The 144,179-nt window shown below is 44.1% G+C and overlaps 1 long non-coding RNA gene and 1 pseudogene across 1 annotated transcript; one reads left to right on the forward strand and one right to left on the reverse strand.

Moving 5' to 3' along the window:
- The first annotated feature begins 1,803 nt into the window (after nt 1-1,803).
- LOC131279400 (uncharacterized) lies at nt 1,804-86,699 on the forward strand. Its single transcript, XR_009186725.1, has 2 exons — nt 1,804-2,202; nt 85,157-86,699. It is a non-coding gene; the product is annotated as an uncharacterized lncRNA (long non-coding RNA).
- Nucleotides 86,700-116,941: 30,242 nt separating this feature from the next.
- LOC139439399 (ferritin light chain pseudogene) lies at nt 116,942-117,468 on the reverse strand (annotated as a pseudogene).
- Nucleotides 117,469-144,179: the final 26,711 nt, after the last annotated feature.

Genomic DNA, 144,179 nt, shown 5'->3' on the forward strand with positions numbered 1-144,179 from the left:
CTACAGACTCTAGTTAGTATAATTATATCAAGTCATCAGTTGTAACAAAGGTGCCACACTATTGCCAAGTGTTCAGAAGAGAGAAAACTGCTTGTGTGAGGGGGCATCTGGGAACTCTGTATTTTCACTTAAGTTTTCTGTAAACCTCCAACATCACTAATTAAATAAAACCTGCACATGGGACATTAAGGCGAGCACCTGAAAGGGCTGGGATCCGTCATTCCCCGTGGATTTCATGCAGGAACCAGCAGTGACACATTCTCCATCGCCTGCAGGATCTGGTTCTCTTCGGCAGAATGGCCAGTGCCAGGCACAGCGCGCGGCTGAGCAGCTGGGGAGACCCCGGGGGTGTGCGGGGCTGGCTCGTCCCGGATTTTGTGGCTGGTTGTTAGATGCAGCCGTTATTAAAACTTAAAATGTCTCAACTTACCATTCAACACCTTACATGGAAAACCAAGGCAGTAAACGTCCCAGACGCCAGGCCGGCTGGTTCTTGTTCCCATCGTGCTGTTATCTCAGCGCCTGGTTGCACTGTGCCTGCCTGTGGAAACCCTCTAGGCTGGTGGCTGCGGCACATCAATGACATGGCGCTGGAGGCTGGAAATCCATCCTGGTGGGAGCCGTGGCAGCCCAGAAATCGACAAGTGCCACCAACCAGGGCACAGCAGCGGCCCCCCACCCAGAGTTGCTTGTTGACCTTTTACCAGTACTCACTGGTTCTTCCTCCCAAGCCCCAAGGGTGAGAGCTGGAAATGGAGCTGTCCATGTCTCTGAGGAGCCTGCGTATCCCACCTGCCCCTCCAGAGAGGGGCGGCACCTGGGGGACCCCATGCTGGCCTGTGGGGAGCTGGCAAGGGGCGCGGGGTTGAGACACAGCCCTGCCCACACACGCAGGCTTCCCTGGCACAGCAGGGCGCAGAGCGAGCCTTTGCGTTAGGCCCTCCTGAGGACATGCCGGCCTCGTGGCCACGAGGGGATTCTACCTGGCAGCAGGTGAAAACCAGGAAACCGCCTGGCGGGAAGTGAGGGGAAAGGCCTGCTTTGTGATCCCCTGGTTGGGTCAAGTACAAAGTCAGACCTTTGCACCCAAGGACACAAAGAGGAGTTCTTCTGCAGCACTTCTGGAAGGCGGGTCCCCACCCCCTCACCCCCATGCCCACCTGCCCTGGCTGCTGAACGAGGCCCCCTGGCAGGCCCCGGAACCCACACCTTCCACCCAGAAAGCCCAGCAAGGTCTTGAGACTCGGCACCGTCCGTGGGTCAGGCTGGCCGAGCCCTCCTCTCCCTGCTTCTTGACCCCCCACATTCCAAAGTCTGGGCCCTGGAGCCTCTTCCACCAGGTACCCCGTGTCCCAGCTCTGCCACCCCCAAGCCCCAGGTCGTCCCACGCTCCCCGCTTTGTCTGCCCAGCAGCTGTCCTTCCATCCACCGCCAGCGCAATGCCCGGTTCCATCACTCCACGCAAGGAGTCAGGCCTGGGCATCGAGGGAGGCAGAAACCTAAAGCTCTGAAGACAGGATCCCGATGTCAGGGATACCCAGGGCGAGCCCACCCCAGCCCCTTCCCATGAAGAAAGTGAAGCCAGTCCCCGAGGCGGCCCAGAGCAAAATGTCTCGGCCTTCCTTCCGAAGCTCACAGGGCGCCTCTCAAGGGCTTCTGAAGGTTACTGCTTAAGGGGCACCCATACTTCCTTTTCTCAAGTACTCCACTTTGTGCAGGAAAGAGAAAGAGAGAACTGGAACAATTACGTCAAAGGTGTCAGAAGGTGGGAGGAGGACACCAAGAGAAGACCAGGATCCGGAGCCAGCTGGATCTGGGGTGAGCCTGAGCTCCAGCTGGGCAACTCCAGGCAATTTAGGTCCTCTTTACAACCGAGAGAGAACACGAATCCTCGTTATGCTGAGGACACAGCAAGGGGGTCCAGGGAGAGCCTGGTGAGCTGAGGCGCTGCGTAAATGTTGGGATCACACGGAAGGAGAGGCTGGGCCAGGGAGGAAGGCTGGGCGTCCAGCAACCGGGGCCAGCCAGGGCCTGGCAGGGCTCCCTCGCCAGCCTGCTCTGAGCCTGCCTGTCCCTCGGCCCCACCAAGGCGGATGCAGGAACTCTGGGAGCAGCCAAGATGCCCAGCAGCAGCAGCAGCCAGCAGGAGCCGGGAGAGAAAACTAGACATGAACGCAGCTCAGTGGAGAGGCGGTCACGCAGGTACGAGGCAGGGGCACCTGCCAAAAGACGCCGAGGCGGGACGGTGGGAGGACACAGTGCGTGTAATTAGCGCCACTGAAGCGCAGACTCGGAAGCGGTTAAGAGGGGGACACTTTTAAAAGGGAATAAAACTTTTTGGAAAACCTCAGAGCTGTCCAACATAGTGTCTGAACCCTTATGTAAGCTGCGGACTATAGTTAATAACGTAGTTCTATTATTATTGTTTCATTAGTTGTAACAAATGCACCACACTAATGCAAGGTGTTCATAAGAAGAAACACTGTGGGTGTGACAAGGTGTAAAATGGGAACTTTGGACTTTTTGTGTGATTTTTTGTAAACTTGCAGCTGCTCTAATGAAAAAAAAATGTAAAAAAGGAAAAAGAAAGAAGAGTCATTTCTTAAAGAGAGGGGGAATTGCAGAACATAGATATCAAGGTTGAGGCTCGGGCTTCTTAGAAGCCTGTGCCTTCATCTTATCATCTGTAAAATGGAAATAAAATGCATATTGGAAGTGTCCTTTCTTTCCTATCAGTTTTTCCCTTGGCAGGGAATAGGGGTGAAGAAGTGCTTTCAGTCCAGAAAATGGGGGCTTCTGTGCACAGAAATAGAGCAAAATAGTCCCTGGAAGTGACCATAATCTAGCCTTGGAAGGCTTCAGGCATGGCTTGTTTTGGTCTGAAATGACATAGCCACACCTCCAGGTTCTGTCCACCCAGCATGTTCTGTTCCTTTCGCTTTGGAAACAAAACAAACGGTGCGATAAACTGCTGACCGTTTGCTACGAGGCGTTCTTGTCCCGGGTCCAAAGCCAGTGGCTCTCAGAGCTCACCCTGGAGTCCTCGTCATTGATTCTGGACCACTTGCCACATGTTCGAGGGCAAGCTGGATTCATCAAGGTTGTCCCCTAGTCCAGCAAACGCTGGGCTGCAGCAGCTGCCAGAGAAAGCTGAGGAGGGCAGAGGCTACTCCACGGGCTCGAGGGAGGGGCCGCATGTGGGCATCTGCCATGTCGGGGGGAGGGGGTGGCGTTGCCGGCAGCGCAGTCGGATCCCTGGAGCCTGCGTATGTTTCTTAGCACGTTTCTGAGTGCATTCCTTAGAAGTCAGATGGCGATGACGTCCGGTTATAAAAGTAAAATCACAGTTTACGAGGTAATTAGGCTCTTGACAAAAAGCAACGGGTCTCAAACTCACATGTGCAAAGGATTCTCTCCGGGAGTTGCTCCAATGCAGATTCCAGGGCTCCTCCCCCAGAGACCCAGACTTGGAGGCTCTGGACTGGGGCCACCCTCAATAAATGCCGCAGCCCCTCTCACTTTGTAAATGCTCTGTGCCTTCCTCCTAAGAGCAGGGGCTGGACCGGGAGGGTGGCAGTGGCCTGTCCCTCCAGAGGGGCTGTGACGCCGCAGTGACGTAGTGATGCATGCCTGGCATATAGTGAGCGTTCAGCTCAGAGGCTGTTCACTCGGGATACCGTGATAAGACCCCGCATGGCCCTCTGATTCCAGGGATCTCTGTGTTCTGGTCAATATCCTCTCCATCTTTCCCCAGCTCTTGGACTGGTCCAGCCCAGGGATTCGGGGAACCCTGCCGAGTCATCTCGCTTGCAATTTCTGTCTCTTAGCAACCGGGCTAGCCCTCTGCCCGTCCTCCAGCCGCAGGTGAATAACCAGGACCTAATCCCCCTGGCTCCCCGGCTTCAGCCAGGGGCTACCACCTCCTCCCTCTAGCACAGGACAGGGAAGTGATAAAGCGGTGTCAGGAGACCTCGCTCAGGAAGGCCTGGGGATGAGATGAGGTCGTTCACACAGGTGGCACAGGGGGCTCCAGGTAGGATGCTCGCTCTCCCTGGACCCCGCCTGCCACGCTGCCCCTGCTGAACTGCCTGACGCGGACCCTCCTTCCTCATGGCTCGCCTGCCTCGGGACGCGAGGTCGACCCGGAGTGTGCTCACTGCGGGCGCTGAGAGCAAGGGAGGCTGGGAAAGTGAGCTTCTGTGCCTTCCCGGTGCCACAGAGAATTCTAGACGCGGCAGAGCTGGGCACCCCAAGGCAGCATGGGCATCAGGAGCATTTGAGTCAGGAGGGGCCAGCACCTGGTCTCCCCCAAGTCCTGGCTCTCCTGGGTCATATCCCCATCTCACTTACCCCCCAGCCACCTTTCCTGGGGCAGAGAAATCAGCAACCTGTCAAGGCACCTGACGGGCTGACTCTAACCCTCTCAGACCGCTGCCTCCAGCAGGTGTCTCTCACGACAAACAGCCCTAAAAAGCCCCGCTCCCAAGGGAACCCTGGCAATCTCGGCAAGTCCCCGCACATCCCAACCTGCTGAAGCTTTTCTGCCAAATCACTGCTTCCCACTGAGCTGCTGCCATGTTCTCTTTTCCAAGACAAAACAGGGGACAAGTCACCTACAAGCCAGTGTTTCAGCTCTCACCTGACGTGAGAACCCCTTCCTATCCAAGGAAGGGAAAATGTGTATCCCCACTGCTGCCCATCTTCCCAGATCCCTCCTATGAGCAGCAAGTTCCTCACAGCACCTCAATCCACATTAGCTAGGACCCTTTGAGTAGTGAGTAACAGAAACTGCTCAAGGCACGAGTAGCCTCTGGACCCATCACAGTGGCCAAGGGGAGAGGGAGCAGGTGTGCCTCCCCAGCCAGGAGGGGCTCGGCAGCCTTGACTGGCAGCTCTCTGGCGATTGCATGGATGTGTGATGGGGGGCTCCCTTAAGAAAATGGGGGTTTGTTGCTAGAAGAAGGGGAGAGAGGTGCTGAGACACCACACACACACACACACACACACACACGAGGGCTTACTTCACCCAAGCCCGGGGACCTAATGCAGCTCGTGGCAGAATTCCATGACTTGGAAGCCAAGGTGACCAAGGATATGGGGTACTGCCAGGGCAGTGGCCCCCGAGCAGGTGCACAGCAGGGCATGATGGCAAGAGAGGCCGTTGCTGGTGCCAGATAGAGCAGGGAGGGGTGCCCGCTGCCTTTGTTTCAGGAGACGAAAGTGGCCACACAAGAAATGTGAAAGCCCCCGCTACGCCGCCCACAGAAGTCAAGGGGTGGTCCTCCAGTTCTGAGACTCCCCTTGAAGCAAACCCCAGACCCCAGGTGTAAGTGTTCAACGGTAAGCAGTTGATCTACGGGGTCACCCTAGAGGTAGCAGGAGGGGAGAAAAGAAAGGTAGGGAAGGAGGCACGGACATGGTGGGTTAAACGTTCAGAGTTTTAATGAGCCACTTGTTAAGTGCAGTTATTATTAAAGATGAAGTTATATCCATTTACAGTTCAATGAATTACATTGACTCAAAGGTGGAGCCCAGAGCTCACAGCCTCTGAATTACCTTAGTGTATTTTTCTGTTAGCTGTGCTCTTGCGGTTGTTTCCGCCTCGGGTGGTAGGAACGTGGCACGCTGGGCTGCAGCGCCCCACTTCCCAGCTCCACGCTGGGGGGTGTCGCGCTGCTTGCTCGACGTCAGCCAGGGCAGACACGTGTACGTAACGGGAATCGGCAAATGATGCAAAACGGCTTTCTTTTTTTCTGGAGGGCCGGTTGTTCCACCTTTAGCAGCACACCGCCGGCTGGATGCTGGGGTCAACTGAATTATCACTTCAACACAGACGTGTTCTTGCCTGCCTGTGAACCTGTTGCAAACAGGAGCTCTGGAAGGTGTTGCTTTTAGTTGAGGAGTGGTCAGCTGAACATCCACGCTCCTGGAGGCCTTCTAGAGAGAAGAAATGAGAGCCCGATGCTGGAGAGGGCCACCGGGGGAGAAGCAGAAGGCTACAGGAACCGGCAGAGCTGATGCTCAGAGAGGACACGGCCCCGCCAGAGTGCTGCAGACCCCGGGGGAAAGCAAGCCTCGCTGGTATCTCGATATAGGGCTTCAGTTAGCCTCAAAACCATGAGCCAACAAATTCCTGTTGTGTAAGCCTACCCACTGCGTGGTATTTGAGCAGGTTACCTGTCCAGGCACGTACTCTGCAGCCCTGAGGAACCCTCTAGAACATGGGGCTCAGAGGCACGTCCACCAGGGAACGGAGCTGGGCTCTTCTCTTCCAATTCCTGACAGTCAGGGGTTGAAGCCTGTTCCCACACTTGGGGCAGGGTCTTACCTCCCCGGCTGGCCGAGAGCTCTCAGGCAGAGCCGAGGGGAAGTGGGTGGGCGCCGACAGCTTCTGGTAAAAGGACGATCTCCAGACTGGCCTCCGCTTCTCAGCTCTCCCTGGTATCCTTTCTGCATTCACCCCCTGATCTGACTTTGTAAAAATGTCCCATCTGCTAGTTCACAGGCTCACCGACATCCACTCACTGCTAAGACACAACCCAGCGCCCGCTGACCTCCCTCTTGCAAGAGCCCTTTTCAGTAAGGAAATCCTTGTGGTCCCAGGAAAGGCCAGGCATCGTGGTATTGCCAGGAGTGGGAACAGAAAGAACGGAGCTCTGAATTCACCAAGTGGTTAATAGACCACTGTAGCCTTGAGCTCAGGGAAGCCGGCTCTGGTTTTCAACTTCATATCCTTTCATGTTAAAATGGTCTACAGCTCAGCACACACTGGTACTTTGATTCTGGGCACACCGCCAGGGGCAGAAGAAAGCAGACAGTAAAATGAAACAAAAGTGGGTAGGATCAGGAGAGGGTGACTCTTCCAACAAATCCTGGCACTTAGTGGCCCCAAGGTACCTCTTCTTTCACCATCATCAGGAGAAGCAGGGAAACAGCCATCTACCCAAGTCTGAAAACTCAGACTTAGTCTTTAGAGACCAAGTGTGTCATCTTTGAGTTTTATTTCTCCACCAACTGAAAACACAGGTTTCCGAAAATGTTCTGACTAATTCGTGATTCTTCTTGCACCTACCCCCCAGTGTATTGTGTCAATAAGCTTATTCCATCAACTAATTTTCTTTTTTATGAAGAAATACAATAGCCTGGGGGAGAATAAAAGAATGAAGTGGTTGACTCAAGAGGGCCACAACTTGGGCTGACTTTCAACATAACCATTGGTAGCACCTACAGAAAATAAGCCTCTTGAATAGATTGCATGAAAAAGTGATTCAACTCCTTGTGTTTTGGTCTTGGTTATTGGGCTTTCTATGCAGGTAGGGTGAGTCAGAGGAGAAAATTAATCAGATGGTAAACACCCAACATCCAGCTCTGAATTCAACAACACAAACCACCGTGAAGCTATCATTATACTATAAAACCCAAACAGGACTGAACTCTGTAACCCGTTCCCTGACCAGGGACCGGGGCCAGTGGGAAAGTTCCAGTGGACAAGCCTGTCAGAGCATGACCTTCCCTTGAGTTCACACACTGTCCATCACAGGCACAATAATCGTTATCAGAACAGCAGCAACAGCGCAGAGCAGGCAGGAAATCGTTAATGCTCAGGGCCAGTTTGCAGAGGGAAAACAGAAGCAGAGCTTTCTGCACAGTGAATCCTTGACTGCATTAGAACCATTTGAAACTGGGACTGATGAACTCCATGTCTAGATGCAGACATGGTTTAAAATATTTGAGGAGTTAAAAAAAATGCTTTAAGTTAAAAGCTAGTGCTAGATTTTCATAAAGACTAATATATAAATATTACTATCAAAATCCATTTAGGGCGGCGGACTTGGCCCAGTGGTTAGGGCGTCCGTCTACCACATGGGAGGTTCGCAGGTCAAAGCCCGGGCCTCCCTGACCCGCGTGGAGCTGGCCCATGCGCAGTGCTGATGCGCGCAAGGAGTGCCCTGCCACGCAGGGGTGTCCCCCGCGTCCTGAGCCCCATGCGCAAGGAGTGTGCTCCGTAAGGAGAGCCACCAGCGCAAAAGAAAGTTCAGTCTGCCCAGGAATGGTGCCGCACACACGGAGAGCTGACATAGCAAGATGACGCAACAAAAAGAGACGCAGATTCCCATGCCACTGACAACAAAAGAAGTGGACAAAGATGACGCAGCAAATAGACACAGAGAGAGCCGACAACCGGGGTGAGGGGTAAGGGGAGAGAAATAAATAAATAAATAAATCTTTTTTAAAAAATTCATTTAGGTCCTAATTTCAGAAGGCAAAATGTTGCTGTTTTACTTTGCTAAGCTGCTGAAAGCAGAGACCTTAAAATTGGTTGATTCTAACAATGGAGATTTATTAGTGAACAAACTTACAGTTTTGAGACTGAGAATGTCCAAATCAAGGCATCCTCAAGACAATGATTTCTTCCCAAAGACTGTCAGCGATCCTGGGCTCCTCCATCAAACGGTGAGGCACATGGCGACACCTGCCAGTCTCTCCCTTCTCTTTTGGATTTCCTTGTTTTTGGCTTCCTGCTTCTTTGGCTTTTCTCTCTCTCTCTGAATGTCATTCTCTTTTAAAGGATTCCAGTAGAGGATTAAGACCCGCCCTGGGACACACTTCAACTTAAGTAACCTCATCCAAAGGCCCTACGTACACACACGGGAATGGATTAGCTTTAAGAACACGATTGTCTGCATTGCACACCGTTTCAAACCACACAGCTGGATATCTGTTTATCTGATATGGCTGCTTGTTTATATAACTACGATACAGTAAAATACATACTAATCAACTTACTGATATAAAAGGAAATCAGTTGCTCTCATTGCTTATCATTTCATTCAGACTATCACTCTAATAAGTCATGCTATTGTAAAATATATCAAGGCATTTGTTATGTACCAGTGGGTACTGATTTCCATTTTTCTTCCATATTGAGAATGAAATCCTTCCATTTTAGTATCTTTCCATTTTCTACTTTACTTTCAACTCTGTCTCTGTTTCAAAATTCAGTTTATGTGATTTTAACCATTATACTATTCTATATTCTTTTGAAGCAAGAACAGGCTTAATCAGGTGATATTGATGTGGAAATTCTGAAGGTTACTTCTAACTACATTCCATATTCTTTACCTTCTTTATTCTCAGAAACCTTTGCTAACCTCAGGAGAGTGGTGAGCCCCCTCCCACCTGTTTACTTTCAGATGAATGGCACAAAGTAAGAAAGCCTTTCTTAGGGTATATATTTCCCTTCTCCTCACCCACTCTGCCCTCAGGAAAGAGACCAAGTTTATGGTCAAAAGTCCTTCCTCACTCTGAGAGGTGACAATCCTCCAGGAAGGGGAAGGAAAGAAAGGGAGAGCTTCCAGAAACAGAGGCAGAGGAGCTGGTCCTATTTCACCATCCTTAGTGGGCGATTTCCAACTACAAGTCGACCTCCTGGACCAAAATGACTGCTGGAATTCAGCCATCATGTGTGCATTCCAGGCAGGAAGAAGGATATAGGTGAAAGGACACAAGGGAGTGTTGTTTTTTCAAGGTGCTTTCCTGGAAGTCCCACCCAACATCTGCTGCTTAAATGTCAGTGGCTAGAATACAGTCTCAGCTACCATATCTGCGATGTGCAAAGAATTTTATATTTTTGCAGCTGCATGTATTATTTCCAATAAAATAAGGATTCTATACTTAGAAGAAAAATAGAACCATCTTTTTTAATGTAATGGGCAAACTATATTCTCTGTCACGTAACGCACAATTAATAACCAGTAACATGTGCACCTACCCCCAAAATTGTACATAGTGTTTCTCAGATGCCCTGAAGTCTTCTGGCATTAGCTTAAAAACCTCTGACTTAACAACTGGTATTTCTTCATTATCTTACTTATATTTTATTCAAAACTCCTTAAAATTGGATGTGGTGGGAAGGGGCTGTAGTCAATCAGTTGGGCTCCCGTCTACCATATGGGAGGCCCTGGGTTTGTGTCCTGGGGCCTCTTTGTGAAGGCAGGCTGGCCCGTGCCTATGGAGAGCTGCCAGCCTGTGAGCCACGGAGAGCTGGCGCAGCAAGATGACCCAGCAAAGGGAGACAAGCAGACACAGAAAAAACGTGCAGCGAATGGACACAGAGAAGAGACAGCAAAGAATGGGACAATCTGCAAGGGGAGGGGGGGCACATAAATAAACAAATAAATCTTAAAAAAAAAAAAGAAAGAAGTAACTGACAAGCATCACCTGAGCAATTATTTAAAAAAAAATATTGGATGTGGCACTACAGGAACAGATGTGGCTTAAGCTGTTGAGTGTCCACTTCTCACATGGGAGGTTCCAGGTTCAGTTCCCAGTACCTCCTGAAAAAAAATGAAAACAAACAACAAGCAAAACAAATGAAAAAACCTCCCCAGGAAAGCCAACGTGGCTCAGTGGTTGAGCACTGGCTTCTCACATGCCAGGTGCTGAATACAATCCCTGACCTCCAAAAAAAAATAATAATGCGACACTACAAAAAGGTTCCTTACTCTTGACAGGTTGGATGGCCTTAAATGACTTCTAAAATGCATCTAGGACGACATAGTCTCCTCAGTTAAATGAGGTTGTTAGTGTAGAGAATGAGTCAACGAACATTTTGTACCAAATATGTCAAAGACGTTTCTTTCCATCCCTTATAGTCTTTGAACAGGCACATTGGTCTCACCTATCTTATATTTACAACTTTGATAGGGGGAATATTTTGATTCACAAAAGAAGAGAGATTTTGCTGAAGCAATTGGATGAGAATTTAAAGAGAAAGAAAAGGGAGAAAGAAAAGGTTAAAGAGTATGTCTTTGCCCAAGCAAATATCTGGAGATGGGTGAAGGTAATGCAGCTATGAGGGATGCGCCCCAGGGAGAAATGGGGGCTCATTCATTGTGTCCCTGTGGGGGAGGGGGTGGGGGAGAGAGGGGAGGACAGCCTCCAAGGCAGAGCGCTCCTTCTGAGTGCCAAAGGTGGCGGGAACCACGCAGAAGGCTGGGTTGCTTCTCAGGTGAGAAAGGAAAAGCCAAATGCCTGTTGCTAGTATCTGCTGTCTGCATTAATATCCAGGCATTTCATCTACCTGTGCAAATCCCCAAATAGATTCAGGGTGATGCTAACCCTGCCAAAACAGTCACCTTCTCCTCCACTCAAACAAGGAATAGCAATAGCTATTAATCATAACAGTATTATGTACTTGAAATAGCTGTGGGTCTCCTTCTTTGTAACGGGGGACTGTGAAAGATCTCTCCCTGTTGGGATACAAGCAGGATCCTGGTGGCTGAAAGCCATCTGTGGGAAAGCATGGAAATCTACTCCCACACCAAGTACAAGCCGGTGGTATATGGGGAGGCTGATTGAATATCCAAAGCCTCATCATGGAGAAACACCTTCAGATCTCACCCCATTAGCTGCTGCACCTGAAACCAAACCTCCTGCCTTAGAAAGAGATACGTTTCACTTGAAAGTATATCTTTGGACCCCCTTATCCTTTTGTCTAACTGGGTTAGTCTAAGTCTTTTTGTGGGGGTAAAGTATATTCCAGGTCCTCCTGAACAGTCAGTTTTGTTCTCTGCCCTCACATGAGTCTGAATCTATCAGAGACTTCAGGAAGAATAAGGTACAAAAGGATGGATGGCAGCCTAAGGAAAGAATGTGCAGACAAAATAGGAGATAAGAAGCAATGGTGATATGGAGACTACCCAAGTGAAGAGTCAAGAAGGCTCAACTTCGGGTCGCGCTCTATCGTAAAAGAATATCACTGTAATTTAGAAGAGGAGCTGGGGTGGAGGAAGATTGCCTGGAACAGACCCAGCCTTACATTCATCAGGCCCAGCAAAAGAGGCAAGTGGAGGTCCCCATAAAACAAGTCTAAGCATTTTAAAGTTATGAATCAAGCTTACAAACTTCTAAGTAAATTCTGTTCTTCCTCCTTGACAAAACACAGTGTCCTTCGTAATGATTTCAAAGGCCAGATTTGAATCTAAAATTCTTTTTCTCTTTGGCTGTGGCAGCATGGAAAGGTCCATCTCCCCTCCCTCAGCTCTGGAGCAAGGCCCATCACACTTCTGACCTCACCGCTGGCCCTGCCCCTCATGCTAAGTGGTCTCACATACACATCTGTGGACATACAGTCTGCACATCTGTCCACAGCTCGGTCCATCCCCCACTAGCCCTCCTTGGCCATGCGTCAGGCCTAAGGGTGGAGACTCTGGTAGTGGGTGCACTTTCAGGAGGATGACCCAGGAAAGAGGGCTAAGCAGGCCTAGGGGCAGGGTAAAGGCCATTTGGGCAAGGAGAATAGTCTAGAAAGTATGGCAGCTCCATGGACACTTCATCCCATGGGGCTCATGGCAAAGATCTCTCTTACCCAAGTCTGGAGGTGGCAATGCCCTGCAAGATAAAATATTTGCAAGAAACTCTGTGAGAATGCAAAAAAGTGAGTTCAGTGCATGCACATATATCATCAAGCGTTGGAGGGATACAGGAAAATCTCCACAAACATGTTTTCTTTCTTAAAGATTTCTCTTCTCTTCTCTTCTCTTCTCTTCTCTTCTCTTCTCTTCTCTTCTCTTCTCTTCTCTTCTCTTCTCTTCTCTTCTCTTCTCTTCTCTTCTCTTCTCTTCTCTTCTCTTCTCTTCTCTTCTCTTCTCTTCTCTTCTCTTTTTTCTCCCCCATACCTTCATTGTCTGCTTTCTGTGTCTATTCACTGTGTGTTCTTCTGTGTCTGCTTGTATTCTCTTTAGGTCGCTCTGGGAACCAATCCTGGGGCCTTCCAGAGTGGGAGAGAGGTAATCATTCTCTTGCTTGACCTCAGCTCCCTGGTCTGCAGTGTCTCTTATTGTCTCTCCTCTGGGTCTCTTTTTGTTGCGTCGTCATGCTGCACCAGCTCCCTGCATGGTCCAGCACTCATGTGTGGGGTAGCACTCCACATGGGCCAGCTTGCCCTCACCAGGAGGCCCTGGGCATTGAACCCTGGACTTCCTGTATGGTAGACAGATCCTAACTGCTTGAGCCACATCTGCTTCCCTCCATAAACATGTTTTAGAATACTTTAAAGGATGCGTAGATGTGAGAAGGAAGGACAAACTTCTTAGTCAAGACAGTAGTAGAGCAGGCTGACTAGAACAGCCATGACAGGAAAGAGAATTGGAATTTGGACTCTGTGTTGGAAAAGGAAGCTTGGAAAAGATTGTGGATGGTCCTCATCATCAGACTAGGGGAGTTTTCCTTTGTTCTAAGAGGGCAGAGAACCATGAACCATTTTGGAGCTAGGTGGTAACATGAGAAAAGGTGCATTCTGGGAAGATTAATTGGCAAAAGTAAAAAAAAAAACGGGGGGAACCTGGTTTGCGGTCACCCCTCGGGCTGAAGTGTGGTTTGCTGGCCTGGCGGGGGGTGGCGGCCACGGTAGGCCTAATTCCGATGCCCCCATAATAGGGTGGCTGGTCGGACTCACCGCCACCCCTGAAGGGAGCTCAGCATGGGCGCAGAGTGCCCTCGGGTCTCCCCTTCTCGGCAGCCATGCTTCCGCAGCCGCCCCTCCTCCCGGATAGCGCCACACGATGCCTTTGAGGCAACACCCTTCTTCTTCTTTCTCCCTGCGCAGGCGCAGGGCGGAAAATTCCAGTCTGCCCTCACCCCCCCCCCCCCCCCCACAGCAGCAACAGCCAGGCGTGGGCGGGAAACTCCAGTCTGCCCTCTACCCCAGCAATAGCAGCCACCAATCCCTAAACCCTGCCACTTCCCCCAGCAACAGCAACAGCCAATCCCTAATCACCACCCCTCCCCCATCCAGTACCGCCCACTGACCTTTCCCCGGCAACCAATCAGAACAGGGCGTGGCTTCGACCAATCAGCCTTCCCCAGCCCCTATAAAACTGTTGCCTCTCCCTCAATAAAGTTGGACTTGCGTGTTTACCTTGTCTCCGCGGTAGTTCTTCTGCCGTGCGCCCTCCAGTCCTGAGAGCCCCCGACAAGGGCCTGGCCTCCCTTGTCCCCAGTTCGTCGCCTGCTTCTCCAGGCGACCCCCTCGTCGCCGGCTTCGCTGGGCAACCCCGTCAGCCGAACCGCGCAACCCCTGTGAGACTGACCCCTCGTCTGCTGCCGGACCGACCCCTCGTCCCAAGTGGGACCGACCCCTCCTCCTGAGCTGGACCAACCCCTCGTCCGCAGCCAGACCCCACCTCTACCGACCGAGCAAACCGTCGAAGCTGGCGCCCAACGTGGGGCAAAGCAACCCCACCACAGCACAACGTGGGGCAAAGCAACCCCACCATAGCCTCACTCCATAACCTGGCGCCCCCCCCCTCCTCTCTTCTCACTGTGGGGCTTCTCTCGTGCAACATTGCTGCTACCTGAGCCTTGGCTACCTCATATGATCCACGGCGGTCTGGGAGAATCGCTGGATGGCTTTCTCCTTCCATGTCGGGGGCTTATACCGACCCGCTATGATTAAGAGGAGCCTTGGATTTCTCGGGAGCACACGCTTGCACGTCTGAAGTAACCCTACCACAGCCCTACGCCCTCCTCTCTTCTCACCCCTATCTTTTCACTCTGCATTGCTGCTCCTGAACCTTGGTGACCTCATACGATCCACGGCGGTCTGGGAGAATCGCTGGATGGCTTTCTCCTTCCATGTCGGGGGCTTATACCGACCTGCTATGATTAAGAGGCGCCAATAAAACTCTCAGGAGCACGTGCCTGAGCACCTCCACCCCTACCTTCACCTCTGGCTCCTCCCCTCCGCGCTTGCTCCCCTTTGCCTTGCTCCACTGCTCGTCATTCCACCCTCCCCTCGTCGGGGCCTTCTTTTGGCCCGTGACCACCGTCGGAGTCCCATCGGCTCCGACCCCTCGTCTCACCGCGCACCTCGGCTCCCATCGCCGCGCTCTCAAGGTAAGGGCCCCTTTTCTTATCGGCTCCAAAAGGCCATTAGCAATGGGTAACATCCTATCTGCTAAGCAAGCCCCGCAAGTTCGGGCCCTCGCCGGTCTCCTAGACACTCACCGGTGTAAGATCTCTTTGAAACAGCCCCAAGTCTTCTGTAACCGCGGCCCCCCATGCCGCCATCGCTCTCAAGCAGCTCCAGCCCCACTAAACGGCCCGCAACCCGCTTTCCCTGGCCCGCGGCCTGCTTTCTAGCATCTAATAACGTTTCTGCTTTTGCCTCCCCATACTTCTGCGGAGCTTCCTCCTGTCTCGACCTCACTCCTCTTCTCAGCCATCCAAAGCGTCCTTTCTTGTTCCCCGCCCCCCTCCTTTTTTTGCTTGAACCCCCATTGCGTTGCAGATTGGGCCGCCCCATGTCGGCCCGCCCCGTTGACATCGGCCTCTCTCGTGCCCGTGGAGACTTTGGCCTTCTTGTTGTCCTCGCCTACATCTCCACCACTCCCGATGCTGCTGCGACCACCGCCGCTAGTGCCCTGACGCGACTTGTCCTCACAGCTGCAATCCTCCAGACCATCACACAGTCTGCCTCTGCCGCTCTTCGCCGCCAAGAAGAGATCAACTACCTATAACGCGCTGTCAGCCTGGACTTTTAACAGCAGGTGGACCTTATAGCCACCGAGATCAACGAGAATTGGACATTGGCCACCCTTGCTTGCAACGGCAAGATACCGCCCCCCAAATTGTACATTTATATCCCCATCATCCTCACCTCCCTCTTCAGCCCCGCTTCCCTCATTGCTTACTGCCCTTGGGCCTCGGCTACTTGTTGCTGCTGCCATCCTGGCCCTTATTTGAAAAGAAGGGGGAAATGCGGTCACCCCTCGGGCTGAAGTGTGGTTTGCTGGCCTGGCAGGGGAGCGGCCGCGGTAGGCCTAATTCCAAGCCGCTGCCCCCATAATAGGGTGGCTGGTCGGACTCACCGCCACCCTTGAAGGGAGCTCGGCATGGGCGCAGAGTGCCCTCGGGTCTCCCCTTCTCGGCAGCCATGCTTCCGCAGCCGCCCCTCCTCCCGGATAGCGCCACACAATGCCTTTGAGGCAACACCCTTCTTCTTCTTTCTCCCTGCGCAGGCGCGGGGCGGAAAATTCCAGTCTGCCCTTCCTCCCTCCCCCCCCCCCCCCGACAGCAGCAACAGCCAGGCGTGGGCGGGAAACTCCAGTCTGCCCTCTACCCCAGCAACAGCAGCCACCAATCCCTAAACCCTGCCACTTCCCCCAGCAACAGCAACAGCCAATCCCTAATCACCACCCCTCCCCTGTCCAGTACCGCCCACTGACCTTTCCCCGGCAACCAATCAGAACAGGGCGTGGCTTCGACCAATCAGCCTTCCCCAGCCCCTATAAATCTGTTGCCTCTCCCTCAATAAAGTTCGACTTGCGTGTTTACCTTGTCTCCGCAGTAGTTCTTCTGCCGTGTACCCTCCAGTCCTGAGAGCCCCCGGCAAGGGCCTGGCCTCCCTTGTCCCCAGTTCGTCGCCTGCTTCTCCAGGCGACCCCCTCGTCGCTGGCTTCGCTGGGCAACCCCATCAGCCGAACCACGCAACCCCTGTGAGACCGACCCCTCGTCTGCTGCCGGACCGACCCCTCGTCCCAAGTGGGACCGACCCCTCGTCCCAAGTGGGACCGACCCCTCATCCCAAGCGGGATCGACCCCTCATCCGCAGCCAGACCCCACCTCTACCAACCTAGCAAACCGTCGCACTGGTTGATGTTGATGATGGAGTTCACAGATTCCTGCAAGTTGTGGATGCCAGGAATGGCAGGCGTGGTCACATCTGCTTGTTCTCCTCCATGACTGTAAGCATCCTAGAAAAGAACAGCACTGTCATTTATGATTTTTATAGCAAACATGAGAAGGTTTTTACAATGTGGTGTGCCTCTTCACACCCGCAGCATCATAGCTATCCATCCCCTTAGCCTACATATTACCATCCCTCTGGATTTGGTGGTAAAGAATATCTCTGTTCCCTCCATAATATCTACCAAAGGGAGGATCCTGTGTCTTTAGTTGCACAAGAAGTGGGGCTGCATGATTGTAAGATGAGGAAAGTGGGACAGGGACCAGGACGTGAAAGAGACCAACCACAATCATATTTTATCTGAACTTGCATTGTTGAAAAATTGCCCTAGGGATTGAGTTTTATTGCCTCCATCCAATAACCAAATAACTTGTGTTGACTCCCAGTTCCTATTAAGAAGTCAATTTTGTTCTCTGCGCTCACATTAGCCTGGATCCTCAAGGACATCAAGATTAAAGAGCTATAAACAAATGGTCAGCATGCAGGAGATATGAGTCCCTCCTAACTCATTGGTCAGAATGAGTCACATGGCCCTCCCAAGCTCAAAGAAGCTGGAAAGAGCTATTCTTCCACATGGAGAGCAGAAGGCAGCTTGTTTTGGTGATCAACATCCATGATTATCATATCTCCACAGTCATGCAAGCTTGTGTTGTTCTCTGTTTTCACAGATGAGGCTCAGAGACTTATTTGATTATCTCTAGGTGGCAAAAGAGAAATCTGAACTCAGGTCAATGGGTTCCAAAGAATGTATCTTTTCTCCTTCCTTCCTTCCTTCCTCCCTCCCTCCCTCCCTCCCTCCCTTCCTTCCTTCCTTCTTTCTTTCCTTCTTTCCTTCCTTCCTTCTCTCTAGCTCTCTCCATTTATGTATCTCTTTGTCTCTTTCTTTTTATCTCTCTCACACACACAACACACATACACATACCTCCTCAACTACACTTCCTAGTTTTTTGGTTATTTAAAAAAATTTTTTAATGAATGTTTGGGCAAAACAAAATTCCTGGGCTTTAGATAACTCCCATTCTTCTGGATGTTGTTCTGTACTCATACGTACATCCTTACAAATTGAAACTGAACTCAAAATATGTAAAGTTCAGTTAAATATGCTGTCAATATGAGTAAATAAGAAGAAGCTAACATTGCCTGTATCTGAAATTGCCATTCTTTTGTATAACATCAACAAATTTGAGTTGAAAGGACAATGCTTAACTCATGCAAGCATTTACTCCAAGTACAGCAAGAACTCTGCTTGGGAAATTTAAAGAGCAATGTTGTCATTTTCCATGGTATTAACTGCCTGATGTAAGTGGTATGTCAGTGGTGAGAATTTACTAGACATGAAGAACATTTAATTTCAAGGTAACAATCTGTTACAGATGATAAAATGTCAACTAGGAGTATGAGATATTAGAAGTGTATGTGCTCTCATGCATAAAGGTATTAGCTCTATTGAGGAGAGACAAAAACCAGAAAGGGAGGGTGACTCAGAAAATAAATATTCTGAATAATCACAGCATTAGAGAAAGATGACTGGAAAACACCTTTGATTACTTGAAAATATTTGGAAAAGTATCAGTTGCTATCTTCTCTTGCTAGAATGGCAAATGAATATGTAAAGATTAGTTTTAGTGGATTGGTGTGAAGGAAAAGAAAATTGGGGTGATTGATGAGGGAAATTCTTTTAAGTCATGTTGGTGTGAAATGACACAGAGAAATGGTAAAGTAACAAAGGGACATGTAGTGCCAAGGAATGAGTTTTTTTGAGTGGATAATATTAGATTATGTATTTTACCACTTGAAGTGTGGAAAGTACTTCCATCTAAGTCCCTTTACATTCTCTATTTTAAAATATCATTACATTGAGTATCAGGTGGTGGTAAAATGTTTGTTTCATTCATTAAATATAATTTTAAAACCTGTGAGCAAAAGGATAGTTTAGTTTGTGTACCAATACACAAAAAAACACCCATCCTTTTATCTTCCTTTTGCTTGAAGAACTGCCTTAAGCCAATCTTAAGGCATGGGTCTTCCAGAGACAATTTCTTGACATCTTCCTTTATTGGAGAATGTCTTTATTTTCTCTTCATTCCTAAGGAATAGTTACACTGGCTATAGAGAGTTCTTGTCTTTCAGCCCTTGAAAAGTGCTGTGCCACTTTCTACTGACCTCCATGGTTTCAAATAAGAAATCTGCTGTCATTTTGTTCTAGCTGCTTTCAAGATTTTTCCTTTTTCTTTTGTTTTCAGAAGCTTAACTATGATTTGTCTTACTGTGAATTTCTTTGGGTTTATCTTATTTTTTAGTTCACTCAGCTTCATGAAACTGTAGGTGTTTGTATTTGGGGGCTTTCAGTCATTGCCTCTTCAAATTTTCCCTCAGTCCCACTTCCAGCTCTCCTTCTAGAACTCCAATGATATGATCATTAAATATTTTCATATAGCCTCACAGGTACCTGAAACTGTTGACTTTTTTCCAGTCTTCTTTTTCTTTCTGTTACCTTATAAATTTGTCCTCAAGTTAGATGCTTCAGATAATGGCAAAATTCTGACAAGAAACTAAATAATATTGATGATAGAATCAGTTACTTATTTGATGTTTGTGCTCATGATTTTAAATGAAACCAGTCAGTCCAGCTGAGTGATAGTTTTACAGTCAAGTACTGCTTGGATACAGATAGAAAGAAGTCAGATACTTAAGTGTTAGGGCTTTGGAAGATAGCTAAATGGAGGGAGAGAGAATATCAAGGGAGTTTATTTTAGTGAAAGCCCATGGATGGGATGAAGAGACCATTGAATGGAAGGTCTCAGTGGATTCCAACTTGTTTGCAACTTACAGAATGGCAGATGGTGTTCATGTTTTGGGATGCTTGAAGGCAAGATTTTATATACTGGTGAGGAAAAGGTCCAGGAAATGAGGAGAAGAAGAAAGTTTAGATGAAGATCAAGAAGTGACAAGAGAGTGACATATGGGAGATCCATAAGGTAACCCTATAATTTATTGTCCAAACTGGAATACTTCAAAGACTGAATAAGGTGCTAATAATAATTATTCCAGGACAATAAGTCCAAACTGAGACTATCCCAGACAAATCATCCATTAGAACAGTGAGCCGCTGTGAACAACAGCTGGAAGAAGGTAGATAACAGCTGGGCTGGAGCTAATGTCTTCAACTGTGAGGAAGAACATGTTGGAGGATAACTGAAATATGTAAGGGTAAAGGATGGCAAGGACAGATGGGGCCTATCCTTGAGTATCATGGATGCTTAGTTAGGAAAGAGGGAGGGAAACGACAGGGAAAGAAAAAGAAGAAGGAAAAAGAATCAGCTCCACTACTTGGTGCTGAGGTAGATGGTATTTGAGGAGAAAAACAGTGTCTCCTTGAGAGGTCTATAGTGAGGATGGTACACCCTGAGGTTAGCTGGGTTCAGAAAGTGAGAGCAGTGACCACAGACAGCTTGAGGGTACATGGCCCACATATGGTGTGGTGGGAAAAGAGGCGAGGGGCAATGACTCAGACTAGTACTTACACAGAGCACCATGGGGTCAGAGCAGGTGTGAAATTTAGCACAGGATCCTTGGATGCTTATTAGTGGTGGATAAGGCAGGGAGGAGGTGTGATGGCCAAAAGATGAGACCAAAAAGAATATTGCACTCAATCATAAGACTACTCTTTACAATTGATGCTTTTGGCAGAAAACAGGGACGAGGACAGGGCAGAAGGGTGGGTGGGGGGGTTCAATCCTCCAGAAGAGCTCATGGTGTAGTGACAGTTTTATATGATGTGTCCCCAAATAATCCCTTTTAGTGTTGTCTCTCGATCTGACATTTTCCTTTATAATCTAATGAATAATTTATCTCCAGGCATATTTTATTCTACATTTCAAATAGCTATTGTGTGAAACACTTTGCTTGTTTTCCTGGAATCTGAGGACTTCAGATTAACATGTTACAATAATTTAACCAAGCAACAATATTTAAATAAGCAAAAGGGAAGACAAACTCCACCTAGCTTGCTGAATAAATAATGTTTTCCAAGTAACCTTTGAATTATCTTTAGGCATAAGACTGCTATGGAGAAATTGAGGAAGTATGGATTAAAAGAAGTACAGTGTATCAAACTGCGTAATAAAAAGGAATATTGACATCTTCCATTTTAGTGCATTTTCCTAAGGGAAATCAGAATAAAACTCACTCTTATTATCTTAAAGTAAAAATTTCCTTATTTCCCAAATCAAGAAATTAGTTTTATTGGCCCATATAGTATTTCTGAAGGAAAAGGGTGGGATTTCCAGGAAAATCTTTATCCCTCTCCTCCAGCCTGTACTCCCCTGGCCACTGAGGACAGTTACTACATCTTCCAATACTTCCTATACCCCAGGAGCTCTACTGACAACCTTGTAAAAGCATATTTCTGAAACCCAGAAAATGTGAATGTTCAGGAGCATGAAGAGTTACTTTACCTAATTTTTATTTAAAAAATTTTTTTTCTTTACATATATTTAGTTCAAAAGTCCACCTATTATTTTTACTTCTAATCAACTTCAGGGAGCATGCAGTTGAGATTAGGTTAGCACATTGAGTGAGGAGCGACCCAGTCTTTTTTTCAATGCAGGAGTTAAAAATTAGTTGCCAACCTTTAAAGTTCAAGAAATTAAATATATATTAATATCTGCTTCCTCTTGGAAAGCTATATAATTTGGAAACTGTGTTCCCAAGCAGGCAGTAGGCCAAAGCCCTCATCACAAGAGCCTCTGCAAGCGCCCGTACCTTTGGTCCCTGGTCAGCCTTACAGACTACCCCTGTGGACAGTGTAGTTAACAATCACTGCTAATAAAGAACAGCCATCCTTCGAAATGGTTCAGTGGGTCTCACTACATGCACCGTTTTCGTTTTGCAGAACAGGAACGTGAAGATAGCAATTCCTTCAAGGTTGCTATTGCCTGAGAGTCAGGTGGCTCAACGCCTCCAGGAGACACCACTGGGATTTCAAGGAGGACGGGGACCTGTCCTCATTCTCACTCTGTAGTGGAGAACACACTGCTCCTCTTGCTTGCAGTCCATGATTCTCAGTATTTATCTGAGACCCAATTTTAATAACTATGTGGAATCTAGCAGACTTTGTATCTACTTTCCCATGCTCACCTCCTTTTCATGTAGACTAGCTACAATTTGCTTTACTCTAATTTTTTTCTACTTATATGATTCCTTATTTATTGTACTTTATCTACACCGCATCTTTTTTTTTTTTTAATTTATCTCCCCCCCCCCCCCCGCCATTGTCTGCTCTGTGTTCATTCGCTGTATGTTCTTCTGTGACCGCTTCTATCCTTATTAGCGGCACCGGGAATCTGTGTTTCTTTTGGTTGCATCATCTTGTTGTGTCAGCTCTCTGTGTGTGCAGCACCATTCTTAGGCAGGCTGCACTTTCTTTCGCGCTGGGCGGCTCTCCTTACAGGGCGCACTCCTTGCGTGTGAGGCTCCCCTACGCGGGGACACCCCTGCATAGCACGGCACTCCTTGCACACATCAACACTGCGCATAGGCCAGCTCCACACGGGTCAAGGAGGCCTGGGGTTTGAACCGTGGACCTCCCATGTGGTAGGCAGACACCCTATCCACTGGGCCAAGTCCGCTTCCCCTATACTGCATCTTTTTATAAGAAGGCAGGATATGAATAAATTAAAAAGTAGCAGACACTTCCAACACAGCTTGATAACTGCTATGGTAAATGTACACCTAATGAGAATGTTCCTTCATGAACTGTAACAAATGACCATCACTATTGTAAGGTGCTAATAATAATGTGGTATATGGGGGAAAATATGCCTAATACAAACTATGGACTATAGTTAGTAATATTTTCATATTCTTTCATCAACTGAAACAAAGGTACCACACCAATGCAAAGAGTCAACAATAGGGAAGGATATAGGAATGTTATATTTTTTATACAACTTATTATATTAATAAATGCTTTTTAAACACGTGGGTTACAAGAGGCTATTGCAATCACCCAGTTAAGAAATGGTGGAAACCTGAACTGAGGTAGTGGTAGCGAGGTACTTAAGAGGTAGAATTTGTAGGGGTGGTGATGATGGGGTTGGGAGGCTCAGAAACAAGTGGCACCCAGGCTCCCCCTTAGTGTCCTATTGAACAGTGGGTGGGACAATACTACTCACCTGCACAAGGACTGCAGGGAAGCAGTTTTGGTGGGATAAAGAACTAAGTTTTAAACTTCTTTCAATTGTGATGCTGGACATTGTGTGTCCTGCCGTGGCCCACTGGGTGGACTGGGGGAGAGCATAGACTACAATGTGGACCACTGTCCATGTGGTGCAGCGGTGCTCCAGAGTGCGTTCACCAGGTGCAGTGAATGTGCCACGATGATGGAAGAGGTTGTTGATGTGGGAGGAGTGGGCTGGGGGGGTTGAGTGGTATATGGAGACCTCATATTTTTTTAATGTAACAGTTAAAAGAAAATAAAGAAGAAGAAGAAAAAAACAACCATGCAAGGTAATGGTGGTAGGGTGAGTTATGAGAGTCCTATATGATGCTATGTATGCTTGTTTTGTAAGTTCATAACTATTGCCATACACTTATTTTTTATGTATGTATATGTTTGAATGATGTATTTCAATAAATCTAAAAAATATTTTAAAATACATTAAGACAAAAAAAAAATTCTGATACTTAGGTCCAGCAGGAAGTTGGTTACTGTGCTATGGCTCAAAATAAAAGTAAGGTTTGGAGTTTTCTGATTTGAGAATGATTAGCATTTTGGTCAGGGGTTCTTAACTGAAGGCATCAAGGATTGCTAATGTCCTAAAAATGGCATGTATTGTGTGTGTGTATGTGTGTGTGTGTGCAGGTAGATTTAGCGAATAATAACAGTAATAACAAAGGGGAAATTTGCAGATGTTATTGAGAGAATTTTTAGTGGGATTGTGGTGACAGAAGCCATATATCGGAAAGCTAAAAATAAAAGTAAAATAAATCAAGACAAGTGCAGATGTTTTTGAAAAAGGATTTCAAGAGAAAGAGGGTGTGGTAAATTGAACTTTGTACCCCAATAAATGTATGTTCTTAATCCATGACTCTGTGGGTGTGAACCCATTGTAAATAGGACCTCTTGAAGATGTTATTTTTTTGTTGGGATATAACCCCACTGAATAAGGATGGGCCTTAATCCCAATTCCTGGAGGCCTTATAGGGAAAACCTGGAAATCACAGCATCAAGAAAGGGGAGGATATTCTGATGTGACAGAATGCAGGCAGACAAACCAAGGAACCCCAAGGACCACAGGCTGCCAATGCCAGAATGCTACAGACTCTAGGGAGAAGCAAGTCTTGTCATTATCTTGAGTTTGGATTTCTTCTAGCCTCAAAACCATGAGTCAATCAATTCCCATTGTTCAAGCCAATCCACTGTGCGGTATTTGTCATAGCAGCCCAGCAAACTGAGGCAGAGGCTATGGGTCAGTTCTGGGAAGGGACTTGAGTTGTAGGAGGGATTTCCTTTTGGCATGCGTGTAGGTAGGTTGATACAATAGGCTTTTTTGATGGGGATGATGAGCTCAAGTGTGGAACTCATCTAGGATAGGAGAAATGCCTTCCTAGAGCAAAGGGGGGAATGGTAAAACAGTGGGTGGGAGAGCAGGGAACACAAACCTAAAACTTTCAGATTTATTGGCCTGCAATGAAAGTACAGAACTTAGAGGTTCTAGGAGATTAAATAAATGGCTTACATGACCTTTAGCAGCTTTCATTTCCTCCAATCTCATATCTGTGAGCACCCAGCTTTGCAACTTGGCTGACCTTACATTTTCAATTTCTGGCACTTGGGGTCTTTCTTTTTATCCTTATAGAAGTCTGGCCATGTAGTCTTTTAGTGTACTACATTTTAATGTACCACATTTACACGAGCTTGTAACAGAAGAAAGCTTACTATAGCTTCATATGCCTTATTACTGGAAATCAAAGACCTAAAGGACAATTTTCTCTGTCCGTTTTTTATTTTGTTTTGTTTTCTCTTTTTTTTTTTGAGATTTCAGTAAGTTTGGCAGCGACCCATTACACAAGGAACAGGATTTTCCATTTAATTAATATTTTAAAAGATCATAACACATGAATGTTTGCATGTGTATGTGTGTGTATATGTGTGCGTGTGAAAGAGGGAGAGAAAAACTAAATCCCAATGTATGTTCAGGGAAATATGTAAGTCTGAAAGCACAGAGTTACTGTTACTGCCCAAGTGGGTTCATTTGCCTGATGTGCACAGAAGCCAATACTGAGTCACCAGGATTTTGAGAAAAGGAAGAATTTATTACATAGCTGACCAGCAAGGAGACTGGAGGCAAGCCTCAAGTCTGTCTCTCCAAACAAAATGTGTGCCTGGGTTTTATACTGTCTGGGGAAGGCAGGCTTAAGGGAGTGGCTAAGGATGGGGTGAAATGATGTGGGCCAATCCAGTTTGGGAAAGGTAGCTGAGGGGCATGGTTAAGGATGATATGGGCCAATCCATACTGGAAAAGGCAGCTGAGTGGCAGGGCCAATCCAGCTTGAGAAAGGTGGAGTTAACCAGAGGATGCTCAGTTGCAAGTTATGGTTGGGCTTAAAGTGGAGGCCTAGCAAGCTCAGTGACTAGAACTGGTCACAGCGAGCTTGAGCAGGTGCTTCAAGGGGGAGGAAAAAGCAGTAACTTGTGATGCAGCAAGCCTTCTATGAATAAGCTTGAGGGGGTGGGCATTTGAATGAAAGGGAAGTAGAAACTTCTACAAACCAGTTAGTAAGTGGCAGTTTCATAATGAAAATTGATTCTTTGTCTCTCCCTTTTTTTGTAAAAACTAGTTTCACTGATATATAGTTGACAGCCCATCAAGTTCACCCAGTTAAAGTATACAATTCCATGGATTTTAATATATTTGCAGGGCTGTGTAGCTATCACCACAATCTAATTCTAGAATATTTCGGCACTTCAAAAAGAAACCTATACTCATTAGCGTTCCTTCCAATGAGAGCTGTGCCCTCCCCTCCAGCCCTAGGTAACCACTCATTTACTCTGTCTCTATAGATTGGCCTATTCTAGACATTTCATATAAATGGAATCATGTAGGATATAGTCTTTTCTTACTTGCTTCTTTTACGTAGCAAAATGTTTCAAAGTTCACCCATGCTGTAGTGTATTAGTACTTCATTCCTTTTGTCTACCAAATAATATCTCATTATATACCATGTTTTATTATTCTTTCATCAACTGATGGACATTCAGGTCATTTCCACCTTTCGGTTATTATGAATAGTACTGCTATGAACATCCATCTTATAAGTTTTTGTGCAAACATATGTTTTCATTTCTCTTGGGTATATACCTAGAGTTGGAATTACTGGACCATATGATAGCTATAAGCTTGACATTTTGAAGAATTGTCAAATTGTTTTCCAAAGTAGATGCTTTTAAGCACTGTTTGAGGTTGTCATAATTGCTTTTATTTTTATATGCTGCTAAGAATCTTGCTATTGATGGGAGAAATGATGGGAGAAAAGTTTTGCAAGTCATGTATATGATAAGGGATTTTCATCTAGAATATATTAAAAAACTATTACCACTCAATAAAAAAAGGAAAAATAACTCAATTTTTAAAAAATGAACAAAGTTGCTGAATAGTTATTTCTCCCAAGAAGATATACAAATGGCCAATAAGTACATGAAAAGGCACCCAACATTATTAACCATCAGGGAAATGCAAATCAAAACCACAAAGTGATATTACTTTGCACACAGTAGGATGGCTGTAATAAAAAAGACAGGTAATAACAAGTGTTGGTAAGAATGTAGAGAAATTGGATTCCTCATATATAGCTGGTGGGATTATAAAATGACACGACCACTTTGGAAAATAGTCTGACAATTCCTCAAATGGTTGAACATAGAGTTATCATATGATCCACCAATTCCATACATACGAAAGAAATAACTCATGTGTCCATAGAAAAGTCTGTAGTACATTACATTTATACCAGCATTATTCAGAATAGCCCTGAAGTGGAAACAGCCAATATGCCCATCAACTAATGAATGGATAAATAAAATGTGATACATTCATACAATGGAATATTATTTGACAATAAAAAAGAAAGAAGTCCTGATATATGCTATAACATGGATGAAACTTGAAAACACTAGTGAAAACTAAGTATAAGAAGCCAGTAACAAAGGACTATATGTTTTATGAATCCATTTACATGAAATGTCCAGAATAGGCTAATCTATTGAAAGACATAGGTTAGTGATTGCCTAGGGCTGGAGGAATAGGATTGGTGGAATTGAGAAGTAATGGCTAAGGGCCACAGGCTTTCTTTTTTGGGGTAATGAAAATGTTCTAAAATTAATTGGAGCACAACTCTGAATATACAAAAAACATTGAATTTTGTACTTTATTAGGGTGAATTGTATGAAATGTAAATTATATCTCAATAAAGCTTCTAAAAGACAATCCCATTATGACTGAATAGTGTAATGAAACTGGAGGTGGATGAGGATTGTGATTAATAATACAAATACAAGAATGTTCTATGAATTAGAACAAGTGCACATCACTATTACAAAGTGGTAAGTATAGAGTGATGAATGGGAAAAATATGGAACTTATGGACTATGGTTAGCAATATTGTAATATTCTGGCATCATTGTCAAAGAAGGTACTATACCATTGCTAAGGATCAATAATAGGGGGGTATGGGATTTTTTTCCCCTGGATTAAGGAAAGTGTTCAAAGGTTTACTGGGGTGATGACTGTATGACTCTGTGATGAAAGTGAGAATCACTGAGTGTACACTTAGGATAGAATACAAAGCATGGGACTGTATAACACAGTGAACCATGTGATAGAAGATGGATTGTGGTTAACAATACAAATATGAGAATGTTCTCTATGAACTATAACAAATGTATAATTCTAATACATAGTGTTAATAATAGAGGGTGTATGGAAAAAATATACCAAGTGTATGCTATGGACCATCACTAGTGGTAATAGCCTGATGAAGTTCTTTCATAATCTGTAACAAATATTCCACAACAAAGTAAGTTGTTGGTGGAGGAGTGATGTTCGGAATTCTGTACATTATGCTTGATTGTTTTGTATGCTTGCAACTTCCCTAATAAAAAGATGAAAGAAGAAAAAATCATCCCATTATGAAGCACCTTAAGCCCAAGTACTGTCCTCTTCGTGGGGATGAGCCAGCCTAACCTGAGACATTTTCTCTTTCCACTTTTTATAAATAAGCAAGATTTGTACTCTTTATCCCTGGCTCTTCGCCAGCCTTTACTTGACAATATGGCTGACTTTGAAGATAAATTCAATTCATACTGCATGTGAGGAAAAAAAAACTATAGCCAAGGTCAAATGAGAGAAAACAAAATTCTTTTTGAATGAACCCCTCTCAGCCATGTGCTCTTCTAGTTAGGGCTAGATATGGATCACCAGGTTGTGATTTCACTAGTTCATTTCACCAAGGGGTGAGGGAGAACCCTTTGCATACCAGTGAGTGCCTTTGAAACAGGCCAGCTCCCTCCTGATGGGTTGATTGGCATCACTACAATTAAGTTGCCTGAAAAAAGCCCCCAGTGACTAATTGGAGACTCGCAGAGTTGGGAGAGCCACCTGTGGTGCACCTACTGCTGGTAACCAGGTCATCAGTTATCTGTCAACTGGTCAGGATGGAAGGACTGAAAGCCAGGTTGGGGGGCTGGATGGAAAGAGCGGCTGACTGGTGGGAGCTCCAGTTCTCTGCTTATTGCTGTGGCACGAAATCACAGAACCACAGGGCCGGTCCTTGCCCATCCATTATCTTGCTGATTTAGTGGTTAGGCCTGGGAGGAGGTCCCAGGGACCTGCACAAGGACCAAAGCAAGATGCTTTCCATTTAATCATGTAGCCTGAGAGGGTGGCAGCCAAGGCCAGTCTGACCACAGCCCTAGAGTGATCTCATTTCTCTCACTATTGATCTTCAGGTGATAAGTTTTTCTAAGTCTTGACATTTGAAGTGACTGAAGATTAGTGGCCAGACCAAATCAATGATGATTTTTTAAACACTTTTTATGTAGCCATGTAAAATCAGAGAAAATAGAAGAAATATTCCTTCTCAACTAGAATGGACCTAACAATCAGGTAGAATATATGTTTTTCTTATGTAGAAGTTAAAAGCATTGTTTATCTGGGTTTGTTTTGTTTTTTTGCTAAGTCTCTTACTTTAGATCAGAGATCAGTAACCATTAAAAAGTCAAACATTGAGGTGTTAACCTCACTGGAGTGGGATTAATTGGACAAAATCAAGAAGCCTATAGTGTACTCCTGTTATTAAAAACAACACTCCGAAATGAAAGCCAATATGGAAAAGATCAATAAAATAGACCTTGTGAAAAAAAAATTTAATTCTGCATAGCAGAACACTGTTTTTGAAAAATGATGGTCTGTCATGAAATATTTGATGCATTTGACAAGTGGTTAATTGTATTTTTCAGAAGGCTTATGCAAATACCCTATGAACAGCTGCATAGGATATTAAACAGAGGCAGTTCACAAAAGACATGTAAAATTGGCTAGTGCAACCATAGAAAATTCTAACCTCATCCATAATTCTAGACAAGCACATCTTAACAAAATACTGTGCTTTACCTATCAGATGGGCCTTGATTAAAAAGTTGAAATGTGTGGGTGAAGTTGTCGGGAACAGGCTCAGAGTCTGTTCGTGGGAATATAATTTGGTGCAACTTTTTGGAGAGTGATTTGGAAACAACTACTAAAAATTTTAAAGGGAATATCCTTTGACCTAGCAATTTCCCTGTTAGAAATTTACCTTACAGGTATGTGAATGAAAGTTTGCCAAAAGAGATGGAAAGGATAGTCTTTCCAGCATTGCAAAAGCAAATCAAAGAAGGGAAACAACCTAAATTCCCATCCAAAAAGAACAATTGAGTAGTATGCCTTATTCATTAAAAAAAATACTGCACATAGTTTAATAGGATAATGATTTAGTCATTTATCAATGGATTGATTGAAAATTTTGCTTGATCAGTAATATGAACATAAATGAGCTCCAAGATCTATTATTAGTGAAAGAAGGCAACACATCGACTTGTGGAATGGTGATATGACATGACTCAATGTGTGCAGGTTTTAAAAGCATATACACGCAGGCACGTACAAATTTTTTTCTGGAAGTTTCCTTAAGGGACTTCTGAGTAGTGGCTCCTTTGGGTGGAGGGAGCAAAGCAAACGTGGAGGGAAGGTGGTGAGAGACTGCTTCATCTCCTGTGCACTCTAGATTTTTACCATGTGTATTTACCTATGATATGTTTATTATTTAAAACTTTGTAAAAAAAGGTCAGAGAACTTGTTTACAATGAATACTTTCTAAGTTTTTCCAAATAAATATACCTTCCTGTTAATTTGCTTGCTTCTTTTTTTCTTTATTGGGGTTATGGGCATATGGGCAATGTCACCCTTTTAGCCATTTTAAGTGTACAATTCAGTGGCATTAATTACTTTTACAATTGTATGCTTCTGTCACCATCTCCCATTACTAAAACTTTTCTGTAATCCTGAACAGAAACTCTGTTCCCATTAAGCACTAAGTCCCTGTTCTCTCCCCTCCCATCCCATCCCCCCCCGTAATCACTAATGTATTGTCTGTCTCTAAGGAGTTGCTTAATCTAGAGATTTCAGATTAGTGGAATCATACAACATTTGTCTTTTTGTGTTAGCTTATTTTACTCAGCATAATGTCTTCAAGTTTCAGCCATGTTGAAGCATGCATCAGAAGTTCATTACCTTTTATGGCTGAATAGTATTCCTTTATATATACACACACATACACACACACATACATACATACCACATTTTGTTTATTAATTTATTTTTCAATGGGAAATTGGACTGTGTCCACCTTTTGGCTACTGTGAATAATGCTGCTATGAATGTCAGTGTACAAATATCTGTTCAAGACCTTACTTTCAATTCTTTTGGATGCATACTTAGAAGTGGGATTGCCAGGTCATATGGCAATTACATAATTAACTTTCTGAGGAACTGCCAAACTGTTTTCCACAGTGGGCGTACCCTTCCATCTACATTCCCATAGACAACGCATTATAGTTTTGATTTTTCCACATCCTTGCCAACACTTATTTTCCATTTTACAAATAATAGTCATCCTTATGGGTATGAAGTGGTATCTCATTTTAGTTTTAATATTTAGCTCACTTCTTTTTTTTTTTTAAGATTTATTTATTTATTTCTCTCCCTCGCTCCCACCCCCCAACCCTGGTCTTCTGTTCTCTGTGTCTATTTGCTGCGTCGTCTTCTTTGTCCACTTCTGTTACTGTCAGTGGCATGGGAATCTGTGTTTCTTCTAGTTGCGTCATCTTGTTGTGTCAGCTCTCCGTGTGTGGCACCATTCCTAGGCAGGCTGCACTTTCTTTCGTGCTGGGCGGCTCTCCTTACGGGGCACACTCCTTGCGTGTGGGGCTCCCCTACGCAGGGGACACCCCTGCGTGGCACGGCACTCCTTGCGCGCATCAGCACTGCGCGTGGGCCAGCTCCACACAGGTCAAGGAGGCCCGGGGTTTGAACCCTGGACCTCCCATGTGGTAGACGGACGCCCTAACCACTGGGCCAAGTCGTCTTCCCTAGCTCACTGCTTAATATGCAAAGGTCCTTGAAATAGTTAAACCTTTCAATGTGAAATATTTCTGTTACTAAAACACACTCACATGCACACACCACAAATCCCAGCTATCTTCTTGCCACTGATCAAGCATAGCGAGGGAACAACGAAGGTATGTGTTTGCGTATGTGTTGGGGTGTGAATGTGTGCACGTGTGGTGGTGTCTATGTATGTGTGATGTGTGTCTGTGTGTGTGCACATGTATGGTGTGAGGTGTGTGTGGTATATGTTTATGTGCATGGTGTTTGTATGTGTAGCATAGGTGTGTGTGTATGTGCATGGTGTGTGTGTGCTGTAGGGTGTGTGTGTATGTGCATGGTGTGAGTCTAGCATAGGGTGTGTGTATGTGCATGGCGTGAGTCTAGCGTAGGATGTACATATGTGCATGTGTGTGTGTGCTGTAGGGTGAGTGTGTATGTGCATGGTGTGAGTGTAGTGTAGGGTGTGTGTATGTGCATGGTGTGTGTATAGTAGGCGTGAGTGTTCATGGTGGGTGTGCGTGCGTGGTGTGTGTGTGTAGCTCAGTATTTCATAGGCTGACCAGGGCTAAGTCAGAATCATGGGAAGAGAGGAGGGAGCTGGGTGCAGCGGGTGGGTCCTCTTCCAGTACACCAGGAGAAGGGCCCCGAGGGGGAGCGTGTCCCCGGGGGGGTGAGGGCCTGCTCAGAGCCGGCCCCCACCACGCAGCTTTGCAGCACAGCCACCGCCCTGCTCCACTGAGATGAGCTCCTGCAGGATGCCCTGGTCTGGCTGCCGGAGTCGCAGTGAGCGCAGCCCTGGAAGGGGAGCTCAGGGCAAAGGTTGGCCCGCCACAACGGGCAGGTGCGTTACGTTGTATTTACCTGCCGTCTCAAAGATGGGGAGCCCAGGAACTGCACCTCGCCCAGCCCCGCCTCGTGGAGAGCGATCCACGGTGGTTTTCAGTTCCTTTCAGAAATGAGACTGTTGAGCTGGGAGTTTTCTGAAAGCCCTTCAACCCTAAGGACAGGTAGACAGGAACATCTGGTCGAGCTTGAGCAGCAGAAGGACCACTCGGCAGCCGGTGGGAGCGGTGGAGGGGGCTCGGCAGGGCCAGGGCACCTGTGAGGTCTGTCTGCCATGGTTCAGAAACTCGGCTCCCGGTCCACCTGCAGCCCCGAGGGCCTGCAGCCTCCTGCAGGGCAGATCCCAGCGCGGCCCTCTGGCTGCCGTTTCTCCCAGGTGGACCTGCAGCGGAGGGAGGGCGCCTGCGGAGGCGCACCTAGAAAGCAGAGCACATTCGTGCAGCAGGTGGAAATGCCACGGAAGAAAGTCGATTTCCCGCGGGTGGAAGTCAAGTGCTCGAGCCTATCCCAGGGACGAGGCCAGGAGGGTGCTGGCCTGATGAGGTGCTTGATCACGGCTGCCAAGTACTCCGGGCCACAAGGGCAGGAGAGGACAGAGCTGCTCCGGCTCAGGGCGAGGAAGGAAGGGCGGCTGGCCGAGAGGCACTCGGGCCGCCGGCTCCTGGAGTCCAGCACCCCGAGAGCACTGGACAGGCAGCCAGGAGAGCCCTGCAGGGAGCTGGCGCTCTGTCTCCGCATCCCAGGCCCTCTCCTCGCCTTCAGAGTGAAGAGGTGGCTCTGCCAGTCCCCTCTCCACCCTTCCCCAGCGGGAGTCTGTGACTTGGTGCCAGGTGTATCCTGTCACATCTGTGGGAGGCAGCAGGCCCACGGGCGTTTACACAATGTGGTGGGGGACCCTGAACTCGGGGTTCACAAGCTTCCTGGCCCAGAGCCCCACCCCCACCGTGGAACCAGCTGCTCCAAACGCGAGCAATAAACGTTCTCTTCTAAGATGGCTCACGTTTTCGGTAAGAAAGTGGAAAATGTGTGTGTGCTAATGCTCTTACCTTGAGAAACCAAGGTACACAGGGACCTTCCATCGCCTTCTTTTCGTAAGCACCCCACCAGCTAGAGGGGTGTTGGGAACACAGATTAAGTGCTGAATAGTCAGAGTGAAATCGGTATTTAAACTCAGCTGCTTCCCACTTTACATTTGTTTCTTAGGGCTTTTTCCCAGTAAATTCTTATCCAGTTGCTTGTTTTAATCAAATATAAAATGTGGGGGCGGTTGGGATTGAATTAGGTACCCCAGTTTAGACCTGCTCTTGGCCTTGATCCACATTCCTGTGCGTGTGGACCCATTGTAGATAGGACCTCTGGAAGATGTTTTAGTTCAGGTGTGGCCCATCTGAATGATGCAGGGCCCTACTTTATCTAGATCAAGTAAGAAATTCCAGAAGAAATTCAGACATAGAGAAGGAATGCCATGGGCAGCAGCCAGAAGCCAATGGAACCAGGAAGAGAAAGAAGATGTCACCAAGGAACCACGGATTGCCTGCACCATAACGCAACCCACCTGGGGGAGCCGGCCTTCCAGCTGCCACAACCAGGAGACAACAAATTCCTATAGTTGGTCACCCCCTTGTGTGGTTTTGTCATAGCAGCCTGACTAGGACAGAGTGTTACCAACAAATACCTTGGGTCTAACTTGTGGTTTAGTCATTTAACTTCAGATAAGATATGACCACAGTAAGGTATTCAAATAGACTGACATGGATATGACCCTGGAAAAATGAAGTGCTGCTAAACGCAGGTATGTGTTCAGTTTAGTCTTGTTTTTGACACTAGATTCACTGACTTAGGAGAAGAGACCACTTGCCTTTTTACTCTGAACTTTAGGTTCTCCCTGGGCCTTTGAGAATCTGATGATCAATGCAACTTATAGACACCTGTGCATCTGCTTTAGAAAGTAAGAGATGATTCAGTTGGGAGATGGTGTAACTGATCTATAGGCATCAAATCGAATTTGGAATTCTTTATTAAAAAGTTGCCTTTGCTCCCTGTCCTTTTCTCCCCCTCCTTTTTGCCCTCTGTGGGAAACACCCCATGCCCAAAGTCAGCAAGGCTCTGCCTGTGAGTGGTTTGGCATGAGACTTTGCCTCTGGATTATGGAAAAGGAAAAACAAACCACCCTGTGTCTTTCAGGTGCCTTGGGACAGAGAGCATTGCAGCCAGGTAGGGAACAACAGTGCAGGGAAAGCACCTAACGCTGCCAGGATTTCGCCAGCAGCTTGGGGTGTGTTGATGCGCTCTAACACCATTCACACACGCTGCGCTGGGAACCCAAGTTGGGGACGTCGGGGCTCTCACGCAAACTCTCATTTCCCAGGGTGGTCAAGTTTACTTTTCCAGCAGAATCAGATAATAAGCCGATACCCCAGAGGACAAGAGTTAGGTCCTAGACAGAAGAGAGTGGCTATTTATCTCCAAGTCCAAGTTCAATTCCCAGAGGCAGAATGAGGTAGAACTGTTCTCTTCGCTGTTCTTGAAGGTATTGCGTTCACAGCAATGAGGCTATAGGAGGAGCCTCAAGCCACCCACTTATTTTTGTCATCCAGGACAGAGAAAAGCAGTCAGAGCTTAGAAAATGACAAGTTAGCATCTTCATCTTCAAGGCTCTTGGAACTTTTCTACATGCTTCAACATCCTTGTGTAAACTGACTTTTTTGAAAAATGAAGCTATTTTAATGTACCTTCTGTTACTCCTTTTGTTTGGATTTTTTCTCCCCCCCCTCCCCCATTTCTGGGGAAAAAATTTTTAGAACCCTAGATAAATGCCAGAATGAAAAATGTGGGTATTCCCACAGGGCAACCAGCTTTGGGAGTTTACACTGTGGGGTGGAGAGAGTTCGAATAATTCATAGGACTTGCCATTATCCATGATGCATGGTCCTGAAATATGCTGTTACTGTTAATCAACTCTGTCTTGGTATTTGAACATGAAAATGGGCCAAAGAGTTAGGGATGCTGATGGAAAGGTACTTCTGTTTGCTAGCCTCCTCAGACCACTGCCTGCCTCTCTCTCTTTCCCTCCCTCTCACTTTACAGATTAGCCACTTTTGCTTAGCATTTAGGTAATATGCAACATTAAAAAACACACTCTCCCACCTCAGGCAAGACAGGAGGGAATTGAAGTGAAATATCTTTTTGTTATCAGTGGAAAGCGACCAACAATCGCATGCTCCCGCGTGCTGGGCGCCTCTGATTCAGCTCTGGGGACCAGACCATGCCGCTGTCCGTGAAATTGCAGTGATAATACTGGCCAGCTCAGTAACGTGTTTCAAAGATAAGTGGGTTATTATGAATAAAGCATATTGAGTGGAGGAACAGGCAGCAGAAGGTTGGGTAAGGCACAAATCATTTTAATTGTTGAATTGCATGGCTGTGGTACCAATTCAAAAAACATAAAAATAATATATAATTTCTTAAAAGATATACCATAATCAGAGAGATTTGTTTCAATTGCAACAGACAAAGAAGTATGGTACAGAATTTATAAATATTTCCCACAAGCACTACTAAAAATCCAAACATCAAATAGAAAAATGGGCAAGGAATTTGCCAAAGAAGAAACACGCGTGCCCAATAAAAAAAAAGGAAAAAGATACTTAAGAGGCTTCCCCACAACATGATCACATGTTCTCCCAGAAATGAAAAGAAAAAGAGCATCCATACAAAAGGAATAATAGAAGGTGCACTGAAATAGCATCCTTAAAAGAAAAAGTCAATTCTCCTATCATCATTCTGGGGTAGGGGCCAAGCATTGGTATTTTAAATGCTCTCCAATTGTAATGAAAACATCCTAAAATTTACTGAGGTGATGAGAGGACTACTCTGAGATGAAATTGAGAGCCACTGAGTGTACATTTTGAATGGCTTGTACAAAACATGGGTGTGATGGTTTAGGCTATTGTGTCAACTCAGCCAGGTAACTGTGCCCTTTTGGTCCAGCAAGCACTGGGCTAACTGTAATACAAGGACATTTCTGGACGTTAGTCACCATTGACTTTACTGCAGTGATAAATCACAGATAGCTGATTACAATGACATCAGTCAGGGAGATTGCCGTCAGCAGTGAGTGATGCTTAACCTGATCAGTTGAATCGCTTAAAAGAGAAAGTGATTCCACCATTGAGAGAGAATTTCCCAGCTCGTCTTTGGACAGCCAACATCTCCCAGAACTCGTCAAGAACCTTCATTGAACTTTCATTGCAGCCCCTGGTTGTGGCCTGCCCGTGGCACCTGGACTTGTGCATCCCCACAGGTGTGTGAGAGACCCTTATAGAATCACATACTATTAACAGATATCTCTAGAGAACCTGACTAATACAGCTTGGTACCGGGAGTGGTTCTTGAGGAACAGTCTTAAACATGGGGTGTCTGAGATGGTTCTGGGAGTTTTGCAATTGTCTCTCTACCTTAATTGGATTCAGGGGTACTGACAACTCCCTGTCCGATAACAAAGAGGCTGCTAACAGTCCATGGCATTAGTTGGCAATCAAGATACACAAAATAGCATCACTGGATTCCCCTACTTCCACTCTTATAAGAAGCAAGGATCTGGGTGAGAGTGTTTTCAACACCTTAACCGAGTTTTGTGGAGTAAAAGGTATAATGATATTGGCTAGATCCTCCTAGATGCTCTGGATACTGTTACAAAAGAAAGAGATGAGTTAAAGTTTCCAAATTTGAAACTTAAACACTGCATGAATGATGCGAAAGTTTCTATGTGTGCTCTGAAAGAAAATCTTGTCTCCTGTAGACACAGACTCAAAATATCTGAGAACCAAACTCAGACTCTCATTGTATGAGTAGCAGAGTTACAAAGGAAACCAAAATCTCGACCCCGCAGAGTTTCTGCACTTAACGTGAAAGCATTGATTGGAAAGAAGTGGACTCCAGAGAACTGGGATGGAGACATATGGGATGATGATGATATTGGTGGGGACATTGGAACCCTGAATTCTGCTGAGACTTCACCAGATAAGCCTGCGGTGGCCTGCCCTGTCTGAAGCTCCTCCTGGTCCTGAGGCACATGCCAGTCAGACTCCTGCGTGCATGGCTGAGCCTCCAGTCTGCCCTGAGGAAACTGCCCTCCAACCCCTGCCTGCAGAGATTAATCCTGTCTCACCAGAAGAAAATGCGAGGGAATGCCCTGAGGTCAGTAGCTTGCAAGGCATTTCTAATCCTTGTCCTCACCCACCCCCACCACCTCTCTTGTCTTCCAGACCTATTACTAGACTAAAATCACAGCAAGCCCCCAAAGGTGAAATACAGTGTGACCCATGAGGAAGGAAGGTATACTCAGAAAGAACTGCATGCGTTTTCTAAACTATATAGACAGAAATCAAGGGAATTTGTATTGGAATGAATACTAAGGGTATGGGATAATGGCAAAAGCAATATAAGTTCAATCATGCTGAATTTATTGATATGGGCCCACTAAACAGAAATTCTGGATTCAGTGCTGTAGCTTGAGGGGTTAGAAAGGTCTCTAACTGTTTGTTTGGGTGGCTGATTGAAACATGGGTCAAAAGATGGCCTAGTATGTCTGAGGTTGAGATGCCCAATTTGCCCTGGTACACAGTAGAAGAGGGAATTCAAAGCCTTAGGGAGATTGGAATGCTAGAATGAATTCCCCATTGGAGAGCTGCCCACCGACCCCAGGAATATCCAGAGGACACACCTTTAGCCAGGAGTATAGGACTAAATTTGTAAGACTAACTCCATCTCCTCTAAAGAACTCTGTGGTTGCTCTTCTCTGTAGTCCAGATATTACTGTAGGGAGGGCTGTGATGGAATTAGATTCCTTAAACATTATGGGGATGATTGGATGTTGGTCTCGTAAAAGTCAAGTATCAGCAGTTAATCGCCAAACTCAAGGTGGGCATGGCTATTGCAATGAAAAGCAGATTCAAAAAAGCACTCAGAATAGTATGAGTCATGTAAGGTTATGGCTTATACATCAAGGGGTACCTAGCAGTGAAATAGATGGGCAGTCTACTAAATTTTTTTGGGATCTGTATAAACAGAAGAGTTCTGGGTCAAGTGAATGAAACCCTAACTTAAATTACAGATGCAGAGAATCACAGCCCCTTAATCAATTCCCAGACTTGAGACACTTTACAGACACAGAGCCCCTTGAATGAGGAGGAGTCCAAGTCTCCTTGGGGAAGGATCCTGTTAAATTCCCCCAAATTTATACTGTTAATCTTCCTCTCACCTTACCCCCAAGGAGATTTTGTGGCCTTTTACTAGAGTAATGGTGCATTGGGGAAAAGGAAATGATCAGACATTTTGGGGATTATTAGACACTGACTCCCAAGTGACATTAATTTCAGGAGACCCAAAATGTCACTGTGGTCCACCAGTCAGAGTAGGGGCTAATGGAGGTGATTAATGGAGTTTTAGCTCAGGTCCATCTCACAGTTGGTCCAGTGGGTACCCGGACCCATTCTGTAGTTATTTCCCCAGTTCCTGAATTCATAATTGGAATAGACATACTCAGTAACAGGCAGAATCCCCACAATGGGTCCCTGACTTGTGGGGTGAGGGCTGTTATGGTTGGAAAGGCCAAGCAGAAGCCACTAGAACTGCCCCTACCTAGCAAAATAGTAAACCAAAAGCAATACCAGATTCCTGGAGGGATTGCCGAAATTAGTGCCACCATCAGGGATTTGAAGGATGATAACACATTTCTCATTTGGGTGTGCTAGTCCAGCCCATTAACCAGGTGACCAGAAAAGCTGCTAGTTTTGATTGGGAACTGGAACAAGAAGAGGCTCTGCGTCAGGTCCAGACTTCTGTGCAAGCTGCACTACCACTTGGGCCATATAATCCAGCAGATCCAATGGCTCTGGAAGTTTCCATGTCTAATAGAGATGATGTCTGGAGCCTTTGGCAGGCCCCTACGGGAGAATCACAGAGCAGATCTTTAGGGTTTTGGAACAAAGCCCTGCCATCCTCTGCAGATAACCACTCCCCTTTTGAGAAACAGCTTTTGGCCTGCTACTGGGCCTTAGTAGAGCCTGAACGCTTAACCATGGGCCATCAAGTTACCATGAGACCTGAGCTGCCTCTCATGAGCTGGGTATTGTCTGACCCACCAAACCATGAAGTTGGGCATACACAGCGGCACTCCATAATAAAGTGGAAGTGGTGTATATGAGATAGGGCTCAAGTGGGTCCTGAAGGCATGAGTAAGTTACATGAGGAGGTAGCCCAAATGCCCATGGTCTCCACCCCTGCCATGTTACCTTCTCTTTCCCAGCCCACAGCTTTGGCCTCTTGGAGAATCCCTTACAATCAGGTGACTGAGGGAGAGAAAACTCAGGCCTGGTTTACAGATGGTTCTGCACGACATGCAGGTACCATCCAAAAGTGGACAGCTGTAGCATTGCAGCCACTTTCTGGGACATCCCTGAAGGACAGTGTTGAGGGTAAATCATCCCAGTGGGCAGAACTTTGAGCAGTGCACCTGGTTGTTCATTTTGCTTGAAGGAAGAAATGGCCAGAGGTGCATCTGTACACTGATTCATGGGCTGTTGCCAATGGTTTGGCTGGATGGTCAGGGGCTTGGAAGGAACATGATTAGAAAATCGGTGACTGAGAGGTCTGGGGAAGAGGTTTGTGAATAGACCTTTCTGAGTGGGCAAAAAACATGAAAATTTTTGTGTCCCATGTGAATGCTCACAAGAGGGTAACTTCAGCAGAGGAAGATTTTAATAATCAAGTGGATAAGATGACCTGCTCTGTGGCTAATCCTCAGCCTCTTTCCCCAGCCACTCCTGTCATTGCTCAATAGGCTCATGAGTAGAGTGGCCACAGAGATAGGGATGGAGGTTATGCATGGGCTCAGTAGCACAGACTTCCCCTTACCAAGGCTGACTTGGCTACAGCCACTGCTGAGTGCCCAATCTGCCAGCAGCAGAGGCCCACACTCAACCTCAATATGGCACCAATCCTCAAGGTGACCAGCCTGCTACCTGGTGGCAGGCTGTCTACACTGGACCACTTCCTCCATGGAAGGGGCAGTGATTTGTTTTAACTGGAATAGACACATATTCTGGATTTGGGTTTGCATTTCCTGCACACAATGCTTCTTCTGAAATTACCATCTGTGGACTTACCGAATGTCTTATCTACTGCCATGGCATTCCACACAGCATTGCTTCTTATCAACAAACCCATTTCACAGCAAATGATGTGTGGGAATGGGCACATGCACATGGAATTCACTGGTCTTACCATGTTCCCCATCATCCTGAAGCAGCTGGATTGATAGAATGGTGGAATGGCCTTTTGAAGACTCAGTTACAGTGCCAACTAGGTGGCAATATCTTGCAGGGCTGGGGCAATGTTCTCTAGGAGGCTGTGTATGCTCTAAATCAACTCTATGGTGCTGCTTGTCCATAACCAGGAACCATGGGCCCAGGAATCAAGGAGTGGAAATGGGAGTGACACCACTCACTATTACCCCTAGTGACCCACAAGGAAAATTTTTGCTTCCTGTCCCTGCAACCTCAAACTCTGCTGGTCTACAGGTTTTAGTCCCAAAAGGAGGAGTGCTGTCACCAGAGAACACAACAATGATTCCACTGAACAGGACGTTAAAACTGCCACCTGGTCAATTTGGGCTTCTCTTACCTCTGAATCAACAGTCAAAGAAGGGAATTGCTGCACTGGCTGGGGTGATTGATCCTGACTATCAAGGGGAAATAGGACTGCACCTACATAATGGGGGTAAAGAATAGTTTGCCTGGAACACAGGAGATCCTCTAGGGCATCTCCTAGTACTGCCATGTCCTATGATTAAAGACAATGGAAATTGCAACAACCCAATCCAAGCAGGACTAACAATGGCCCAGAATCTTCAGGAATGAAAGTTTGGGTCACCCCAGCAGGCAAAGAACCACGGCCAGCTGAAGTGCTTGCTGAGGGTAATGGAAACATGGAATGGGTAGTGGAAGAAAGTAGTGATAAATATGAACTTCAACCACGTGACCAATTACAGAAATGAGGGCTATGATGGTCATGAAACTTTCTTCCTTGTTTCATTGTAATGATGACTGTATATGTACACAAAATGAATTTCTTTGTCTTCTTCCCCAAACTTTTCCCTTATCATACAAGTTTTATCCGTTTCATGTCAGAATATTTGAGGATGTCAAGTTTGAGAGTGAATATTACCCATGAACTTGCACCCTATTCTGTATGTAATCAATGCGTTTCTGGTTGTATGCAGGAGAGTTGAGCATTGTTAGGCAGAAATATACATATATGCATGTCTGTTATTGTTTTACTTAGAGACTAAGTATGGTTTAAGTTAATGTGTATGGTTGCCAAGTTGACAAGGGGTGGACTGTGATGCTTGGGCTATTGTTTCAGCTCAGCCAGGTAATTATGCCCAGTTGTTTGGTCAAGCAAGCACTGGGCTAACTGTAATACCAGGGCATTTATGGACTTTAGTCACTATTGACTTTACTGCAGTGGTAAATCATAGACAGCTGGTTATAATTACATCACTCAGGGAGATTGCCTTTAGCAATGAGTGACACTAACCCAATCAGTTGAATGTCTTAAAAGAGGCAGTGATTCCAGCATTGAGTGAGAATTTCCCAGCTTGTCTTTAGACAGCCAATGTCTCCCAGAACTCATCAAGAACCTTCATTGAACTTTCACTGGAGCCCCTGGCTGCACCTGCCTGCGGAACCTGGACTTGTGCATCCCCATGGCTGCGTGAGAGACTCTTGCAGAATCGCATACTATTGACAGACACCTCTTGTTGATTCTGTTTCTCTAGAGAACCCTGGCTGATACAATGGGGTTTTAGCTAACAGGACAAATATGAGAACATTCTCTCATGAACTACAACATATGTATAATACTAATACAGGGTGTGAGCAACTGGATATGTTGGGGAAAACACACCAAATGTAAGATATGGGTTATAGTTGCTATAGTTAGTAGTATTTAGTAATATACATAATATACATATAATTTATTTACTGTATATTATATATAATATAATATATAGTTAGTAATATTTTGAAGGTGCTCTTTCACAGTTTGTAATAAATGTTTCAAAACAGTGCAAGGTGTTGGTGGTGGAGTGACGTATGGGAGCCCTATATAATAATTTGCATGTTCATTTTGTAACTTCACAACTTTTACCATGCACTTACTGTTTATGTACATTCATGTATGAATAACATACTTGAATAAATTTTTTTTAAACCAAATCTCTCTAGCTGGCAGCAGGGGCCGCCGAGTGTCAGAAACAGTGCCTGAAAGGGACTCTTATTTGTTTCCCCATTCTAAAGAGATTCATTCAAACATTATTGGTAATAGTGAGGATTTTGGAAATATTTTAAATGTTATCAATAGAGGCATCAATGACTAAATTGTATAGCCATATAAGAGAATATTTGCATCAGTTAATATAAATAACCATGTGCTAATCTCCACATAATGTTTAGTGGAAAAAGCAAGTTGAAGAATGGTACATACAGTTTGATGACATTTGTGTAACATTTAAACACATGGGCAGAATACAATTAAAAGTAGGGAAAGTGCCGCATTCTCATGGAGAAGTAAGGGGCATGTGATTGGGAGTATGTGAAACGGATGCCAGTTCTGCACATATTTCATTTCTCAATAGAAAAACATCCAAAGGCAAAAATGGTGAAATAGAAACTCATGTGAAATCACGTCGTGGACCCACAAGCATTGGTTGTATTCTCTCTATACTTTCCTGGGTCACAATTCTGAAATTTTTCCTAATAGACTTTTTTTTTTTGAGGTACCCGGGAGCGGGGATTGAACCCTGGACTTCATCAGATGTGGGATGCCAGGGCCCAACCACAGAGCCACATCAGCTTCCCTGAGTTGGTTCTATCATTTGTTTTGCTTGTTCTTTGTTTTTGTTCTCAGGAGGCACCGGGAACTGACACTCCCATATGGTAGGTGGGTGCTCAACTGCTTGAGCCACAGCTGCTCCCCCTAATAGACTTTTAAAGGGACCATGGTATTCGATACTTGGAGGCATTTATAAAGCTGAAATCCAGATATGGGAAAGGCTGCAGGCATCTGAGCAGACGAGCCTCACCTGGGCACAGGAGGTCGTCATCCATGCCTCTGCACAGCCTTTCTCAATGGGACCACCCCAGGCAGTCAGCCGCCTCCATCACCAACAAGCACATGGTCTAGTGCCTCCTGAAGGTTGGAATAAACACAGAAGGGAGAGTTCTGTCTTGGTTTGTTACAGCAACTACCACGCGATGAGCTGACTTAAACAACAACAATTCATTGGCTCAGGGTTTCAGAGGTGAGACGTCTAATATCAAGGTGTTGTCAAGGCCGAGCTTTCTCACCAAAGGCCTGGTGCTGGCTTGCCTCCATCTTTTGGGTCCCAGGCTTGCATCTCTGCCTCTCATCACAGGGCCATCTCCTCCCTCCTCATGTCTGTTCTTCTCCTTTTCCTGCTGACTTCCAGCTTCCGGCTCCTTTTATAAGACCTCCAGTGTTACAGTTGGGCCACATCTTAACTAAAAATAACATCTTCTGAAGGTCCTATTTACAAATGGGTTCACACCCACAGGAACAAAGATTAAGAATATGTCTTTTGGGAAGCAGATTTGGCTTAACTGATAGAGCATCCACCTACCACGTGGGAGGTCCAGGGTTCAAACACAGTGTCCCTGACCTGTGTGGTGAGCTGGCCCACGCACAGTGCTGATGTGCACAAGGAGTGCCGTGCCACGCAGGGGTGTCTGTCCCCCATGAAGGGGAGCCCCACACACAAGGAGTATGTCCCTCAAGGAGAGCTGCCCTCAGCGAAAAAAGCACAGCCTGCCCAGGAGTGGTGCCACACACACAGAGAGCTGATGCACCAAGATGATGCAACAAAAAGAGACATAGATTCCCAATGCTGCTGACAACAATGCAAGCGGACAAAAAAGAACACACAGTGAATGGACACAGAAAGCAGACAATTGCAGGGTGGGTGGGGAAGGGGAGAGAAATAAATAAAAAATAAATCTTAAAAAAAAAAAAAGAACATGCCTTTTGTCCGGGTACATAATTCAATCTACCACAGCTTCCTCCTACCACCACTGACACACACACACACACACACATACACACACACACACTTTACACTCCTGCATCCTGATCTTGTCATATATTCATTCTAATCTTATGCCTTTGAATGAGGGGTCTCCCCTTCCCCCAGTGCTTTCCTCCCAGCAGCTAATTATTACAAATGTTAAGAGCCACAACAGATAATACTTCCTCTAGGAAGACTGAGTGACTCCCAAAGTTTGTTGGTTTGTTGCAAGTGGTTTCCCCATTGTTGATAATGATCTGTTAATGAGTCTGTCACCTCCAGTAGGAGGGGTTCCTAGAGAACAGGACTTAAGTCACCATTGCACCCCCACCTCTAGCTGGGAACTCCCAAAGCCTAAGCATCTGGTGATATTTATTAAATGACTGGGTTGATCCATTTCTTACCTCCTGCTCTAAACATCTGTGGCCCAGATATGTGTCCACCTGCCAGCACATGTCGGGTAAATTCCTTGGTCTGTAATGAGAGGAACCTGATAGCACCTCTCCATTTTGGCCAAATGCCACCTTCTTCAGAGAACTGCCTTAGAAATCGCTGTATGCCAGGACCTCGCACGTCCTTCTAACTGCAGACATCCTACGTCATCAGTCTCTATGATGACAGTTACTTGGGAAGCAGAGAGTGCAAGTATTTCTTATTACCTTGAGCAACCTTCACAAAGGTCATCCAGCAAAATTTTAAAAATACCATCTCAAGGTTAGTCCTCTGAAGCAAGGAGATATGCCTGACAGTGGTGCCTAGTCTAGATGCAAATGTATCTGGTTAATAGAGGAAGCACTAGGCTGGAAACTGAAATATCTGGGTCCAAGTAACAATTTTAATGTGATTCAAGCACAGGTTTCACAGAGAAGAGAATTTCATGTACAAACCAAGGAGATCTGATGCAATATGCAAAGAAATTCAAATGTGCTTATCACTCTCCTGTTTAATGTGTCTGGTTGACCCTCTAGGATATTTAAATATCAATAACTGCTCTAAATTCTGAATTATGCAAAAACTCCTTTCAGTAGCATCCTGATGGAACCACTAGTGCTTCCCAACAATTTCCTCACCAGTGTTTCCAATTGTCCTGCTCCACCTCCTTTGCTTCATCCCACATACATGCTCTACTTCCCTGTTCAGCTTCCTTTTGGTCTCCTTCCCATTAGGCTTCAACCAAAGACTGTCCTTTCCCTAACTTGTACTCCATTCCTCCACAGTCCGAAACACCAAATCGTTTCCTTTCCTTCAGTAAAGGGAATACCCACCTTTTACCTTCAGATTACTCCTGAGTCATAAGCAAAAGTTTCCTCAAGAAGTGCCACTCAAAACTTAGCAAACTACGAACACTGTGGTGCAAAACTTCACAGGGATTTCTTTAAAAAGTAACTAATGGAAGCATGCATTAAGTTATTACAGGAAGGAGAATGTTTCTGATGCCGAAAATTATGTTTCATATTTATCAGAGAAAAGTAAAAGTGGCATTTCCTTCCTTAGATGGAAGATTTTCCTCATTTGGTTCTGAAAAAATGCAGTGAAAGAGGATACAGATAAGAGTTGGAGTTTACTTCCAGTTGCGTGGAGGTAAAACTTACTCTTTTTCCCTAGTATGATGTTAAGGTAAAGGCAAGTTTACTCAGGATAAATCATAAATAGAAACTATGTGATATTAAACCAACTATTTGTTGGTCTCGCCCCAGTTCCAGGGGACTCTGGTTGCTGTAAGCTGCCTTTTTTCTTCTTTTTGGATCCTCTCCATAGTGGGCTTTTAGGATACTCAGTCACAGGATGGGACAAACTCAGGATACAGTGTATATAGAAATCTGCCTTCATTACAATATAGTAATGAATTCAGCCTTTGTTCTAGCTCCTGAGAGGCGATCTCTAAATATTTGGAATGTCCCATGGGGCACATCTGATAGTTCATATGGTAAAGACATGGCGGGCGTGGTTGGCCACACCTGCAGTCTTGGGGTGGGGGATGGCCACATCAGAAAGACCAGTGCATGATTAGGGGGTTCAGGCCTTGAACCGCGTTGTATCAGCCCACCTTCCCAATCTCTGGGAGGGGGATAGAGATTGAGTTCAACGATGGGGGCATTGATTCCACCAGTCACAATGAATTAATGAGACTGCCGTAAGAACTCGGTACACTCAAAGATTCAGTGAGCTTCAACGATTGATCAGCTTTTTCACTGTACCTGGAAGGTGACACTCCCTGACTCCCTGAGGAGAGGACACAGAAACCCTTCCAGACTTTGCCCTAGGTGTCTCTTCTTTTGACTTCTTCTAATTTGTATTCTTTTACAATAATAAAACAGTAATTGTAAGGATCGTGCTTTCAGTGAGTTCTGTGAGTCATTCTAGTGGATTATCAAACCAGAGGTGGTGGCGGGAGCACCTGAATTTGTAGCCAGTTAGTCAGAAGTGTGGGTGGCTGGGTCCCAAATTTGCATCTGGTACCTTGAGGGTAATTTTATAGAGGATCGCCCTTGTCCTGCAGAGCCTGACCTAACTTTGGGTAGTTACAGTCAGAACTGAATTGAATTGCAGTGGGCGAGTAAAACTACTGCTGTTATTTCCAGTGTTGTCAGAAGTTATTTAACTCTTGACCTTTGCATAGTTACTTAAACCATCTCAACACACAACAGCACGTACCTAACTCCAACTTGACTTCCTCATAGACACTCTTAGATGTACTGACTGTGCCGTGCGCTCCCAGCTACATGCCTCCCCCACCTCAGTGGCTCTCTGGTCTACCACTCTTCCCTGCTCACTGACTTAATCATATTCCTTTGGCCTGATGACCTTCCTTTAACATATCTTGTAGGTAGACCTGCTTGCAATGAATTCCCAGTTTGTTGGAGAAAGTCTTGGTTTCTCTTTCACTTCTGAAGGATATTTTTGCCTGATATAAAATTCTGAATTGACAGTTGTTGTTGTTGTTTCCCTTTCAACACTTTAAAGATGTTACTCCATTGTTTTCTTGGTTTCATGGGTTTTGCTGTAATTCTCATCCTTATTGCTCTATAGTAAGGTGGGTTTTTTCCTTCCTCTCGTTGCCTTCAAGGTTTTTTCTTGGTCTTTGATTTTCTGCATCTGAATATGAAATGTCCAGCTGTATTTTTTTTTTTTGTATTTACTTTTCTTGGTATTTGTGGCAGTTTGATATTATTCATAAATTCCAAAAGAGATATTGATTTATGTTTATAAACTGGTCTGTTACTCTAGGCATGATACCATTTTATTGTATTAGATTCAGGTGAGATATCTTTGATTAAGTTATGTTAAGATTAGGGCTTTGATTTAACCATATCATTAGGGCATGCAGGGTTGAGTCCCTGCCCCCATGGTGGGCTGATAAAACAGATTCTCACACAGAAGTAGACATTCAGTGAAGATACACAGAGCATCTTGAGGCCCCAGGAAGAGATAAGTCTGATAGTCTACAACTCACCCTGTGAAGAAAATAGAGCAGCTAAGAAAATGAGCCTTATGCCAGCCTACTGCTTAGATCAAAAGAAGCTGGACCCATGGAGCCTTAAGAGAGAAGAGGAAAGCTTAACCCTTGCAGACATCTCCCTCCATCTTGTTTCAACATGTGGCAACAGACTTTGAGTGAGAAAGTTCCTCTTATGGTACCTTGAGTTAAATATTCTTTATAAAAGGCAACAGATTTCTTGTACTTTGCATCAGTACCCTTTTGATTTACTAACTCAGTGCTCTTTAGGCTTTTTGAAGCTGTGATTTTGTGTCTTTCACTAATTTTGGAAAGTTTTCAGCCGTTATATTTTCAAATATTTATTTTCTGCCCCTATCTCTATTTCTTCTTTTGAAATTCCAATTATGTGTATGTTATGTCATTTAATATTATCCCACAGCACATGGATGCTCTGGTTTGTTTTTTCACTATTTTTCCTCTTTATGTTTCAGTTTGTGTAATTTGTATTGCCTAATCTTCAAATTAATTTCTTTCCTCGTATGTGTCAATTCTCATAATGTAAAAGGCATTGTTCAGTTATTGTGGTTTTAATTTCTAATATTTCCATTTGATTATTTCTTATATTCCAATCTCTCTGCATTTATTCTTATCTCGTCTTCCATCTTGTCTACCTTTTCCATTAAAGCATTCAACATATTAGACAAAGGTATTTTAAATTCCCTATGTGATAATTCCACCACGTGTGCCTTATCTGGGTCTGCTTCTAATGATCAATTTGTCTCTTTAGACTATCATTTCTCTTGTCATTTGACATGACTTGTAATTTTTTGCTGAAAATCAGACATATTGTATGAAGCAGTAGATACTGAGGTATATAACCCTTTAAAGCTGGGATTTATGTTAGTCTAGCCAGGTGATGATCTGTGTTTGAAGTGTGTTGTTGCTATGGGCACAAGAGACCTCAAATTCCTCTAGTGGACTTACCTGTGTCTCTCCTCTTGGCTCTGTGTCTTCGATTTTGCTGCTCCCAGAAAGAGTCTTATTCTTGCATATCTACATGGTTATTGTTACTGGAGGCTTGTTAGTGTGGTGGGGGTAGGAACATTCTTAACTTTTGACTAAGGCCCTGTCTTTGAAGGACCCAGTGGGCTTGTAGCTTAGGGATGTGGCCTTTATAAGGGTTTCTGTTCCTCCTCTCGGGTAAAGCATTTTACCCCTTACACCTGATTCCTTTACCTCCAAAGAGTCCTTTAACCTGTTGTAGAAGTTGAGAGAGGTTCAATTATTTGCGTATAGAAAGGCCAGGACTCAGGAATGATTCTGAGAAGGAAAAATGATTTATTGATGGCTGGCCAGACTCAGGAGCTTTCTGTTTCAAACCCCAGCCTTGAACAAGATTTTCAAGTGCCTTTTATGCAGGGTGGGAAGTCAAATGGTGCTTTTATCAAAGAAAACTACTTTCTTTGTTAGTTAAGTCTTTGCCTGAGTACCAGATAGGTTTTGAATTAACATATCACCCACATTTCAGGTGAGCTTGAATTAGCTTCATTCCCACACTCCATCTAGATGCAACCTTGAATACACACTTAGTCTTACATCCTTTCTGAACATTCAAAGCCATATCACTTAACTGGATTTTTAGAGACTAGGCACACTTGGATACAGAATTAGATGATTTTGAACTTATGCACAGGCTATATTATATTTCCCATTCGAGGCCAAGTCCAAGTTCCCTTAAGTTTCGGCATCACTACCATCAGAGTTTCTCTGGACTGACTGGTATGTATATAGAGTTTGCATTGTTAAATTGCCTCCCCGGACTGGAGTCATTGCCATGGTTACCAAGGGCAGGACTGCAGCTTCTTACCGTCCCACACCCACAAGTCAGGACAGACAGCTTAGGTTATCTCGGAAGCGACAAAGAGCCTCCCACCCATAGCCCACACCAATCCTTTGGGTTGAAGCTGGCTGCTCTCTCCTCCCCCAGCACTACACCAAGAGGAAGAGTCGGCAAAAAGTTAGGAATTGCCCCTATGACTGTTGTCCCCAGAGTGTCACATTTGTATGCTAGCTTGGTTTCCAGCAATTTGTCAAAATTTCTAGTTTAACTTTTCTACTGATTTGCATGGCACCTGGTGGCTTCTGCCCCACATGTGCAGCAACTAAGCTTCCACGTCTCCCTGCAGGTACCTGTTTCTCATAACAACAGCTGTTTGTCCTATGACCTCAGTTCACTGATGGAGTCATGGAAAGTCATTATTTTGCTGCATGTCCAGCTTTTTCTTGTTCTGTGGATAGAGCTCCCTGCATGTGAAACCAAAACTCTACTTAGATACACTCAGGTTTTCAGATCACATAATGTAATCTTTGAAAGTTCTTAGAACACGATGATATTCCATATAAATGTAACATTATAGCCTCCTCTGTCAAAACAAACAAAAAATAGCTTCCCTGGGGCCCTCCATGCATTCACTCCTTCCGGTCTCTGTTCACAGCTTTTCTTGTCAACTACCAGTTAAGAAAATAGGTTGTAAATTCAAATGTCAGCAAGTGGCTGGTATGTGCATACACTGCTAATAGATATGTAAAATGGCACAACCATTTTGGAAAACAATCTGGCAGCTTCTTAAAATATTCAACATACAGCAACCATATGATCCAGACATTCCTCTCCTAAATATTTACCCAAGAGACCTGAAAGCCTAAGTACATACAACGACTTGTGAATGAATATTCATAGGTGCTTTATTTGTAATAGCCTAAAACAGGAAACAACCCAAAAGTTCATCAGCATGGAAATGGATACTCAAACTGTGTTATTTCCATGCAATGGAATCCTACTCCTAGGGGTTTGGGGGAAGTCATAGAAAGGAATAAGCAGATACAAAGAACAATGTGGATAATTTCAAAGTAAATGTGCTGAGTGAAAAAAACAGGTAACAGAGTATAGAGTGTATAATTTTTGCTTACATAAAATTCTAGAAAAGGCAAATTAATCTATAGTGATGGAAAGCAAGTCAGTGGTTTCTTGGTTGGAAGGCAGGGATTATAAATAGGCACAAGGAAACTTTTTGAGGTAATAAATGTACTCATTATCTTGATAATGGTAATGATTTCACAAGTATACGCATATGTCAAAACTTATCAAATCCGTATATGAAATAGGCCCATTTTATTGTGCCTTAATTATAACTAAATAAAACTGTTATAAAAAGTACAGCAGAAGAAATATGTGGGCTGAGGGGAAGAGGGTGAGGGGAGGTAGAAGGAGAGGGTACACTGATTAATCAGAGCCCTTCAGCTCAGAACCAGCTAGTAGTTGCCATGTGAGAAGGTGAGCATAGTATAACTAGAGCTTCCCATTCTTCAGGAAAACATGGAAGTTAATTTTCTAAAAGTATATGCCTCTAAGAGTGGATTAAAGTTTACATTGTAGTTTACACGCTCTCCAACACAATTTTGTAAGTTGTGACAAGATATATAATGGCCTGTATCTGTCATTGCAGTGTCATTCAGGACAATTCCCAAGTCCCAAAAATGCCCCCATATTACACCTCTTTTTCCCTCTCCCTCCCCTCAGAACCTCCAGTGGCCACTGCCTCCACATCAGTGATAAAAGTTCTTCCATTGCTAGAATCATAAAAAGTCTATAGTAGAATAACAGTGAGTCTACTTTAGTGCATGGTTCACTCCCCAATCCTGAGGAGTCTGGGATAGTGATGTCCACTCTACCTCCAGTTAAGAGGGGCCTTAAATCCCATGGGTCAGATGGCTGGGACTATCATACTTGCCACTGTAGACTCTCTCTGTTCCTTGGGATGGTCATTGTCCATCATCATCTCTTTGTTAGTTGTCCTGGGTGAAACCAATGAACTGGAGAGAAGGTGTTGCAACTCTGTTGAGTTTCAGGGCCCTGTAATCCACTCTTAGTGGCAATGCTCCAAAATGTGTTCATCAATTGTAGCAAATGTACCACACTAAAGAAAGATGTTGTTAATGTGGGAAAATGTGGAAGGGTAGGGAGTGGGGCATATGGGAATCCCCTAAATATTTCATGTAAAATTTATGTAATCTAAGTATCTTTAAAAAATAAAGAAGTATATAAAAAAAATAAGTAGTGATAATGCAGAAAAAAAAGAAAAGAAGGAAGGAATGAAGGGAGAGAAGTGAGGAGGAAGGGAAGGAGAGAAAGAAGGAGGACGGGAGGAAATGGAAGAAAGAAAACAAAAGGTTGAAGACACACAGGCAGAGATGTCAGCGATGCTTGACTAGTTTCAATAAAATCCTTGAATCACTTTTCAAAATATATATATTTGCATACGCCGCCTTTAAAATACTGATATTTTCCCCAAAATCACTACAGGCTATAAAATTTTAAAAATCCAGCCAGCCACCTTTGGTGGCATCAGATATAAAAACTTGTAGATGTAAAACATACAGATACTATATATACCACTGAGCATCCAGATAGAGGTACACAGGTATCTGCAGACATTTCAGAGAAGTGACTAACAGAGATTCTAAGGGGCAGGAGATTAAAATTCAGACAAGAGAGCAGAGCAGACAAGGGCCCAGGCTCCAGCATTTGGATGCCTGGGTCTGGATTCTAGTTCTGCTTTTCAGCAGCTGCGTGACCTTCAGCAAGTTACCTAACTTCTCTGTGTTACAGTTTCTTTGTAAAATGGAAATAATAATCATACTTTCTCCATGGACTTATGGCCAAGTTAAAATGCATTATTACATCAATTGGAAATGTGTCTGAAATATTTTACATAAATTATAACTGTTACCAGCTGTTGTCATACTGTTGTTGATGTGGGTTTTTTTCCTGCAAGTCTTATTCCTCTATTTCTCTTCAAGAAAATGCTACACTCCTACCCTCTACTCCAACATGAGTTGGAGTTATCAGATACCTGGCATTTGAATCATTACACTCAAAAAGCAATATTAAACAAAATGCAAAATGCCTTTCTGATCAATTTTTCATGCCTTGTTGCTTATGTCACTGGTTAAGTGTTGGAGAGAGGCAGGTGGTTTGTGTTCAGATTTTTTGTTTCTTTATATTTTGACCACTGTTACTGTAAATATCAGCCTAGCTAAATCTTGAGGAACAAATATGCAGGGCTCAGTGCCCTCCACAGAGAAGCCCCCTTGAGAAGAACTTCTTCTGAGTGTGGGATCCACAGGCTCGTCACGCACATCCTGTTTCTCCAATGGCTGACATGAGGCAGGTACAGTTGCCCAGGCTGGGTCGCTGCTGCACTCACAGATATCAGACCTTTGGCAAGAGCACACTCCTTGGCAGCCAAACACATCTCTGATTTGTCTGAGCTTTCAAAGGGCTCCTCCCCATCTGTGCCCATGTGGCCGGGCAGCTGAGACCCATGCTACCCCTGCAGTGGGCTGGCACAGCTGGCATGTGGATGAAGCAGCACCTCCCAACCCATTTCCTTCTGTCCAGAGCAGCGTTCTCCAATGGAGCTTCTGCAAGGAAGGGAATGTTCTGTATCTGTGAAATCCAATATGGGAGCTGGCTACTGAGAATTGAGGAACTAGATTTTTAAATGTATTTCATTTCAGTGGATTTAAATTTAAATGTAAGTGACCATAGGAGGCTGGTGATGATAGAACTGGAGGACATAGGTCTCAAAGCCTGAGCATCTACTCTCCTCCTAACTGATGGTTCACACAGAGGACCAGAGTGAGGCCACAGTTTCCTATGTAGGAGGCTTTGCCCTCGTCAAGAATAACAGCTGTCAAGAATAGCAGCTGAGAGCATTTGTGGAGCCCCCACTACGGGTGAAGTTTCTTCCAAGCATTTCATATCACCTAACCCATTTAGATCCTGTAGAAATCCTATGGGTTATTTTCTCCCTGCATGGGAGAGGAAACTGAGGCAGCGTGAGATTAAGCCAACTTCCCAGAATTGCACAACCTGCAGTGTCTGAGTAGGGATTCCAAATGAGGCAGCCAGCCTAGAGTCTTAACCACAACTCTCTGCTGGCTCTCTTTTGCAGGGAAGCCAGCCAGCTTAACCGTTTTCTTTCATGAGCTGTTACCCCATATGCAAAGCCGTGGCTCTCTCAGAGATGGAAGTCCCCAGGGCCCGACCCATGCGTGGGCGTCATCTGGGCCCCTCTTTTGCAAGCCCACTTTGTCCCCTTGGAGACCATGGCTTCCACCCAGAGAGGCCCAGGTGGCACTTTCTGGGGGCACACGTTTTGGCTCCCAACTTGGCCTCGGGGGTTTCCAAGGCACTCAGCAACAAACAGGCAGGGCTCTGGCAGCCAGAAGTGTCTGGAAGCATCCTTTCTTCCATTGTTAGGGAAAGCAAGGAAGGGAGAGGCTGCCTGAGCCATGGGTCTGACCCGGAGGGCTTCCCGAGAGATCAAACTTCTAATCTGGGACTTACCAATCAAGCCCCTCTTTGACTTGGCACCTGTGCCCTGCACCAAGGGCCTGATTATGTGGTCAGTGCCACCCAAGCAGATGGGCCTGATTCAAGGCAGGCCAGAAACTGCACTTTTTGATTAAATGCATTTGCTGTGGGCACCACTCCCAGTCGGCAGCCCTGAACAGCTGCTGGTCCTTAACTGGGCTGACCATCAGTTTAGGATTGTGGGTCACAACAGATCCTGTCTGGCAGAGAATAGCTTAGAAATCACTTTTGAAAACGAGGTTTTCTTTCTCTAAAAGGTTTTGGGTTTGGTCTATTTTGTTTTTATGTATGATTTTATTTTCTTCCCTGTGTATTGACTCATTGGAATTGTGGGTGTTTTCTAGATTTGGGCGATTAAGCTGATGGGGCAGGAATGGCTAATCCTCACCAACACCTGTGTTCACCTTTCTTCCCAACATATACCTGTATGGGGTTCTCCATCTAACCCTGGGGGCAAGAGAGGCCAGGTGACTAAATTCTGGCCAATGAAGTGTGGGCAGAAGGGATATCCACCATCTTCCAGACCTGCCTATAAAGCTTTCCACACAGTCCCTGCTCGCTTTTCCCACCTGCCAGGTGACTGGAGAGAACGTCAAGATCCAAGAGGAACATTCAATCACAAGATGGAAGGGTCTGGACTCTGGAATGGCCAAAGAAGGAATCCCCACCCTCCCACATAGGGCTGCGCTGTGCATGAGAAGCAAATTTTTACTGCATTAAGGTGGTACAATTTTGAGTTATCTGTTTCAGCATCTAGTCCACTTAGGCTAATACAACTAAAATCTCTAATCTTTCTTATAGTGTATCTAGTGTTCTCTCCTATAGATCTCTTGGAGAAGAGCTCATTATAGATACAATGCCAATGTCACAGTAACTGGAAGAATGCTGGCTAGTCTTTTCTTGGAGAAGATTTATTAATACCTTCAAAGCAGCCAGACCATTAAAGAACTCTAAAGCACCTCACCTTCATTAGCAACAAAGACAGAAATTGAATCCCCACAGAAGGAAAGCTGGGCTCTTCCAACACTTAACCCCATCATCCATTCAATCCCTGGCAGAAGTCTGAACTTATTTTTGTTAATGTGGCTTTGGGTAAACACAAGGCAAGGATATAGCATATAAAGCCTTCTACTTTCTATGGATGCCATAGTTACAATACCCACATAAACAGCATGAGGAAGAGCATTTCTGCAGAGCAAATACATGCAAAGTTCCTAAGGTAGACAAGTCTGAAGTCTTAGGATATCATGAAAGACCACTGGGCTCAAATGTGGTAGGTGCAGGGAAAAAGGATATTTGTTTCCTCGGCTGCTTAAAGCAGCTACCATAAAATGGTTGGGCTTGAACAATGGGAATTTTTTTATCTTACAGTTTTGAGGCTGAGAAAATGTCCAAATCAAGTCATCATCAAGGTAATGGTTTCTTCCTGAAGACCACTGCTGCTGATCCTTGGCTCTTCTGACACATGGCAAGTCACATGGTGGCATCTACTAGTCTCCCCATTCTCTTCCTAGTTTCATTGATTTCAGCTTCTTCCATGGTGCTCTCTTATTCTCTCTCTCCATTCCATTTATAAAGGACTGCAGTAAGAGGATTAAAACCTATACTGAATGAAGTGGGTCACACTTTAACAGAAGCAGCCTCGTCAAAGGGTCTTACTTACAATGGGTCCATATCCACAGGAACTTTAAGAACATGTCTTTCTGGGGTCCACAGAGCTTTGAACTTCCACAAGGGGTCTGCACTGAAGGGGGAAAGAAGGCAGGGAATGGGTCATGCCAAACCTTGGAGGTCAGCAGCAGGAGTTTGGATTTATTATCTGAAATGAAAGGAGAAGCCATGGGAAGGCTTTAAACATGACTGGGTTTATGATTTCTACCATTCCTCTGGTGGCCCAGGTATAAAGTCATTTATTATGAGTGCAACATGAAAATGGCCCAACTTGTATTGGAGCAGAGTGCCTGGAGAAGGCAGAATTTGGGAGCATTGTTATATTTTTTCTAAGGAAGGGGACACTGACACACTTTTAAGGGATTTGGGATGACCCCATAGAAAGAGAAGAGTTGATAATAAGGGAGGCTAAAATTTCTTGAGAATGTATGAAAAGAAGGGACCCTGGATGCACATTGAGGAAGTGAATTTTGATAAGAGGAAAGGAAGTTAGTTGTAGCCAGAAAAAAAGATGTGCAGAAAAATTAAGCTTTGAGGACCTGTTGTTGAGAAGATGAGGACAAAGGATGGTCATCAGCAGAGACTATGGGAAAGCTGAGGATGGGGAGATGGTGCAAGGAGAGGAGAAGGTACAAGAAGAGTCCAGGAAATCTAGCTGATTAAATAATTTAATAGGGCTGACATATAGTGGTGCTAAAGCAGGTGCAGTGTCCCCCTCCTCCTATAAACATGTTCGCATATCCAGGTTCCTTGTGTGACCCCCAAAGCCAGCCCCTGGATCTCTTTGCTGGACAGCTGCCTTCAGGCTGCTGGAGCCCACTTTTCCTGCTCACACTGGAAGCATGTGACCCAATTCCGACCCTCCACCTTACCAGTCCTCTTTGGCCCAAACAGGAATAACTTTGAGATGTGACATGCCAAGCTCCTCTGTAGGATTCATTTGATTTCATACCCTGGCTTAATGTCTTTACCTTCCCACTCCCACTTTCTCATTTATCTGATAGGCTAAATGGGAAGCATGACATGCAAATGTATGTAAAGTGACCTTTTTTTGCAAGAATGAAAAAACACTAACGTCTCGGTTATTATTGACTATAAATTCATTAGAAATAATTTATGAGCTGCTGAGTAGTGTACAGAACAATAATCAGGGGAGGAAATGGTTTTTATAGCCCATGAAAGTCTGACTTTGTTAAGGCATTATTCTGAAGTCCTCACGGGAAAAAGAAACACAACCTTAGCAAGGAAATTTAACAAGGTCACTAAATATTCTCAAGGACATACTGAGAAACCCAGAATACACTTAGGGGTCTCACCCTCCCCCACACATGCCAGTCTCTAGGAAATGGAGCATAATTTTGTTGAGACATCTCTTGCATTCACAGCATGGAGTCCTGAGGTTGCAAGAGAGGTTTGAAACCATCAAGCAAAGAAGACCACAGGTCAGTCTGAGTAGCAGAGGCTCACAAAAATGAGGAGAGCCTGCCTCCAAGACTTAAGACATTGTTTTAAAATGTTTGATGTTTTTGAAAAGTTATCTTCTATAAATCTATTGTGTCCCATACACAGAGCACAGAAGAGTCTATGCATCCATTTTACAGATGTGCAAGGTAAGGGACTTTCTCAAAGCCAAGGTGGGCCCCATCTGAGCATCCAAGAGCAAATATGCACAATGGAATTTTATTCCATGATAAAAAGTAATGAAACTCTAATACATATTACAATACGGATGAACCTTGTAAACATGTTGAGTGAAATAAGTCAGACATAAAAAGATAAATATTGTATGATCTTGGTTATCTAAAATAGCTAGAATAATCTCATAGAGATAGATAGTAATTTCATTAAGATAGAGATAGAGAATAAATAATTTCATAGAGATAGTTTGCACGTTATTGGGGCTAAGGATGAGCTATTTCTCAATGAGAACCACATTTCTGTTTTGTGAGATAAAAAAGTTGGGGTAGTGGATGTTGGTGAGGGTAGCACAATATCATGAATGTAATTAATGCCACCGAATTGTATACTTGAAAATGGTTAAAAGGGGAAGTTTTGAGTTGTATATTTATCTATGTCTCAGTTTGCCAGGTTGTTATGACAAATACCACAAAATGAATCAGTTTAAATGACAGGAATTCATTGACTCATGGTTTTGATGGTAGGAGAAGTCTGAAAATCTAGATGTCAGTAAGGCTTGCTTTTCCCCCCCAAAGACTGTAACATTCTGGTGCTAGCTCCATGGTAATCCTCGGGCTTCCTTGGTTTTCCCATCACATGATGACGTCCTCTCCTCTCTATTCTGGATTCCCACGGACATCCAGCTCCTTGCTCTTCCCCATAGTTTTCTCTTTCTATGTCTGAATTTCTTTTGCTTATAAAGGACTCCAGTAATCCAGAGTTTAAGACCCACACTCATCCAGTTGGGCCACACCTTAAATTACTATAAGATCTTCAAGAATTCCTATCTACAATGGATTCAAACTCACAGGAATGCAGTTCAAGACTAAGAACATGTCTTAATTGGGGCACACAAATAATAAATTTTTTTAAAATCAGGGAACTCTAAGTGCCTTTTACTCGTGCTCTTGCTCTGCCTCTCCACCTCTGCACAGAATCATAAACATTTCCTCCAGACTCCATGAGGACTTTGATCTTTGGAGAGAAATTTGGATATACACAACAAACATTTTTAATGGCCTAAGGGTGTCATCTTTGGGCAATTTCCAGTCAACTGGACAAGTTGAGTACCTGACAACTCTTCAGAATTTGCGATCTGGCCTGCTGCAGTTTTGTTTTAAATATTCCAATTGTCTTGGATTCAAGAACTACTGTCAAACAGCATCCGTTCTCTCTTGGTTACACAAAGAAACCTTCGTATTAAGCTCTCTTTGAAAAGTGATTTAAATTATCATAACAATGTTTTGTAAAGTGCATGGAGCAAAGACTGTGCAAAACACAGGTAGTTCTGTTTTCATATACCCAGTTCCGCTTTGCTCTTGTGCTTTGAAAACATGACTGCAGGTGTCTGGGGAAAGCAGCCAAATAATATCAGGTCAGGAAAGTTCACACTTGATAACCCTCACAGGTCAATTATCTCTTCCCTTCTTTTTCCTGCTCAAAGGTTTGGCACAGTGCTAGATAAAATTCAGAGTTCAGAGAACAATGAAAGGAAAGAAGTGCCTTGGTGCTGTTGTAGTTTGAAGCTGTATGTACCCTAGAAAAACATGCTCTTACAAATCCCTTGCTGTGGGTGTGAGTCCATTGTATCTAGGACCTTTTGATGCGGCTACTTCAGTTAAGGTGTGACCCACCTCAATCAGGAGGGGTCTTAATCTTTTTTTAAGAGAATGAAATTCAGACAGAGAGGAAGAAAGCAACAAAAGGCAAGAAGCTGAAGTCAGAAGTGAAGGGAGAGATCAGGAGACACTGCCGTGTGCCTTGCCCTGTGACAGAGAAGCTATGGATCGTTGGCAGCCAGCCTGAGAATGCTGGTCTTCAGGAAGAAGGCATCAGCTTAGGACACCTTGATTGGGACTTCTTCACAAACTGTGAGGGAATACATTCCCATTGTTGAAGATGAACCATTTCATGGCATCTGTTTGAGCAGCCTAGGAAATTAAAACTGATTTTGGTACCCGGAAAGTGGGGTGACTATTGCAAATCCCAAAACTGTGGCAATGGCTTTGGAATTGGGTAATGGGTAGGGGCTGGAAGAATTGTGAAGTGCTTCATAGAAAATGTCGGGATTGCTCTAAAGAGATGTTTGGTAGAAATATGGACGTCAAATGTGCTTCCAATGAAGACTAAGAAATGATAAATGTGTCATTGCAAATGGTGATCTTTGTTTTAAAGTGGTAAAGAACCTGAAAAATTGAGCTCTGATATTGAATTTGGGAGGGATGAACTTGGATATTTAGTGGAGATTTCCAGGCTAAGTGTAGAAAGTGCAACTTGGTTTCTCCTTGCAGCTTTTAGTAAAATGTGAGAGAAAAGGAATAAGCTCAGATAAAATTTCTGGGCACAAAGACACCAGAAATTGATGGCTTGGAAAATTCTGAGCTTCTGGAAAGCAACTTCCCAGAAAATAGTGTTCCATGCAAGGATTTAAGTGACCATGAATCCAATCAGCCATTTCAGTACAAGTCAGGATTAGAAATGCGGTTACCCAAGAATCTGGAAAATTCTACTGTCTGATGGTTGGGACCCCTCTGTACTACATGCAAAGCCAACAGTTTTTTTAATTGTAATTTGTATGAACAGAACCACTGCCAGCCTGGACTAAAAAGGTCAGAGAAGGGACAAATTCAAAGGCAGAAGCATGGAAGCTGAGGTCTGGGCCAAAGTCATCTTCTTAGACCAAGAGAGGAGGTTCACCCACATGTGTGGAAAGGGTGAGTCTGCCCCAGCACTTGGAGAGGGTGGGCCTTCTGACCCACTGTTCAGGAAGTGTGCTGCAACCCATTGCTCTGAAAGGTTGAACCTGTGCCCTGGTATTTGTGGAGTGCCTGGCTGACATCCTGATGTTTGGAGAGGATACAGCCTTCACCACAGTGTGTGGGAGAGCAGGGTCACTGGGCAAGAGGTTGGATGGGGCTGCTACTCCATCAGGCCTGGAAGACAAAACATTGTTCCTTAAATCACTCTCAGATCTCGAAATCTAATAGAGTACGCCCTGTTAAATTTCAGAATTGTTTGGGAATGAGAATGTTTATGCTATTCCTGTCCCTCCATTGTATATCAAGAGCAGATAACCTGTTCTTTAGGTTTCACAGGTTCATAAAGAGGAATTATGCCCCAGGACAGATCATACCCATAATGGATTTTGATAGGACTATGTATTAAGCATTGTTTCTGAAAGGACTTAAGATTTGTGGGATATTGTGATAGAATGAATGTATTTTGTATGCAGAAAGAACATGCTTTTTGAGGTCCAGAGGGAAGAGTGTGATGGTTTGAAGCTGTTTGTACCCCAGAAAAACATCATCTTAAATTTAATCCATTCTTGTGGATATGAACCCATTGTAATTAGGGCATTTTGATGAGGCTACTTCAATCAGGGTGGGTCTTAATCCTACTACTGGAGTCCTTTATAAGAGGAATGAAATTTGGACAAAGAGAGAGAAAGTCACAGAAGGTTGAACCCAGAAGGGAAGGAATGACCAGGCAATGCCGCCTTGTGTTTTGCCGTGTGTCAAAGGAGCCAAGGATCACCATCAGCCAGCCCCAGAATGCCAGACTTGGGGAAAAAAGCACTGCTTTTATGATACCTTGATTTGAACTTTTCCCAGCCTCAAACCATGAGTGAATAAATTCCCATTGTTTAACCTGACCCTTTTCATGGTACTTGTTTGAGCAGTCTAAGACACTAAGGTGGCAAGACCATTTTGAGCATAAAATGATGCTGTTAGCATCACTTTGCAATTCCTGCTTGTTGCTGCATAACACCAGGAAACCTGTAGAAAGAAGATCTAGTTAGCAGAACTCATAATAAACTAATGTCTTAGCATTGGCCAGGCAGAATGTACACTATGTAAAAATAGCTTTCTCTGGAAAATAGTGGAGGGCCATGTAGAAAAGCAGCAGTCACAAGATTTGAACTATAGCAACAAACTGGTGCCTTGCCCCATCCTTCTCTTGTTAACTCCCACCCTATCTTGCAGGTGACCCTCTTATCTAAAAGCCTCCAGAGAAAAAAACAATACCTCTTAATAAGTCCTGTTACAGGCTCTCAGATACTTTCATCTTGGGATTTTTCTTTTCATTTTCTCCTGCTATCAAACCCTAATCATTCTGCAGCAATTCATAATAATTTTCTTTTTCTTCTGTATCTTGGGGAGTCCAACCTTGTACAACCTTCTGTGTAAAATTTTCATGAACCTGAAGATTGCATAAATAGAACCCTCTCAACTTTCTTCTTTGAGGAAATTGCATCACTCCCTTTCATGTTCTGTATGTTTTTGCAAGAAACAAAGACATTCTGTGTCTTAGGCAGTTGGGTCCTGACACCCATCTCTATTATCACTTATTTAATATTCAAATGCAATATTTTGACTCTTAGGGCCTGATTTTCCATTTGTGAAAGGATATAATCTATGTTCTTAGCTCACAAGGCTGGTCTGTCTTTTTAAACATAGCTAGTAAATAGGCTCTGGGTCATGGGGCACAACAAAAAGATGTGATTATTTAGTGGCAGGATATGACTTAAGGAAGGCAGTTGTATCCCATTTAATTAGGGAGAAGAAGAAAAATGTAACAGAATCATTTTTGCTTTTGCCTTCTGTTACCCTGCCTGTGTTCAGGTGTCTGAGCTTTTGGGAAGGCTCTAGGTACCCCCTGAACTATGAAGAATGCATGGCTAGCATTATCGTGGGGGCCACCTCGAGATGAAGACCTAGTATGTGAGAGTACTGAGAGAGATACCCATTATCTCATCTTGTTCTCAACTCCATGGAATGCATGTATTATCAGTTCCATTTCTGAGAGCAGAGAAGATGGGGAGATAGGAAGCCATCTAGCAGCCTCTGCAACCCCCCACATGCAGTTTGGTTGAATGAGGCCAGGGGAAATAGGCACGACCAGGCAGAAGGTTACAATCCTTGGGGCCTGAGTTATAGGGCAGGTGAGAAAGCTAGGATTTGGTCTATACTCTGGCATACTGATAACTATAGTGTGGAATGAGTTTTCACAGGGTTTTAAATCATGGCCTGCAGAGTATGGGAGACTTCACTCTGGACTTCTGCATGTGTTTCCTTCCAAAGCAAAGTTTCATTGGTTAAAAAATAATAATAATTGAAAACCACTAGCCTCAAGAATGAAACAAATGTCCCAACATGGCATGCCAGGTACCCCATGTCCTGGACCTTGCCTGAAGTGCCAGTTTCACCTCCTGCCACTGTTCTCAGGCCATTCCACACTCATCCATTTCTTTGTGTGTGCTGTTCCTTCCTTTGCTCCATGATTGAAGTCTTCCCTGGGAGGCTCTCTCTGGCTTGCCCAGGATTAGGGAACATTTTCCTTTTCAGCTACCTTTGTTATATCAATTTTTGCATGTTTCACTTATTTGTCCATCTACAGGGAGAACCTTCCTAGACCCCAGCTCCTGGCATGGTACCAGGCCCTGGCGCAAAGAAGGCAATCAGTAGAGAACTGTGTGGATGGATGTGACTGGGGTAGGAATAACACGTGAGCTTGCAATGGAGGGTGTGGATGTCCTATCCAGGAAGCAATAAAAGTATCCAATAATCTGGCCATTGATGACCAGGACTTAGTAATGAGGTTAATTAAATGTTCAAACTTTGGGTGACTTGACTGGCTTGATCTTCCCTGTATTTTACTCTTTATTTCTGAACTTACTATTTGTGATGAAAGAATAAGGAGAAACATTTTGTTCTACATGGTTTTGGTGGCCTGAATTATGTACCCGTACATAGACTTGTTCTTAATCCGCATTCCCATGGTTTTGAACACACTGTAAGTAAGGTCTCTTGAAGATATTATGTTAGTTAAGGTGTGGCCCAACTGGATGAGGGTGGGTCTTAGTCGTGATTACAGGAGACCTGTAAAGAGAACAAAAAGGTCCTAGAAACAAGAGAAAGGGCATCGCCATGTGACAAGAGGCAGAAATGCAAGCCAAGGAAACCCAAAGATTGCCTACAGCCAGCAGCAGAACGCTGTGGATTTTTGAGAGAAAGCAAGCCTTGCCTATATCTTGATTTTGGATTTACTCTAACCTCAAAACTGTGAACCAGTTAACACCCGTTGTTCAGCCAAAACCAGTTTGTGGTATTGTGATAACCAAGACAATGATTTTTAAATCTGCTGTGAGAAAAATACAATATTTCAACCTTTTGATATTTAGAAAAACGACACCCAGATAAGAAGAATTATTGTGAAAAATGAATATCAACTAGTGTCAGAAGTCACATATTCATTAAAGGTAAAGAGTAAAATAGGAATAATGATACCAATAATACACAAATATCACACATCCAAAAGGTCATCTGAAACACTCAAGAAAATAAAAAAAGCATTGCTCAGTTGCCCTGCAAAGGGAAATATGAGAGTCGGGAAACAAATTTAGACCACCAATAGGGTGGGTCTGATTCCCCATGATGTATTAAAGAAAGAGCAAGCCAACCTGAGCCTGTAGAAGATGGCAGACCCCTTGAGTACCACTACAGGGCCGAGCCTTTGAGCACGGGCCTGCTGTATCCCTGATCTCACAGGTGAGGAAGAGACCAAAGAGCGGAAATGACCCACCCATTTCATTTAGAAACACCAGACACTAAGAAGAGGCCCAAGCCGCCACACGGGCTTACCTACAGTGAGATGAAAGACCTCGGATCCTGCTCACGGTCTTTAGCAAATGCACTTGGGAGTGAAGAATAAAGAGAGCCAAATGGAGAGGGGAAAAGAGCACCCAATTTGGACACTGGAGGCCTGGAATTCAGTCACACCTTTAGTTTCTCCAGAAATAATAGAAGTGATGATTCCTAAATATTTCTCTCCAAATGAGATGATAAGGATCAAAATGGAAAAGGTGGATGGAAAAGTGGCAGGTGATTTATTATAGAAAATAAGATATTTATTCATTCTCTCAATTTTTGCTATGTGCCAGGCACTGGGATAGGTACTGAGGACACAAGAGTGACCAAAACAGACCCAGTTGGTGCTTTACTGGCATTTACAATTCATTGGATGAAACATAAATAATCAGATAATTAGGCAAGCAAATGTAAAGTTGCAAGAAAGTTGAGTGTCATAATCACAAGGAATACTCTTCCTTAGTAACCTATAATGACGTGAGAGGGTGGTTTAACCTCATGTGGGAGGTGAGAGGAGGCTTCCTGGGCATCTGAAGCATTAGTAGGAGGCAATCAGGCACCAGGAGTCAGCAAGCAGTCGGCCATCCCAGCCTGGCCAGCAGGCACAGGGGCAACAGAGCAGAGGAGCTCATCGTGATCCCCTCGAGGTTGAAAACCTGCTGATGCCTGGGCCCCACCTCCAAGGACTCTGACATATTGGTCTGGGGCACTGCATGGGCAGTGGCATGTTGTCAACATGCAGCCAAGGTTGAGAGCCACTGCAAAGGAGGAAGGATGGAGTACCGATGTGACTGGAAGGAATGCAGCGAGGGCCAAGCCGGAGAGAGGACCGCGGGCCCACAGGACCAAGTGGAGAACGCTGGCCTTATCCAAGGAGCAGCAGAAACCAGTTAGAGGACTCCAAAGAGGGAGACGGATGTGGCCAAGAAACATTTTTCCAAAGATGAACAGATGATTCTGGAATCTGGCCTGCAGGTGGGAGACTATAGCAAGAATCCAGGTGAGTCTGTAATCTCAGAACCATCATGGGAAGCAGAGGGTGCTGAGCTAAGATGGGAGCTCAGAGTTACACCCCCAAAAGGAGTCCTACCTTGGTCTGTGCCCCCTTCCCACTTTCTTACTCCAGGTCCAACACCTTAGAGTTGTTGCACCTTGGGATGCCTTAAGGGATGCTGCTTCTTTTTCAAAGGAAAGTAGCCTGATTCAGGAGGTCTTGAGGGCGTGGGCATATGGAAATATTAGTTTAAGTCTAGCAGGGGCTTGAAGCCATGTTAGGATGGTATTATTTGGGGGCCTCCTAGGAAGACATTCTCTGGGTTAAGTCTCCCAGTATTCTCGCCTGGCCCATTGCAGCTTCTTCTATCTTGTCTCCTTCCTCCCCCATCACACACACACACACACACATACACTCACAAGTCCATTTCCACACAACCACCAAGGGCTCTTCCTAGAACATTTTATTTCTTCTCCTCACAGCTTAGCAGCTGCATCCACACTGCTTAAGAGGAATTTGCCCATATCCTGAACTCCAGGCTCTTGCACAAACCAGTGAGCTTGCTGAGCTTGGGAGAAGCTGGCCAATGCCCCCTCGATTCAAAATCTTCCTCTTTCACTTCCTTTTATCTATAACTGGCTCAAACGCACTTTCCAACTCTCACACTGCTTGCTTCTTGCCCCTAGGAGCATTGGCACTTTCCATCAGTCTACTGTGTATTATTTCTTCCCTGCCTCAAGCATCTTCAACAGCTTCACTGAAATATCTGGATTTTAGTGGAGGTTGGCTTGGCTTTTTTTTTTTTTTTTAAAGATTTATTTATTTATTTACCCCCGTCCCCTGGTTGTCTGTTCTTGGTGTCTATTTGCTGCGTCTTGTTTCTTTGTCTGCTTCTGTTGTCGTCAGTGGCACGGGAAGTGTGGGTGGTGCCATTCCTGGGCAGGCTGCTCTTTCTTTTCACGCTGGGCGGCTCTCCTCACGGGCGCACTCCTTGCGCGTGGGGCTCCCCCACGCGGGGGACTCCCCTGTGTAGCAGGGCACTCCTTGCGCGCATCAGCACTGCGCATGGCCAGCTCCACACGGGTCAAGGAGGCCCGGGGTTTGAACCGCGGACCTCCCATATGGTAGACGGACGCCCTAACCACTGGGCCAAAGTCCGTTTCCCTGGCTTGGCTTTTATTGGCATTGCCTCCAAGCAAGTACAGGGATTTCCTTCTCAACAAGACGTATTCTGTTTTGCGTTTCCTTTAAACTGTTCAGTTGTTTCCCATTTCTACTTACTGCTTTCTCTGTAGCCATGTACCTTTAATTTTCCTTTGATTGTAGGTTTTAGCTTCTGCAGTGTTCTGCACCCAGGGTTCTCTAGAAAGCTGATTTCCAGAAGGCTGGTATGATGACAATGGTATCTTGACTGTATCTGGTTTCTTTCTCTTTAGAAGTTCACACACACATTCCATACACAAAAGCTCATGAACTTCCCAGGTCCCCTGCCAACCAGGGAAGTGACAGGTGTTTACAGAGGAGCATTAAGTAATCTACAACATCACACTGTGAGTCACAGGGAGCACAAGACTTAAATAGAAACTGCTTGGGTTGCAATTCATTTCTTTTTCCACTTAGTTGACTGGCAAACAGTAACTGCTTTTTTCCACCAACAAATGCACGTTTACACCACCCAGATAAGCATGTTCCAAAATCCCCAATGGTTCATTCACTGGGAAAAGGATAAAATGAGCATTCTTTTGCTTGATGCAATAGGATTCCCCTGTGATGGTCTCTTCTTCCATGATGAGCCTCCCTACTTTTGTCACCCCCTCACCCTTCCCTTGAACTTCCTACTGCAGCTGAATTACTTGTAATACTTAAGACAGGTTGCTGCACCTAGATAAGCCTCCTATGGCTTGTTGGCATGGCAAATGTTGGAGATTTGGAGATTGAATCATGCTGCCTGACAAAAACCATGATCTTAATTTTAATCCACATTCCTGTGGGGATGAACCCACTTGTAAATAGGACTTTTGAAGATATATTATCAGATAAGGTGTAGAATCATGTGTGAGCAGGATCTTTGAAGATCCTGTTTAGGTGTGGCCAAACTGAATCAGAGTGGATGTTCATTTGTATTACTGGAGATCTTATAAAGAGAAAAAGTGACAGGAAGAGGCCAGAGATCAGTGGAAAATGGAAGAACAGACACAAAAAGTGAGGTCTCCATGTGACCGGAAGAAGTCTAAGCATGGTGGCACCAGCACCAGAACGCTACAGGCTATGGAGAAAACATGGCCTGACAAGACCTTCATGTTGGACTTCTAAGCTTCAAAGCCATGAGACAAGAAGTACTTGCTGCACAAGTCAACTCATATAGCAGCTCTGGCAAACTAAGACAGCAAGCTAAACTATTTCTTCATACCTCAGCTCAAAAGCTACCTACTGTCTTTCTCTTCCAGGCTCCTTCTCTTATGTACATAATCCCAATAAAGTCACTATCATCTTCTTATTCTTTATGTCCATTATTTTATTCATTAACCTCAGAGCAGAGAGCATGACTTTCAATCTTGTTTTCAGCTTGAGCAGTGTTCAATTATAACTGTATAAAAAATTATTCCAAACTTTAGTTGCTTAAAACCATCATTCAATTTTGTTCATGATTTGTGAGTCAAGAATTTGAGAAGGGCTTGGGAGGGTAGCTCTAGCTTGGGGTTGCAGAGTTACAGTCAGATGTCCTCTAGGTCTGCAATGATTTGAAGGTTTGACTGGCAACTGGTCACTAAAAATGGCTCACTTAAATGGCTGGCAGGTGATGTTGATTTTTGGGTGATAAATCAACTAGGGATGAAAACCAGTGTCTATGCATGCCCTCTCCACCATGGTGGTCTTAGTGTAACTGAAATTTTTGCATGGTGGCTGGCCTCCCTTAGAGTAAGAGTCCCCAGAGATCCAGGCAGGACATGTGGACTTTTTCTGACTCTGCCATGGAAGTCAAAGAGTGTCTCTTTTACCACATTCTATTGGTTACATGTGAGCCATGAGACCAGCCCAGAGTCAAGGGGGGAGGGGAATTAGACTCTGCCTCTTGATAGAGAAGTGGTAAGGTCACATTGCAGAAGAGCATGTGGGATAGGAGATATTGGTGCAACCTGCCAGAAGTGGCATAGTATTTTTGCATAGCAATTACTCCATAATAATATTGAATTAACATTAATGAAATTGGTCTCTATCTTGGCACTCTATGCAAAAAAATCTTAACAGCAATTACAGCAGCCTGGCAGGCTCTAGGGCACCATATCCCAATGCTTACTCCTTGAACCACATTTAAAAAGCCCAGGAGGCTTGTTAAAAAAGTCTAGGCCCCACCCTAGACTTGCCAATTGGAATTTTTGAGGGTAGCACCAAATTATTTATTTTAAACAAGCCAAATTCCTGTATCTGTCAGGACTCCCCAAAGAAACAGAACAAACAGGATAGAGGTAAAGAGATTTATTATGAGGACTCGGCTAATGTGTCTGTGGGAGCTGGCAAGTTCAAATTCCATAGGGCAGGCCAGAGGCTACACATTCCAGTAAGGGTAATGTTGAAGTCTTAATCCAAATGCCTAATACTAGAAGCTCTGCAAGTTGTGGGGTGTAGTCTTAAAGTAGAAATTCTTCTGATCCCCAGAGTCCTCAGTTCTTGCTGTTAAGATCTCCAGCTAACTGCTATGCACATCATCTAGGGTCATCACCTTTACTTACCATCAACTGATTGTAGATGGCAACCCCATCTATAGGAAATACCTTTACAGTAACAAGTAAGTCAGTGTTTGATCAAACAACTTGACATCATCACCTAACTATAAAATTAACCATCACATCCCCTGTTTCCACACCCAGGACAATTCTGATGTGTTGCATAAGAAAGCTTGAGAAAAAATTCAATAAGGGATTTTATTAGTTAAATACTTCTATGTAACAAATTACTCAGAACATAGTGAATTAAAACAAAAACCTTGCATTGTGTCACAGTTTGGGAGTATAGTTTGGCTGTGTGTCTCTGGCTCAGGGTCTTTCACAAGGCTTCAATCGAGGTGTTGGCTGGGCTGCAGTTCTTTGCAAGGTTCAATGGGGGAAAGATCCACTTATAAACTCACTTTCATGACTGCTGTCAGGCCTCAAGTCCTTGTTGGCTGGTGGCAAGAGACACCAGCTCCTTGTCACATGGGCTCCTCCACAGAACAATCGAACAGCATGATGATTTGCTTCAGTAAAGCAAACAAGCAAAAGAGAACAAGAGAGAAAGAGGAAGCTGGAAGTCATGGGGATTTGTATCCTAATCTTGGAAGCGATGTCCCATCACCTTTGCAATAGTCCGTTTTTTAGCAGCAAGTCACAGAAGTAAGTGATGACCCAAAGCGTGAATACCAGGAGGTGGGGGATATTGCTCCATATGTGAGGCTTCAAGGATGCAGAAGTGTAAGACTGTGTGCAGACCATCAAGGAGTTAGCTATAGTAAACCAGGGGGAAGAGCACAGCAGTGTCCACTGTGTGCAAATTGGAGCAGTTCTGATGGCAAAGGGCTGAAGGATTCTAAGTATGAGGAGGATCATCATGAGACAGTGGTCTCAGCATTCTGAGAGCTTTCCAAAGGCTTCATGTGTCAGGGAAATCTTGACCATGCTCTTAGAACAGGGAGGATTTAACTGGGCCAGGAGGAGAGAAAAGCAAAAGAGAAGGACCATTCATTTTATTAGAACTGCTTTCTGGTTTGTGGGAGGGGTTGTGATTAAACAGAAACACTGCATGTCAGAAACACCAATGAGCAGTTGCTTTGCCTGGAGAAGACCATCATATATTAAGATTTGGGGTCCAAGGATCCCTTCTTCCACATTCTAAATTATATCTAATCAGGAATTAGCTGTTACTACACATATATCTACGTCTATATCTATCAACATCTATTTCTATCCATAGCTCTCTATAACAAAGGCACTGAAGCGCTAAGAAGGTCAAGAATTACCTGACTGGAGTCTAGGAAAATTCTGGAGTCCAGCAAATCGAGCCAAGTACTTTACATTAATTTTTGTCCTGGGGGAAGTTTCAAATTCTTGAAGTAGGAGCTTAGAGTCTAAGTTGTAGTCTTGCTGATCTTATATAATTTGAGGATAAACGTAATGCTAAGACTCCCAAGACCTGGGAAAGCAAACCCCCAAAATAATGAAAGAATCCAAGGAAAAGTACCTCTTCTGGTGTCAAAGAATTATTTACCCTTCAAAAAGTGCCAAGACTACCTAGTGTTATGGATGAGTTCTTTTAATGTTTGCAGTAATGGAGATTTTGATGCTTCTTGAATGGAGTTTTTGATGCTTCTTGAACTATTTCAGAGAGCATATTCCAAAGAAGAATGCTAACAAAGTCTTTTTACAGAGTTGGCATAACATGTAACATGAATTTTTTAAGTCAATTGACATTACCTGTGCAGTGAAATTATAGCCGTTGTTGTTATCTTCTATTTTTCTGTATTAAGCAATCCCACTAAGTACTTGAAATGAATTAAATAGACCTACACAGGTTAGATGAAGGAAATTAATAAGTTTACAACATGATAGAATAGACAGGAATATCTACTTTAGTCCCTGTTGAGCTCAAAGGACCATAAACTTTTGAACCACAAAAACTAACAGCATGTGAAAAATAAAACATTAAATCTAAAAATCATATATTTAAAAAGTGCTACTAGAGAGGATAAAGAAAAATGTAGGCACCTGGACCAATGAATGGCACATGACAGTCAACCAAGCAGATGTTATTCTGTCCATAAGTCCTGTGTGCCCTGGTCATCCATCTGCCTGAACTCAGAAGATTAAATAGGACAATCAAAGGCAAAATGGCAATTATGCTGAGGCATCTCTTTGACATATTTCAGGACCATTGTTTGACCTTCTATACAAATATTAAGACCTTTCTTGCTTTCAAATAAATAATTCTGTAGCATTACAAACACATTGTTAAAACCCTTGTCTTAGTTTGCCAGGGTGCTATGACAAATACCACACAATGGGGTTGGCTTAAACAATGGGAATTGATTGGTTCACAGTTTTGCCACTAGGAGAATTCCAAAATTGAGGTGTCAACAAGGCAACGATTTTTCTCCAAAGTCTGTAACATTCTGGTGCTGGCTGCTGGTGATCCTTGGGGTTTGTTGGCGTGTTTTACCGCCTCAAGTCACATGGCAATGTCCTCTCTTTTCTCTTTCATGTTCTGTTGACTTCCAGCTTCTGACATCTCCCTGTGGCTTTCTCTTTACAAGGCCTCCAGTAATCTTGATTAAGACCCACCCCAGTTCAGTTTCCCACACTTTAAATGGAAAAATAACATCTTAAAGAGGTCCTATTTACAATGAGCTCACACTCACAAAGATGTGGATTAATATTAAGAACAGGTCTACCACAACTCTCTAAAATGTTTTGATGTCAATTCTCTTATTTCTAACAATTTAGTTCCTGACAAGCATTCAGTGAACACATACCTTGTACCAGGAAAATGCTCTTCATTGAGGTGAATAATAACTGGTATAATGTGGGCATATGATTATAACTTAAAACTTTATGGGCAAATGGTTCGCTTCACCTGTTCACCATAAAGCACTAGGAATGGTTAGTGCACCTTCTTTTCCAGTTCATCCAAGAATGCTTTAAAGGAAGAACACTACCACCTGGCTGTCTCCTTACAGCAAGGGAGGAATCAGAAAGTACCTCGATTCTGAAGATGCTTCACACAGGGGTCCCACTCAAAGACTAGGAATTCCTTGTCCTCCAGCTCATGCACTTTTTTTTTAAAAGATTTATTTATTTATTTATTTATTTATTTATTTATTTATTTATTTATTTCTCTCCCCTTCCCCCCTGCCCCCCACCCCAGTTGTCTGTTCTCTGTGTCTATTGCTGCGTCTTCTTTGTCCACTTATGTTGTTGTCAGTGGCACGGGAATCTGTGTTTCTTTTTGTTACGTCATCTTGTTGTGTCAGCTCTCCGTGTGTGCGGTATCATTCCTGGGCAGGCTGCGCTTTCTTTCACACTGGGTGACACCCCTGCATGGCAGGGCACTCCTTGTGTGCATCAGCCCTGTGCATGGGCCAGCTGCACATGGGTCAGGGAGGCCCAGGGTTTGAACATGGGAATGTGGTAGATGGATGTCCTAACCACTGGGCCAAGTCCGCTGCCCAGCTCATGCACTTTTGACCTTAGAAAGGACCAAGGAGAGAATGGAGGGCAGGGCTATTGATCTTACTCATCCTAATACACCATTAAGAATTACAAACTTTCATCAGTAAAAGAGGGAGTCCTCTTCCTTCAATCTGCAGGCTCCAGGAAAGCTCCCACCTTTCTGCAATCTTTATCATGGATTGCAAACTTTTCAAGCATTTGCAACCAATATCTCAAATTAGGATTATTCAGGCCCCAAAGTGAGTTATTCTGATGTGCCTTCCCTGGAGTGTAAGGGTCATCTGAGAGTGGGAAAAACTATCCACTTCTTTCTCTGGACCTGAGTAATTTACTCAAGATTGGAAGATAGCCTTTGGGGCAGATGCACTAGGAATAGAGAACTGCTTGGTGCTTGGAGCAACAAGTGTGTTCTGGTCCTCCCTCCCTCTACTGTGCTCTCTGCCTTCTGGATCCAGCCCAGCTGGTTTCTCATGAGCCTGAAAAGACCCTTCTATTTTATTGCCTCTTTCATAATACATTATGCTCAATTTCCATTTCTTCATCAACTTGGTCTTTCTACCAGAGCATTCTTCCTCCAAATATGCAATATAAGGTCATTGCAGTTTTAGGCTGGTGAAAAATTAGTTCTGCACATGCATGATACTTTATCCAACAAGCCACAACCAAAGGTTAACAAATAACAGTTCCCTCCTCAGTGAAAGTAGGTCAGTTAAGAATTATTCCATGGCTCGCTGATGGTGTTGATTTCTGCTGGGAGTGCTTTTCCACTAGTTAGAATGAACAGCTAATTACAAGAATAGTAAACTGTGTGTGGCTTCCAACACCCAGGAATGGAAGATTGCCTATTTCTTAAACTCCTTATTCCCAGGACCAGTTGCTTCAGACCTTTCTGTGTCAGATGTGATTGCTATTGTCACAGCATTGGGCCACCAGGAAGCATGAATTCAAGAAACAGAGCTCTGCTCAGGACCTGACCTGGTTGCATATCACCCCTACCCCCACCCCAACATGCCATGGAGACATTTTTATAGCACCCTCACCCACTTTAAAGATGAGTACAAAGGAAGAAATACGAACTAGGTATCAAGAACTTTGAAAAATGGGCTCAGAATACCCATGATATTCTTCTGGGGTTTTGCTTTTTTGAGGATCAAATGAAATGAGTGAGTTAAAGGGCTACAGAAGTGCTAAAGCACAGTACAATGAAAGTTGATGTGGACACTTCAGAAAATCCAGGCTGGTGTCCTGACTCTGCCCAGTCTGAGTAACTGTGGGCAAGTGAAAACACAGTCTCCAAGGCCTCTGGTTTCTCAATGCTTATTTCTCCATTTCTGGAGAAATTTCTGCCATTTCTGCCATGATTAGTCTCTCTGAAGTGGGCTCTCAGGCTCCTTTCCACTTTGACACTCTAATTTTGAACTCTCCTCCATTTTCCACCTACAGAATTCACACAAAACAAGGGGTGCTTGTCAGAAAAGTCTCTGACTACCCCAGCTGATGAAATGAGACACAGCATCTTAAGTCTCCAGCATCCCTGACCATCTTCACAGAAGACAAGAATGGAAGGAAAATCAAAGAAAGAGTAAAGTGGAAACAGCTGGTTCTATTTATTATAATCATCCCTCTGAGTTAGAAACAGACTTCAAAAGTGGGGTCACGGGAGATGCTTCTTGTTAATTCACATTTCACCTGGACCCAATAGGATCTGGCCAAATACTAATTGTTTATTATCTGGACAATTTCAACCCCCTGAGCACATGGCATCCTACCACATTTGAACACACAGACCATATTAATTCAGTGGAAGACAGTGGATTCCCCCCAGCATAACATGCACTCTAAAACAGAATTAAGGCCTCATTATTCCAGACCTCAGTGGGACCACAGCATTCCCAGCCTGCTGGGATGTGGACCCAGGAGTGCTGAGCAGGGAAGGGCTCCATGATGTGCAAGCTGGCATGGTTTGTGGGTCCTAAAATCTTGACTCAGGATGACCTAGTAACATGACCTTGAATCTTGAGTTTGAAGGATGACATTCCCAAGCTAATCAGTGGAAATATGCATCAACAGCCTAGCTTGCATTAACATCACTCTCCCTGTGCCATCCCTTCCCTCCCTTTGCTTGCTCTTTATTTATTTTATACTCAGGTAATGAAGGCTTCCCTACAATATAGGAAGTCATTTGAGCACAAGATCAATAGGCATTTGAATTTAGAGCTAAAATACTCTGGTGGCTGGGAGAGAAGGGTGGGGTGGTCAGAGAGAGTAGCTAATGTAAAATGAAGCAAAGTTAAAGAGCCCTGCTTGGAGGATATCAGTGCACCCTTAACCACTGGGGCCAATTTACACAGAATAGAACATACTGTTCAGGTAAGAGAAATAACCTAACGGCAAGACAGAAACAATCAAGTAGTGCCTGAAAAATCATTTCAGTCTCTTCGTTTTATCAAGATCCTCACCCATCAGCCTTTCCCTAAGAGTGACAAATTATATATGCATTTCTGTCTGTAAAGAAGAGTATGGAGAAGATTGGAGGAATTCCAAATATCTATAATTGGCCAAATGTGTCTCTAATAACAGGGTGTCACCTCTCAGTGGAGAAGAACCTGTACATAGCAATGTCCAAACCCAACAATTCACTGCGCCAAGGAAGAATGCTGCTCATTCATATCAGGTTTTACAGGAAAAATATCAGAGAAAGTTTTTCCCATCTCACTGATAACCTTTATAGAAATGTTTCTCCTCACCTGGCCACGTGTAAGCAATGAGAAAGTAAGCTTCAAACTCAAACAAGAATACTTTATGAATACAAAAGTATTTTCATAAGTTCTAAGTTTTTTTAAAGTTAAATAAGTTTAAAAAAAAAGAGTAACAAATATGGTAGGTCTGGTAAAAGCAAATTGCATCTAAGCCAGCACAAGCACAGCACTTGCGGCCAATGACTCAAGTTGTTAATAAAACAGAAACATTTTGTACTTCATGCACTCAGGCTGGCTCAGTGCATTCCTTTGTTTTATGGACAATTTGGTCAGAGAGCAAACCCCTGGGCTCTGCTGGTTCCAGTTCACTAGAAATGGGCCATGTCTTGAAACCACTTGTTCCATGGATGTGCCTGTCATAGCTCTACAAAGCAAGAGAGATAAAAGAAGCATCCTTGTTTGGGATCCAACTTCCCTTTCCTTCTCCGAATGTTCCATTTTTCCTCTCCTTATCACCAGCAAACTCTGCCAAGATCACAGGTACTTCTTTTATCTATGATCTTCCTCTCTTCTTTTTCTTAAATTGGCTGTCCCCTGAGGGCTCCTCTTTCCACAGGATCCAGAGGTGAGGCTGGTGTTCTCAGAGCAGATGTGTTCTCTCTACTTTCACATTAGCCCTTCGCCTCTAGTGAAGAGCCTTTTATTTCCATCTCATTCATATCTGCTACCCTCTTCCTTCCCCCTGATGACAGGCACCCACCCTTTCATATCTTTGCCTCATTCCCGGAAGACAAGGAACCTGCCTTAGAGCCTTTCTCTCTGTTTTAGTTTCCTAGGCTGCTGAAAGCAGATACCATGAAACAGGCTGGCTAAACAATGGAAGTTTATTAGGTTACAAGCTTATAGTCTCAAGAGTGAGAAAAAAATATCCAAATCAAGGCATTATCAGGCGATATTTTCTTCCCAAAGACTGGCTGCTAGCGATCCTTGACTCCTTTGTTATAGGGCAAGGCACATATTGGCAACTTCTGGTCTCTCCCTTCCTTCTGGGTATTGCCTTCAGCTTCTTGATTCTGAGGTGAATTCTCTCTCTCTCTCTCCCTTTCTGTTCCTGTCTTCATTCCATTATAAAGCACTCCAGTAAGAGGATTAAGGTGATAGAGTTGGACTCAGTTGTGGTTTCCCTACACATGGCTCTTCTGAACATTCTATTTGCACCTATAATTACAACTAGAGTTGGTAGGTGTACATTCAAGAGACTTAAATCTTCGGGCTGTCCATGTACAAGCTGGGCCCTGAATCTCAAAGGAGTTGTAACACCTACTCTCCAGTTTATGGGATTCACCCAAGACAACTAACAATGAGGTGATGATGGACAATGACCATCCCAAGGAACAGAGAGAGTCTACAACTGCAAACAAGAGAATCCCAATCACCTGTCCCATGGCATATAAGACTTCTCTCAATTAGAGGTGGAATGGGCATCACCATCCCAGAATCCTCAGGATTGGGGAATGACCTGTGGACTAAAGAAGACTTACTGGTATTCTACTAGAAACTTATTGTGATTCTAGCAATGTAAGAACTTATATCATTGATGTGGAGACAGTGGCCACTAGAGGTTCTGAGGGCAGGGAGAGGGAAAAACAGGTATAATATTTTTAGGACATTGGAATTGTCTTGAATGACATTGCAAAGAGAGATACCTTGCCATAACCAACACAATTGTGCAGGAGAGACTGTAAACTACAATCCATGCTTAGTGGCAGTGCTCCAAAACGTGTTCATCAATTGTGATGAATGTACCGCACTAATGAAGGATGCTGTTAACGTGGGAAAATATGGGAAATGTAGGGAGCAGGCATATGGGAATCTCCTCTATTTTTTATGTAACATTTATGTAATCAAAGCATCTTTTTTAAAAATTTAAAAATTAAAAATATATATATATTTTACAAGTCCCATCCTGAATAAGGTGGGTCACACCTTAACTGAAGTAGCCTCTTCAAAAGGTCCTACTTACAATGGGTCCACACCCACAGCAAGGTATTAAATTTAAGAAAGTGCCTTTCTGGGGTACATACAACTTCAAACCACTACTCTCTCCAACCATTATCCTGTTAAACTCACCATCAACCTGGAGCCCTCATCCAACAACCTCTCAGCTCCATTGCCTTCAAAGACTTTCTCCTCCTCCCTGCAGCAACTGCCCATTCCCACAGTTGCATCTTGGAATTTCTCATAGGTGCTGCACCCCCAAAACTAGTAATCCAAACATCCTTTTTCTGACCCCAACCACCACTCCTGCCTTCTCATGATTTCCTTGACTTTTTATTTTATCTCTTGACTCTGCTTACCCCATTCTTTACTCACTGAGGTATTAAGCTTAAGCTTGATGGTCACTCATTTCAGCAGTATTTTTGTGTGTTTGTGTGTCTGTGTCTGTGTTTTTGATAGACTTTATATTTTAATGCATTCATAGGTTTTCAGAAAAAGTACAAGCATAAAGTACAGAGTTCCCATACACCAGCCTCCCCTTACCCTCACCCCCACTCACACACAGTTTTCCTATTAGTAACACTTAGCATTAGTGTAGTACATTTGTTACAACTGATGAAACACTTTATTAAATTACATTATTAACTGAAAGTCCATAGTTTGCATCAGGATTCACTCTTTGTGTTGTACACCTCTATGTTTTCTTCTACTTGATACTTCTGGGTCATTCTTCCTTTCCCTTCCTTGTTGCTGTTATCATCCACACCAAATCATCCCATCAAACTGAGGGACTTAGCATTATTGAGATCATGTCTCAGATTCTGAGATTATTTTTCACTCTTTACATCCATAATTGTTATTTTGAGTATTGACTTTCTGACCTAACTCTCTCTTTATTCTTCCTGTTCGCTTGTTCAACTGGTTCCCACGAGGGTCATCTTGGATTTCACTGGAACTTCCAGTCCACGAATGAGCTACCTATTTCCTTCACTCAGCCCTTTCTCCCTTATTTGTTCACACACTTGTGTCCAGCACAAAGTCAGATATCACTGAAAGACCAAGAACCTAATTATTGTTTTGTGCATCTTATAATTAGGTTCTTTGTCTTTCACTTATTGATATGTAAAAGCTCTTTGTACGTTCTGAATATAGTCCTCTGTCAAATACATGGCAGATAGGAGCAAGATGTTGAGATTGTTGATAACCAATTTTCAGTGATATCAGTCTACCCTGTTGTGTAATATTCTTCAGCAATTTTAACTTCTCAGTTGAAGAAAAGAGGAAATCAATATTTAGATTCACCCAGGATTGGAGTTTTTTTAGGATTGATAAAACGGCAGAAGGTCAAGAGGGTTGAGGGTACTGGCAAATGTGTTCCTGAAAAGTTGGACCATGGCCTCTGTGCTGGACACAAGTTTGTGAGCAAATTTGAACAGTATACTAGAGTTATGGGTTGCCACAAGCCACCATCAGAACACTCTAGACTTAAGAGAGAGATTGGCCTTGCTGACACCTTGATTTGGGACATACAGCCTCCAAAACTGTGAGGCAATAAATTCTTCTTGTTAGGCCAACTAGTCTGTGGTAATTTGTTACAGCAATCCTGGCAAGCTAAGATAAAAGGGATCTACAGATATTGGTATAGATATGATTGAGTCAGAGAAGATGGCTTATCCTCTAGGAATTTATGTATAAAAAGGCAGATGAGAGGTGTTGGGGATTGAATCATGTCTCCCACAAAAGGCATCTCAATTCATGGTCCTGTGGGTGTGAACTCATTTGCAAATAAGACCTTTGAAGATGTTAATTGGCTAACGTGTTCCCAAACTGAATGAGGGTGGACCTTAGTCCAATATGACTGAAGTCCTTGAAAACAAAGGCAATTGGACACAGAAGGAGCAGCCTCAGGGAACAGCCAGAAGCTAGAAATCATTGGAACCCAGAAAGAAAGGAGGAGACACCATCCTATGTTTTGACATGTGATGGAAAAGTCAAGGAACCCCAAAGACTGCTGGTCAGCCAGAATATACCAACCCTGGGAGGAAGCAAGTCTTCTACCCTCTGAAACCACGAGGCAATAAATTCCATTTTGTTAGGTCAGCCCATTGTATGGTATTTGTTTTATCAACAGGGAAACTAACACAATAACCTTCTCCACTGAAGACTCCTAAAGGAGGACAACTGTTAGCAGGGGGGTGTCCAGGTAAGGAGACCACGGACAATGTCCCCTTCTTGTCATATCTGCCCTTGGTCCATATGACCCATATTTGGCCATTCTGGAACAGGCCCCCTTGGGAAACGGGGTGTCTATTAGAGTATGTGAGGCTGAAGTCTCTATTTTGTTACAGGCAGGCCAGCTAATCCCTGGGCCTGGCTGAACGTGGAGTCAAGCCTGCTTATTCCCCAGAACCTGTCTTAACCTGTCCCCAAAGTAGATCAACAGTTATTGATCCTAATATAACACTTGGAAAATGTCAAAAGGGCCCCAGAAGAGTTGTAGAGAAATGTCTCTGGTTTTGGTGCCATCTAGGAGTGCTCAATCACAGAAGCAGGAAGGCTAAACCTTGCCCATCTACTTTTTAATACATCCTTTGGGTATGTTTCTTCCAGGAGGCAACATGATAAATAGAAGAGAGAAGAGCTAAGAGACTTTAGGGCAAGGTGGGCCTGCTTTCAAATATTGACTCCTCTGTTTTACTAACTGTGGTGCCTGGGAGAACTACCCAAGTTCTCTGAACCTTGTTTCTTCCCTGTATCTTAGGGTTAGAGGGCATTACAACCTATCAGTGAAATTTGTTGTTATAATTAAATGAAATTAACAAAGGTACCATGTAGATAAGGCACATGGCAATAAAAGAGGCACAAAAGGTGCCTTCTCTTCTCTGTCTCACTCTTCTTCCCAGGCATGTGTCCTGTCTCCCAGTTGGCTTGTAGTAGAATGACTGTATCAGTTATCACCTGAAATGAGTTCATTTTAGTGAAAGAGGAGACTAGGACAACAGCAGGCACAAATTAGGCCCCAAAATGGCCAAATCTGGACTTGTGGTCCCTCTGGACCATAAATTCTATAAAGCAATGCAAGCCCTGCCATCCATGAGCTCTCCCTAGCTATCCTAATCCTCATCAAGCAACCCCTTCCAGGACCATACAGAAGTGACAGCTCTTTCTGTACAGTCTTTAGGAACAGACAGAGTCTAGTTTACTATTAGTCCTGGAGCTGAGGATAGAGTAGCAGGGAGGACGGGCATTATTTTCTTTGTTTATGTTTCAGTAGAAGAGAAAATTAATGGAAAAAAGTAATAGTTCAATGGTATCTGATAAGAGCTATGAAGAAACACCAGACAGGGTTATAGTGTTGGGGACAAGGAAGGCATCTCCAAGGACATGGCAATCAAGAGAGTTTTCCAGAAAGCTAAGGCAAGTGTGCTCCACTGAGGGGTTTGTATTAGTCAGCTAAAGGGGTACTGATGCAAAATACCAGAAATTGGTTGGTTTTTATAAAGGGTATTTATTTTGGATAAGAGCTTAAAGATACCAGACCATAAATCATAAGTTACTTTCCTCATCAAAGTCTATTTCCACATGTTGGAGTAAGATGGCTGCCAACGTCTGTGAGGGTTCAGGCTTCCTGGGTTCCTCTGGGCTCAGCGCCTCTCTTTTCTTCACAAGGCCAGCTGTAGACTATGAGGCACTCTAGACTTTGACTCTGTCCACAGGTCATCTATAGACTGCCAGGTGAACAGCTCTGTCTCTCTCCCTGGGGTTTTTGCTGTGTCTAAGGAGCCGTCTCTATTCCTCTGTGTTCTTCTCCTGGCTTAGGGTTCCTCTCTTCCTGGGGCTTGCTTCTCTTTCCTCTGCATGCTGACTTCCTGGGGCTCCTGCTTAAGACATCAACATCAAACTCCAACATCAAAACTCCAACATCAGAAACCCCCAACTCTGTCCTTTGCCATGCCTTTTATCTGTGAGTCCCCACCCACCAAGGGGTGGGGAATTAAAGCCCTCATGATGTGGCTCAATCAAAGCCCTAATCATAACTTAATCACCCCAAGGCACAGACAAGATTACAAACATAATCCAATATCTATTTTTGGAATTCATAACCATATCAAACTGCTACAGGGTTATAGAAGGCCTGAGGCAGAAATGGACCTTCCCTTGAGAAAGGATGATGTCTTGGTGCATTAGTTAGGATGAACTAGGACATACTGCAGCAACAAACAACCCCAATATTTCAATGGATAGGACAAAAAGATTTATTTCCTGTCCACACTCTATCAGAGCCAACTGGGAAGTCTATGTATGTTCCCCTTCCTCCAGGGCTCAGTTGACAGATAGCCACTCTCTGGAATACCAGCAGCTATGAGGGCAGAGGGAAAGAGAACCAAGAGGGATTTAAAAGCCCTGGCTTGGAAGTGGCATGTGTCACCTCCACTCACAGTACATTGGCCAGAGTTAGTCATATGGGCCATTCTGACACCCAGGGAGCAGAAAGTGTCCAGAGAGGGGGAGCCGAGTTCATGAAGTCATGGATACCACATTTGGCCTAGGTATTGTTTCCAAGGGAAGAAACATCAGGATTTGCTGATGGACTGGCATGAAAGCGCAAGAGAAGAGTCAAGTCAATGGGCATTCAAAATGTGCCTGACCCAGTGATCACACTGCCTAATGTGAAGTGCTCAGTATACCCCAGCCCATGGCGGGCACTCAGTATGGGCTAGTTTTTAGTTCAGTGTCAAAACAGTGCAGAACGCACTGGTTTTCAGAGAATGAACTTTGCAGATAAAGAAATCTCCTGTTTTGGCCTGTCAAGCTAACGATGTTCTGTGTGCATTGTGCTGTCCCATTAAAATGAGCTTTATTTTGACAAAAACAACCTTCTCCCAGACAATGGTCATTTCAATAGGTTTATAGGTGTTTACTGAATGCGGCCTGATATGGTAATCTCTGAGGTCCTGCTTTCCTACCCTGTTAAATCTTCTCAAGTTTAGCCTTTTTTTTTTTCATCTAAACACACTATTTCTTTTTAAAGTTTGTATTGTTGTAACTCAAAATTTCCCATTTTAACCACTTTCGATGAACAATTCCACAATATTAATTACATTCACAATATTGTGCTACCATCACCAGTATCCATTGCTGTACCTATTTCATTGCCTCACACAGCAACTCTGCACCTATTTAAGCAATAACTCTCCCTAACACTTGCCTCCTCTACTCCCACCCCCTAGTAACCTGTGATCTAATATCTGTAAAGACACAATTTTTAAACAATAGCTAAATGAAGCCATGATCTAGAGACTATTTCTAGATAGAAGCCCTTCCTTTGCACTATTCTCTGAGAATGGGATATGGGATGTGTTATGTAGTTAGAAAAGGGGGGTTTTGCCCAACAATCCTGTTTTTTGGAATGACTGTAGCTTCCTTCACCTGTTTGAAAGTCAGCACCAACTTCGTCTGAACTTATTTTAATGAGGCCTGAACCTGTACCTCTGGATCCTGAGACCTCAGTGGCGTGTCAAACGAGCACCCCGGAGGGGCCCGAGGAGGGAAGCAGCTGTGGAGGGGCTGCCTCCTCTCCAGCTCCAGGCCTGCTGGCCCGCACCCCTTCCACGTGTGCCTGTCACCTCTGCCCCCAGCCTCACGGGAGCACAGGCATCTCTTGGACATGACAGGGTCTGAGCCTTGGCTACCTTTGCAGATCCCCACAGATCATGGGATCTTCCTTGTGGTGTCCACACAGTGAGGTTCTTGTGGCCACACTTAAAGGATCCAGAAGGAGAATTTGTGGAAAACCCTCAATACTGTCTTTCTGACAAACATTTTTATTAAAGTGTAGTACATAAACATGCAGAAACACGTGCATATGTGTACATCTATATGTGTATATATGTATATATGTTTACAGAAAAGTGTGGCTTGATTAATTTTCACAAATTGAATGCCCCCAAGAAGCCAGCACCAAATAAAGAAATAGAGTATTCACCGTGCCCAGAAATCCCCTCAAGCCCCCTCCAGCCACCAAGACCCCAAAGGTAACTGCTCTCCTGGCTTGAAATCTCCTAGGTTAGTTTTGTTTGTTCTGTACTTTATATAAATGCAATGACCCAATAAGTGTTCATTCACATAAAAATTGCCTTTTAGTGCAGCCTATGCTGTTTCCTCTTTAAAGCAACTTAATTCCAGGAGGGGTGATGCCGAAAACGATCACACGGCACCCTGGCCATCCACGGCTCAGCGCCGGCAGAGTCCCTATCCCCTGCATTGTAGTCCATCACTCCTTGGAGGAGGCTTGCACTGCTGATGATGCTCTTGACTGCAAAACAGACAAGCCAGGAAAGATTTTTATAGCCAGTGGGGGTCTCACTGTTTTTCCAAGACCCCCAAACCTGAGCTGAGACCTTAGGGGACACGAGAACTCCTAAAAAGGGAGTAAAGATAAAATGAATGGGACAAGGTAAGGCCCACTACCTAAGGACCCCGCCGTTGAATTATCCCCAAGGAGGAAAACAGGAGCAAGATACCCGGGCATTGTGCTGAACAGTTGTCTTCCTCCTTCCCTGTCCTTGCCCCACCCTCTTCCCTTCTCTCTCCACTCCCAACACACCCACGCCACGCATCCAGCCTGCCATCACTGCTACGGCTCTACTCCCGAGAGCACCCCCTTGCCACCACTCTTCTCATCGCATGGCAGCCTCCACCCCGGCCCAGGCTGCCATCTGGAGCCAGGTAGGTCACTTGAGTGACTTATGCACTGCTCTTCACTAATCCATTCTCTGTAGTGCCGCCATGGTGACTTTTCTAAAGACAACGATCTTGCCACACTGTTAGGCCATTAAAATACTTCAGTAGCTTCCCAAGGCCCTTAGTGGGAAGCCAAGCATCTTTAAATGAAATAGTCAACACGTAATCTTAACTCCAGGAGGAGTAACAGCCTTTCTGTTTGCATCTCCCACTTCTCCTGCATTCCCCCCGACACACTACTCATGCTCTATGCCTCAGCCGCCCTGAACTTCTTGATCCTTACCTCCGAGACTTGCAAAGGCCATATCCTCTGCTTCCCTGCTTAGGTTTCCCTTCAGCTTTCAGGCTACATTGCAAACCCCTGGGAAGCTTTCTACATCACGGACTCCTCTACATCCTAGTGCCCCCGTGTGATTTTCATTATGCGGTATTTTAACTGCTTGTCTCACCAACGGCCCCAATAGACTGTTCACTCCATGATGGCAGGAGTTAATTTCCTTTACTCGTCATGTTTATTAGAAATGTGATAAATGTTAAATGAATGAATGTCATGTATTTAAGGGCAATTTGTTTTACTGGTCAGGTCAACAATCTAGCTACTATCATATATTGACGTATATCAGGGCAAATCCATTCCCAGTCCTCGGGAGCCTGCCCAATTAGACCTTAATCACAGGATCTCTGGCTTAAGAAAGGCTTCAGTCAGTTACATCTAATCATAGCAAAAGGAATTAGAATAAAATCAGAGCTAACTAGGTTAGTTAATAACACAGAAAAAGAAATAGGCTTGGGATAGCTGTTAACTTCCACGAGGCTAAGAAAGAGACCGTAGTGGTTGAAAAGTAACGGAATAAAGTTGGTTTCATAACTCCCAAAGGCCAGCTCTCCCGGTGTCACCCCCACCATTCTCTGTGCTTTGTTTTTTGTAGGCTAAGTCACCATAAACACAGGAAAATTGAAAGCCCTGCTTCCAAAGGAAATCACCAAGGATGAATTCCTTGAACAGGAAGTGGGTATAAAAATAGAATCTATGGCACATAGCTGCCTCCTTACTGTGCAAAGCATAGAGACTGTAGCCCCACAGATAAGCATCAGCGTAAGGAAAGGGGGAAACAGCACAGACATCTCTACAGCTCGATCTGTTGAAATCAATCGTAACTATCTGGCCCTATGTTTACCTAAAGCCTCTCATTTTCTCTCTTCTAGGACAGACTTGCTTCCAGAGGTGGCAGCACTGAGCAGAATCTCAGCCCAGCTCTTCTCCAAGGATGATGTCAGAGCACTTACTATTTCAGCAAATGAATTAACATCATCATGAGTCAGGCAAGGGTTGCAAATTCATTACCAAACTCAGAGATCAGTTTCCTCCAGAGGAAACATTGCAGAACTCACACATATGCAGTGGGAAGCCAAGCGAAGACTGAGCAGTGGCTTTTGTGCTAAAGCAGTCCTTCTTCCTTTGACACATCTGCTTCAGCTGCCCTACTGGCATTTAAGACCTGGATGTAATAAATCAATTGTGTGTGTGTGTTTTTTTTAACACAACAATCTTGGAACTTTTGCTTGTGATCAAAGCAGTAGCTAGATTGTTGACCTGACCAGTAAAACAAATTACCCTTAATGCCAGAAGGCAGGATTCACAGCAAATCCATCATCCTCTCCCCACCCCCATGTCCCTCTGCTCCCCACCCTGCACACAAAACTCTGCAGCTGACCTCATCTTTCCTGGTGGCCCTAGGTCCAGCAAGCAAGTGCTTTTGGTAAATGTTCTGATCTAATTGGATCTTGGCATTGGGGTACCTTTCTTTCTTTGGTTGGGTTTTGCATTTTGAGGACACACTTTGCAGAACATTTGAGTTCTCATCTGGCATTTGCTCCTAGGCCACAGGTCACTTTAATGATCACTGCACCAGAGGCATCTTTATGGCGCAGGTCTCACTCTCTTCTATGGGTGGTGGAGACTCATGGAAGAAGAGTGTCCCTCATTTTGGCCTCCTATCTTCTGAAAGAAAAGCCCAAAAGGGGTACTCAGGAAGAGTAGGCTACATGGCACAGGCCTTAGGGAAAGCTGGGAGGCTGAATCTTAATTTATGCTCCTGCCCCTTAGGCAAGAGGGAACTGCGTTGCCAAAGCTCTTTGCCAATCTGGTGCAAGGCAGGAAAGCCAGCACGGCTCGTGATGGCAAGGTGAATGCCAGGCTCAGCCCCTTGTGTCCAAGGCACCTGGGATCTGTGCTGGCTGTTTTATGGTCAAGTCGAATGAGATAAGAACTTGTTTTCCAGAATCCCCTATTGATCAGGTATGGCTTAGAGTTGGCCAAGAGTGAACAGTGCCCTAAGGCTTGGGAAGCCTCGGTGGAACAGCATTCCATCTCCGGTGGACAGACACACGGGTGTCTGGGTGGGTTCTAGCTTATCCTTGCTCACCTTTGCTCTGTCCAGCTCTTCCTCCCATGTGGCAGCCCTTCTGACCAGCTGCAGTGCCAGGCCACCACCAGACATCTGCTGAGAATACCCAAGGACGGTATTCTCCCTACCAGTGCCCCTTATGGTCTCATATCAGCAACTAGACATGCTCAGTTTCCCAGACTTCCCTGCAAGTTCCAATTTGGCCACCCATGCTGGTACTTCTGGAGGTCTGAGTGTTGACTTTCCTGGTTCTCCAACTCCCCCTTCCAAACTTTCACTTTCTCAGCTTCTTCCCCAAGCGTGTGAGATCTACCTCCTATAATAAAGCCCTTATTTCATAGCATTCATGGTGGCGCTGCTTCCTTGATTGAGTCCTGACTGATTCTGCTCCCATCCCATGAAGGGACCTGGGAAAGAAGAGATTTTGTGGCTGTGCTTTGGATTATCCCAAACCAGTACAGCTCCAGGATGTATTCTGTCATCCTTCCCACTCAGCTCCACCCACACTGCCCTCCTGCCTCCAAAGGCGAACTTCCAAAACCTCAGAGTCTTTGTAGTTGTGGTTCCCTAATCTTGGAATTCTCTTTCCCAGATACTTGTGTGACTCACTCTCTCCCATCACTCAAGTCTCAAACCGAGCTGACTAGGGCTGGTTCAGAGATGTCCTCACTTTGCCATGGCCTGAGGGTTTTGGAGGGTGTGGAGCTGCCTTAAAGCCAAGTCAGAAGATCCTGGGACCCTGTTTCTGAAGCTCTTCCCAAGAGGCAGCCACTGCAGCCTCCACCAGCACCCTGCCTGGGAAACCAGGTTTCCTGTCCACCCCACGTCCCAGACTTCTGGAACAGCCGACCTTCATGGTTTCCTTGGCTTTAAAAAGTTTGCACATTATTAACATTTCAAACTGAGACTGGAATTTGGAAAACAGAATATTCCAAATTGCTGGGGTTTTGCTTCATTTGATGTTATTTTACAGTCTAAATATAAGCGCTCTTAAAGTTCAAAGTAATTGTTTGCTTTGCCTAAACGATGCTTCATTTAATGTTATTCTAAAACTTGCCACTCTCTTTGCCTTCCCACCACAGGCTGCAAAGTTAAATAGGTAAAACCAAAGTATATCCACTGCTACTCATGTTGGAGGAGGAGGAAGAGAAGGAGGTGGCCAGGATCCAGACTCCCTTAATCCTAAAGGAGATACAGTACAAAGACATTCCCAGAAACATACCCAATCCTGGTTAGAAGATTCAAGATTCCTTATCTGCCCCCTAACCTGGTGGATGCCAGATTCAAAAACTGCTCTTGACCTGCACATGCCCCCATACGGGGCTTATTGTGAGCCGAAACTGAACATTCACAATCCCTAGAACGACCCTCTTTCTCCCCAAATAACCCTCAACGTTTGCGGAGGGTCCAAATGTTGTCCAGACCAGCCCTATTTGCCAAGGTAAGTTTGGGAGGGGTTAGCCTTCCACAAAGGTCCCTTTCACCCTGGCTCACCCTTGCCTTGGAGAGGAAAGTCAGATGACGTCTGAATTGAGGATATCGACAGGGAGGACTTGAAAAGAGCCATTCCAGGGAGGCTGCACAGCGATGCAATTACGGGCTGTAGGCAAGTAGAGGAGGACAGGTGGAGGTGAGAAGGAAGGGTGATGAAACCACGAGACTCTTACTACACATCGAAAACAATGGTCAGACTGTCGATGATGGTTGCAAGCTGGGTTTTATAACAGCCTGCTATCTGTTACCAATTAAGCCCCTGGGTCGAGCCAGGGAGCTTTATCAGAACCAACCGAGGCAGGGTATTTCCTTTCCAGCAATCATTAGGAGCTCCCAGATCCTCTTGAGCTCCCCTTTCCCCCAGGGAGTAGTTGCAGTTGTCACCTACCTCAGGAATGAGGAGGGCAAGAGGGTTATAGGATCGTCATTCTGTCACAAAAGTGCAAAGGCACTGGAGTGGCTCGCTTCCCAGGAACAGGAAGGCTTTCCTTCCCCTTCTGACAGGATCAATGAAGAAGTCCATTATTAGCCAGTTTGACTAACAAAAGGTCAGCACGAAATCCTGCCAGAACGTCTTTCACTCTTTTTAAGCTTTTGGGATGTTCTTCATACATATTCTTCTACTTTCCTTTTTGTTGTCAAATCATGTTTCTATTTTTAACAAATGTATCCACATGGTTAAAGCAAAGAGTTCTAAGAAATTTAAATGTGATTTTTAAAAAAGGTTCAGTCCAGTTCCCCAACCTTCCCTACTTCAGAGAGAAAAGAACTTTCAATTTTTTTTAGCTTTTTTTCAGGTATTTATTTCTGTATATTGCTATAATATACTATTTTGTTTCTTGATTAATCAGTATCTAACAGTAGCTTACAGATTTTCTGTCAAGGAAGGTGAGAAGTTGGTTCTCTCGTATTGCCTCCCGCTCCTGATTCCTTGCCTGCTCCCTTCCTAACAGTCAGGGTTTACATTAACTTGAGGTACATACTGTTCTCTGCTAAGTCAAACGATCCTCTATGAACATGCATGCCTCTTTTCTCACCCAACGTTTATGTTTGTTTTTTCTCAGAGTTAATAATTGCCTTATGTTTTCTTTTGCTCAGTTTTCCATATACTTTTTGGTAACAGTTCTGAAAGTTTTAACACATCTGTTAAATACCTCAAAACTTTTCCGAATATTCAAATAACTTTTTTTTCCTTAGAAATCTTTGAGCCTTCCTCACCTCTCTCCTATACTGGCCCCTTGTTTCCAGAACTCCATGTTTTTCAGTTTTCTCCCTTATTTTACCAAAGTGCATTATCCAGTAATTTCCTAAGAAAGGAGTCATGAAAAGTTGATGTATGGATAGATGATATTATAGATATATAGTTAGATTGATAGATGAGATAGATAGAGAGATCTTGCTTTCATGTCTGAAAATATCTATATTCTACCTTCCCTCTTGAGCAATAGTTAGTAATTATCTTTTCTGGAGGAATAGGGGAAAGAGAGCTTTTCCTGGGGATGAAATAAGTGCACATATAGTACAATATCAAAAATTGTAATGTTTATTCGGCGTAAGAATCAGATAAATAATAGCTGAAAAAATATGATTTCTTAAACACAAGGTATTATAAAGATTTCAAAGACATATTACTCTTTATCTACGGAGGTGATATCTTCTTTGAGCTCTGAGAACACTGACTGTTTTTCCATTTTCTTCAGCTCTCTGTTTCTCCTGCATACCCACTTTCTGTTCTTGCTCATTTGAGACTGTCTTTGATGTAGACTTTCTCTCCAGGAGCTGGTGATCCTTGCCCATCCTCTCACACCTCAGAGTGAAGTGCTAAAGCGCTGAATGGAAACTCGGCGGGTGGAAGTTGACAGGGGCTTGCAGACTGGTGCAATGAGAAAATGATCTGGACTCTACCGATAAACCTCCAATTGCCTGTATCTATTGATGTTTTCTCTCGGGATTTGTAACTTTCTCCAAATGAAAATCCTCCACACTCTTTCCTGGGTAAGAACAAAGCAGGCCTGGCTGATGTCTCTGTGGAAGCAAGGTGGAGAAGGGTGCTGCGGACCCCAGGTGCCGCAGGCTAACCTTCCCTTCATCCCCACAGTCTCCCAACCCTCTCTCCTTGGCTTGGGGATCCTCTGCTCCTCCAGCATATCAACTGCCAACCTGCTGTGTGTGATGGGGGTAAGGGAGCCACTGACTACGTGGAGTTGGAGAAGACACCTAAGATTCCAGAGGCTGTCAGTGCAGACTTTGAACCCCACCCTGCCTTGAACCCCATGCCTCACCTCGCCTGCCAACTTCTCAGTGCCTCCAAGGAGAGCAGGAGAGCTGGCTCCCTTCTTGTCAGTGTCTGCTCAGCTGAGTCACCTAAAAAAATGTGGTAAGATATTTTATCTGTGGCCATCACCTGCTCTGTCTGGCTAGGAGTGAAAGGCAAGACAAAAGCTGCTGTCCTTAAATGGAAGTCTCCTTTGGTTTTTGTAAAACAAAGCACTCTGGGTCTTTTAGTTAGAAGCCTCTTAGTTCTATATCTAGAACTGAAAAGTGTCTTCCCTGAGACTACCAAAGATGTTAGGAAACGAAAGTCACCTTCTTATTTTTTAAAAAAAGAAAGAAATGATTGTCTTATTTTATCAGAGCTGCTATGACAAATACCTCACAATGAGCATTTATTGTCTCACAGTTTTGAAGGCTAGAAGTCCAAAATCAAAAGCTCGTGCTTTCTCCTGAAGACAGCAGCCTTCTGTGGTGACGACCATCCCTCTGCACATGATGATCTCACTCCTCTCTGATTTCTTCTACTTCTGATCGACTATATCCAAATTTCTTCTTTTATAAGGCATCCTGCCATATAGATTAAGAATCCCTCTGTTTCGATTTAACCATACCTTAACCACTAATGACATCAAAAGATCCTATTTACAAATGTTTCATGCCCACAGGAAGGTTAAGATTTTTAACATACTTTTTTGTGGGCAACATGAGTCAATCCCTAAAGAAGGGCGAGCTCATAACTAGTTTAATGATCATAAAAAAGAACAGTATGAACAGTATTTGTTAACTGCTATCATGGTTTTAGCATGTGGCCACAAAATATGTTGACACTTCTCCCTGCATGAGGCAGAGTTTAATTTCCCTCCCCTTGAGTGTGGGCTGAGCTTAGTGACCTGCTTCTCACAAATAAATGGAAAAGCAAAGATAGTGGCTTTACAGTGGTGAAACCTCTTAGTCACCACCTTCAACCAAGAGATCAAGGCCAATGTCACCAGTAATAAGTCATGTTCATGTCATAAATGCTCTTATAGGATGTGATAAGAAGAGTCCTTCACCTCTGTGATAGTCTTTGCAAAAATTCATAACCTGAGTCTAACCAAGAGAAAACATCAAATTCAGAGTGAGAAACATGCAACAAAATGTCTAACTACTACTCTTCAAAAGCGTGAAGGGTAGACATGTCAAGACAAGGAAAGACGTAGAAGCTTTCCTAGATTGGAGGACACCAAGGATTGATGATGACCTAATGCAATATACTTGTGGTTTAGGGGCCAGATGTACCCCAGAAAAGCACGTTCTTAGATTTAGTCCACTCCTGTGAGTGTTACAACCCATTGTAGTTACAATGGGACCTTTTGGTGAAGCTACTTCATGTAAGGGGTGGCCCAGCCCAATCTGGATGGATCTTAATTCTATTACTGGATTTCTCTTTAAGCAAAATGAAATTCAGAAAGACAGAGAAAAAGCCACAGGAAGCAAGAAGCCAGACAGAACAAAACTGGAAGGGAAGGAAGAGACCAGGAGACACTGCCGTGTGCCTTGCCATGTGGCAGAGGGGCCGGGGACCCCCGGCAGCCAGTCCAGAACCCCGCCATCATCAGGGAGAAAGCATCGCTGTGATGATGCCTTGATTTGGACATTTTTTCTGGCCTCAAAACCATAAGCGAATAAATCCCCATTGTTTAACCTGACCCATTTCATGGTATTTGCTTAAGCAGCCTAGGAAACTAAAGCACTAATATCCTATTGTATCCCAAAACAGAAAAAAGACATCTGTGGGAAAACAGGGAGTCTGAACAAAGTTGATAGTTTAGTTAATAGTATTTTCCAGTAACAATTTCTTAGTTTTTATAAACGTGCCTTATCAGTGGGCATTCTCCAGAGAAATATAACCAACAGAATATATCCCAACTTATTATAAGAATTGCATCACTCAGCTGTCACCTGTGGGATGCTGCAAGTCAGAATTACACAGGGCAGGCCACAAGCTGAAAATGCAGATGTAAGAGAAGTTGAATTCTCCAGGGAAAGTGGGCTGGCTGAAGTAGAAGCTTAAACTCTTCTTTTTGACCTCTGAAGTCCTCAGTGCTGGCTTTTATGGCCTCCATCTGATTCAATGAGGAGGCTCTCCACATTGCAGAAGGCTATCTCCCTTGTTGACTGTGGATGCAATCAGCCATAGAGGCAATTTGCTAACTATAGATGAAAATCCACCTATGAAATACCTTTACTGTAACACCAGGACAGTGCTTGCTTGATCAAACAACTAGATACCATAAGCCAGCTGAAAGCTGACATGTGAAACTCATGATCACATGTGCCCTGATTATGTAAGATGCTAACATTCAAGGAAGCTGGGTGAAGTGTACACACAAAATCTATCTTTGCAACTATACTCTAAATCTAAAGTTGAAAAATGAAACCAAAAGCATGGTACTACTCTGGACTCAAGATATGAATGTTATTTTAGCCAGTTGATCTGGTTCTCATCCAAAGCAAGCACTGCCTCCTTTCCATTTTCCTCCTCCTTTACCACATCGTGTTTCCCAGCCTCTGTTTTGGGCTCCATGCCTGCTAATTTTTGTGTTCATTCAGAAGTTTCCTAACATCCTCCCCGCACACCCTCACCATCCATCATTACAGGAGAACTATATATCATATACAAATCCTCCAAATCTTTCTTGCCTGCCTTCTATTCTTATATGAGACCCCTTCAAACAAATAATTTTTGATTGCCAGACTGTGTCATGTACCATATCAAACTTAAGAAGTAAATAAATTCATAATAGATTCAGTTCACAGAGTGCTATGTTGGGACCCACCAATTCCATTGACCAATTCATTGAAGGCCAACAAGGCAAGAGAGAAAGAGATGGAGCAGGTACATCAGTCTGAGGTGATGATGGGGATGGAAATGAAAGAACCCAGGATCTGAAGCCAGAAGATATGGATTCCAGCCCCAAGTCCCCATGTGATCATCTGTGAGAATTTAGTAACATCACTTACCCTTTCCTAAACAGCATATCTTCACATAGAAAAAAAAAGGAGTAATGCTCCCTGCCCTTTCTTCCCAATGGGTCCTGTAAGGATAGGAGGAGATGAAATATAAGAAAACACATCTTAAATTCTCCTTGGTTTTGCAAGGACTGGCTATTATTTGTGGGGTACTGATCTACAGGGTATAACTAATCCTGAAGCAAATTCTGATGCTCTCTCAAGCTCTGTCTCCATCTCAATTCCATCTCCATCACCGATCCTCAAGCCCAAAAGTAGCACCTTATTTCTCCTGGGTCAATGCCCTAGGATCCCTCTTTGCCTTCCTGCTTCCATGCTGGTACCTAAAACCCATGCTCAGTCCCCGTGGTCCCTGAAATCAGAGTGAGCTTTGGGAAATGTAGATCAGAGTTCACACCTTTCTCAAGAGTCCCACAGCTACTCCTATTTACTTGGGCGGAAAAATCCTAAGTTCTTCCAGTGGTCCAAGGTCCATCCCATGGTTTGGCCCTATTCTTCTCCCACCACAACAACCAGTCTCCCCAGCTCTCAGACTTCTTATGTCTGAACTCTCCACATCTTTTTCCATGGTAGGTCCTGCCCGGAGAGTCCCTCTGGCACATGGGGTTGGCCTTTCCTTTGCCATCAGCTCTCAACTCCACTGTCCCCATCTCCAGGGGTCCTTCTGCACCACCCAGACATTCTCTATTACATTGCTGGGTTTTCCTTCCTGTCTCATATCTCTTTGACCATCTAGTTCAATGATACATTCATTTCTTACTATCTGCCTCTCACCCAGTTCCCAAGCTCCATGAAAACAAGGGTTTTTCCCATATCCTTCACCAGTCCCCTCCTCCTTGAAGAGTATGGAAGAGCCCTTGGCCCATCCCAGATGCTCAGAAACAAGCTGAATAAGTGAATGGCCACGTGTAGAACTGGAGAGAGAGACTTGACACACTCCCTCATTTTTCTCTCTCCTTCAGGAAGGGGGCCCTTCCTGAGAAGGAAACCTTTCAGGCTTTGCTTCAGGAACCCCTTTGATCACAAGGGTCAGGGCCGCAGCTGTCAACGGTGGGCACCCTGCAGGCGCGTGTGTGTCGGGAGGGGTGGGGGGGATCAGGGCAGGAACAGAGGCTCTCCCAGCACCAACATCGTGGGTCCAGTCAGAGGAGAGTTAATAACAAGGAATGCCAAGAAGGCTTCAGCTTTCCCCAGAGACCTCCACGGAACAGGTCGACACACTTGGTGAGCAAGCAGACATCAGACAAGCTCCAGCGAGGCGAGTATGTCTGTCCCCTACTTCCTGCTGGACCTGGGATTACTCAGCCAGGGGTGAACCATTCAGGTCATCCCATCCAGGGGCCCGTGTGATAAACAGCTTGGCCATCTGTGCCATCTGAGTGAGCACTAATAGCACATCCTGTTTGGAGGGGAAAGGGCTGAAGACATCTAGATGGAATGGCTTTTCTAGGGCACACAGATAAAACTACGTCCTGCTCACTAATTGCAAATTGCCTTTGTGTAACGTTGTGGATAACTGACCACTTGGGTCAACCAAAAGATAATTCAGTCATTGGCTGTGTGATCGCCTTTCAAAGCATTAATTTAATAAAATACAAGCCATTCTAAGCAATATCTTGATGTTAATACAGATTTGTATCATTCAGAAGAACATCCACAACTTGGAATGACCAAAAGGCATTATTAAGAACACGCTGAACAAAGCTAGCAAAAATTCTAGAAAAATTGGATAATGCAATATTTTCAACAGTTTAACTAAAGTGTGCTCCAAAGAGGTATGCATTCTCGATGTACTTGCAAAGTAAACTAAAAAAATATTTTATGATTTTCAGCTAAAATGTGGCTTTGATTTTGCCCCCTTTACATTGGAAAATATTTATTTTCAGTTTAAAAGCAGAATCTGAAAAGTGCAAGGACATCATACTTCAATATTTGAAAGGGCTTACATCCAATCAGAAAATAAATGTATCTTGTACGTTCTATTTCAGTTGAAACATTTTCCTTACAAAAATAGCGTGAAGGATGCAAGTGTAGCTGAAAGGCTGAAAGACTCCTTTCATTTTAAAGAGGACCGGTGGCCATGACCCCAAGGGGCCGCCTTCCTGCCAGCGCCTGGTTTCTGCAATCCCCTGGAATCTCTGGTTGCTTCTGCTATACTTGTCTTGAGTGTTCATTGCTCCTAGGGAAATGCCACTTCTTAAGGCATTATTTTTGATAGTGGTGTCCTTTCTGTTGCCATTCAAAGGAGAATTTAAAATTTCCTGGGTTCGTGCTGAAAACGAGACCAACAAGCAATGCCTTGGCTTCTCAGAGGGAGGCCAATGTGTGAGAAGGAAATTCAGCATGCACCCCTCACCGTATATCCCTCAAAACAAGGAGGACCTGTCTGTCCACCTACCCAGGCCAACTAAAGATCGTGAACTTAAATACTCACTACAAATAAATGTTTAGTGAAATCAGAAGGTCAGCTAAGTGAAGGCTTAGTGGACCTTTCATTTCTCTCTTGCTTTGTCTGCACTGAGCCCACTCCACCCCCAGGCACTATAACAATTATCCTGAGAGGAGGATGCTGCTCTGTTGGAAGGTCTGTTTCTGGGACACTGCCCCGAGCAGTCCCTGAGAGTGGCTGTCCATGTGTGCAGGGCCAATAAATGCCAACACGGTCAGTTTCAGTGGACACAGTGTGGACCTGGAAAACAGAGGCAGCCACAGCCACTCTCTCCACCCTTGGCCCTGGTTCAGCATCAGGGAAGACTGGCAAGGAAGAAGAAGTAGTGAAGAAGACTCAAAGAGCTCACAATAACTTGCTCAAGGTCACAGCCATGATTCAACTCAGTGGCAGGGCCAGAACTGAGCATGAACTCCACCTGAGTCTAAGTCTCAAGCCGCCAAACCCTCGGATCTCCAGCCCCCTGGAAAAGTCACTGTCATTTCCCACTTTGAGATCGCTTGCCCTTACCCCAAGAGCTGTATCAATGAAACTCTCTGAATAATGAACACTGAACATTCCTGACCCTTGATTTTCAATCTCTCAACCACAATGTCTCCCTTAGGTCCATGTCTGCCTTGGATATTATTTGAAATTTGAAAATGATTTAAGCAGTGCTTCTGAAAAACAGATCTAAGCATTGGGACAAAAACTGATTTACATTCAAGGTGCAAAACTCCCAATTGTCTGACTCAGCAAGGAGTTTCTGCCCTGTTCCACGGTGGGGTGGCACATTCCTCACCTAGTGGAGGATTTATTAGATGTGCCAACTGATATTTCCCAAGTAAACCTTTCACTGATGCATAGCATATAACTCACAATTCTCACAAAGTCAACTCATCTGTCTCACCAGAATCCAGGTGGAGAAGTAGAATGTTGTGAGATGCTGAAGGCCCTCATGCCTTCTCCAGCCAAAATAACCTTTCCCCAGGCTTCTTACCCCAAAGGTTAGTCTTGCCTGAATTTGAATTCTTGATGAATGAATGTATACAGAGAGTATTCTTTTATGTCAGGTTTCCTTCATTCATCTTTTTGTATAAGATTCATCTACATTATTGCAGTTGATGTTCACTCCCTTTCATTGTTACATAGTGACCCATTATATAAAGAGGTTAAAATGTGTTTAACCGTTCAGCAATTGATGGACACTTGGATTATTTCCAGTTTCCAGCTATTGGGAAAAGCACCGCTGCTGGGGATTGAATCGCGTACCCCACAAGACGTGCTTGAATCCAGATCTTCATTCCTGAAGGTGTGACTCCATTCGTACACAGGACCTTGGAAGGGGTTGTTATTAGTTAAGGTGTGGCCAAATTGACTCGGGGTGGGTCTTACAAAGAGAGGAACTTCCAAGAGAGTCGGAGAAACTGGAGACCAGCAGAAGCCAGAGCTCAGAGCAAATCACAGGAGACCAGAGACAGCCACGTGATGTAGGACTGCATCCCCAGAATACGACAGCCCCGGGAGCAGCGTGACCCTCGAAACGGAGCTCCTGAGTTCCCGGTGTGTAAGCCAACCCATTGCACGGCATTTGTTACAGCAGTTCTGGCAAACCAAGGCAGCCATTATGAACACAGATATGTCTTTTTGTGAACTTCCAAATGCATTTCTGTCAGGCATTTACTTAGGAGTGGAAGCTGTATCATAGGGATTGTGCTATAGTCAGCTTTAGTACAAGAGGCCAAAAGTTTCCCAAAAGGGGTTGTGCTCATTTACATCTCCTCTGGAAGTGTGTGAGAGTTCCCGTTGAAGCACATCCTCCCTAGCACTTGCTAGTGCCTGGCTTTTTCATTCCTGCTATTCTAATAGGTAGGTGGTAATATTATAGTGCATTGCGGTGGCATTTGGAAGGAAGTTCAGCAGCTGTGTTTTGTTTGCTGGCCACTGGAACATCCCTTGTGACATCCTTTTGTAAACACTGTGACATAAGGTGAGCATACAGTCTCAAAAATCTCAGCCCTTTTGCAGAAAGAGGAGGCACCCATCACATAAAGCAAGATGATACGCAGAACCTTCTCAGTGCCATCTGCTCCGAGCCACAGTCCCCACTAGCCTCTCCTTAGTTCTAAAGTGTAAGTGCAGTCAGATGCTGCTCTTCAAAGACCCTCCGAATGAGTTGCAAGGAGGTCTCCGAGCCTGGGGGACGCGCTAACCCTCTAACAGGAGATCGCACAGGCTGGAGGCATTCACGGGATGCTTAAGCTAGCACCAGATCAGAGCACTGCGGGCAAAGGACACGGGGTCAGCTGTTAAGAGGGCAGGGCCTGGCATCCGGCCTGAGAAGGCAGCTGAGGGAGAGGCCCTGTGGGGGAGCAGCACCTCCAGGGGCGAGGGGCCGGGGAGAGAGGTCAGCTGGTGCTGACGAAAAGACCCCTGAGTTGGGGAGAAAGGAGCATCCCAACCAAGGAGGGCTTGATACTCAGTCCAGCTAAATAACTAGCTGTCCTCAGGGTCACCTGAAGGGCAGTGCTTAGCTGTGCAGTGAGAGGGCCTGAGTTCAGATCTGCCATCTAGTAGCTGAGGCGATGCGCCGGCGACTCAAGCCTCCTCCCTTCTGTTTCACCCTTTGCTGTGGTTTTTCAAAACTGTCGCTTTATTTTTTTGAGTATTTATATTAACGCTTTTTTGTCACTATACACACTATGGCTTTTTAAAAAAAAGTCTTCTTAAAGCTCAGTCCATTCCTTCACTTTTTCATTCATACAATAAATGTTTCCTGAGCATCTGCTCTGTGCCAGGCAAGTTTCTGAGTTCTGTGGGGACTTCAGTGAGGAAAACAGACAAAATTTGCTACCACATGGCACAAGAAGGAAATTATAAATAAGATAAATACATAAAATACGTGATGCATTAGAGGTGAGAAGCACTATGGAGGGAAATAAATCAAGGAAGGGGATAAGGAAGACAAAGGTATGGAAAAGGTACTTTGGGGCCCCTACCCTTGCCCAAACTGAAGGAGAGTCCAGGTCTTAATTCAAAAGGATGAAAGTCTTTATCAGTCAAGGAAATTGGCATATGGAGGGAGAAGCCTTGGGAAGCAGTCGAAAGCTGGAATTCAGAGGAACCCGGAAGAGAAAGGAGAAGAAGCCGCCACGTGCATTGTCATGTGCCAGAAAACCCACCGAGCCCCAAAGATGGCTGGCCAGCCTGAGGACCCCAGCCCCAGGAGAATAAGCCTTCCTGCCTCTGCAACCACGAGCCAGTGAATTCCCACTGCCAAGCCAGCCCGTCTTACCGTATTTGTTTTAGCAGCTGGGAAGCTAAGACAGCAGGGGTGGGGGAAGAAGGAGGGGTTGCATTTTAAACAAGGTGCCAAGGAGGAGTTGACTGAGAGGTGACGGTGAGCTAGAACCTGAAGAAATGCCAAAGGAGATGTGGGATACCTGGAGAAGAGCATGCCAGGCAGTGGGAGAAGCCAGTGCTAAGGCCCTGAGGCAAGATCAGGTCCAGTCTGTCTGAGGAACAGCTGGAACGGAATGGGTTGGGGAAGGAAGGGCCAGGCTGGGACGAAGACTTTGCCTGTCCCACTGAGCCAAGTGGGAAGACGCCAGAAGACCCGAGAGCCCGCGAGGGACACGATCTGACTCTCGTGTTAACACCTTCACGCTGGCTGCTGTGTTATGATCAAAGTGAAGTTTGGGGGGCAAGGCAGAACAGGAGTGATTAGAGGAAGACTATTGCAATAAATAGCAAGAGATGCTGGTGACTTGGCTCAAGGTGGCAGCCGTCGAGGTGGAGAGAAGCGGTCACAGCCAGCAGGGTTTTCTGACAGATCGGATGTAGCGTCTGAGATAAAGAAAGGAGACACCAAAGACCCCAGGGTTTTGGCCTGAGCAGCAGGGAAAAGTGGCTTCGCCATTCACTGATGGGGTGAAGGATGAGAGAACAGGGTCTAGGGCTATCATCACCTGAGCTTTGGACATGTTGAGCTCGGGCCACGTATTAGTCATCTAGGCAGAGACAGCGATAGGCAGTTGGGGGTTGAGAGGCTAGAGTTCAGAACAGAGCTCCACGCATGTATATTTCTTAAGCTGGTGGGTGTTGTGGAAGCCATGGAAGGAGATGACAACACCAAGGAAGCGAGTAGAGATGGAGAACAGTCACGAACCAAGAAGCAAGTCTGGGACTCCCAGCATGGACAGGTCAGGGCACGAAGGAGGGACCAGAAAAGCAGGAGGGAGATGCCCTGGAAACGGAGAGAAGAAAGTGCTTCCAAAGGAGAGGTAGGATCCACTGTCAGCCACTGTGCGAGGCCAGTTAAGGGGCACAGTGGGGATCCTCTACTATGCTTCACTGCATGGATAATTAAAGTCCAGTTGTGGAGGAAAAGTTTAGTGGGTAGGCTCAAGAAAGAGAAAGAGTTTTCCTTTTAAAAAGGGAAAAAAAAGTAAGCAGATGGGAGGTAGAGACAAAGTGGAATCAAAAGAAGGCAGTTTTCTGTTATTGTTGTTTTAGGAGGTACCAGAGATTGAACCCAGGACCTTGTAGAAGGGAAGCAGGTGCTCAGCCACTGAGCTACACCCAGTCCCCAGGCAGTTTGTTTTAAGAACTGGTATGTTAATGCCAATTGTTCAATAAAGTCCCACCTGGTTTTGCTCCTTATTTTAGGCTTTCACAAACACATTTGCTGCAATTCATTATAAAATGTGGTTCTAGCTCCCATGTACCATAGCTGTGAAAATAGTATAGTTATATCTATAACTGACTAAAAGGCCGTGGATGGTGGAAATCAAGACTTATTTTTCTTTTCATATGGCTGGCCTATAATCAGTTCTCAAAGATGATTCTCAAGCGAATGTTGGGAAAGTGGAAGATCAAAATAAGAGGCTTTATTCCATCTCTGCCCCAGTATTTTTTCCATCATTCCCAGAAGGATGTCCTTTGTCTGTCCTGTTAGACACTGGTAAGCACAACCTCTTTCTTTTTCCACCCCGCGTTGGCTTGTTCAATGACTGGTCACACCCTGGTCATTTTCATCCTTTCAAAACAATGTTGCCTGGGATTTTCTCTTCTTCCCTCTGCTGCTGGAAGAGATTTTTCTTACACATGACTTTTTGAATTACTTGTTTACTGGTGACTAGAGAAAATGATGAGCTTTGGTGTCAGACAAACCTTAGTTTGAACCCCAGCTCTGCTGCTATCTAACTACGTGATCTCAGGCAAACTGCACCCAGTTTCTGTAACAGTAACATGGGTAGAAGTGATTTCTCATTCCTCAAATCAAACTTTTATTTTCACCACTTCACTGAAATTGCTCTGGACAGGCTCTTTCCAACGTCCGTCTTTCCAAACCACTTCTCTCTTCCCATTTCCTTTCCCAAATGTTTGATTTTTATCATCATTCCCCTCCTTTTCTTTCTAATATTTGTTACAAGCATATACATCCCTCAAATATATTTGTTTACTTTTGCACATTTTTGAACTTGAAAAAAAAAGGGTGTTGTAGATAGGCATTCTTTTGCATTGTGTTGATTACACCAATTATATGAAAGTATCTTCAAAGGCACAGAAACACAGTTCTAGAATTCAAAAGAAGAGAATATGTTACCGGATTTCATTTAGGTTCTTTGACTATGCTGGAGAAGTGAATTTCAAGAGCACGTTGGGTGAGTTAGGCCAGTAATTTATTCAGGTACGGAGGGAAGAGAAATGGGAGAAAATAACAGATTAGGGGTCCCAGGTAGAGAGGACAGGGATGAAAAGTGATAAAATGTAGCCTGATTTACATACTACAATTCCCCATGATAGGTTATAAATGCCCAGGTTTTACTTGCATAGTGATCCAAGTAGGGAAGAAGGCAGCTGGAGCCCGGGTCCAGAGGCAAGAGAGCACGAGAGAGCAAGAGAGCTCCTTCAGGCCTTGCACCTGTCTTTTGAACTGTTAATTATCCCACCCCTTTGGTAATGGCAGGGGAGGAATTTAAGCTGTTTACTGTTTTGATTGCTTATTTCCCCCATCAATCTCCCAGGAGGGCCCAATGATAAAGTCCTTGGGGAATATCTAGGCTTCTCCTGGCTTTCAGAAGAAGTCTTCTTCTGAGTGGCAGAATCTTGGGGAGGGTCCTCCAGCAGCCATCTTGGGGTTGCTGATGTCCACATGGACTTCTTGCCAGGTTCCAGATCTGTCTATTAATTCCCTATCTAACTAGCCTGCCTCAGAAGGATGTGAGATATAAATGACATCCAATCTACCTTTTCCTTCTTCTCACCCAACAATTTGGATTCTTCACAGACATTATCATAATTAATGCCACAACCCAAGGAGATAAACTTCCATGTTCATTCAATGACCAGAGGGAAAATGAAACAGGCAGAACCCTAAGCTCTGGGAGCTTACAGTTATGAGTGTGAGCAGAGAATATTTGGGGGCAGGTTTTATAGGTTTATCAGGAGAGTCCTCGCTAAAGCCAGTGATGGGTGCAATAAGACCAAATGAAGGAAAGAAGGAAGCCCGCAGAGATATATGTGCAAAGAACTCCAAAAGCAAAGGCTCTGAGGCAGGAGCCATCTTGGAGAGCCCAAGGAACAGAAAGGAAGCTGTGAGAAGGGGGCATGCGAGTTTAAGGGAGGTGGAAATCCTTGGTCCTTGGCTTTTCTGCATATGGTGGAATGCATATGGTGGCCTCTCCTGGCTTCCTTTGACTTTCAGGTTTCATTGACTTTCAGACTCTGGATGCTCTCTTTGGCTTTCTTCTCTCTGTGACCTTCTCTATGAGGCCTCCAGTAATAGGATTAAGACCCATCCTGGCTCTACTTGGCCACCCCTTACCTCAAGTATCCTCATCAAAAGGTCCTATTTATAAAGAATTATACCCATAAGAATGGATTATTTTTAAGGGCTTACTTTCCTGGGGTACACCGCTCCAAGCCACCACAGGTTACTGCATCTATGCATGTGATTCTGTGAGGAAAAAAAACCAGAAAATTCCACCATTCCTGCCAAATAACACCTTTGCAGATGGAGGTGGTGCCAAGAGCAGGGAGGTCAAATGGTAAATAATTCCTAGACTCCCAAGAGAGTAGACATAAAGGGACAGAGGGCACCAATCTGACCTGTTTATTCTTCCTTGGATGAAATTCCCACTGAAAACCTCTAATTTAGTATGAGGCATGTGACAGAATCCAGAGAGGAAGCCAGACCTGGAATTCATGTTATCACCGAGTCCATACCCTTTCTGCATAAAAGAGAGGTTTGAAAGATTGAATCTACAGATTATGGGAAACATTGCTTGGATTAACCATTCTGGTATTTGTTTTTCCTTATTTAGAAAAAGAAACATAACATTTTTCCAAAAAAAAAGTCCATGAATTTCCTAACAGCTGCAGTACAGGAACCTGCTCCATGAATTCTTTTATTTCTGCTAAGCCTGGAAGAATTCAGCAGTGGAAAAGAGTAGCCCCACCCAGTGGTCCTCTGGAAAGAGAATTCAAAAGGAATGAGGTCACACCCCGATTCTGGCTGCCGGAATAGCTCTGGAGTGAGAACAATCAACCAGGTCAACGCCCTGGAGGAGCTAAACAGTCCCTGTGTAGGTTACAGATGCACATAAATATTGCTAAGAAACAGGATAGTCAGATCTCCATTGCACAGTGTAAACACTAATACATTCCACTCATTACAATCGAAGCTTAGAAAATTAAAGAGGGTGGAAGGGTGGGGGGACTTCCTAAACATGGTAGAATACCCAGAAGCCAAGTAGGAAAATTTGACAAACTTAACAATTTAAAATCGTAATGATTGTTTACATCAAAACTCACAATTAACAATTCTGGTATTTTTTTAAGCCTAGAAAAAAATATTCAAAACAAATTTAATAAAGAAAGGTTTGGGAAGCTTAATATATATGCCCCTACACATTAATAAGTAAAGGTAGGCAAAGAATAGAAACATGCAATTGACAAAATACGCACATGACCAATTAGCCTGTGCAAGAATGATTAACCTTTCCAGTATCCAAGGAAATTTGAATTAAAACACTAACAAAGTATCATTTTTCATTAATTTGGCAAAAATTTTCAATATTGTAACAACCTATGCTGATGAGAGTGTGGGAAACAGGTCTCTCATATTGTTAGCGGGAAGATCAATTACTGCAATTTTTCCGGAAATAAGCATGCAGAGTTTACTCACATCCTCTAGCCCAGCAGTTCTAATTCTAGAGGTCTATCTACAAAAATGAAAGTAGCTAGAGATAAACAAATAAATAAATAAAAATGGTCATCACATTAATATTGCCAAAAGGAAAATCCTGGCCCGAACTAAATGACTTTCAATTGGACAATAGTTGAATTATGGTACAGCCAGTCTATGTTATGAAATATTCTATAACACTAAAAAGAATAAGGAAGGCTTACATTTATTGAATTGGAAAGATTTCCACAATATACTAAAAATACATTTTCAGGGCAATATGTATCACTTGACCCTATTTTTGAAAGTAATAAAAAGCAGCTACTCTTTTTATGTAAATCTATTATATACAATATGTGTGGCAAGAGATGTGTATATGCTTTCTTTGGGGCAAAGAAAATGTATGGAAGGCTCACCCCATCCTGTTGACTTTGGTACTCAGGCAGTTTAAAATAGAGGAGGAAAGAGGCAATGATCAAATATTCCTTAGAACTCCTTTATAAGCCTTTGTGTCATTTACATTGTTTACCATGGCCATATACTTCTATAATTTAAGATAGAAAAGAAAATATCTCCTGGACAAAGGCAACTATTAATATACATGCATAGAAAAAACAAGGAGTTGAATTATGTTAGGTAGTTTCTTCTTTTTGTCTATATGTATTTGTAAACATTTCTATAATGAAAATACATTACTGTTAGAAAAAACAGCGATAAAAGTGTATGTGGAGAGCAGAGGTGGCTCAAGTGATTAAGGACCTTTGTCCCATATGTGAGGTGCTGACTTTGGTTTCCAGTGCCTACCAAAAAATGAAAGAAGATGAGCAAGTATCGGGGGGGTGGGGGTGATAAATACATAAAAATAAATAAATCTTTAAAATAAAAAAAAAGTATATGTACATACAAGCAAAACAAAAATGACTATTGACATTGGAAAGTGGCATCTACTACTGTGTCTTGTTTCTAGTGAGCAGAGGACATCATTGTCACATGGCCAAGTGGTAGTGATGTAGGCTATGGGTGGGGAGTTGTTCATCTCTTCATAGATAACCTGAGCTGTGTGTTTTCTGAGCAGTGCATTTGGGAGAGTGAAAACTGCAGCCCTGCCCTTAGTAACTATAACAGCAACTCCAGTCCCAGAGAAAGAATTTAGCAATGCAAACTCTATAAACTTTAAATATTCAGGGAAAATGCAAACCAAATGTGCTAAAAGCTTATCTAGAATGTATGAAGTCCATGCTGAAAGCTTACCTAGATGTGGAAGTTATATGCTTATTCAAGCCTATTAAGCACTGAAACAAAGAACCATTTGGCCCTTCCTCTGTATAAAAGAAACTCAAAAATCTTGTTTGGGGCTCTGATTTTGGAATGAAAAGCGCTGAGCCCTGCCGGTCGTAAATAAATCATTTTTCTTTTCCAAAAATTATTCCTGAGTCCTGACCTTTCTACACACAAATAATGGAACCTCTCAACTTCTATAACAGTAGCTGTAAGCACCTCTGGTTTCTAATGCAAGGAGGGTGGTAGGAGAGCTGACCATTCACTTAAGCCATCTTTTTTGAGACAACACTGCATATGCCAACTGTTTCTCCACTAGGGACAAGGTACTTGTCTTCTTCACGACCTTGTCATGATCTTTTCATGATCTTCACCTACCACAGCGTTTTCAGGCAGACTTTTAAGGCCAAACTGGATTTAGGGGTCCAAATCTGTGAGTAGAAAATGGGAGGCTTTTTGAAGAGCAATTATGCTATTCAAGAAAGAGTGCTACATACAAGAAAGAGTGCTATAAACATCATAGTCAGAAAGGATCCTATGGGTCCTCCAATCCAGTCTTCCATACGTGGCAGCTCAAGAAACTAAGACTTGGAGAGGTAAAGCAATCCAAATGAAGAGGCTGACAGTATTTACATTCAGTTCTTCTGAACTGATTGGGTGAGGGACAGAGTGATTCACCAGACCTATTTCTCTTTTCCTGGACAGGGAGCTGGAGCACATCCTTCAACTTCCTTTGCAGTCTGTGTGGCTAAGTCTTAGCCAATAGAATGTGAGTCTGTATGGACATGTGACTGGGTCCTAGCCAAAAAAATGTGAGCCTGTATGGGACATGTAACTGGGTGCTAGCGAATGGAACGTAAGTCTCTAGGATGTGTTAATGGGCCTACCCAATGGATATGATGCATGCCATTTTCATAAAAAGTCTGTTATACAGGATCCCCCTTGCTCTAGCCCTTTCACCTTTTTGCATGGCATTCTTAGAAGGCAGTATTAAAGATGGCAGAACCAAACTTTACTTTAGAGAGAAATATACTTATATGTTGTTAAACCACTGACTTTCAGAGTTGTTTTTGCAGTTGGCTGATCTTGACTAATAGCAAAACCCTCGGTTTTTACCCCAGACTACAAATGTTCCTTCAATACAGCATTTGCTTTAAGTAATTTACTGGCAGTATTGACATGATACACTTGACTTATTCATATATGCCCATTCCACATGTTCCGTTATGGCCTTTAAAATGGGGGGTGACAGAAGAATTCTTGAGTGCATTTGGAGAAAAAAGCCTGACTGTAGAACCAAAGGTGAACTCAGCCGTGCCAGGTAAGTGGTGACAACCACACAGCAACTAGCCTAGTGGTCCAAAATCAGAGGAATGAATGATACGGTGGCAGGAGCAGCTAGATAGAGCATGCTGGAAGAATTATAATGAAGGAATGTGCAGGAGAAATAGGAAGTGTAACAAGAAAAGTCATCAGGAGCAAAACAATGATCAATATGAGGATAAATGTTATAGCACAAGAGATTAAAACAAAAGTCCAGTGCTTTGGGAAGCATCCACACCACATGATGCATGTGTTTCCAGGAAGTCAGGAGTAAAGCAAGAAGGGCCGGTGCTGCCCAGAAGCCAGGAGGTCAGGCTGGCCCTGGGAGGAGGAACGCCCAGCTGGGGAGCTTATTTCCTCTTGACGATTTGGATGACTCTGCGAGAGTAGAGTTGAGTGGCTCTGGTCTTGCTCCATGGCTCCCTCAGCTCCTCCCCTCTGCCTCTGGGTCTTTCTGAATTCCAGCAACTATTTCCTCTTGCTCTCTGCTTTGGCAAAAGAAGGCAAAATGAGAGTCAATTAAATGAGAGAAGTCCTTATTTCCAGAACTGGATAAGGCAAGGATAAAAAAACAAAAGAAGAACTAATAAGCCTGCCCGCAGTGACCCCAACAGAAAGAGGCACTGGAGAGGACAGGAAAAGGGAAATGCTTCTGAGTGGTGATCGGGCTCATTTCCCCCTGCAGCCTGATGGACAGGAGGCAAGATTGTGTCCTTTGTGTGTTACCTGCCCCACGGCCCCTGCTCCCGAAAGCAGACATCAAGTGCCTAGGTAACTTCCTAGTGCACTACATGTCACATAGTCTCACGTGATTTGCATGGTTCTGCTTAGGATCTTGGCCCAGAGGCGGTGTCTACCCACTGACTGTCACAAGTCAGGCACAAGGAATGACAAAGCATTCAGAGGTAGCAGCAGAGGGGAGTGGCCCACACTGCTCAAGTTTGTTGTCAAAGCAATAGCCAACCCATGAGTCAGTCTCTGCCCTCTGGCTCCCTGTGTAGTCACCATCCTGTCTTCCCACGGGGCTATTGGGAAGACTCTAGGAAAGTCTTTCCCATCTTTTAGCTAGCAGTTATTTCCTCCTTTACTTTCAAACCCTTTCTCCCATCCCTCCTAGAAATGCTCTTCAGGTCTTACTAGGTTCTTGGGGACACAATGAAGAAAAATCTCTGGAGAGTAACAGGAAGGTGTTTCTCTGGAGCCTCGACACTGGGCAGCTGGGAAATGATGGAAAACAGGGTTTTCTCCATGGCTGAGACATACTGTGCATGCCTTGGAGCCCTCAGCAAGGATCACACCAGCTCAGGGAACCACCATGCAAGCAGCATGGCTTTGCCTTGGGGAATTTGATTCAAAAGGTATCATTCACTATTCTCTCATCAAGAAGGTTTTCCAAGAATATATATTCCTAGAGCCATATTGAAAATCCCTCAGTAGCCATTGACACAGGTGAGACATATACACTTGAACTGTCATGGAAAGATATTCAAGGCACATTTTTCTTTGACAAAACAAGTTGTAAAACAGCATGGATAGTGTCATCCCATTTTGGGATGGACAGATGATTATTAACTGATCAACTGAATGGATGTAGATAGATGCAGAGATAGATACAGATAGAAGATTAGTAGGTAGGTAGATCATAGAGATAATGATGATTGATATGACAGAGAGAGATGATGGACAAAGATATGTGCATAGAAACACACTCATTTTAACAGGCATAGAAAAAGTTGTGGGAGGAAAATGCATTGCACTTTTCATGGTGGGCTGCAGGAACAACTTGAATATGGACTGAAAATGTCACTTTTTATTTTAATCACTTCCACATAGTTTTGAATTTTTTCTGCTATTCCTACTAAAAACTGATTTATAAAGAAGTAAGTGTTGATTGTCAAAACTTCAAATAGGTGCTGAAAATTTTTAAATCAAATATAAAATTCTCCATTCCTTCTAGGTAGAAGCATTACTAACATCTTGTTTTTCTTTTATAAAATATACACCAATGCAAACTTTTTTGTATAAACCCTTATGTAAACAAGTCCTTTAAAAAAATATATTTATATATACACCACATTGTTCTTCAGCTTTACATATTAATTAATAAGTCATGTTAAGTATTTTCCAAATAAGTACAGCAGATCTATTCATTTTACGGATATTACATAATTTGTTTAATCAACTCCTATAGAAGAATACTTAGGTTCTTTCTAGAAATTTAATTTTTCAAACAATAATTCAGGGAGCATCCTTAGACTCAAATATACGGTTTCAGGGGGAAATAGGCTTGCACAACTCAGATATATTTCAAATACAATTCAACTCATGGGAGTAAAGTAGTATGCTTTCTAAAATTTGATAGCTATTGAAAAATTCTTTTCCAAAAATGTAAAATGTTTTAGTGAATTATATCCCACCCACACTACATCATGTGCCTTCAATTTCCAGTTGTTTACATTGAAATGTGGACCTGCATCTCTTTTAAAGATGGCCGTATGCATTTCTTTGTCAACAATATTTTTTTTGCTCCCTAAAAGAAAATCTGGTTGAGATTCAGCTCAATATTATATTATATATGTATAATATATGTATGCATACATGTGTCTGTCTGGGTGTTTCCTCAAGTTTTTTAGGTTGTTTTTACTTTTTCTTGTGAACTGACCTGTAAAGTAAGGATAAACTAACCACATGGAATGACTGCAAAAATTAATTAGGGTGCTGTTTGGTAAATCTTCAGAAATGATTATAATTCCTGTAATTTGGATTTGGTTCTCTGCCTGTGAAGTAAATCACCAAAGAGCCCATCCTTGTCCCTTCATAAATACTCTATCGTTCTTGAGTTTGTTACTTTGATTAAGTTCTGGACTAGATTTTCTGTTCAAGTGATGTTTTTTTGAAAAAGACAGCAAAACTATTCTGTATGGTGCTGTAATGGTGAGTGCATGACATTGAGTGTTTGTCAAAACCCATACAACTATACATTATCAACTGTGAACCCCTATTGTAAACTATGAACCTTTGTTGACAATAATGTATTGATATTGATCCATCAATTTTAATAAATGAACTGGGAGAGAGAAGGTGTATAGGAATTCCCTACACTTCCTGCACAATTTTTCTGTAAATTTACAATTGCTCTTAAAAATCTTTTAAAAAAGAAAACTTGATAGCTATAATTTTTCATATAGGCTAACATATTGGAAAATGGCATTATGGCATCATTTTGCCTGAGACTTTGTTGGCTGAGAACAGATTTCATGGGTCCATTTCCCACTCTCCTTTAAAACAATGTTGTCTTAAGAAATCTTAAGTCAGACTAAGTCTTCCAACTTCTGGGTAACTTTATCTTTCTGTCTGGATGCCAAGGAATTCCTTCTTACCCTTGAAGTTGACTAACCTCACAATAGAGTGTCAGAGTTGATTGTGTTTTAGTCTTCATTCCTTTAATAAGGGTGCCCTTTCAACCTGTAAATTCAAGCCTTCCTTGTTTCAGGAATATTAATCAGTACTAACATTAAACATTAATCGATCCTACATAATGAAGGTAAATAATCCCCGATCTCAGCTTTTCCTTTCTCATGAGCATTCAGATCTCATTGTCTCCCAAATTAAACAGTAATTAACACAAATTTCATAGGCATCTTCCACTTGCCAAGCATTTCAAAGTTGTAACACTTATTTTACTTAAGCTCCCCACCTCCCTGTGAAGCATGTTCCATTAACCAAGGAAACCGAAGCCAAAGCCCTAGGTTTCTGAAGGTTGGCGAAGGAGCCTGTTTGCTCCATCTAGAGCGTGTGGTTGCTGATGTGTTAGCTCACCTTCTAATTCCCAGCAGCAGGCTTGGGGTCCCTTCAGTTCTGGCTCGTTTCCCCACTAGGCTCCTCTGAGTCTTGGGCCAAGCAAATGGGCCACCTCTTAGCAAAAGGTTCCAGCTTCTTCTGCAGGGCACCAGTGTCTTTGGAGTCAGGTGCATACGGGTAGGTCCTGGTTTGTCCTCTTAGGGACTCCTAAACTTCTCCTCACAGATTCTACTGTGTCCTTGTTCTCCTCTACTTTGGGTCCAGCTTCTCTTTCCAACCAACTTACAGAGGCCAAACTTAACATAGGTGAGTTCCCTATGGCCCCTGGTTTAATTTTCTGAATCTTCAAATGTACCTTGCCAGACAAAAATCCCTTATACCACATCATTGTGAGTAGCTCTGTTGCTCTGATCAAAATTAACAATAAAGATAATACATCATTAATCACAAAAATATATTACATTCAGTTACAAAGCTCTATTCATCTTCTCCCTTCCCGTGTGCCCCCATTCCTGTTGCATACAGCAAAGGAAATACCTATGTTTATAGCAGCCATCGCAATGCCAATGCCCTTCACCGCTGTACTGTGAAGTGGGATGACTTCATGTTTCAATCAGTGCACCTGAGCGCCTCTGAGAGCAAGGGGATAGGAAGTGGGAAAGAAATGAGTCACTCCTCATGTGTTCTACATCCTTCCGGGCCCTCCATAAATCTCCCAATATTGCTCTCCATATAAAGTCACCCTTGCTTCCTCTCCTGTTCATTTTACATCAAGCTGGAACTACACAGTAGTTCCTGATTCACAGGTGGGTAGGAAGAAAACTAAAAAGTCAGTCCCGTTATCACGTGAGGAGTCCACCCAGGAGCTGCTAGAACAACCTGACTCTTCCTGGGCAACATCCATTTCTCTTCTATGTTCACTTTTCTTTTTCCCATTTATTTTTAATGCTGTAAACATTAAGTGAGGAAATAAAAGGGAAAAGGGAAGGATGAGCAGGGAGAGATTTCCATCAGAATGAGGCAATTCCTGGCCCGGGATCATTCATCACATACCACTTTCCTACAGACCTCAGCCTAGTTCCAAGAAAATGTTTTCAGGCTGTCAGTTTCCTTGAATTGTAACTTTGGTCCAAGGTTAACCTTGATACTTGATACTTCCCAAGTAGGAAATGTGACAACATCTCATAAAATATGTAGAGGATCAAGAGCAGTAGAGAGCATCCCCAGCCAGAAGTGGGAAACCAACTGTGACTTTCTGTTGCCTAAGCTTTAGGAAAGATGATGGAGCCATTAAGTAGTGTTTCACTGAGGTATGTTTAATGACATGGGAAAAATATGCAGCCTATACTAGATGTGAAAAAACACAATAAAATATTATAAATATTAAAATAAAAAGTACAAAGTGTGTGTGCATATGAGACATCAAATATTACCATTCACTTATTCTGGACATTTTTCTTTTTTGTCTTTTTCAAATATTTTACAATAAATATGTATTTTTTCTGCAATTACAAAAAAAAATAAGTTCTACTTTGTAAAACAGAGAAAGGTGCTTAGCTTGGTACAGAGAGTACTTCTCGCCTACCACAGGGTTTAGTACCACAATAGTGTATAACTCTAGAAAGAGCTGGAAGGCATATGCTTTTAACTCAACTTGTCTAATCTCAAACTCATGATCTTGCCCTCAGACTTAGACCTCTTCAATTGTGTTCTATGTCAATGATTACTGACCACCCTTTATCCAACCCAACACCAAGTTCTGAAAGTTGACATTCTAAATAACTCTCAGCTTCATCTGCTCTCATCTTACCTCCACTCACCCACATCCCAGTCGAACCTGTGTAATTTCCTTTGTCCTGGACCACCGCAGGAGCTGAATATCTGCTTTCTCCTCTCTCCTCTAGTCAGCTTCATCCCAGAGTCCTTCCACATACCAGACTGACATCAGTGCTGATGGCAATTCTCTGTCTCCAGTTGAATGTCTAAGAGACATCAAGTTTAACTTGTTGTATATCAAGTATACCATAACTGAAGCTCTTGATTTCATCCACCAATCCTGTTACTTCCCTGGCCCTCATCATCTCAGTAAACATTAACATCGCTCACTTAGCTCATGCTCAAATCCTGGAGGCGTTCAGTTCATCAGCTATGGGAATCTCTTCAATCACAGTTTCAAAATGTATCTTGAATTCATCCATTTCATTCCATCTACATTGTCACCATCACAGTCCTGGCCAACATCATTTCTTGCTGGAATGCTGCAATAACCTCCTAACTGGTGTCCCTAGTTTCAATTGTCTTAGTTTCCCAGCTCTTTTGACAAATACCACACAATGGGTTGGCATACCAACAGGAATTTTTGGCTCATGGTTTCATAGGGTAGAAGGCTTGCCTTTTCAAGGGACAGTAGCATTCTGGTTGACTGGCAAGGGTAGGGTTCCTTGACTTTTCCTTCATGTGGCAATGTTCTCTCCTTCCCTTCTGGCTTTCAGCTGTCTCCTCTCCATGGCTTTCTCTTTATAAGACCTCCGGTAATAAGATTAAGACCCATCCTGATTCTGTTGGCCACACCTTAACTAAAAAATAACATCTTCAAAAGGTCCCATTTACAATCAGTTCACACCCAACAGATGTGGAACAAGAACATGTCCTAACTGGGATACACAGTTCAATATACCACACATTCTTTATCCTAAAATCTATTATCTACACAGAACCCAAGAGATCTTTAAACCAAAACAAAGCTAAAAACCTGGTTAAATCCCTCCAGCTGATTTGCATTGTACTTGGAAAAAAATAATGAATTCCTTTCCCTGAGTGATTTGCTGCTGCCCACTTCTTGGAACTTACCTCTTATAGACCTTCTCTTCGCTCAGTATGTTCCAACCGTAATGATCCCTTTCTATTGTTTAAACAGATCAATGCATATCACAGCTCAGAAGTTCAGTGATTGCTGTTTTGTCTGCCAGGAAGGTTATTCTCTGGCTTTTTGTATGACCTGCCCATCCTCATCTTGCCAGACTCAGAGCATATACAACTGCCACCCTGCATAGACTACTAACCAATCCCCAGCCCTACATCCCTCCTGATCACATAGTCTATTTTTATTTCCTCCATTGCCCTTAACCACTACCTGAAATAGTCTTCTACATTAATGGTCTTTGATCAGTTTCCTCCCACTAAAAGGGGCATCCCATTTTCTGTCTTTTTCATTGCTATTTCCCATAGTGCCTGGCAGAGTACATGCTTATCTGATTTCTGTTAAATAAATAAATGAATAAATAAGTTTCCCTGTATATCATCTGAGATTTCATACTTCAAGCTTAGATTTACCATAGAACATCTGAACACCTTACCAAGTTTATCGGAGACCACATTACCTCATTGCTGTGACATTTGATAGAGATACTAAAAGTTGTGATGGCACCATAGAGTAAAGCATACCCAGCTCCATAAGAACCCTAGAACGGGGGTATTTATCACTCCCAGAGGCCGACACTGTCTGCAGCTCTCTGGCATCTCTGGTATGTGCTGGAGGAAGCAAACAGCTGCCTCATGTTATTTCAGGGAAAAGAGAAAAGGTTTCACTTTCCTGCGGGTGTATTTTGTTCTGATTTAAGAGAAACTCTTTGTTTCTTCAGTGAAGAAAAATTCAAAGGCATTCCAGAACACTAGAGGAAAGTGTAAGCCAGGACCGTCTATTTTGCCTCTCTTCTATTTAATCTGTACTCCCACACTAGTCATCAAAGAATTCATATTAATATTGCCACCAGGCAGCTCTGGGTACTCCCCCCATTCCAACTGGATCCAAGGTGTATAAACAGGACCGAGTGGCTGACTTCCCATGTTCTCTCCATTCCTCTTGAGAGTAATGACCATTTTCTAACTCCAACATGGAGGTGATATGGTTAATTATGATTCAAACAGATAGACAAAGTACATTATTTTATTATTATTTTTCTCCAATGCTTAAGGTGTAGTTGAAGCACACAGGTGTCAAGGATGTGTGCATAGTAACTTGCAAGACAATGAGGTACACTAATGCAAAACTGTGAGAAAACCTTTGGGATTCGGAAGGTGGCAGTGACCTGGTGTGTGAGAACAGAACAATCCATGGCAGAGAACCAGAAACTAGGGTCAGAGAAGCATCAGGTGACTCCAAACTGTCAAGGTGAATTGGATCTTGCCTTGCTGGGCCCCTACCATTCAGCAACAATTGTCAGGGATGACCAATGAGTTGAGCTTACATCTCCACCTTGGAACAATGAGGTAGTGCAAATCAGTGCCCCTATATTTTTAGGAAAGGTATCAGTGGGGCCAAGAGGGAGGCTGAACTTCCACCCAACCTATTTGCAAAGTGGTAGTGTAAGAAGCACTCCCATTTTTCCCAGGGTGGCATCAGCACAGCCCAGTGGGAGAAGGACCTGAAACCCTTCCAACCCCCATGCTACACCTCAACAGGGGGACTATGTGATCAAAATAAATGACTACATAGAATCCAGAGTCTCATAACACATTATCCAAAATGTCCATGATAAAAGTGAACATCTCTCACCATGCAAAGAACCAGAAAAATCATAACTTGCAAGGAGAAAAGATGATCAACAGAACCAACTTCAAGAAGAATCAGATGTTGACATTATCTGACAAGTATTTTAAAGCCATCATCATAAAAATGTTTCAAGAAGCAATTATGAATTCTCTTGGAACAAATGAAAAAATATGAAATGTCAGAAAAGAAATAGATGGCACAAAAAGAGAACCAAATAAATCTGAAAAACATAATCACCAAAAAAAAAAAAACTTTTTTGATTGGATCCTTAGGAGAGTGGAGATGGCAAAGGATAGAATTAAGCAAAATGAGGAGAGCTCAATTGAATTTACCCAATCTGAACAACAGAAAGAAAATAGCCTAAAAATGAACAGATCCCCAGGGGCCTGGGGGACAGCAACAGAAGAACTAGCAGATACACCATCACAGTCTCAGGAGGAGAGGATAGAGAAAGTGGGATTGGAAAGTTATTTGAAGAAATAATGGCTAAAACTTTACCTATATCATGAAAGATAGAAACCTACAGATTCAAGAGGTTGAATAAATTCCAAATAGGATAAACCTGAAGAGGTATACACTAATACATAACATAACTCAACTTTTGAAAACTAAAGACAGAAAAAAAATTTTGGGGACAGAGAAAAAGACACATGATTAATAGTAAACCATCCATTTGAATGTCAGTAGATTTCTTATCTGAAATCATGGAGGCCAAAAGGAAGTGCTACTACATTTTTTAAATACTGAAGAGAAAAAAAAAAGAATTGTCAACCACAAATTCTATATCCAGGCATGCAGAATATATTCTAAGTTGGGAGAAGAAAAAGAACATTTTGCTAGCAATCCGGCTAAAGGAATTCTCTAAAGAGAAAGAAAATAATTACAGAAGAAGGCATGGAGCTTCAGAAAGAGAAAAAGAACATCAGTGTGTGGGAAAAGAGGGGTAAATGAGTCTCTTAACATATTTAATAGGTGAAGCAAGCCTAACACAAGTCTAATATACTGTTCAATACATGTAGTACACAATACAATTATATTTAAAAAATGAGAAGAGTAAAAGAACCTAAAAGTAAATAGGGTTTCTGCATTTCATATGAAGTAGTAAAACACTGAACCAGTAGATTATGGTAAATTACATATGTACATTATAATACCTAAAGCAACCACTAAGAAAACTATGCAAAGAGCTATATATCAAAAAACACTATAAATAAACCAAGATTAAATCCTAAGAAATGCTCAAGTAAGTACCTACCTCAAAGGAAGGTACTAAAAGAGAAATGAAGGTAAAACAGAAAATGAAGGAAACAAACAGAAAACAAATAAAATAAAATGTACTCATCAAATGCAAAGAATGTACAACACTAATGAAAGAAATTGTCAATGTGGGAGGAGTGGGGAATGTGGGGAGTGGGATATATGGGGACCTCTTGTATTTTTTAAAGTAACATTTTGTGTGATCTATGTATCTTTTAAAAAAGATAAAAATAAATAAAAATAAAAAATAAAGTCTATTAGCTGACTATCAAAAAAAATGACAACCTTAAAATACCAATAATTACATTAAATTTAAATGGTTTTGATGCAACAATGAAAAGAAAGTGACAGGATGTTTTTCTTGTTTGGTTAGTTGGGTATTTTTTTTCTGCTGCAAAAGCTTTATTATTTACACTTGGTCTACAAGGTGGCAATTAGAAAGATGCGGGCGGCAGACTTGGCCCAGTGGTTAAGGCATCCGTCTACCACATGGGAGGTCCGCGGTTCAAACCCCGGGCCTCCTTGACCCGTGTACAGCTGGCCCATGCGCAGCGCTGATGCGCGCAAAGAGTGCCGTGCCACGCGGGGGTGTCCCCCACATAGGGGAGCCCCACGCGCAAGGAGTGCACCCCATAAGGAGAGCCCCCCAGCGTGAAAGAAAGTGCAGCCTGCCCAGGAATGGCGCCGTCCACACGGAGAACTGACAAAGCAAGATGATGCAACCAAAAAAAACACAGATTCCTGTGCCGCTGACAACAACAGAAGCGGACAAAGAAGATGCAGCAAATAGACACAGAGAACAGACAACTGGGGTGGGAGGGAGGGGGAGGGAGAGAAATAGCTAAATAAATAAATAAATCTTAAAAAAAAAATTAGAAAGATGCTTCCTGCCTAGAGAGGCTAAGGCAGAAACCTGGATGCTGGGGAGAATAGAGGGCATCCCCCCTCCATGGCCTCTGGGCTCCAGAGGCTCCTAGTTGTACATGAGGGTGAGCCTTTCAAGGAGATACTCACTCAGCCCAGCCTGTGGGCCAGCCAGCCGGTGCAGGCTGGTCTGGTGGTTGCCCACCTTCTGGATCAGTTCCATCTCTTCATCTAGGAAACGGTTCTCCAGGAAGTCACAGAGAGGGGGTCTGTGTTGGCACATCCCAGGGCATGCAGATCCAAAAGGGCCTGGGTCAGGCTCTTCTCCAGCAACAGGGCAGCTTCCGTGGCACCCAGGGTTTTACCCCATGCATCGTGGGAAGGATTCTGCATGTCTTGGAAGAGGGTGCGGCCGCCATGCTCGTTGTGCTTCTTTAAGAGATGCTTGGTGCTGTTGCACTTCTCATTCACCAACTCATGGAAGAAGTGGTCCATGACCTTCAGGGCCTCATCGTCACTGTCAAAATAGTAGCCCCGAGAGAGGTGGGTGGAGGAGGCCCGCAGCTGCAGGTTGACCAGGTGGTTCACAGAGGCCTCCACTTAGGTAGAATAATTCTGACTGATCTGGGAGGTCATGGTTGGTTGACAATTAGGAGCTAACCACAAAAAAATGGTGTTAGCTGGTCCCGGAAGCAGGGGATGGCTGAGAAGTTGGTCTTGGAGGTCACAACCGGAGAAGAAGTTAGAAGGTGGTCGATGCTGAAGAGGTGCAGGGAATAGACCCCAAGTCTGTCCATTCAAACACTGTGAAATAAGAGATAGATCTGCAGGATAGCCGGGCACGCTGTGCTTTTTTGCTTGTTTGTTTTGTGGGGTTTTTGAGGGAAGTACAGTGTACTTTGCTGATGGTACATGACAAGGTAGGGCCCTCTGAGCCCCTCCCCTTCTTCAGGGGGTCTGGGATGGCAAGCATGATATAAAAATATGCTGTCTGCAATATAACAATTTAGGTAGGTTGACAGTAAAAGGATGGAAAAGATATATCATGAAAACAAAGTAAGGGTGGCTATATTAATATCAGATAAACTACACTTTAGCACAAATAAAATTACTAGACTCAATGAAGGTCATTTCGAAATGATTAAAAGATCAATCCACCCAGAAAGACATAATGATTCTAAATATGAGCACACCAAATAGCAGGCCTTTTTCAATAAATAGAGCAGAAGCAATTGGGTATCCATAGACAAAAACAAAAAACCCTTGACATAAACCTCATACCTGATACAAACATTAACTGAACAAAAGTAATCAAATTAGAAAATGGACAAAAGCCATGAAGAGACAGTTCACCAAAGAGTATGTACAGATAACAGATAAGCACATGAAAAGATGCTGAATATAATTAGCCATTAGAGAAATTCAAACTTAAACCCCAATGAGATACTACCACACATCTATCAGAATGGCTAAAATTTAAAAATAGGGATAACACCTGGTGAGTATGTGGAAGAACTGGCTAATCCAGACATTGATGGTGGGAAGGTAAATTGTTAGTCACTCTAGACAAGAGAATGGAAGTTTCTCACACAAATAAACATGTGCTACCCAGCAATTGTACTTTTGAACATGTATCCCAGACAAATGGAAACGTGTTCATGGGTTAGTGCAAAAGGAATTGCAGCTTCAGACAGTGAATTTTAAGTCATTACAACTAGCTCAAACACATCTTTATTAATCAAAAGAGGAACCATTACAATCAACACATTTTTGCCAATGAGAAACGTTTGTTTATTCCTATAGTGTAAATATCCAAGCTTCAGGATTTGATGAACTCTTGGAAAGCATTTTCTGCATCCTGCAGAAACAGGAAGCATTTTCCCCACAAAAAGTTGTTGAAATGCTCAAAGAAGTGGTGGTCAGTTGGCAAGAGGTCAGGTGAATATGGTGGATGAGGCAAAACTTCATAGCCAATTTGTTCAACTTTTAAAGCGTTGGTCGTGCAAGGTGTGGTCGAGCGTGGTTTGGCGAAGAATTGGGTCCTTTTTGTTGACCAATGCCAATTTCAGGCATTGCAATTTTGGCATATCTCATCCATTTGCTGAACATACTTCTCAGATGTAATGGTTTCGCCAGGATTCAGAAAGCTGTAGTGGATCAGACTGGCAGCAGACCACCAAACAGTGATCATGATCTTTTTTGGTGCAAGTTTGGCTTTGGGAAGAGCTTTGGAGCTTCTTCTTGGTCCAATCACTGAGATAGTTGTTGCCAGTTGTTGTATAAAATCCACTTTTCATTGCACATCACAATCTGACAGAGAAATGGTTCGTTGTTGTTGCATAGAATACGAGAAGATGACACTTCAAAACGACGATTTTTTAAATTTTTGGTCAACTCATGAGGCACCCACTTATTGAGCTTTTTCACCTTTTCAATTTGCTTTAAATGCTGAAAGAGCATAGAATGGTCAACATTGAGTTTTTTGGCAACCTCTCGTGTAAGAGGATCAGCTTCAGTGATTGCTGTCAATTGCCTGTTGTCAACTTTTGATGGCCAGCCACTATGCTCGTCATCTTCAAGGCTCTCATCTCCTTTGCAAAAGTTCTTGAACTACCACTGTTTTCTATGTTCATTAGCAGTTCCTGGGCCAAATGTGTTGATGTTGTGAGTTGTCTTCACTGATTTACAACCCATTTTGAACTCAAGTAAGAAAATAGCTCAAATTTGCTTTTTGTCTAACATCATTTCCATATAAATATATATATGAACAGCAAGTAATATAAATATAAATATATATTTATATTTATATATAATAAATATAAAATGAACAGCAAGTAATAATTATTAGCAAAAAACAAAACAAATATATAAATATATAAATATATTTAAATAAATATAAAATGAATAGCAAGTAATAATTATTAGCAAAAAAACATAAAACAAGAAATGCACATTAAAATGCTGTATAACATAACCATATTTATTTAAGAATGTATGCCAATATCAAACGACAAATATCAACAATGCAAAACCACAATTACTTTTGCACCAACCTAATAAAACCTGTACAAAGATGTTCTTAGCAGCTTTATTTGTAAAGGCCAGAAACTGGACAATTCAGATGTCCATCAGTTAAACAAACTGTTAAACAAACAGTTAAACAAACTGTGGTACATCCATACTATGAAATACAATATTCCAGCAAGAAAAAGAAATGGACTACTGTTATTAACCACCACTGGAGTGGATTTCAAAGCAATCATGTTTGATGAAAAAGGCAATCTTGAAAGGCTGTATGCTGTATGATTCCATTTATATAGTATTCTTGAAACAACAAAATGACAGAGATGGAGAACAGATCCGTGGCACAGGGAGGAGGTGGAAAGGTAGAAAGGGGACTCTGCCTGCTGGTGATGGAACTTTTCTGAATCTTGACTGTGGTGGTGGCCACAAGAATCTGCACACATGATAAGAATGTAGAAAAATAAAGATACACACCCAAAAGAGTACATGAAACACTGATGAAGTCTGAAAAAGGTCAACTGATTCTATCAACAACACTTTCCCGGTTGTGGTATTGTAGCCTAGCTATGCAAGATGTTGCCATAGAGGCAAACCGAGTAAGGGTTTTTTAATTCTTACCACTGCATATGATTCTATGATTATTTCAAAATAAGATGTTTATAAAATGAGTATGTAGGCACCTGATATTATGGTCTTAAAATACATGACTAGATAGTTAAATTAATAAAACACACCCCTCTAAAAAATGGATAGAATAAACATTCATAAAATAAACAAACATATGTAAGACTTGAATAAGCTCAAACAAATAATACATACAGAATTTATACCAACAACAACAACAAATCAAGCTGTCTTTACTCTTTCTTGTTGGCCTTGCCTCTAGAGTTCTTGCTAAATTCACTTATTAGTCTAATTATTTATCTGTGGATACAGATGGCATAAGATATTTGCAATGTATAAAATTAGCAGGGTATACCTGGAATATATAAGGAGCTGGTACAAATGAGTGAAAGATATGAATAGGCAACCCATAAATGGAGAAACCCAAATGGCCAAGTATATGCAGAGATGCTTGAAGCACTATTAGTCAGAGACACACAAACTACAATAACAGTGAGATCCTAATTTAGAGCTATGTGCATGTCGGACTGCAACAATTCATAAACTAAGAAATACCAATACAAGATCAGGGAAAATGGGAGCCATCACACACCAAAGCCACATGTAAATGTGCACAAGCATTTTTAAAAGCACTCAGGGATTACTTAGAAAAATCAAGCACACTGATGACTGATGAGCAACTCCACTTCTCAGGTGCACTGTGGAGATTTCACAGACACGTCCGTACGGGAGTCTTTTAGGATTTTCGTGACCGCATGGTTTGTGACGGTGGAGAGGCCTGGATTGATAAAATGAGGTGGATGCAGGCTCTGTAATAGATGCAGCAGCTAGAAGCAACAAGCTGGAGGATGTCCAGGAAGCAAAAGGGGTAGAGCTCCCATAAACAGCAATCACTGAAAAAAGGAAAAAAGGAAAACAAGGCATATATATTTTATGTGAATTTAAAATAAGCATGAGCCCACAAAATACCATCTCACAAGGATATATATATATATATATATATATATATATATATATATATATATATATATATATATATATATATATATATATAGTCAGGCAAGGAACATTTAATTAGAATCTAGGCTTCTTAGAAATAAAAGCAGGAAGTTAGAGATAAACAAGGTGAATAATAAAACTGGAAAAAGACTTTGCATGGTTTGGGGAAAATCGCAATAATATCAAAATGCAAATACAGAGAAAATAATATAAGAATATTGTTTAGAGGTAGGGCAGTAGAAAGGCTGAAACCAGGAATTTTTACCTGAGTTTGCCTCTAGGAGTGGAGCGTGGGTGGGGAGGGATGGGCATTCACTTGGCATCCTTTTTTAATTTTATTTTTTTACTCATGAGCATGTATTACTTTGATAAAAATAGAAGAAGCTAGAAGAAGCAAAGGCTTTTGGGTGAATGCAAACAAACCAATTGAAGCTGGCTTGGAGTAACTGTTTTGGCAGCCTACTGCTGCGCGGACCCTCCTTTCCTTCCTCACCGCCATACTCTCCGCTGTGCTCTACAGTGCCACCAAAAGAGCCCCGGAGCAAGAAGTGAGAATGTGGAGGACGCCCCCCGTGTCCCAGCCTTCCTCCTTTCTGATCGGCTTATTTTCAGTTTGATCCCTGCAAAAGTGTTTCCTGTCTGTCAGTTGCAAAAAGGGTCGGATGCTGGGAGCCCCCTGCGTTCTTTCCCAAGGATGGCTTTGTAAAGCTATAGTTTCCGTCCCTCTCCTGCTGCACTGTTTCTGCAGCACAGATGAGCTGGTACAGGAAGAGGGAGGCAGGGCAAGGGTGCTGGAGTCAGAGGGCGAGAGGCCCTTGGCAGCGCGAGCCCGCTGGGTGGTTAAGGGTATTTTTTTTCTGTTCCCGACAGACGTTGCTACCGTGACAGGGTGATGGAGACACAGGCCCGGGAAGGCGGCAGAGCCAGCGTCTGTGCAGAAGCTGCCGCCGCAAGGTTAGGAGCCCCTGCCAAAGCAAAGCTGCCTGGTAATTCGATGTTGTTTCCTGGGGAAAATGCAAGCATTGTTTTTACACAAAACACGCCTGTGTCCCTGGCTAAAGCCTGCAGTGTAAAAAAAAAAAAGTTATTTCTACAAAACCCTCAAGGAAAAGGCTGCAAAAAAAATGTGCTCTGGCTTCAGTCTGTCCATGCACAACTCTCAGCCAAGCAGTAAGTCACGCTTCGCAGAATGACTAGAGAGGACCAGAGAGAAAGTAGGACACAGGCCCCGCCTGCTGGGTCCTGGGACGCTGGCACCCTCCCGGGCCCGAGCCTTGGTCACCCGCTTCCCCTCCATTTTCCATTCTCCTAAGAGCAGTATCATGCCAGAAGATTGGCATCAGAGCCTTGGGTGCCACGGGCCCTGTACTCTCCATCCGTCGCCCTCAGACCCTTCCAAGATGACCGCCACCAACCTCGCCCGCACAGCCCCGTCAGGTCCCCAAGCAGTGAGAACAAGCCCGAGGCTCGGCCCCGTGCCCTTCCTTCTGGCCATCCCCACTTCTGGCCATCCCCACTGGGCACTGCTTGCCCAGGCTCTGGTTAAACGTGCCAGCGACCCTTCTCCATCCTTGTCCTCCCCCCACGAGGGGTGCCCCTGCCGGACGCCGTGAGCCCTGGACCAGTGTCACTCCCTGGCGGGCCGAGCTCAGCGAGCCCCCAGCTGCTACAGCCCTCGTCCTTTAAAGGTGAACAAAACCAGCAAGGGCCTTACTAAATCAGGCTAGTAATTTTCCCTTAAAATGCAAAGCTTTCATTTAGAAAAGCTTACCTTCCAATTTGGGATGTAATTTCCAGATAATGCATGATGGCATTTTTGGAGGGGCTACGGCATTTGGCAGGGTCTTAGTTTGCCAGGGCTGCTGTGACAACAACCACTCGAGGGGTTGGCTCAAGCAGCAGGCATTTATTGGCTTTCAGTTTTGGAGGCCAGAAGTCCAAACTTAAGGTAGTGTCAGAGCGCCTTTTCTTTGGGCATCTGTACTGTTCACACAATTCTCTGCCACGTGGCAATCTCTCTCCCCTTGTGCCTGCTCCTTGGATTTTCTCTGAGTTCCAGCTTCCACCAACTTCTGGCTTCCACCAGCTTCTGGATTCTACTGACATGGATTAAGGTCCAACCCGATTCAATTTAGCCTCATCTTAACAGGATCTTCCAAGATCCTATTCGTGAATGAGTTCACACCTTAACCTACCAATACCATCTTCAAAGGTCCCATTCCCAGATGGGTTCCCATCCCCAGGAACATGGATTAAGAGTCAAACGTGTCTTCTGTGGAGGACAAGACTCAGTCCCTGTATTCATCTGCCAAAGGGGTGCTGATGCACAGTACCAGAAATCTCTTGGCTTTAGAAAGGGTATTTATTTGGGGTAAAAGCTTACAGTCCCAAGGCCACGGGAAGTCCAGCTCAAGGTACCACAAGAAGTACTTTCTCACCAAAGTCAGCTGCCCCATGTTGAAGCAAGGTGGGGGGGTCTCTGCCTGGCCCCTCAGCCCTCCCTTCATTGTCTATATGGGGCTCATTTCTCGGCTTCTCGGCTGCTCAGCTGCTCAGTTCTCTTCAGCTACAAACTCTCAGGCGAATGGCTCATCTCTCCCGGGGGCCCAGGATCAAACATGACAGAGCTCGCTCTCTTTCTGGGGCTTTAGCTTCTCGAGTCTTCTCCTTTCTGTCACGCAGCAGCACCAAGATGACCAAGTTCTCTCCTCTTCTGTGTGTCTCCTTGAGTGAGTGTCCATTTCTATAGGCTCAACCTAGGTCATGCCTTTTCGAGGTGCTCGAATAAAACTCCCTGAATTGATTTTATCTACTTGAATCCTTTGAATTTAATACAAAGGATGTCACACCCAGAGGAATAGATGAGTTTTCAAACATAATCTTTCTCCTTCGGGGATTCATAAATAATCTCAAACTAGCCACAGTCACCTGCAGGAGGTCACACCCTTTCCTGACAGCCACCAAAGACCCTCCTCACCCTCTAGGCCATACCCTGGGGGAGGAGACCACTTTGAGTGTGGATGGCACTCTAACACACCCACGGACTCTGCATGCACCACCCGTCCATCCAGACCCATCAGATAAGCCTGGATGGAGCGATGGAACCTGGGGACACATGGCCACGGGGTCACGGGGAGGTGCGACAACGACCAAGGAGAACAAACGTAGGTGGGCGAGCCCTCTGATGCCCGGCTCTGGGGTGGCAGAGGTTGCCTCAAGGATAGCCAAGTTCTCCAGCATCCCACCGCCAGCCCCTTGGGGAGCCACACCCACCGCACCCTGCCCTCCCGGGCACCTGGCATTGCAAGGGGTCAGGGCATGGGAAGGACCAAGCCTGCGCCCCCTCCTGGCTCCGCCCACCCGTGGCGGGAACACGCAGCCGTGCCCAGTGATCTCAGAGGCCCAAGCCTGAGACGGGCTTTCAGGTCCTTGAAAGGAGCCTTTCGGGGGCTCAGGATTCTCAGCTTATATATCAAAAGCTCAATAACCCCTGGAAGCACAGTCTTGATTATTTACTTTAGAAGTGGCCGCGCCGCCCTCCTGAATGCCTGAATGCCTGGGCTCGGTTCCCGAGCCGGGGAAACCTCGGCGGCCCGCTGTTTGCTTTTCTAAGGGCTCCGGCGCTCGGGCAATCCGATTTTCTGACGCCAGGACTGGGCTCAAGTGTTCCTCCAGGAGGACGCCTGCCGCCTGGGCTGCGCGCGCCGCCCCCCGTGCACACAGGCTGGGGCATTCTTTGCGCAAGTCGTTCCAGTGAAAAATGTGCGCGTCCCCTGTCACCCGCGGTTTTTAATGCATATTTTCCACCCTGTGGGGGCGGGGATGGGAGGGGTAGTTTCCTCTGTGCCACATCTCTGCAAACTCTGTTTCTCTCTTTCTCTAAATCGTTTCCTTTCTCCACTCCCACACTGTCACCGTTCCAGAAGGAGTTGATCGGCTGAAGGGCCAGCTCGGCGCCCAGAGGCCTGGAAGGTAAGAGCTGGCAGAGGGGCGTGTCAGCAGCCACCAGAGCCCTGGGGAGAAGAGGGGCCCAGGAGGCAGCTTGGGTGCTTTACCCTCGCAGGGGTGCTTTGTCTTCGCCTGTTCCACGCAGGCAGGGAGGAGGATGCTGAACTCACCTGCACACCCAGCGTGTTCACCTTTGTCAAACAGGATCCTGGCTGGGTCAGTTTCCTGCATTCTGCCTCCAAAGAGATCTTTCGCAGAAATATTGAGTAAGAACCTTGGCAGAAGGTTAAGCTAAAAAGTCCCTTCCTCTCTTGCAGTTAAAAAAACTGCAGCCAGGAGGTCAAATCCTGCCAGCCGCCTTCTTTTGTAAAGAGTTTGATTGGAATCCAGCCATGCCCTTTTGGGTTCAGTATCTAGGACTGCTTTCTGACCTGCCTGCAAAGCCTACTACACTTCCGATCTGGCCCTTACGGAGGTCAGCTCGCTGTGGGCAGGGATGTGTGTCTGTCTGTTCACGGCTGTATCCCCAGCACCCTCAACTCTGCCTGGGGCTCAGACAGTGTGGAACCGCAGGCCTGGTGCGGTCGCAGCCTGGGAGGCTCTGCTCACCATCCCCTTTGGATCAACCAAACCCAGCCTTCACCGTGCGTCCCCAGCAAGGGCACAGCCAAGCAAGTTGGTCTTCCCATCAGGAAGGACCTGGCTGGATGTTTCCTTCCTCTCCCTACAGCCCTTGGCAACCCTCAGGGACTGCTGAGCACAGGCTCTCTTGGTTAAAATTACTCTGCTCCATGAGTTATAGGAAAGATGCCACCGTCCCCAGCCACGAGCACATGCTTTCCTTGCCTCTGGACTACCATAGCGCAAACTAGACTGGCGATAAGAAGCTCAATAATTAGAAAAAAAAAGAAAAGAAAAAGATAGGATGTAGAAATTTTTCCAAATCAATATGTACTCTAGATCTAACCCTTAAACTCATCGCTATATTCCATTTTACTAGTAAGGGAAACTGACATTATGTTGGGATTCACTTTACAGGAAGTTTTGGATCACAGAGTGGTTCAACAATGGCGGCAGAGGAATACTGATATGGGATGTTATTGACAGGCTATATATGGTTGACAGGGAGTTATACAGGCATATGTCCAGGGTACATGGTAATGTTTAGATATACTCATAGTGGAAACAATTAAAAACAACAGCTGGGGGGGTACTGGGTTACTGGCTGGGGGGTCACTGTCGTGGTCCCTGGGGGAGCAGCGGCAGTCCCCCAGGTGCAACGGTAAGAACCAGGAAGGAATGAAGGTCCAACAGTGAGCCCCTGATGCTAATGACTATGCTTGTGAGCCTATACGCCTGAAATAAGAACAAGGCCTAGAGCAGCACTGTGCCTGGGAGTTTCCTCCTGACAGCCTTCATGTTACTCAAATGTGGCCACTCTCAAAGCCAAACTCAGCATGTAGATGCAGTGCATTCCCCCCAGCATGGGACATGACACCCAAGGATGAGCTTTCCTGGCACCGAGGGATCACTACCACATATCAGCTGAAGATGCAACTAGAAAATGACCTTGAATTAAAGGTTCAATGCGGATCAGCAGAATATCCCTGTCTACATATAATAACATGACTTCAAAATGCTGTTTGACCTAATGTAAGGAGGAAATGGAAAGGAGAAATGAGTTTATAAGGCTACAAGTCTCTAAAAAAGAGTCTGGAGGTTGTCAGAAGGAATGCCCTTATGCACAACTGAGCAGAGTCTAAGAGACAGATAAAGTAGATACAACCCCAGGTATTGGTTCTTCTGAGGGATACAGAGACCCACGGGTTCTATGGTCATGGCAGATGGGGTTCACTGCCATGGCAGATGGCCCTTCTTTGGAGCTGGTGTTTCTGCATGATGGAACTGGACTCAGAGGGGATCTCTTTTCACAAGACTTGCATGCTACTTTACTGGAATTGTAGTTGGTGCTGGGGTTTAAGATATATTTAGGAGATTTGAATCTCTGGACTGACAATATGATACCCAGGCCCAGAGCCTCAACAGACTTCAGCTCCTACACTCTGATTTATTGGACTTACCCCACTCAGCTAACATGGAGTTGAAGAACGTCAACCACCACACCATGGAGCCTAGACTGTCTACAACTGAAAGCAGGAGGAGTGCATCCAGTATCCATGTGGAATCTAAGCCCCCACTTGACATAGATGTGCAATGGACACAACCAATCCAATGTCCACAGAGAAAATGTGGCATTGGTGTGGGAAGGGTGGCCATGGTGGCCGCTGGGTGCGGGGAATGGGAGGAAGAGATGAGATGGGGAGGCGTTTTCGGGATGTGGAGTTGTCCTGGGTGGTGCTTCATGGTCAATTATGGGACATTGTAGATCCCCCCAGGGCCCACTGGATGGAACGTGGGAGAGTGTGGGCTATGATGTGGACCATTGACTATGGGGTGCAGTGATGCTCAGAGATGTACTTACCAGGTGCAATGGATGTGTCATGATGATGGGAGAGAGTGTTGCTGTAGGGGGAGTGGGGTGTGGGGGTGGTGGGGTTGAATGGGGCCTCATATTTTTTGAATGTAATATTTAAAAATAAAATAAAATAAAATGAAAAAATAAAAATAAAAAGAGAAAAAAGGAAAGAAAACAGAATAAGAGTGAGAGAAATAAAATCTTTTAAAAACTGAAGACCGAAAAAAAAAAAAATACTATTTAGGGCCAAGCAAAGTATAAGAGTTGTTGGTCAAGTCACCAGGCTGATCAGGGTCTTGCAAAGAAGAGATCTAACCAAACTTCCTTCCATGGAGCAAAATCCTCCTTCATGCTCCCCAAACTCCAGTCTTAAGGGGTCCTTAGGACTTTCCATCACCCAAAGCAAACCAGGATCTGGGAGACACAGAGCTTCCTCTCTCTGACCCACAGCTATTATAAGTTTGAGGGTTGCTGCCACCCCTGATCCTCCACTACTCAACCTCTTTCTCATGAGCCTTTGGAAAGCTGGAACACTCCACTGCATACTAACAGAGGCACAGAAGCAAGTCTATTCCCAGGAATAACCTTGGGCATCCCGTAATTCCTCAATGTGTAATTGAAAAGTAAACTCTCCTGTGCCCAGGTTCCAGGAGTCTTTGGACATACTCTTTAAAGAGAGGAAAGAGGAGGCAGAAAAGCCTAGGTGGTGTTGAATTCACCTTCCTGGGAAGAGGGTGCTGGCATTGGCCCAGTGAGCTGCCTCATGTCCTTTCATGGTCTCCAGCCCCTCTTTATAAAAAGTTCCTGCCTACCTACCAAGACTGCGAGCCTACCTTCCAACATCAGAGAGACCTGAGCTGGGATACTGGTTCCAAGTCTTACTGGGCATGCAGCCTTTGGGAAACCTCAGGTTCCACATTTGTAAAAAGAACACAAAAACACCAACCTCCTAAAATAAACAGCAATAAAAAATGGAAGCACATAGCACAGGTGCCTGGTACATAGGAGGCGCTCAATAAACATTGAACTTTTGATATTATAAAAATTGCTAGAAACACACAACCTACACTGAACCAAGAAGAAATAAAAGCTATTGACAAACCAATTACAACTAAAGAGATTGAATCAGCCATCAAAAATTTCCCGACAAAGAAAAGTCCAGAACCAGATGGCTTCACTGGTGAATTTTACCAAACATTCTAAGAATGAACACTTGCTCAAACTCTCCCAGAAAATCAAAGAGAACAGTACATAACTGATGTTAGGAGGCTAACATCACCCAAATATAAAAACCAGATAAAGATACCACAACAAAAGAAAACTACAGACCAATATTCCTTATTAAAAATTCCTCAACAGTATACTAACAAAAAGTTCAGCACATTAAAAGAATTATACACCATGATCAAGTGGGGTTTATCCAAGTTATTTGAAGGTGAGTCAACATAAGAAACTCAATTAACATAATATACCATGTTAACAGAACTACAGGGGGAAAAAAAGCACATGATCATCTCATTTGATGCAGAAAAAAACATTTGATGAAATCCAGCACCCCTTTTAGATAAAAACACTTAGAAAACTATGAATAAAAGAAAACTTCCTCAACATGATATAGGCTATGTATGGAAAGCCCACAACTAATATCCTACTTAATGGTGAAAGGCTGAGAGTTGTCCCTCTAAGATCAGAAACAAGACACAGATGTCTACTGTCACCAGTGTTATTCAACATTGTACTGGAAATTCTTGCCAGAGCAATTAGACAAGAAAAAAGAAATAAGAAGCATCCAAATTGGAAAGGAGAAAGTAAAACATTCTCTATTTGCAGATGATATGATTCTATGTACCTAAAATCCTGAAAAATCCACAACAAAGCTCCCAGAGCTAATAAACAAAGTGGCAGGTACAAGATCAACACCCCAAAATCAGTAGTTTTTCTATACACAAGCAATGAACAATCAGAAGAAGAAATCAAGAAAAAAAAAATAAGATACCTAGAAATAAATCTAAACAAGGATGTAAAGGACTTATACACAGAAAACTACAAAGCATTGCTAAAAGAAATTTTAAAAGACCTTTATAAATGGAAGGATATTCTGTGTTCATGGGTTGGAAGATGAAATATCATCAAGAAGTCAATACTATACAAAGTAATTTATAGATTCATTGCAATTCCAATAAAAATTCTAACAACCTTCTCTGGGGAAATGGAAAAAGCATCATCAAATTTATATGGAAAGGTAAGAGGTCCCAAATAGCTAAAGTCACCTTTAAAAAGAAGAATGAAGTTGGAGGACTCATACTTTCTGATCTTAAAATTCATTACAAAGCCACAGTAAACAAAACAGCATGGTACTGACACAAGGGCAGACATATAGACCAATAGAGTAGAATTGAGAGCTCAGAGATTGACCTTCACATTTCTGGCCAACTGACTTCTGACAAGCTGACAAGAACCATTCAATTGGAAAAGAATTGTCTCTTCAACAAATTGTGCTAGGAAAACTGCATCTTCATTTGCAAAAAAAAGAAGTAAGACCCTACCTCATACCATATAGCAAAATCTACTCAAAATCAATTAAAAACCTAAATGTGAAAGCTAAAACTATCAAACTCCTAGAAGAAAACATAGGCAAGCATCTTCAGGACCTTGTTAGGCAAAGGTTTCTTAGACTTTATATCCATAGCACAAGCAACAAAAGAAAAAATGATGTGGAGAAATAATAATTATTTGCTGTTGGTGGGAATGTAAAATAGGGCTGCCATTGTGGAAAACAGTTTAGTAGTTCTTTAAAAAGTTAGGTGTAGAATTAGTATATGGCCCAGCAGTCTTACTTTTAGCTATGTATCATGTATATATATACTAGAATATATTCAGTCATAAAGTGAAATGAAGTTTTGGTAATGTGACAGCATGGATGAAACTTGATGATATCATGTTGAGTGAAATAAGCTAGACACGAAAAGATAAATATTGTAATATCTCACCGACAGGAAATAATTAGAATAAGTACATTCATAGAGTGAGAAACTGGAATACAGGATACCAGGGACCAAGGTAGGGATAAGGAATAGGGAGTTAATGCTTAATTGATATGGTTTCTGTTTGGGATGATGGAAAAGTTTTGGTAATGGGTGGTGGTGATGGTAGCACAACACTGTGGATTACATATATAAATGTAGGTAGAGGGAAAATTTTAGGTTGTGTGTGTGTTAATCAAATAAAAATTTTAAAGAAGAAACATTGAACGTATATGAAACCTGGGGAGAAGGACAAAAGGGGAAGGACAAGCAAAGAAAAATCCTGAAGAATTCAGACAGGGGAAAGGAAGAATATTTTCTAAATGTCCTTCTACCATTTTACAAAGGTTTTAGCAGGTCAAAACGGGAGAAAATAGTTGGGTTTTGTCTCCTAGACTCACACTCCCATACACACTTCAATATGCATAAATCAACATAGGGACAGTCAACTCTCACTATTGGTGGTAGTTACGTTCTGTAAAGTTGCAGTGAGCAATGAAATTAGCTAATACTGAACCACTGTTCCTAACAGAAAATGCAGGGTTAAGTTTGTAAGCCTCTGGCCACAACATTTTCAAAAAACAACCAATACAGAACCTTATTTTTTGTGTATTTCGGTTTAAAAACACCTTATTTAATCTATATTACCAGTTCATTAACATTGACTCACAGCTGATAGCACTATGACTCATGCCTGAATCAAGTTTGTCTAATACACGTATTTTCTCTGTAAGGCACTTCACAACCTTCTTCCACTTAGAAACACCAGACAGCACTTCAGCACTCTGCTTGGGAGTATTTGTTAATGTATCATCTCCAACAAAAGGCAAAAAATGCAAAAATCAATCAATCAATCAAATAAAATGCACAACATTAAATATACTAAAAGGACCCTTGTTTATAGTGTAAGCACTGAAACAAGAAGGTCAAGTGTTGCCTTGTCTGACCTCAATCGGGAACATATATGCCAGGCAATGCAAAGTTTTCACCACTCTGCACATCTGTGGAGGAACACAAAAGCACCACAGCTATTGATTTGGGGGTTACAAATAATTTTTAACAAGTACATGAATTTTTTGGAGTCCATCATAATGACAAGGACCATGTATGTTCATTCTGTTAGGAACATGGTTCAGAAAATACCCTTGTTGGGATACGTTCAACCTACGTTTTCTGCTCATGAAGTCCATCCATCACATACCCAAAAGATCAACCTGAGAACTATTTTGTTCCTTAACTATTCAGGCTGGCTCTACTTTACCAAAGAAAGCCACACAATAAGCTTATTTTAAGCCATGGTTTGGCCTGGTGACAAGTGAGGTCCCCTCTCTCTCAATCATGGGCTCTGCCAAGACCATAGCAGGGCACCTCAAATATGTTCCTCAGATACCTTAGTTTATCATGCAGCTCCTTCCCAGGTAAAATGCCTCATTTTTCAAGACCACGTGATGACTGTATTAGTTAATTTTAGCAGGGATTTGTGTGCATGCTAAGTGCTTCTATTATTAAGCTGACACAAGAGAGAGAAATATTTTCCCCGTGACATGTAGCCACTCCTGGCATTCAGGGACTCCTAAAGTCCTTTCCAAATAGGGAAACTTGCAGCACTCAAAAAACGTACCGAGGAGACCCCAAAGAATTTGTGGATTTGAAAATATTTGACACATACTTGAAATACCTTTCCCCTTAGGTCTCCAGAAAGAACTGTGAACTCTGAAATGTGAAGTTCTTATGACCACAAAGGAACGCAGAGGGGCCGCCTGCCCCCAAAGCCCTCTTAGCTCCTTGGCTTGCAGGTTTGGGGACTGCATGTGCACCTCCGGTCCCCTCCCGCACTCCCGGGGCACTTGCATTTTGAGTTTCAGGTTTCAAATGTACCGGAATTCCATCTCAGAGGCTCTAGCTCACTGTGGAATGAAGGAGTTCTCTTCCTGACTCATTGTTAAATTTCATAAGAAATGAATAGCCTGAAATTTCAGAGAAACTAAAACAGTGTAATAGCTAGCATTTATTAAGCACTATATTCTAGATGGTGGCTTTGGGTTATTTTATTTGATCTCTCACAGCTGGATGACTTAAGGACGATTTTCAATTTCATTTTTCATGCATTCAGTCAATAATAACAAATATTTATTGAGCATGTACAAAGGGCTGGGTGGGCATCGTTCTAGCTACTTGGCACACTGCAGTGAGCCAGACAATGTGCCTTGTCTTGTACAGTTTATAATTAAACAGGGGAGACAGACCAAAGCTAAGAGTATAGTTGTAATCCCAGGAAGTGAAGAATGTCAAAGAAAACTGAAGGAAAGCCAAGAGAGCCAGATGAGCAGGGTCAGGAGTGACTCCTGTGACACTGATCTGCAGAACTGAGTGAGGGCGGGGGGCAGTCAGGGTCTGGGGGAAAAGCGTCCCAGGCTTAGAAAACAGCAGTGCAAAAGCACCCTCCGGCCCAGAGTGTACTTGGCAGGCTGGAGGAGTGACAAAGCAGAGAGGTTACTGCAGATACCGGGAAGAGAGCAAGGGGCTTCGGGCAGGGCTGACACTGGTGAGGTTGTCAGGGGCAAGATCGCTAGAAGGGGCAGGAATGGCATAGAATTCTGGATTTTATTTTAAGTTGGATGGGAAACAAACTGAGAGTGTCATGCAGTCTGATATTGTCTGCTTCGTTCTCTTTCACTTTTTAAGAAATGCTGATCACACCCCGCTAAGCTGATTTCACAACCTATTAATAGAATTATGAACACGCTGTCTGAAAGCCACGCTCTGGAGGGTAACTTGCTTCTGAGTGCCCTTATCCAAATACAGGCATAAATAAGTTTGTATTATTTACGCAGGCAGAAGAATTGGTGAAAAAAACTGCAGAGTGATTTTATGAATTGAACCAAATCCTCGCCCTTCACTCTTTCCTCTTTGAGTGTTGTCCTGTAACTGAGGAAACCTCAAGGGACAAAATGGCCCCATGAATGGCAAACCAGGGGCCCTGCCAGGTGCACCAAGGAGCCGAGAGCTGGCAGGCCTACGCAGCCCTATCACTCACAGGCATCTAACTGCGGAACTATGGACACCTCTGGTTCCAACACCCTGGTCAGCTCAGTGTTTGCAATGCAAGGCATTCGTTGGCTTGGGTCCACAGCAAAAAGGCAGGACATTTAGACGGAAGGACGCTATTAAAGGGAAAAGGGCTCCCTTGAGTCCCAGGTCTCCAATTTTGGTCAGGTTTGTGGCAGAGCCTCTTATCTCAAATTGGCATTGCTATCTGTGCCTTCTAATTGAGGAACTCCTAGGTATCAAAGAAGCTGAGGGGGAGTGGTCGTAGCTCGGGGGTTGAGCACATGCTTTCATGTACAAAGTCCTAAGTTCAATCCCTGGTACCTCCTGAAAAAACAAAATAAAAAGCACCTGCGAAGTCATTTCCTCTATCTCCATGCTGCCCTGTAGGACCACAACTGAAGCCCCCAAAGCTGGGAACAGCACACACAGCTGTCCAGACAGGGCCACACAACATCCACCCACACATTTGCCCAGTGTTGAGCCACCCAGCCATAAATCCTTTCTGGAAGTGAAAAAGCTGGTTCTAAGAGCCCTTTTCTACTTTAGAAAACCAGCCAGTGTTCAGCCACCACCCTCCCCTTTCCAAAACAACAAGGTCCAGTGTCCCTCAGGGTACCATGGAGCATTTGAGTCTGGACACAAGAGACCTGTGGATCCCGGCCCAAAGGCCCACGGTGACCTTGACTCCTCTGCCATGGCCCCACCCAGGACCTGGAGGCTTGAGGATCAGTTTCTCGCTGTCCTCAATCACTCTCCTTTGTCCTGTCTGCTGGCAGGACAGCCTCTTCTTCACACTTTAGCCAGGACTAGCCCAGGCTAAGTGCAGCTCACACGCTGACCTCGGGAACAGTCTGTCTAGTCCAGCGCTTCTGTCGGGAGCTGCCAGCACTCACGCTCAGCCCTGCTCTGGCTTCCCCCATTAACCCTGCTGGGAAAGCAGGCCCCCTTCCTCCAACCCGCCCAGGAGGACCTGAGAAGCCCTTCCCTCGGGTTCCCAGCGTGGCTGCGGTTGCTTTGCCTACTCATCGCGTTCTTCTCGCAGCTCCAAGGAACACGATGCTCTTCTGGTTAATCCAATGTGTGAGGAGCCCACTAAGTGCCAACAAGTAAAGACGCACATGTCATAGGCTCAGGTCCTGAGAAGAGCAGGCATCCGCCTGGGACGCTGAAGAACGGGAGGGAGTGGGGATGGAGGAGACGCCTGCAGCGGCGTACCTTTGCTTCGGTTTTGTACCCTTGATGTTGTTCGGGGCTGACAGAAGATGTTTCAAGAACTCGTTCATTTGTTGGTGTTTTCTGTTTCATAAATTGATCGGTTGCAGTTGCTGAGCCATGAGAACTTTCTCAATTTGCTACTAAAACATACACGTCAATATGGGTGGAGGATACTGTATTTCCAGGTGTTTATTTGTGCGTATATTATAAATGTGCCTGTGTAACATTTATGGGGCCTGTATTTTCACTTAAGATATATTTATATACCTGCATACAGAGGCATGCACTAACCAAGGGGACAGGATTTATGTGCAAGCATTAGTCCACATCTTTCAAACACCGTGTTCCAATGGGAACTTCCTGAATCTGAGTGTACATGTTTGTGGTTGTGTGTGTGTGTTTGTGGTTGTATGGGTGTCTGTGTCTGTGTGTGCACCTGTGGTTGTATGGTGTATATGTTTGCCATTGTGTATGTTTGTCTGTATGTGTGGTTGTATGTGTTTATTGTTGAGGTATGAGTGTGTATGTAGTTGCATGTTTGTGTGTGTTTGTAGTTGGATGTGTATCTTTTGTGTGTATGGTTGTGTATGTGTGGTTGTATGTCTGTCTGTGTATATGCATATGTTGGTATAAATTATTAGGCCTCTATTCTGAACATCCTGAATTACCCAGACAGTCCTTGAGTTGGAAAAGGTAGGTTCTGTGGCTGGAGATAGTCGAAGTACTTTCTACCACATCCTCAGAATAGTCTCCATTACTTCCTCCAGCAGGCATGAGCTGCACTAACCATCCTTCCAACACTTTCACTCCTGTGAAATCTTTCTTCAAAGTCCTTTTCAATCACTCCCTGCAAACCTTCTGCTTTAAAGCCCCATGGTCAAGAAAAGGAGAAGTTAGCTCAAAAACAGATGTTCTACTGTGAAACAGATGACCCTGGCTCCACGTGGCACATTAAGCTCATACTTTAAACTCCTTCTTCTCCAGCAATCACATATTGACATATTGGGTAAATATTAATAAATTGTACACACATATGCATGTATACTCACACACACAGCTAGACACACAAGCCCATTTCAGACAAACAAAGGAACTCACTCTCTTGGGGTGATTCATCCAATGTGCGAATGACAGATAACTTCTAAACCTTCCCAGAAAGACTTGCATTTTCAATTACTTCTCTGATTCCCAATATAATGAGGTGGAGGTGAAACTTTCAGAAGTGCATCTCTCTTGGAGGGAAGTTCAGGGGCAGTTCCCCCACCCCCCTGTTTCTGCTCTGGAAGACCTTTGACCATATGCAATTGAACCTTTGACCACAGGCTGTTGAATCAGCAGGGTTTACAGGGTGCTTGGCTCGCTAAGCCTCGGGACTTGCTCTCCAAAGAATCTCCTGGGCGGGGCCCTGAGTCTGAGCTTTTAACAAGCTCCCCGTGGCCTATTAGCCTTGCTGCTTGAGCTTGTGGTTTTTCGCAAGGTGCGAGGGAAATGTCAGGGCGCCACCTGGGAAATTTGCACGTTGCAGAGATGGGAGAGAGTGCAGTCTCTCAATTTCCTTAGACCTGTACAAGAGCAGTGGCTTAAATACCACACAGTGGGTTGGCTTAAACTATGGGAATCCATTGTCCCACAGGCTTTGAGGCTGGAAGGCTGGCTTCCTCCTGGGGTCCGTTGAGTTCTGGCTGGCCGGCAATCCTTGGCTTCCTTAACTTTCCCATCACATAGCAAATTCCTTTCCTTTCTCTTCTGCATTGCAGCTGACTTCCGGCATCTCCTTGTGGCTTTCTCTCCCTGTATCTGAGTTTCTTCTGCTTGTAAAGGACTCTGGTCATCTGGATTAAAGCCCACTGTCAATCAGTTGGGCCACACCTTAAGTAAAATAACATCTTCAAGAGATCCTATTTACAACGGCTTCACAACCACAGCGATGCTCATCAGGACCAAAAGCGGGTCTAAGTTGGGGTACTAATCCACTACCACCTTAGAGGGCCCCATTCAGCTATCCCTCAGCTTGGGGCAAGGGATCTGCCCTTTGGGATAAGGACCTGTAGTTCCCTGCTACTTCCTGGCTGGCTCGCGCTTTTCCTGGGTCAGCCAGCCAATGGCATGTACACTTCTAGACACTTTGCATGGCTAGCTGTTTACCAGGCTATGGACAGAGTTTGCACACAAGGTCTTTCAAGGTGAGGAGCAGGAGTGGGGTGAAAGGGCAGAGGTCAGGCCTCAGACAGAGTTGCACACAAAGTCTTTCAAGGTGAGGAGCAGGAGTGGGGTGAAAGGGCAGAAGTCAGGCCTCAGACCAGAATGTTACCATGTGCCAGCAAAGACATCCAAGGGATTTGAGTCTTCCAAATTCCTTTGGTCTCCAGGCCATTAAGAAGGTGTATTTGTCAAGGTAGGAGGATAGGACATATGTTATTTATCAGTTTATTGGGGCACTTTATCACTTTCAAATACTTGGATCTATGGTCTGAAAGCCTCGCTTTGTACTCTGACACTGGAGCCTGAAAAGGTTAGGAGATACTCTGCTTGTGTACACGCTCCTCACCCCAAGGCCCCTCGAGAAACACTGTCCTATGCTTCCAACAGGTTCTTTTCTTTATTGTTCTCAGTCCATTAGTCCCCTAAGAGTCCTGAAATTCTTCCATAATTGCTCTTTGGAGGCACAGGAGCAGATCTCTAGCATCCTTCATTTGCATGCTCATAGACAACGAGCAACCCAGCTGGCTGCCCAGAGCCAGGCTTCAGCTCGGGGGTGTGTGGCTGCCCCTAAGTTTCCATGGGTGGTGAGAAAAATGGAAATTTTTTCATATTCCGAAGAGTGAATGTCTGGAGGACCAGGCCGAGACGTTTCATATTGGAGAGAATTTGCCTGGTTTACCTTCAGACTCAATCCCTCATCCAGGCTAAGCTAAGAGTGCATTCCCTGCTTCTGGCCTCAAGGGGCCAACTCACGTGCTTGGTGAGCTCTGCAGTTTTCACTTGGTTTGTCCTTCCCTTAGAGGCAATGATCTATCGTCAGGATTCTCTAAAGTGTGGTCCCAAGGCCAGCACCATCAACATCAACTGGGTCTTGGTTGACAAAGATAAATTCTCAGAACCAAACCCACACTTACTAAATGAGAGATTGGAGGAGGTTGTCCAGCAATTTATTTTAACAAGCCCTCTAGGGGATTCTGAAGCATGCTTAAGTTGGAAACCATGGGTGAGGAGGAGGAAATCAAGGGAAAGGGGAGGAAGGAAGACTGGAAAGAACTTACCCAAAGTGGGCCTGCTGCTCCTCAGAGCTGGCCTTCCCTGAGCAGCAGGTACTTGCTCATTGGCCAAATACATAGTGCTGGAGGTGGATAAGGTGTACAACCCACCATGCACGTGCAATTCCCAATAGGTCATCAAGTCCAGAAAAGCTGGGGAGCCTCAGAGCAAAGAACAGTACACACCTCTGTGCCACCGCACGCACCATTCTGCAGAACTCATTGTACTTTGTATTTAACGAGCATTATAAAATAACCACAGCCCTGGATCAGTTTGCCGGGAAAGCTGAAGCTGTGGCTCAGCTGGGCTCTGTCACAGCCAAGGACTGTTCATCCCCTTCCCAGTTCACAAGCCCTTGCTGGTTCTTATAAGAGAAAGCCCAAAGTTTCTGCAACAGCCAATGACTCTGCATCACAGGCATTGCCCCAGCTGGCTCCTAGGGCATGCCAAACCACCATGGCCCCATGCCTCTGCACATGTTGTCCCCATCCTCTGGGTTCTTCTGTACCTCCACTGACTCATTCTTTAGAATTGTGCTCCAAAGTCACCTCCCCTAGGCTCCTGGGGTAGAATTAGTTTCTCCGACCTCTCTGCTCCAACTGCCTTTGCTCATCTCTCTATATAGCATCTAGCAGTTGCCCTGTAATTGATCCATGGACACATCTGCCCCTTTCCCTGGAATGTGAGCTACCCGAGCCCTGTATCTTTGACTGCCTCATTAGCCTTGGTCCTCTCCTGAATCTCAGCTTCTGTTCAATGCATTAGTTAAAAATTGAAGTACAGGGCAACATTTGGTTTTGAGAAAGACCCTTTGGCTATATCTGCACAGTGAAAAGCAAAATGGATTATTACTCTTGGCTCCCTTCAGCGTGGAGAATCTCCAAACAATTCTTCAAGCAACAGATCGTAAATGCTGTGGGCACACAGCCCAAGAAGATAGTCTTCTCAATCGCATATTTTATTTCAACAGCCACTTAGTAGTTGGTTGTAAGCTTGGTAACTTCTGAATATGTTAGGGCCAGAACAGGGCTTCACCTCCCCAGCCCCTGCCCTTCCAGAAGCCAGGCCCTTATCAAGCCAAAACAAGCTTTAGTTCTCCTTCCTCACTTCTCTGGGGGTGATGAGCCCATTCCCTTGTGGGAATAGACACAACTTTCTAATATATCTCAAGTGCAGAAAAGCAGAGACTCTTTCTACCCAGCACACAAAGCAGCTGTGTGGCAGCCGTTGGCCTAGCAGGGTGGCTTTCCCACATCCCTTCTGCCTTGCAAATGAATTTGAAACTTTCTTTGGCCCCTTCCAACATAATTTAGTATAGAGGATGGAACAGACAGGTCAACAATCCTGGTTGTTACGAGGCAAGCACTCACTCCATGTCTTGTTACTACCGTTACCATAAATGAGTATGATGTGTGATGACCACACCTGGGGAGTGAACAGACGTTAGACCCCTCTAGAGTATGGTTCTCTTTTGGCCCAGTGTGGCAGAGAATGTTTAGTTAAAGTCATAACAGCTGCCATCGAGGCAGCCTGCCTGGAGCTCATTCAGACCTGGCATCCTCTAGAATGAGCATGCTATGACTTTATGCTTCTACATGTTTATGGTAAAGGAGCATTCTTATCGCTTTATCCCAGTATACCCTACTAGAGCAAGACTCCTCTTAAGTACCCTAAACCTTGGCCCAGAGGTGTAGAGTGAAAGATTCTTCTTGATCTGTATGTCCCCCACCCAGATCCATTAAGTCCAAAAGAGTTATGTCATAATCACTGAAATTGGAAAGAAACAAAAGAACTATAAGCCTCAGAATTTAATAAAATGTCACTAAACATCACAGGACTCTCTGTGCCACTAAGAAGCTCCCTGGTGATTTTGCAGTCCCCTGTGGCTGGCGGTCCAGCTGCCCATGGCTTCAGATTTGGGCTTAACCAATCAGGTATGGACAATTGTAGCCTCAATCCTAACGGATGTGCCTGGAATGACATGCCGAGTGGGGACCACAGTTGACTCTACACAACTCAGTTGGGCCATAGGAAATAGCAAGTCACCCAGATCCCATGACAAGATTGCAGAGGAGATGGCAGGTCTCACATGGAATGGTTAATTTTAGGTGTCAGCGTGACTAGGCTATGCTGTCGGTTGATTGGCCAAACACTGGCCTAGATGTTGCTGTGAAGGTGTGTTATAGGTGAGATCATCCAATCAATTGGCTCTAAGTAAAGCTTGCCCTTCACACTGTGGGTGGGCCACAAACCATCAGTTGAAGGCCTTCAGAGTGAAAAACCGAGGGTTCCAGGAGAAGAAGAAATTCTGCCTCAAGACAACAACTCCTGCCTGAGTTTCCAGCCTGCTACCCTCCCTTATGGATTTCAGACTCAAGACTGCAGCAGCACTTTTACTGGAATATTCTAGCCTGCTAACCTGCCCTGCAGATTTTAGACTTGCCAGTTCTCACCCTTGCATGAGTCAATTCCTTCAAATAAGTTTCTTTCCATGTCATTACATATATCTTGTCAGTTCTGTTTCTCTGGAGAACCCTGACTGATACACCACAGAACTTGGTCCCAACAGACAACCAGGGTAGCAACTGTCACTAGAGTGGGGAAGTTGGAGTCGTACATCTCCCATGACAACCAGGGAGGCAAGGACCTATGTGTATGGGAGCAGGCAAGGAGAACAGTGCTGGGAAGAATAGAAAGCAACCTGAATCGGTGGAGACTGGAATCTGGTGATGAGGAGCAATTGGAAACTCCTGGAGCAGGCTAGGGGAGTCTACTTCCATCTCAGTGCCCTCAGGGAAGCCGCATGTGCCTGGGGAGGACACAACTCAGGTGGCCAGCACCTCCTGGTAGCCCCTCTCTGCCTGCCAGAGAGAAAAGACAACATCCTCATCACCTCCCTCCATCCGAGGAAGAACGTGACAAGACAAGGTTTTCCTCCCCTATCCCCTTCCCAGGTTTGAACACACAGTCCCTCCCCCCTTTCTCAACACATTCGAGCTAAGGTAAAGTAGGGGTCCACTGTAGAGAGAGATGAGACAGATTCTTTGAACCTAAGAACACCCCAACTGATGCAAAGAGGCAGTCATTGTGGATGTGTACAAGACTGATTGACTTAAGGAAGTGGCCAGACCGGTGGCAGTGGCTTTCCTTCTTCCCTTTAGGTCCCTTTTATGCACACGAGTCTGAAGGTCCATTTGGGGGAAGAGGGGATAACAGATGGAATGGAGCAGTGGACCACCCAGGCCAAAAAGCTGAGAAGAAAACCTTGGGGAGGCGTTGAGGCATAGAAGGGATTGGAGCATCTGCAGAGCCAGAAAAAGGGAGAAGAGGGAAGGCTCCAACAGGAGCTCTCCAAAAGATGGTATCTTAGTGTCTTAGGGATAAGAAAAGGTGGCAGACTCACAGCTTAAAACGATGCAAATTTATGGTCTTATTTTTGGATGCTAGCAGTCCAAAATCAAGTATTTGGCAGGGCCATGCTTCCTCTGAAGTCTGTAGGGGCTGGTGGTGGGCTGCTGGCAATCCGTGGAGTTTGGCTTGTAGCATGGTTCAACCTCTGCCTTCATCGCATGGCCATCTTCTCTCTCTGTCTCCACATTTCCTCTTCTTTATTAGGGACCCACCCTAAGGCAGATTGGCCTCCTCTTAATTAAATAACATCTTCAAAGACCCTGTTTCCAAATAGGGTCACATTCACAGGACCAGGGTTAGGACTTTGGGGAGAACTTACTCCAACCACAACAGATGGAGAGCGAAGATATTGTGACTAAAGTCCCTCATGTGCAGGAACAGGTGGATGAGCTGAGCAGGTGTAAGTGTTCACCCTTGTTCCCTATTCATCCAGCGTAGGGAGACCGTTCCAGCCTGAAGCCAAGCATTGCCCCGCCCATTCCTAGGGACTTCCATGTGGCTGATTAAGCAACAGGAAGGCTTTTAGGTGACGACTGACTGCACATCCTGCCCTTCTGATGTCCCAGGGCATGGCTAAGGGCCACAGGGGTCACATGCATTAAACCTCAATCACCAGCCCATATATCCTGAGTGTGCTTAGACTGCTGTGCAAGGGTTGTTTCAATGTTCTTACTTAATCATGTAGGTATCCTGGAACAGACCAGCACTCACGGGGCATCCAGCCAGAATGTGAAGGATTGAACTCTTCAACAACCAGAACGACACAGCGAAGTGAGGCTCTAGGGCCATGTGTTGACCATTTTGGGAACATCCTTTTCTGTTCCAGATTTGCCACCAAGATGCTAAGAAGAGCCACCGTGGCTCTGCCCGAGGGACTTCTCAGAGTCTGGCTCAACTCCATAGCATTCTGCTTCCCCCCCCCCCCCCCCCCCCCCCGCTCCTCTCCAGTTCTCTGGGTCAGCAGATCAGGGGCAGGGGCAGGTGTGTGTGCACCTGCCCAGGTCTGAGCATCTCCTGGAAGGACAGCCACTTCAAAATCATGTGCCCATGCCACTGAGTGAGGGGCTCCACCGGGACAAGGGGTGGACTCTGCAGGACTCCTGGTGATATTCCCCCTCCCACTCCCCTGAACTGAACCCTACTCCCCTGTAGGTGCAGGGCAACCCAAAGGTCATTAGCCGCCCAGGGCACATGCAGAAACAAAGCACAGAAGAGGACCCACTGCAGGCGGAAGGTCCCAATGGGAGTCAGGAAGCCCCTGTATCTCAGGACACACCCTGCCAAGACAGATCTCAGGCTACAGGCCTGACAACGTTCTCCAGGACGTCGGAGCAGCTCAGCATGGAGCCAGATTTTCCTGGAACTCCTGCAGGCCAGAACTCCCGGGGCCTTGGTAGAACTAGGTGTGACTCTGAAAAAGTCCTGATAGTCCGAAAGTTTTGAGAGTTTGGTAAATGCTGGTTAAATGACATGAGGCAGGTTTCTTCACTATTTGATGTATTAAATCGTTTAATATGCTAATATACTAATGAGGATGGCTCTGGCGAGCTGTTTGATCATAGACACAAGTCCAGTTCATACTCTACGGGGTTAGTGTTCTTGGACCGCCCCTTGATAAATGCTGGTATATCTAAACTGCTCCTTTCTGTAATATAACAGCTTCACTGAGTTATAATTTACTTACTACACTTTTACTTTTAAAAGTGAACAATTCAGTGATTTCTTTTTAGCGTAGTCAAAGCTGTGAGAACCTCACCTTTATGCAATTCCAGAACATTTTCGTCATCCTAAAGCCATCCCCATACCCTTTATCTCTTACTCCCCAGTCCCCCTGTCGCCCAAGCCCCCCGCAACCACTAATCTGTTTTCAGTCCCTATGGGGTTGTCAATCTGGATATTTTATATAAATGGACCCATGCAATACATGGACTTTTGTGTCAGGCTGCTCCCGACCATCATAATATTTTCAAGGTTCATCCACATTACACTGTATATCATGACTTCATTCATTTTCGTGGCTGAATAATACTCCATTGTGTGACTATCCCACTTTTGTTTATACATTCATGAGTCGGCGGACATTTGGGTTTTTCCACCTTTTGTCTATTATGACTCAGGCTGCTGTGAACATGTGTTCAACTTTTGATGTTTGGCTGCTGGCAGCTTTCAGCTCCATCCCTATCAGATTCCCCCTAATCTCTTCTCCAGAGTAAACACACCAGGTTTTTTAAACCATTCTTTATTCAAAATTGTTTCCTGCCTCTCACCATCCTGTTTTCTCTTCTCTCCAGAATAACTAACGACTTAATTTTTTCCCTCTG

The sequence above is a fragment of the Dasypus novemcinctus genome, chromosome 8, assembly GCF_030445035.2.
Source record: "Dasypus novemcinctus isolate mDasNov1 chromosome 8, mDasNov1.1.hap2, whole genome shotgun sequence".
NCBI classification, from domain to species: Eukaryota; Metazoa; Chordata; class Mammalia; order Cingulata; family Dasypodidae; genus Dasypus; species Dasypus novemcinctus.